We start from the raw sequence: 143,303 nt of genomic DNA, 5'->3' as shown, positions 1-143,303 counted from the left end.
GCATTTCAGGCAATAACACTGTGGCAGCCCCCCCAGTAATCCAGGAATTTCAGAAGGTTTGCCTACAGTGCACCACCCAGGTACACAGAGCCCTGCCTGATTCCCTGCCAGCCGTATCCTGGCTGGGCAGACATGAATTAGTCTTTGATTTGACCTCAGCGTGGCCCCCAAAAGGCAATCAGGCTACGTCTTCTGTCTTCTGGCTGCAGCCACAGCGTTAATGCTCATCAAAGCTCGTCCATTGTAGTGCTGTGGCTGGTGCTGCCCTGGCCGTGTTCCTGCTCATGGTAGCACGCAGGGCGTTGGAAATGTCAAGTGTAAACACAGGCAAAGGGAGCTGATAGCACCAATGCACACGGCTGCGATGGGCTGAGAGGCTGGTGACCCAGCAGAGCTCTCCAGAGACCTAGAAGTGCTGACTTACGGCCGCTAACTATGAAATGCATCAGATCAGAGCATTCCTGGACAAGCAGAGATCTCACGGAGCTACACATGGTTTGAGGGCTGGATACACCTTCATATGTCTTTTCTCTTCCCCAGTTCTGAATTAAACTGATTTTCAGTCAGGACCTGCAGTCTTGCTTTGCTCTTTTGCCTTCCTAGTAAAAGCAGAAGGTGCCCAAGCTGGGCTGCTCATTTCAGGCTGCAAATATGCACCAAGGGTGGGATTAAATTGTCTAAATGGTGTCATTGCAGGTGACATCCTATCCACCCTACATGCACTGCCCCAAAAAGGCACAGGTCTTCCACTACCCATGCGTATGATCTGCCAGATCCCTTTGAATGCTGTAGGGGTTTAAAAGACCACTAGACATGCATGCAGCTGAGCCACAACCTGACTCTTGGAGCAAAACGTCAGCCTGAGTTGGTGCAAATATCCAAGAGGTGCAAGGATTCGACCACTTCCACCCTCTGCAAGGAAGCGTGAGGCTAAGTGTGAGATGATGAAGCAGGAAATGTGATGGGGCAGGAGGAGGCAGGGTGGCATGTCAAGGACTCTCGTCATCTTTGGAGAGGGGACCAGCTTGCAGGGGGCTGTTTCAGCTCACACCAGCTCAGAACTCTGCACTAGCTGGCTGCTTGGGCTCTGAGAGCAGCAAGGGATTGTGAAGACAGGCTTTGTAGCCGTATCAGGTACTTCTTCCTCCCACAGGGGCAGCAAACAGAGCTTTTGGTGTGGATGTGGTGTTTGTACCACAAAATTCCTCTCCCCATTCTTTGAAAAATAGGTCGCACAATCCTCCTCCGCCCCAGTAAAAACTGTCTTGATTAGAAAAATTTCCTCATTTGTAGGCAGCCAGGGGTGATGTTTCAGTGTATCCTACTTTAAAAAAAAAAAATCTGTGATCCCGTCTATTTGAATTCTGATTCTGCTCCCTCCCAGCAGCATAACATCCCTGTTTCTAATCGGCAGGGTGGGAAATCCTCTGCTCTTCAATATTCCCTAACATTAAATACCATGGGCCTCCTAGATTTTCATACTGCACAAACACAAACTAATTAAAGTCGTACAAATACATCCCAGGCAGAGAATGAGAATCTGTTCACTTGAGGGACGACCACCGGCTTCCATGTCCCAGGGAAAGCTCCCTCGCAGTTTACATTGTTCTTTTTGCAAGGGATAATTTATGGTAAAGCCGGTTTCCACTGAAACAGTAGACGTGTGCACGGAAAGGAAAAAAAAATGTAAACACAACGGCATCTTTGTGAATGCAGCAAGGTGCTGGTGCCTGCCTCTGTGTGCTCCATAATATATTAATACACACTGGCTGGCCAATCCCAGTGGAGCATTCAATCATGCCATATTATAATAGAATTTAATGGAGTTGACAGCTAAGACCTAGTTGCTGGAGACATGCAAAAGACCTTTGCAATGAGGATCTACAATTAATAAAGGAAAGGGCCATAGATTTTTGGAGAACCTCATAAAAAAGTAAAATATCCACATTGATCACAGCATGCGAGGATATTAGACACGTAAATCCAGCTATTGCCTTTATTTATTTATTTGCACATCTTTAATATTAGAGGCACAGGTTTCCCCAGGGCCAAAATGCAATTTCTCTCTCCATTTCTCAGCAGGAGCTTTTCATCTCCCTATTCACCAGGTTTTGAATTGCACATTTAATAAGCGATAAAGAATTCCTGTCTCTTTTCCTTGGGCTTTTAGCCCACAGTTTTTCCCTCCCTTCTGTTTTGTGATGGAAACAACGATCCTCTTTACCTGGCAGTGGGTTCCTCGGGGATGAAGGGATCTGGAGCCCACAGGGAGTGTCTGGACTTCAGTGTCTGCCGATGTGCTTTGTGTGCCAGGATGTGCTGGGGAAGGCAAAGAGTGCGGGGGACCAGCATAAAAAAAGGGAGAAAGGGTCTACAACACTGTAAACCAGCTTCCCCCAGTCCCGCTCCCCAGAAGTTTCTGGCAGGAAGAACAGCTTATGGCTTCACTGCTTTCATCCCGCTGTCTGGGGAGAGAAGTCTTCACCCTTTGTGGAATATTTGTAGACATTTTAAAGAAACAATCCTGTGGATAAACTGCATCCACCTCCATCCTCTGTCCTGACGGAGGTGGCAAAAAACTCATCACCCTGCAGCTGGGAGCATTGCTGGGCTCCAAAAGGCTCAAATGTCTCTGGATTTTCCTGGCTGTGCGCAGTTAGCACGCTCCTGAATCAGGGCTGCTCCTTGGCTCCGGGCCTCGGAGGAGATCAGAACCAGATTTCCAAAAGTATTTAGGTGTGAATTGGTACCCGTTGGATTATTCAGAAACACCTAGGCTCCTCACTGCCCATGGGTGCTGCAGCACTCAAGCACCTGGTGCTTACAGTCCCCGCATCTGTAAATGTCCACGTAGTACTGAAAAGGTGCCCTCGCAGACTGGTAGGCTTGAGCTCCTTCTGACTTCAGTTTTACACCACTGCAAGCCCACTCACCTCACTGGGCTTCCTCCTAACTTACACCAATGGACCAAGAGGTCAGGATCAGACCCCAGTGAGCCCAAGCCCCTGATAATGTAAAGGTCCAGCTTTAAGCTGTGAAGCCTCAGGAGCTGGAGCTTGTGGCTCATGTCGAAGCCATTTGGAGCAGACAGGAAAAAATTTGAGAGGCCAAATCCATCCCTGGTTTAGGACTGTAGAGACTGATGGGCGTGACTTTAGCATCATGTTTAGAAATGAAAAATAACTGAATGGTTATCTTGTAAGCAGGTGAGGTACAACAGTAAAAAAGGGACTGAATAATTAGGTATTTACGTTTTAAGACCAGCTTGGGAAGGTTACTTTCTTGTCAGGTAAATCAACCTTGTTTTTCTTTCACTTACCTATGTACAGACACGTTTCCCCAGGATAGATGATGTCTTGTTTGGAATGAAAGAGGCCATTTGTCCATATCACAGCAACAGCGACTGCATGGTGTCATCTCACGCTCTCCTCCAGTAAATTGAGTTTGTCAGTGCTCAGCCACACAGCTGAGTGGAGTGCTGCGTGATGCCTCACCTCTCCTGGGAGAGAGAAGTTGGCATAAGCCATATCGTAATGGGATCCAGAAACAAAGAAGCGTGAATGAAGTGCTAATTGCATTCATAAAGACATTAACAAAGGAATTAAAATGGCAGAAGCTTCCTTTCCCCCTCAAGATTCATATAAACAACCAAAAATATATTAATAATCACTGAGGTTTACACTGTTTTGAAGAGATTATACAGAGACATGACACCAGGGCTTGGAAAGACCATTTCAATGGTCTTTTTTCTTGGATTCTCTATCAGAGATGAGACACTTTACTGCTTCTGTTTATCCATACTTGCTCTTTTCTCTTTTCTTTCTGTCTTTTCTCCTATCCTTGTGCTTCCTTCAAAGAACAAGACGATTGCTTCTCATTTTCCCCTGAAACTTTTAACATGTGGTAAAAATAATAAAGCCATATTAAAAATTGCAAATGTTCCATAAAAAAACCCAAAACAAAACAACTCCAGAAGTTTGGCTAGTGACACAATGGAAATTTCCTGTATAAAATATCCTGAAACATCCTGCCTGATTTTTTTCATCTCATTCAGTTCTGCTTACCTTTCCATGGAAAAAGCAAAAAAAGACATGCTTTCTGTTTTTTTCTCAGTCGGTTTCTACATGATTTCACCCTTCCATTACCAAACTCTAGCACCGTGCTGTTATTTGCATTGCTAATACTGAGAGAAAACATTTCCCTGTTAAAAATCTCTCCAATCAATGGGGTCTTTTTTCCCCCATGGGAATATTGCTATTAGTCTTAAGCTTAGCAAGAGCTTGTTTCACAGACCCTAAATTTTGAGGCTACTTTAACTTGCTCGTATCAGCAAAATGGTAGATCTTTGCTTTTTAGACTACTTGGCTGTATTTATCGCGCCTCCCCGTCTCTTGCGCTCACCTTCTTTCTGCCTGCTGATGTGGGTGTCGTGCTAGCGACAGCTACAGCTAAAGCCAGCTAAACATTTTTGTTCCGTTTGCCAATTTTCAGTCACTCATAACTTTTTAAAATGTTCATTCTGCGGACTGTGACCTGCCAGTTCCTCGTGACCACTCAAAGGTGGATTTATCTGGGAAAGGTGAGCCCAAGCCATTCAGCAGTTCTGTAGAAGGAGATATTTCTATCACCTCGGAGACTAGGGGGACGAGGCTGAGAGGTGGCAGGAAGGCACCCCTCAGGGAGAAGAAGACCCTTAACTGACATGGGGAGGTTGCCAGCCTCCTGTCCCCCCCCGGCTTGCTCCATTCCCACACTGCGGCTCAGGACTCAGCGGGTGCCAGGATCAGTGTTTCTGGCTCCCCAGGCAGAAGACAGGGAGATGGGATGTGCCACAAGTACCGGAAGGATGAGGCTCAGATCTTCAAGCACGTGGAAGGTGGGTGGGAGCATGGGGATGGGGTCCAGGATGGGGTTGTGACAGGAGGGTGGGGAAAGCATGGACCAAGGGGGAAGGGTTGTGTAAGGTGGGACAGGGTAGGCTGAGAGGGGAGAGGTGCACAATCCCTCCAGCTCACTCCTGCCATCAGGAAGAGGGTCTTCTCCAAGTGATGTTGGGGCAGGAGAAAACAAGGGAAGCCTTACCTGGAAACATTTTGAAAGAAGAAAGAGAAGAAAGCAAAGCCCTTGGTACTGCATGGAGTATGGGGGAGAAACTACACACCCGCCTAATACCCCAGCCCCTCTAAAAGAGCTGAAACACCCAGGGAAGCATCCTTGGTTTTAGAGCACACCTCAGCTCTTTCCATGAAAGCCAGATTTGGGTTCATTAGGACGATGAGGAATATCAGAACTCATGCACTCACAACAGCGGGGCAGTCGGTATTAAACCCTATTCCCGAGGTGGATTCAAAGCCTGTAGACCCTCCCACACTGACGTGATATCTCCCAGTCCTCACTTCCCCACCTTTGCTTCCCTTCTTTACTCCCAGGCACATAAAAATCTTCCAGACATGCACCCACAGCCCGTCCTTTCCCCTTTGCCCCTGCTCTGTCCCCCACAATATCCTGCAAGCACCTCATTGTGACCCCCGTCCCTGGCGTTCCCCTGGCACCGCTGCACTGCCCCAAGAGCTCCTGAGGCTGGGAGCTAAAAGCATCGTGGAAGGAGTGATGAAAAGAGACAGTGCTGGGAGGAAGAATGAGCAATGCTCCTGCATTAAATGCAAAAACTAAAATTAAAGCAGTTTTCCATATTACAGACAGCTATGGGAAAACTGGTTACCAGTTAACAGCAGTAGGATTTTTCAGGGGATGTTGGGAGTGAGCACGGGGCTCAGCTATCCTTCTCATCTCAGTATCCCCAGCTCAGGAAGGAAACGTGCCCTGGCTGTCACTTAAGTGCAGTGAATGAAGAGCAAGGGCAGCCTCAGCCCAGGTCTTGTTTCTGAATAAATGAAATCTGTATCTTCCACGTGGTCAGCTGAGAGGGAGAAGCCTATCTCAGGAGTGATGGCAGGTGCTGCTGAGCTATTTCCATTTTCCAGCTCTGCAACCTCAGGAACCTCTTTAATCCAAACCACCCACCAAGCTCCATTCACTGGCACTGAAGATCAGCGAGTGTTTTTGGATTCATTTTTAAGGCTGTCTTTAATTTTTTGAAGTATCTTGCTGGCGGATTTTTGGTCCCACCTGTGACTCAAGATGAGATTTGCAAATCTCATTCTCAATTTTTCAGTCATTTAAAGGGACACATTACGCCAAGAATTTAGGCTCCGCTTTTAATAGAGAGAACATGGGGGTAAAGGGATATGAAAAGAAAACCAGGAGGTACAGAAATGCTTTGGTGGATTTGTTAGAAATGAAAACATTCTCTTTGATTTCTGCGTTCCCTAGGGCAGTGAGGGGAACACATATGCAATTGCATTGAAGTAATATATGAGAATCAGAGAGTGAATTTGACAAGAAGCTTCTCCAAACTCACCTAGAAGCTCAGCGAAGTGCAAAATGTAAACCTAGCAGAGTAAAGAGTGGCGTAGCTCAGGGGCAGGATTTCAGTTACCGTGTTTTAAGGCATTAGTAACAGGAATAGAGCTAGGAAAATCAGAGAAGATACACCCCAGCGTGATTTTACTTGGGGCTTATGTTCCACAGTGCTGAGAGCTATTGATAGATGTCAAAGGTGGATAGTTATTTTTTAATCAATCATGCTTTTAGTCAATTGTGCAATTTTTTAGTCAATGTGTGCTTCACAAGCACCTATGCGCGCACACACACACAGACGCGTATGTGCGGTTACTGGTCCAAGTACTTTCTGGTGTCTAGCTTGCTGAAATGCTTTCAATTAGGGTTTGGAAAAGGTTGACTCAGTCAGTCTATGTGACACTTGCCAAAGACAAAATTAGTTTTAGTCACTGCTGTTTTCCTTCCAAAAAACAAAGCCCCACTCTCCCTTTCTCTCTTTCCCTTATATTAAGTGGAGAGTATTTCTCAGATAGGTGTTTAGCTGATTTTTAATGTCATGGAAACTTCATCTGCAAATTCGTTAGAAAGTCTTTAGTAAAGCAGCCTAGTAAAACAGATGATTAATATTGGTAAGCTCCTCATTTGCATATTAATTAGTCTCTGTACTCAACTAATTAAAACGGGGCTGCCTGTTTGTAGACTCTCTGAATTCCAGATTGTTGCTATTGCTCCCATGTAAGTGCATTTAGCACAGCTAAGGCAGGCCATTGATATTACAAACCAGCCACCCCAAGCAGCGGTAGCAACATTTTAAGGCATCTGAGGCTATAAGGGAGGTACTTGCAGCATTTTCTTCGAAAAAACAAGACTGATGCTTGAAATGGCAGGATGTAATGACTAAGCAGTGTTCCTGCTTCCCTGTGATGCTCTCGGGGAGCAGGACAACTGCAGAAACCAGCCAAATCCAAGGCCAGAGGGAGAAGAACATTGCAGGGCACAAACAAGCCCAGGCTGAGCTGTGCTTAAGCCTTGTGGTACTTGCTTTTGTCCAGAGATGCAGCCTAAAATCAAAGCTCAGCCTGATGACTCAAGACATGAAAATTCAAGGTTAATTCTGACCTGTGTTGCTCTGGCAGAGCTCTGTTCAGCCTTCCCAGGCTGGGGGTGGAACTGGGAATTGGAGTCCCCTGCACGTCAGCCGGAGATGCCCTTGCAAGCCCACCTCATGGCCCCACATGCTCTGCAGAGATGTCACAGAGGCCAGGCAGTGGCTGAACTTTCATAGATAAAGAGCTGCACTTCCCCTAGCCCTCATTTCCCTGCCAGCACTGGCTGGGTAGATGGATTACAAAGAAACTCCTCTGTTGATTCCTTGCCTTCAAGCTTTAGTACTCAAAATGCAGCCCTCCCATCACCCACAAAGACCTCCTCAATCACAGAGCCAGCCAGCACTAGCCTCTCCGACAGCATCCTGCCTCCTCCTCCCTTCACCTGGCTGAGGACACACCATTGCCCCCTCTTCCATCCCGGCCACCAGGCAGCCCCCTCATGTGCTTCTCAGCCAACGCACCTGTTGGCGGCCATGACTCTCCTCTGTCCTCCTACCACCCCTTCTAGCTCCTCCTGCTATTCTTGCTTCTGGACCTGCTCCTTGGCTCTTTTTCCTTCTCCTTCCCCTCCCCATGCACCTGTTTTTTGTTCCTCCCAGCTGTTAGCATTCCCCACTTTGCCATCCCCGCAGTAGTGCAGGATTCATGTAGAAATTCAGGAACAGGATAAAACACCTAGGCTGAGAGGCACTTTATGAATGGATATTTACTGCTGGAAAATATTTTGCATGGCAGTGACAAGTAGGTTTTCTCAAACTGTCTGCACAGAGAGTTTCTCCTCACCCTAGCTGCCAATAGCAGTTTGACAGGTTTTATTATACTCCATTATTCACAACAAGCCAGGTCGCTGTGCCATATGCTGTCCAGTCCTGCTAAAGCTAACCATGTGCCCATGTTGGCTGCAAACCAAGGCTGGTTAAAACCTGCTCCTTTTTTGCATGCTATTTATTTTGAAAGAATTGGAGACAGGGACTTCGGATCAGGCGTTCCAGTGTGTCTTATTGCACGGCTTTGCTCACCCTCAGCAGCCCAAAAGCCAATCTAAGTGGAAAATCAGGGGTCCTGCTATGGTTTGGACCTCAGGTTCTTCTAGAAACCTGCCCTGTCATGGGGCTGATGCAGTTTGAGGCAGGAGGAGAGCCTTAAATCTCTCTGGGGCCACTGGCAGTGAATTCAACCTGGAGTACAGCTTTTGAGATGATTTCATGCACTGCTTAGTAGGACACACAGCAAGGAACAGTGCAATGTTTCTACGACTAAACCTCTGCTTCACTGGCAATAGCTGTTTTAGAGGCATTGCAACTACAGCAGGCGTTGTACCTGCATGTGGCTAGACAGACTTCCCAGGGCATCCTCCAAACTCTAGCCTCCTCCAAAACTGTCCTCACTGCTCCATGGCCCATGCAGCTTGCTATTACCTCCCTTTTAACTGCTTTTGTTGCTCTGTTTTGTTTGAATGTTTGCTGACTTGCCATACCCTGTGGTTACCAGTGCACAGCCCCATCTAGAAAGAACACTTATTACTGCCTTTCAAGTTTGCCAGACTTAGAATCCCTCTCTTACCCATTGTTTGCACTGTTCCTGTTCTCAGCAGCACAATTTCCTTCGTCTTACTCCATCCACTTTGCTGATCCTTCTTGCTGCTCCCACAGCTTTTTCTTCCCAATTCTCCTATGCCAAGCAAGCTGACGGCAGAGGCGACTCATAAGTGCTCCCATTTCTGGACATGGTTCTTGTTTCCTTGGGTGTGCTGTCTGCTGCTTCTCTTCCATTGCCTTTGGTTGGTGTTTACCCCTCTGTCCTGAGACTACAGCTACCTCAGCACTTACATCTCACTATAGCTCAAATTGTTGCCTGCCGCACACCCTTTGTGTGACTACTTGATAGCTGAAGCAGACCTACTCCTGAGCACAGTCTCAGATTCTTTTGCTGTAATGCTGGCCTGCCTGTCTTGATAGCCCTTTCAACAGTTCTGCATCCCACATGTCATTCCTGCCATGGGTTGCAGGAGACTACTTTTCAGGTGAAGAAGTGTTGCTCTTCTGGCCACTAAGTCTTTACACTGGGCAATTCTGTTATGCAGGGAGGTTGTCCTGTGATGGTCTGGCTTGGCATGCACCCTTTTCTACTCCCTTTGCTTTCGTCATCTGTTGCTTAGCTGCCTTCACTACTGACTCTACCTTCCCAAAGATTGCTATGTTCAAAAGGGACAACATCTGGAGCAGAGGCTCCCAATTAGTGCTAATTAGTCATGTCTTGCAGTGCCTTCTGATCCATCGTGTGAGTAAGGTGGGTCTGGTATGCCAGCCCTTGCAAAACTCACTGTCAACTTCCTGATCACAGTCCTTGCTTGAGTAACTTTTCATGATCCTGTCACTGAACAGTGAACAGCCCCTCTGACCCTTTCTAGAGATGGGTTGGGTTTTTTAAGTCTATGTAGAGTCTCTTTCTGTTACTAGTTGTTACACTCTTCACTCAGTTCACACATCTCACAAGCATGGCCATCTTGGATCAGAGGAAATGTACGCCAAACCCAGTGTTCTGCCTCCAGCAGTGGCCAGCAGCAGCTGGCTAGGGAAGAATGTAAAAACCAAGACAAACAGAGAGGGACCAGCATCACTAGTTTAGGGATCTCCTAAACAGAAGTCCCAGAAATCATAGCATTTCAAGTTTGATTCCTTCCACGTGATTTCCTTTCAAAAGTCTTTTTGCAACTCCCTGGCTATTCTCACACTGCTTCACTGGTTATGTCTACGTACTTTCGGGAAATGAGCAAAAACTGTGATGTGTTCCCCTCACCATGCTCCATGCATGTACATCACCAGCCTGTGACTCCTCTGATCATGCTGCTATATGGATGTTCCAACCTTCGGCCACCTACAAATCCCAGGGGCCCTTGTGGTGTGTGGCACTGTAAGGACCAAACAGAGGTCTTATCTGCCCGACACTGTCCATGTGGTATCACTGTGATGGTACACATGAATCATGGTGGCAGCTTCAGGCTGGAAACAGTGTGTCTCCCATTGCCCACACTGAAGGCAGATGCTGCTTAGGTGTGTGCTGATGACATGAGGTAAGTTTGATTTTAAGTGTATATCCAGATTTGCACTTGAAATACAGTAGATGTACCCACAGTGTGCGGCCCAATTCAGGGGTTTGTACACTTCTCAGTGGTGTAGGCAGAATCTATTAGTCTCTTCTCATAAGTTCCTGGATTCCCATCACATCCTTAATGTATCTCAGTTTCTAAGGGTCCAGTCATTCATGGAAATTATCATTTTAATGCTGTGTATGGTCATGAACTCTAGGCATGACTGTGGCAGACCGCATACTCCATTTTCACTATACGACCAGGGCTTGTCTTGCCACTGGCTTTTCCTCTTCATGTTGGCATAAAAAGTCTATAGATGGCTATAGATGTGGCTCTGATCTTCGTTTTTGCTGGCTTGACAGTCAAGGCTAGCGGAACGCTATACTTCAGTAGTCTCACAGGTGGCACAAAGGGGTCAATATCTAAATTTATCTTAGCCTCACAGGGCTTTCACCTTCTTGAAATATTTTGCTACAGTGCTGGATAAGATTCACAGTAACCTTTTCATCCTTACACGTGGTGAGGATGTTCTGGCATTCCACCATAGTCCTATATCATAAGCTAAGCAATAGCATCTCTTGTTTCCTGAGGTTTTCAAACTGAAAGTTTGAAATACTCACTACTTGAAAAGGGTGTTTCTGTGTGCTATTAGGACCCTGAGGGCACCAATTAACTTTAATTGCCCTGCCCAGCCCTTATTAGGCTCTCCACCAACACACCCTCTGCTCATAGGCCCAAGGACTCTATGTAAGCTTGGGGCACAGGTGCCCAGATCTATCCTGAGCTGTGTCCTAGGTGTACCTCTGTCTTGTCTTCCCTTACTGGCTGGTTTTCAAGGCTGGAGGCAAGACCTGTGTAGTAAGCAGTTTTGTTCCAAGTCCTGGTTCTGACCCTGCCTCCTGCTGCTCCTGACTGGGCTCCCTGACCTGACCCATTGCTTCGCCTTGTCTGGGACTGTTACCGCTCTGCCTTGCTCAGGTACTGTGGGACTGTGCTGTGTTGGTGAAGGCGCTGCCCTGCCTGTGCTGAGGTCACCCTCAGCTCGCTGCCTGCCCTCCCTTGCAGAGTAGCCCTTATCATGCTGCTCCTGGACAGGTGTCATATTGGTGCTGTCAGACATGTCCTGCCTGGTCAACTCCATGGCAATAAAAGGCAGTCAACTTTCTGGTTCTTGTCAGGAGAAACAGCTGAACATTGCTGTGATAGATCCAGAGAGGCAAGGAAGTCATCATGCCTATAACCTTCAGGGAAATGTTGGCACACAGATAAGATTGCATTAGTACACTGTACACATCAATACTGAAATTCTTCCCACTGTTGTGGTTTTGCTCCTGACTTTTCTGAGGCATGGTTGTGGCTTCCTTTGAACCCTTCCTGAGAGCAGGATGTGTTTAATTGTTTCAAGCACGTAATAGGTTGCCGTTTCTTGTACAGAATAATGCATTTCCTACTATGAATTGCATTTGCCCTGCACTGGCCAATGCATATCATCAGTGCACAGATGTATTTCTCCCAGCTCATTTTCCTTAGTTATTATTACACAGCAGCTGGGTCTGCAGTCCAGCAGAAATCAAATTGGTCATTGATCTTAGAGCAGAGTTACTACAATGGTAGCTGAATGGCTAGCAGTCTTCAGAGATGTGTCTAGCATGTGTAAATCTCCCTGGCTCTGTTATGCTACAGATATCATCTTCACTGGAAGTCTGTGTCATGTACCTTACCATCTATTACACAGCTGTGCTTTCCTTCTGCAGAAGATAACCAACTGGGAGGTGAAATGGTGCTGTTTCTCCAACATCTTCCACACCTGTTCATGACCTGCCTGTTATCTTCCTTGTCTCTTGAATTGTTTCTGTGGGGTGTGCACTGGACTATGATTTATTAGTCGGCTTTCCTGCTTCATGGAAAGTTAGCTCTGGCAAATCTACTTGTTCTACTATAGGAGCCATTGTTTTGATGCTGTCTTTGGTTCGGTTCAGCAGCCCTTGCTAGTCTTTCCCTAGGCCTGGGTCTGTGTCTCTGGACAAACTGGAGTTCTCTCAGTTCAGAGGTGGGATCACTTGCAGGGATCTTCAGTGAGTCTCAATGCCAGTTTTGTTGTCGTTGTTTTTTGCTCTAAGTATATGTTTCTTCTTCTGTGTATGTTTCTTCTGCATTATATGTTTATATAAGCACCAACATATTGTAACTTCCCCAAAAGCAGCTCTCTGAACTCTCATGTCCCTGGGGTCACTGTACTCACCAAATACATTGCAGGCTTCCCTTTATCATGTGAGTTGGTGGGGCGTTTACCCACAACAAGTATCTCGCTCACTACTTAACCTTTTAAGTGAGATGTGAAAGGGGTAGCTTTAACTTCTGTGTCCATGTGCCCCTTGACCAATGGTGTTAGCACCAAAGCAGGAACACTGCCTTGCAGGCTTGGGCGCATGGTTTTGAGCCTGGAAATAGAATATCCCTGCACCATTTGTGCAAGTTACTTTCTTTCCATGTAGTCTCATTCTTGCTGTGGATCTCGCAGGACTACAGGCAGTCATCCCCTTCCATATTGCCACATGCTCACTGGGTAAGAACCAGAAAGGGCTCCATCTATAAAAGAGAAGTAATCTCCTTAGGGATGAAGATGTCTTTTTGCAATGATACGGCAGTCAGCATTAAAATACACGTGTAGACTGACTTACCAGTTCCCCCAATATTTCCCTCCCACTCTGACACAGACTGCTACATCAGAAAATATGCCTTTTGCTGGATCCTCAAAATCACTGCAAATGAGGTCTGAGGAACTGTGAGCCCCGAGCCCCAAACAATAGATGGATAGATTTCAAAGGCTGCGGTCTCCACTTTGTTTACTAGTCACTTTGTTAGTGCCAAGCAGATGTGTGTGCAAATCCCTCCTGTTGGAGGCAATGTCTTTGATCCCTGACAGCTAAACTGTTCATCTGTGGAAGGAGTCAACAGCCCAGGTCTAATAACAAATTATTGTTACCCATTCCTTCCTCGCTCCCTGGGTCCTCTCTGAGGTGAACCGATGGCTTTGGTATATTACTTGACAGACAGAAATAAGATGTTGGCAGCTTCTTGAAGATGTTCTAGGCTACAGAAACTGAAATCTTCAATATCTGCCCCTCAAAGACAGCCCCTGAGGATGAATGCTGGAGTACGCTTTTGTAACAGGATCTAAAGGTGAGCATGCTGATAGAAATGTGCCCTGAAACCTACTGATGCCTGACTTCTATGTGACCATAAACACTGTTCCTCTTGCCCAGCCCTGGGAAGCAGCTTGTGAGAAGTGGTGTGATTGACCTTCCCTGCCTACCCCTGTGACACGGTGCACTTGCACGAGTGGCACCGCTGAAAGCTAACAGGGGATTCTCTGCATGTGGCACCTTTTCTAGGTCAGAAAGAAAGAAGCGTCTGTCGTGGCTGGTGTGACTCCAGAGTGGCAATTTAGACTCGGGGACTATGCCTCTGTCCTGCTTTGACAAGCAACGTTACAGAGTGTACGATCCAAAGAGCTAGCTGAGTCTCACATATAAGTCAGTGCCTTTGTTTAGACATTCAACAACACTTCTTCCAACCGCCTGGCAAAAGGGATGTGTTTGGAGGTGTAAATGATTTTGACAATTCAAGTGCTGTGTGTTAATACACTGATCAAAATGCTGAGAGTTTTCAGGTCAGGGCGCATCTGTTCATCTCAGCGATCTTGTTAAGAGGTAAACCCTTATAGCCTGGGAGATGCTGAGGAAACATTGCAGGATTTCTCTGTCTGGCAGGACTCTTTTTCAGTTTTAACTAGTGCTGGATCTTCACCACAGAAAGACTCCTGTCAGGGTCTTGAACATTAAATGGAGACCTCAGCAGATCAGTGTTAAACCAAATGGGACCTAAAAGGCCAGAAGTGCCTCCACACTTTCCCAGCATCAGCACTGACGAATGGCCAAAGCTGACAACCATTCATCAACACAACTAAATGAATGCAAGGAGTTTAGACAATGCTAAAAGAAGCAGCAAAGTCATGGAGCTAATCTGCAGAGCTACGGTAGTTCATGTGAGGTTTGGGTCAGTTCCCTGCCTGTGCTACTGATTCATTAGATAAATCTGGGCTCTTCTGAGGCTAATGGGAGGTTTCCTGTTGTCTGCCAGGAGCTTGGCTTTAAAACTGTCATTGCCTCCTCTTCCCTACTTAGGAAATAAGGATAGTTCTGCTCACCAGGGAAGCTCTTTCCAGGCTTACACTGCCTAAGATGTAGCAAAAAGCTAGGTCTCCTGTGGCCATTAAACTTCCTAGGGTGTTAGCCTCACTGCCTGGGTGCAATGCATCTTGCCTATCAAGAAATGTCCCTGGGAATAAACACTTTTGATGAGTTGTCCTAACAAAGCAGAACAATTTGCATTACAAGTCAGTTGTTTTAGAAGACAATGGGTGAAATCTGGAGCTCAACACTCGGCTTTCACTCAGTCTGTCTTCTGTGGGAATACTGCCAGCCAAAGAACTGACTGAAGATGGCATAAGATGCGCTAGTACTAACACAGTGCATTTCTATGGTGCTATTTGTCCAAAGACTTCAGAGTATATTTATTAACTAAGGTAAAACCCAGGGAAATCAGTTGAAATCTTTGCATTGACCTTAAGCAGCTTTTGGATTAGTGTCAAAATAAGGAAATATGCAGGTTCTGGAAAATCCTGGCATGTAGGCAAGAAGAGTCTATTTCCTTTTGGGGGCTATGCGGGGGAATGGAGGCACAGAGGTGAAATGGCTTGTCTGATGCTGCTTGGATAATCTGAGATTGACACTAGGTAAATACATATCTTTTAGGAAGTACTGACCATGGGTTGAGGATGTTCAGTTGGTGTGAAATGGGCTAAACTTCAAAGTGCAAATTCAAATTGCTTCAAGAAACTTTTCAATTTAAAAATCCCAAAGCCTCATACGGATTTGGTATAGCATGAATTAAGGACAAACTTCTTTTAATTGAATCCAAAAAGCTCCCTTGACTATTCTCTCTTCCATTTCTGCCTTCCCCCTCCTTTGGTGTCTGTGTAGCTGTTATGTTTTATTTACGGATAATTGGAAATGGAATATAAACTCATTCAATGAGCCCAACTGGAACTCCAAAGAAATCAGCAGTCAATGAGTGTATACTTAAAACAGTCTCGCTTAGAGGCAATAATGATGTATGGATGGGGTGGCAGCAGGTACATTCTGGCACATGGGGTGAAAATACCTTAGACTACCCAAATCTGGCCCCAGCTTTTTCTGGCTTAGTGAAAAGCTTGATTCCCCCAACCTAAAACCTAGGAAATTACTTCCTCAGGTGCTGTGGTTTCTGCATAGGACTGACCTGGCTATGATCACAGCTCTCAGTTGACTCAATTGACAAGTCTCTATTGACTTTCAAGTAGCTGAAAAACTAGATCCCCATCTGAATTATGGAGTGTGGTTCCTCTTTTTGTATTAGGAATATAACTTACCTAGTTGTCAAGATAGGCCAGAATGTGCCAGAGGGGAACATAGGACTACTAAAGTCACAGAAGGTTTTGAAGAACGGGCTGTTCAGTTCTACGTCCAATGTTGCGTTCCCTTTCCCAGGAGCTGTATCATCCATGCTGGCTGATGGCTAGTTCTTCTCTCCTCCTCATGGTCAAATCTGGGGGTCCCACCTCTTGACTGTTTGCTTGCAAGTCTAGCAGCGCATCCCTGCCAAAAAACAGACTCTCCATTTCCATTTTGACTTTCCCTTTCAGTCTACATAGACATATATGCAATTTCTTTCACTTCTTTATTAGCAAATATTAAACTACAGAGAAGTTTGGGTTACAGTCCATATGGCACATATGATAAAGTTGTTCTAAGTGGCACTGTGGATTAATCACTTCCCAACTATTCTCCGCTCACAAGGAGCAAAGGCAGTTCTGCCTGTATTCTTAGCAAATCTTTCCTTGCTTTTATTGGCAATGCTTCTGTTTTGGCAGCAACCTGTCAAGTTTAGAGCTGGCAACCACAGTTTTTTTTTTTCGCATTCTCAGATGAAATGTAGGCAACAGTTTTCTATGAAAACACCCTTCCTACTTTTCATTAGTGCTTCCAACATTATTGTTCTTGGTACAGAAAGCAAACATTGGTAGCTTTCCCTCTCCCACCACTGCAACTTGAACTGAATGGAGGGCTCAACTGACATGGAGTTTTTGACTAGGAAAAAATGTCCAGTGAAGAAATAACAAGCAAAGTCCCTCTCAGCAAGCCCAGAATGGCTGAGTCTGTTATACAAGTGGATGTCAAGGTTAAGAGTTGTAAGCTGGTTTTGAATGAGCTGGTAGATCCACACTGTGCCATGCAGAAATACTCGATTCAGGGTACTGGAAATGCTACAGCATGTTAGCATCACTGCACCATGCTCTGTTCATGTCCCATGCATCTCTCTGAGCTCCACAAACTGATCCTTAGAAACACATTACACAGGAAGCAAAGCAAGTCAAGTCAAAGAAGTCGGGTTTCTTTTACCACTCAGTATAAGAAACATGGCATGCATCTGAGGCATCGACTGGATCAGGATTCTCTTTGCTTGAGCAACAAGCCTGTCCCTACAATCCCTGTTTAAAACCCTTCTGGCTTCCTGTGCAACTCACAAATTATTTAAAATCCAAATCCCTGTAGAGACCTTATTTTATCCTCCTAGATCTCTGTTGTCCTACTGTGTCTACCCTTATTGGGAGTTTTCTACTGTGGGCCCCCCTCCTGCAGGAAGGTTGCCAGCCCAGAGCATGCTATGCTTTGGTCCTTCCTCATCAAATATCCTATCTGTTTCTCTGTTTACTACACTCTCTCACTTTGCACCAAGACCAGGGTTAGTGGCAGCCCACTTCACAGCTACATCTGGAAAAAAGACCTCTTAACATCTTCCAGCACTGTTGCTGACTCCCTGTGCACCTCATAAAGCTCACAAAATCAGTTTGGCTCATGGCCTCCATTTCCCTAAGCCTCCTACACTGATTTCTGAATTCTTGCTCCACTGTACTCCTTGGGCGATTTGGTAATCTAAGGTGGGATTCAGTTCCCAATACCCACACATGAGGATCTTAAAAATAAACTGTGAGGCAGTGAGGAAGTTAATATCTACTGAGAAGCTTGAAGCCCTTTCTCTTGCTCACCCTGGGGTTAGGATGGATATCCTAGCCTCAGTGAAGAGTAACGCAGCTGTTCACACTTGTGCTTCCTTTATCCCTCCTAATGGAGCCTCTGCCCCCTTGACACAACTCACTTCAGTGACTGCAATCATTAAAGGCGTTGGAAACGGGGTCTGAGACTTATGCAAACTCCTGCCTCTGGTGTCATGACCAATGAACCGATCAAAAATGCCAGCTCCTCTTAGAGTGCCATCCCTGAATTCATACCCGATGGCAGATCTGTCACATGGTAGCCAAACATGTTAATACAGCTGAAGCCTTTAGGTGCACTTGTACCCTCAAAACTCAGTGGAGTTGCTGTCATCCTCCAACTGTTCAGTGGCCTAGATTAAATTAGTTAGAAGTCTAAATGTAGCTGCTAATAAAGATATTGTCTTTCCACCTCAGAAAAAGCACCAGCTCCCTTTGCTACCAGATGTCCTCTTTGGCAGTTTCAGTCAACGAGGAGCTAAGTGATGAAGAATGAACCCAGCCTCCAAGAGGAGGCCTCAGGCCCTGAGTGGCAGTGGTGGAAACAGCAGAAGGGAAGTTCTCTATTGCTGCTGCCTACTGGGGCTTGGAGTTGATGTCAGCTCCTACTAATGTTGCTTGTCACCAGAATCCAGTTGAGCCGCTTGTGTGAACCGTCTCCTGCTCAGGAAACTTCCTCCCTTAGCTCCACACAGGTCTCCTGGAGACAGGTCTGGGGGTGGATGGGCAGAGCGATCCCAGGAAGAACTGCAGGGACTGGGGCCAGTTGATGAGTACAGCTTGTGGATATCCAGATTTCTGGGGGGAGGGATGTGTATCCTACCTTCTCTGCCTGCTTGCTACTGTCAGATAGAATTAGTCTGGGAAGCCAAACTCAGTTGGATGGACTATTCTCACAATCCAGAGCTCCCAGGAGGAGGAAATGGAGCAGGAGCACTGCCTCCAACCTTCACTGAGAAGTCTGTAGGTATGAAGGCTATGTGTAGCTTGAGTTCAGCACCACCACCACCCTTGGCAGCAAAAGTGCTCTTCAGCTTTCATTTCATTTATAGCAACAGTCCTAAATCAGATTGCTCAGTCCAGAGTTGGACATTTGAAGCAAAGTGGTTTGGGAGCTGGTCACAGAAAATCACACATCTGAGAACCTTTTACACACTTTCTCCCCGTGTTTCCAGCTAAGGAGCTTTCCCTAGGAAGTTCTTGCTCTGTGCACTGTCCCAGAAGAATAGTGGGAGATCTAACAGTGCCCATCAAAGTTTATAAAACTACAGTTGGCATGGAGGATGTGAACTCTCCTCTATTTCATCAAATGAAGAACATGGCATTGGCAGCTCCCAGGATAACAAAAGGAGGTCCTCTTTCACAGAACACGCAGTTACACAGTGGAAATCCTTGCCACAGGACACAGCGAACAAAAGAGTTGGCAGGACTTCCAAGGGGGATTGGGCAATGGAAGAAAACCTCTCCAGACCTACTAAGCATAAAGGCATCAGCTGTGGCTGAACCAGCCACACATTGCAAGAAGAGTGGGAAAGGGGACTGGGAAGTCTTGGGCTATGCTTTCCCGCTTCCCTTGATATTTGCAAGTGGTCAGTGGTAGAGACAGTCCTGATCTTTGGTCAGAGCCAGTACAGTTACTTTTATATGAAGCACGTACCAATGATACTGGTAAGGGTGAACGGGACTAGGTAGGTCCTAGGAGGAGCTCATTTCAAAGTCAGATAGCCCACCCTGGCTAACATGGGTAGACTATGCCTTCCCCGCGGCCATAAGGCATTCACAGGAACAGAAGTGCAGGCATTCATGGCTTTTGACTCTGGATTGAGGGGGATGTCCAAACTCACTCCCATAGAGCTGTGTAAGAACTTTTACTGAAATCCACCCAGAGCAGCAACACTAAGTTTTGGAGAGACCATTCACATTTTCAACAGACCTATAGAGAACAGAATCTGGCCTGGAATGCGTGCAGCAGAGTCACCAAGTTTGTTCAGGGAATCAGCCACAATTTTCCAGGATAAAAATACTAGTGGAATTAAGATCTCCCTTTCCTTTATCATACAAATCCAGAAAGACCAGAAATTTGGTTGCCTCTTGCTGAACGTATTTTAAATTCCTCTAGAATGCATTGTACCAGAAGAGCATGTATTTTTAATGTGGTGACATCCTCCTCCTTTTGGAGGACAAGGGTGACTCTCTCAGATTTCAGCATCATCCAGATTTTCTAAAAAGTCTTTGAATTTGCTGCACAAGACTTGGATTCCCCCATTTCAGTTTTCTGGAAGGATTTTTCCCATTCAGCCTAAGCTAACTCGAAGACAAATTTGCTTCTGTGCGATAGCCCAGAGGTTTAAATAGGTATAAAAACACGGCATGTATTTACCTCCAGGAATTCAACTATGTGATTTACACTTGGAATGGCCACGTTCTCTCTCTGCCCCTTTCCTAAGTTTTGCAATCCTAAACAAATTTTGCAGCTCTTCTGTAGCCGTTATGGTAATTTAATGCTTCCCAGCAGTCTGGAAAATGTGACCATCATGGCCAAGTGACAAATACGCTGGTAAGCTTGGTACTTAGCATTGCCATGTCGAGTAAGTCAATCCTCTATAGAGCAGCTGCTTCTCTCACCTCTGGTAGAAAAATGTTCTTTGGCTTTTGTTGTATATTATAGCCCTATGCCTGTATAGCGTGCTGCAGTGATGGGGCACAGTGATTGATGGTAATAGCAATTAAGAACTAGATCTTTACAAGTCTGAATGGCAAATTTGCGTATCTTTTGCCAGAAACGTCTGACGAGACCGCCTTCATATTCTGACAAAGAATTAATCCAGGCTGCAACATTCAAACCCAGATTTCAGACATGCCGGCGCGGTCATATTTAAATAGCGTATTTAAGCCGCAAGATGTGAAAGTTGTTGTAATGCCCCACGCGACTCCTGCTTCAGGAGACACGCCGAGAGGACCGATGCTTGAACGCTGCTGCGTGTAAGCAGTTTGCAACCGACGCTCCTGCGGCCGCAGAACTAATTTGCAGCGATTAAATAAATCGCGCGGCGAAGTGGAGCTCCTCCTTGCTCCCCCACCGCATTTTCCTAAGTTCAGGGCTGAACTCAAGCGCGTGCAGAAAACGTGCCGGGGGAGGGGGCAAACCCGCCCCGGCGCCATGGGGAGATGTAAACCCGCAACGCTCCTCCCGACTGCCGCGAGGCCGGGCCCAGCGGGGGGGCGCCGCCCCGCCGCCCCCGCGGAGAGGGACCGGCAGCGGGACCGGGACCGGCCTCGCGGGCGCGGCAGCGCTCGGCCGCCCCCTGCTGGCCCCGGCCGGCGCCGCAGGCACTCTTTGTTCCCGGCGCGGAGGGAACCGAACGCAGCGGTTTGGTTTGTTTTTTATTCTTTTCCCGTCCTGAAAAGTGATTCGGGATTCTTCCTCGGTTCCTCCGTGCGGGCCTTTTGCAGGTGGAAGGGCTCCACCTTCCCGCCTTTGTTCCACCTGCGTCGGGCAAGCGTTGGGGCTCGGAGGGAGGCTCACCCCCACCTCAGCGGGGCACGCTTTGCTTTCCGCCCACCCAGTTCTTTTTTCAGAAGTGCGAATTGCTGAGGATGCTGAGCAGGAAGATGAGAAACTGTGCCCTGTACAAACAATTACACTAATCCCACCCAGCTGAGTTGCAAAGCCCTGTTCTTGGGCCTATCTTAGGAATTACTTCAATGGTTACGCTCAACTTTGGTGTCTGGGTGATTTAAGCTTGTGTTAAAGCTGGTCGTAACTGCATAGGAAAAAGGAGGTGAGACGGAAGTGTTTTGAATCCAGAAGTTCCTTCCCAGACTCACCAAACAGCTACTAACGTTCAGACTATGAGCAGTGGGACAGCCAGCCTTGGTACAGATCTGACCACCTCCAAAATTCAGGCGTAGCCATATTGTTTTTTCATACAGCCAGCTGAACGTTTTGACCCCAGCTGGATGTCCATCCTGTTGCAGTAGTTTGCAGGTTGTCCTGAACCAAATGTACAGGAAGGTCCCAGCTGAGACCTCCGGGCTTCCTGAGGTCCTTACCATGTAGGCAGTCAAGCATCTTTCCTGCTGTCAGGGCACTGTAATATCAGCTATCGCACCGCCTGCACTTTCACATCCAGGATACGTTACAGCCCCTGCCATTGCCTCTGATGGAGAAACCCCATACAGTCCAAATCCACTCCATTTGAAAGCCTTCCTCAGGACCTCTTTCCACCTGAGTGCCTGTGGAAATCTGCCAGCACGTATTAGCTGTAACGGGCAGTTCAGTGCCAGTGTATTTATCTCATTTGTATTGTACCATTTACCTCAGTGCTAAAACCCATTGTCTCCATGTTTTCTGCATCCAGCTAACTTGTGTATTCATTTGGATTCAGACTGCTGCCTCCCTGTTTCACTCTCCTTCATTGCTCTCATTGACTCATGTCTTGCACCAGACTGTAAATTTCTGAGGCAACAATCAACTCAGGAAAATAAAAACTAGTATTGTGGATGGCTGAGAGATCCTTCTGACTGTAGGTGTCCAGGAGCTGCAGGGCAAAGCCAGCTGTTTCTCCAGGCTGCTGTGCTGGCTAAGGGGTTTGGTGTCTTTCTTTTCCCCACATATCAACTGGAATGTCTGAACACAAAGATGACTTGAAACCTCCTGCTTCATTGGGTAACGGGAAGCACCTGAAATTCTCCTTTTCCACTGCCTAGCTGCACCAGCTTCAAAAGTGTTCTTTGCTGCGAAACCCTGATTGTGTGCACTGTCCCTTCCTGGTATTACTGAGTGAGGGTCTTCCCTTGCAGACATCTTTTGTAGATGCTCCTACATGATCCCAAGATCACTTTGAGAACTACAGCTCTTTGGAGAAACAAAGTCCACAAGACCTTTGTGTCATGGGTACTCCCCCAAGGTGCAAACCTGTTTGCTGGAGAAATGCCCTACTCCTACCTATAGAAAACCTCTCTGTGGCATCCTGATTATTGACATAATAAGTATCCCCCACCTCCCATGTCTAGAGCTAAAAATGCAGAAACCCATCACCTGTGAATGCTTTCTCTTTTTGTGCAGAAGCCTAAGGTATGTCTACACAGCTTAGTAGATGATACTTGGGATAGCCCTGAGCTAGTGCCAGCCAGTGCCTGGCAGTCCACATAGCACAGTTGGTGCAAACCCATCAGGTCAGACAAGTAGGGCCTCGTGAGACTTTCCACGTCGCTGCCACAGTGCTCTTAGGTCTCCAAACTGCTGCTAATTTTGACTGTGAGCTTCTACCTGACACTCAGCAGCCCCTGTCTGATGTCTGGCTGTCTTTACACCGTCATTTCTGAGGGGTTTTCCTAAGTTACCTCACTTCTTTTGCAAGGGCAGGACAGGACCAAAAGCCTTATTTTGCAGTTTGGAGTTGCTGTTGAAGGACAAGATACTCCTGTGATAACCTGCAGCAGCGGTGATTAAGAAATTTAATGGGGGTCGAACATAATAAGCAGAGTACCAGTACTGCACTACATGGCACACCTGGGGTAGGAATAGCTGCTGAAATCCATGCAATTGTCCTTGTTAAGGGCTTTTTGCGTTTTGAGGGCATTGTGAGGAAGCTACCACCTGCCAAGTGCCCTCTCTGCCTCCAAATCCAGAGTGCTGTTGCTTCTGCCAGACAAACCACCTGTAAGTGCTTCTGTGTACTTCTGTGGGATCTTCAGCAGTCTCCAGAACTAGAGACACAGTCCAAACACGGCTTCTGTACGCTGGTGATAAGGCAGAGAACGAAGGGTATAAATGTCAAGATTATGAGCACTACTCCAGCCAAATGGTGACTGCTTGGAAAGAAAAGAGCCTACGAGGAACACATGGGTTCTCTCAAAGGCAGTGCGGCACAACTGTTCAAGAGAACCATTTTGAGATACAAGCACTCACCTTTGTGTTCAACATTGTTATGTCAGTCTCTCTGTGCTGGGAGACCACAATGGCCAATGCTGCCTCTTAGGACTTGCTGTGGTTTAACCCCAGCCGACGACTAAGCCCCACGCAGCCGCTCACTCACACCCTTCCCGGTGGGATGGGGGAGAGAATCGGAAGGGTAAAAGTGAGAAAACTCATGAGTTGAGATAAAGACAGTTTAATAGGTAAAGCAAAAGCCGCGCACACAAGCAAAGCAAGGAATTCACCATTCACCACTTCCCATCGGCAGGCAGGTGTTCAGCCATCTCCAGGAAAGCAGGGCTCCATCACGCATAACGGTGACTTGGGAAGACAAACGCCATCACTCTGAACATCCCCCCCTTCCTTCTTCTTCCCCCAGCTTTATATGCTGAGCATGACGTCATATGGTCTGGAATTTCTCTTTGGTCAGCTGGGGTCATCTGTCCCGGCTGTGTCCTCTCCCAACTTCTTGTGCACCCCCAGCCTACTCGCTGGTGGGGTGGGGTGAGAAGCAGAAAAGGCCTTGACTCTGTGTAAGCACTGCTCAGCAATAACGAAAACATCCCTGTGTTATCAACACTGTCTCCAGCACAAATCCAAACCATAGCCCCATACGAGCTACTGTGAAGAAAATTAACTCTACCCCAGCCAAAACCAGCACAGGACTATATGTAGGGTTTTTTAATGTCTAAGTTTTTAGTATGTTTAAGCACAAAAATGTGGTTCATAAACTCCTTTGCTCAGCCTGAAAACTTTAAAAGTGTTTGTGGTGAAACCAGAGCTCCCACCCCAGGGTGGACACTGCAGGTAATGCCTAAGTGATGGGAAACTGAGCAGGATTAGGACAGTGGTTACAGATGTCGTTGGCCAAGAAGGGTGTTGGATGCAGATGTGCACCTTGGGACGTGACCAGGGGAGACATCTTGAGAAGAACTATCCACTGTCAGAGATACGTGATGCGTGGGGAAGCTCAGACCTCTCTGGAACCTGAACTGGAGCTGGTTTGCAACAGACCAGACAACTGTCCATCTAGCAAGGGATAGGGAATCAGTTTGTAACATCATTCACAGTACAGCCAGAAATTCAGCATCCCCAAGCCTCATCTAAAATTGAAAAGTGCCTCCAAAGGAATTGTTTGCTGCTTTGTTTGCAAAAAGTGCAAACGGCACATCAGAGAAGCAAAAATGCCTTGGTGGATTGTTTGGCTGAATACTTAGTCAGGGTATATTGTAATGAGCCATATGCTAGCTTTGCATAGTATTATGGGGTAAGCCAGCTGCAACGTGCAGCTGATTAGTCTGGTTGGAAAAATCTTCATTTTCCATAACAGGAAGCCAGCAAAAGCAAGCATTCTGGCAGGTACCACCAACCCCTCTGACTGCTCCTGTCATCTTGCTGTGGATCAGATGAAGCTAGGAGAGCAAGAGAACCTCTGCTTTATTTTTGTCCTAAAGGAGGGACCCCCCTTTAGCCCTAGGCTTGTTTAATTGTAACTGGTTTTATGAACCATAACCCTTTTATTTTTTTATGGAAGAGGTTTCTACTACCTCTCCCCGCAGCTGCCATTCTCACTGCCTCAGTCAGAGCTCAGTTATTCAGCGTTCAGCTCAGCTGATGCGGTGGAAACCTCCTGTGAGGTAAGGGGATGGAGGTCAGGAGGGGATGGGAACCTGATGAAGTGTGAGATCACAGAAGTGGCTGTGCAGCATGGGAGCAAATGTCCTTTTCGCCCCAAATCCCATCTCCTGTTGTGGCCAAAAGCCAATGCCTAGGCAAGAGTATAAGAAGAGAGGGTAAGTATTTCCTCCAGGTGTCAGCTTTGAACAATTTGTGTCTCAGGGACGTTTTGGAGCCAGAGGTGTTTCCTCTTTGCATTTGATAAACTTCAGTGGACTTTCCTTCTGTGTACTTGTCCAGCCTCCACTTGAACCCCCTTGATCTTCTGGCATCCACAGCAGCCTGGGCTAAGGAGTTTCACAGCTTACTCACGACGTCCACTGATGGACGAGCTGAAACTTCCTCCATCAGGAACAGATCTTTCGATCTCATCTGTGCCAAGTGCTGAATCAATGATTTCTGTGGCCACCCTTTGAACGGGTGAGAAATCCCCACCTAGAAGGTGGGAACTTCAATAGTTCTTTAAAGATATTTTTTCAAACTATTATTGGCTGTGTTTCCAAGGCAAAATTAACAGCCCTGTCAGAATCTAATACAAATGAATACAGCAGATCTGGAAACACAGTGCCAATGAACTAGAATGAAGTTTTAGCTCTAAGATAGCCGATTTAACTTTTTTTTCAGCGAGAAACTTAGCTTAGGGTTATCCCCTTGCACTTACATATATCTAGTGCTTTGAATGCTCTGGGTCATCATTACATAGAGACAGAAAGGGGCTGAACATAAATGGAACTAGTATTTCAGAAAGGCTGAAAAAGAAGCCATGCAGCTGTCTCAGTTTTGGGGCGCTCATGTGAATTTTACATGTAAGCCTCTAAAGAGCAACAAAACCATGGAGCGGTAGTAACGGAGGAGGGGGTTGGGAGCGATGTGGGAAAACCTAGGGGATACCATATTTATGTCTGAGTAAGAAGCTTGAATCACTCTCATTAAAAGAAAAATTCCCCACAGACAGGATTGTTAAGACTATTCTTATTTGACATGGTTATTAATGAGGAGGAGGAGGGAGCAAATTGCACATTAATGAACTTCACAGACAATAATTCTCTGGGAAGGTCTGAGGGCTCCAGTGAAGAGAGATCATTGGCCAAGTGGATGCAGCGCTATCGTTATGTCGACAAAATGCTGAAACCTCTGAACACTGCATGCAATCCTTTCCAAAACCACCGGCCTCACGGGGCAGACACCTTTCATTGTCAGTGAAAATCAGGAAGATGAAAAAGCCTGTTTTCCTCTAAATTCACCATATGGTCATTGCAGAACGTGACATGAGGTGACCTGCATGTTTGCGGTTTAGGGTGATGGTTAATGGGTATTTTACTTCACCCAGCCAGTTCTTCCTTTCCTCCCCCTGCACTCCACCTGGGTTCCTTGCTTCATACCTCTGGTCAGTGTCCCACAGGTATACTCTTTGCACCCATTCCTGCCAAGTCCCATCCTTCGGGCTGACCCTGAAACAACATCTTTCTGCCAACGCTCAGGTTTTACTGCAAAAAATGAAAAGCCAAATCCCTACTAAAATCAGGCGGTTTTAGTGGTGTGACCAAAATCTGTAAGGTTTAGAATGAAGTGGAAATATGAGAGGCTCAGTCATAGCTGGGATACGCTAGCTACAGAATCACAAAATGGTTGAGGTTGGAAGTGACCTCTGGAGATCATCTAGTCCAACCCCCCTGCTCAAGTAGGGTCAGCTGGAGCAGGTTATCCAGGACCATGTCCAGCCAGGTGTTGAGTATCTCTGCAGACAGAGACTCCATACCCTGTCTGGGCAACCTGCTCCAGTGTTTGATCACCCTCACAGTAAAAAAAAAAACCCACCCAACCAACCAATTCAAAAATTATTGTATTCAGATTGAGTTTAATGTTTTTTTTTAATTTGTGCCCACTGCCTCTTGTAGGCAATGTCAGTAGGCACCACTAAGAAGAGCCTGTCCCCTCCTCTTCATTCCTTCCCATCAGGTATTTATACACATTGGGAAATTCCTCCCTGCGCCTTCTCTGCTCCAGGCTGAACAGTTCCAGCTCTCTCAGCCTCTCTTGACACGTCAGATGCTCCAGTCCCTCCATCATCTTCATGGACCTCTGCTGGACTCTGTTTGGGAACCACCCACACAAGAGAAGACAGCTCCCCGATAGCTGTGCTCCCCAGGCGTACGGCGTTGCTGCGTGGTACGGACATGCCTAAAGCCAACCCGGTAACTTTGGTACGGTCAGGACTGTAGGCTGCGGGAGTCAGAGGCGTTATCTCAGCAGCGCCGTGGCAGGAGCAGAGCAAGAGCATCGTCTGGAAGGCAGCACCGCACGGAGGTGAATACAGCAGAGAGCTGCCAGTTCCAACTGCTGCCCAAGCAGCAGGCAGAGCCTGTAGCTTGCGTGGCTGTAAGGAAGCAGGTAACATAGGAAGGAAAACTCCCAGGCAGGGGTGGCTGAGGTCCCAAGCGAGAGAGAGAAGAGGAGAAGTGCCGGGAGGCTGAAGGGAGCACAGTGATTTGGGAGGCAGTACCCTCCTGATGGGGAGCAAGTACCATCACCTTCCCCTAACTCTGCTCACCTTGACTCCAGAGTCGAGGAGGGGCGGAGAGTTGGTGGCAAAGGCAACAGCCCTCCCCGGTGCTGGGCAAGCTGGAATAAAGCTGCGGTTGCCATAGAGTGTGGCTGAACTGACTGGGAGGGTGGGAAGGGTGCAGGGGAGGCGAACGTAGAGCGTCCTGAGCACCAGGACACCTCCTCTGCACCTTAGCTGAGTAATAAAACGAGACAAGTGCGGTTGGATGAACACCAGAAAGGTCCTGACATTTCAGAAATCCTTTGCTGTTTTGCCTTTAATCAATCTGTACTAAGCCTCAAATATGAAAAGAAGTGCTTAGGGCAAAGGTGAATTTCATATTAAGAGTAAATTGCTTTGATGCTTGTCAATTTGCCGAGATTCTTACAGCAAGGAAATGGTATTATTTCCCAGGCTCCTAGCATGGTCCTAAAGGTCACATCTCACGACACGACTCTCTTCCTTTCTCTCCAGCTGTTGTTCATACAATAAAAGCCACAAGCATAAACATGTTGCTGCTGCTTTTTGGTACCACCAGGTAAAAAAGTCTCAACGATCCAAGTTGTTTCATGTTCTTGGAGCTTTACTTTAAAGGTGGAATGAAAGTGGACTGTGAAGAGCTCGTTGCCACTTTGCATGAATATTATTATTTCACATATGTATTTATCTCCCTTCCCCTCCTACTCAGTAGAGTTCACGTTCCTTCATAAACTAGCCCCATTACTTCTAAGTGAGAACTTCTACCACACGTTCACATTGAAGGCTCTCCAAATAAATGGCAAATACTTTACATAAAACACATTACAACTACAGTTTTATGAGGACTGCTGTAACGGAGAGAGGCATGTCCTCACTAGGCATTAAATCAAGAACAGCAAGATTTGTGTAGGTCCAGGACTGAACTCTAGGGGCACCTACATAATAGCCTCACGCCAAATTTGTTTTTTTCAACTACCAGCAGGTATGCTATATAGTATAATTTCAGAATATTCCACAGTTGAGGTATGTCAGCATTTAGGGGTCCTGCATGAATTTACAGAACTTAAGCAGCGCGCACGATGTGGGTACAGCTTCCCAGACGCAGGGCTAACACTCTTCAATGAAGGTGCAAACCCACTGATCGCAGACTGTACCTTAGCTGTGCTCTTACGATGAAACTGGATCAGAGCTAAGCTGGTGCATGGAGAACGCCATAAAACCCAGAACCACCTCGCTAGCATGGACCCAGAGCAGCCTTCTTGCCAAGCCCGCGGGGCCAGCGCACTGCCTTGGTCTGACCAGGGGTCCAGGGGTAATGCCCCTCTACCCCTCCCCTGCTAAACAACTATGACCAGAGTTGCTCCACCTCATGAGGACACCACCCCCTCCGCCTAGCACCCGTTCCCCCAGTGCTGCGCCCGCTCGCCGTAAGCAACCCAGCCGCCCAAGGCACCTCCGCGCTGCCTCCCCGACACCCCTCACACCCCCCCTCTCACGCCCCCTCAGACACCTCGCAGTCCTCGCACAAACCCCCTCACGCAGACCCCACGCCCCACCTCACGCCCCCCTCGCTGACCCCTCACAGTCCTCTCTCTCAGACCCCTAGCAGTGCTGTCACGCACACCCTCGCGCACCTCTCGCAATCCCCCCTCCCAGACCCTCACACACCCCTCGCCCCCCACCCGCCTCTCTCCTCGCTGGCGGCCAATGGCAGCCAGAGGAGCGCGCGAGCCCCCCTCTCCCCCCCCCTCCCCCCCCCCCCGCCCCCATTTAAATCAGGAACGTGCGCGTGCGCTAACGCTCGTAACGGCAATGCGGCGGCCGTTGCGTTTCCGCTTCCCTGGCGGGCGCCGGGGAAGGAGGCAGGCTGCGCGTGCGTCCCTGGGCGGGCCGCTTCCCGGCTGCTCTCCCCGGCGCCTGCGCATGAGCGCCGCCTCGCGCCTCCCGCCCTTTCCTCCTCCTCCTCCGCGAGGGCCAGGCCGTTGCTCCGCGCCCCGCCCCGGGCCGGGGATGCGCTGCTCGGCGGCCGCTCGTAGGAGCTGCGCGGCGGGCGGGGAGCGGGATGGAGGTGGAGGAGGCGTTCCCGCTGGTGGGGCAAATGGGGCCCTACCAGGTGTATCTGTGCGTCCTGCTGGCCGTGCTCCTCCAGGTGAGAGGTCGCCTCCCTTCCCGCCCTTTTCCCAAGGGTGGGGTGCGGCGCCCTGACTCGCCTCGGAGCACCCGTGGGGGAGGCAGTGCCGGGAGGGCGATGCCCCCACACGCACAGTGTGGGTGCTGTGAGCAGTTGCCCTCTCAAGTGGTTGGGTGGATGTGCCTGTGGTGAGTGCTGCCTGGTGTGAAGGTTCGTGTTGGAGGTCTTCTGCTGAGGGCTGCTGGTGGCAGTAACTGGTCTTCTGCTCTGGATTTAGCCTGCAGCAGTTTGCTGTGCTCCTGGGGCAAAGGTGACCTCTGTCCAAAGGCAGAGTGAACTTCTGCAGAGTGAATTTGGGGCAAGTGGCTTGTGCTATCTGTGCTGTGTTGCCTGAGGAGTTATGCCTTGTGTCACTCGGTGAGCAAATTCGGAGTATGCAGTTTGTCAGGTGAAGGGCTGGTTGAAGTGAAGTTAAACTGAGATTTTCATGAGATAGACTGGAAGACAGCGACTTCTGTCAGAGACTCTGCTGGGAATCCTACGCAACCTAGAGTTAATGGCCTAGGCTAGTGATTTCTAGGCTGTATGTGGCTTGTTTGTAGTGGAAATGTTTGAAAAGCTACAGGTAGTCACTGATAATCTCTGTGTGTAGAAGCTTTCATCTAATCAGCTGATAGGCTATGACTGCTTATGGTACTTTGATTTGCCTTGACTTAACTCTTAGAGTGTAGGGGCAGTGTCTCTGCATTAGGTATTTGCACGAGGCTCTACATTTTGGGTAGTCTGGTTTGTATTCTGTGAGATACAAAACTGGAACTCTCTTAAGTTTTGTGATAAAAATGGAGTCCAAAGGAACAGTGGAGTACTATAATATCATTCAGAGACTGCATGACCAAGTGATGTGCTCGGCAACAAGGTTTGTTGTCTTTACTTCCAGCTTTGCTTCATCTTTGCCTATTCCTGTGGGAGTGGGGAGGGGAGATGAGGATAATATGTGCACCATCACAGTCATGGCCTAGGCATAAAGTATAGTTTGAATCTGACAGAAGTTTGGTTTACTCCATGTTAACTCTTCAAAAACTTAATTGTAGTGAATTCAGCTAGGCTGACAAATGCTGGCTTACTGCCACTGTGGAAACTTACCAGCTGCAGGAGGGAAGAGGGGAACTTAAGTGTGTCTCCCGACTCTGCTGACCAGTATTTTGTAGTAATCAAGAACTTCCAGTCATGAGCTGTGAGACTGAAGATGTCTTCTCCTGGTGGCTAGGGGTCTGACAGAAGTATTAAGAAGCTTTGAGATGACCAAAGAAAATTCAGATGCCCAGTCCCCTCAGTTGGGAACTCTGTACTTGGTTGTGTAGCTATGATGATGAACAGCAAAAGCTTTGTAGGTTTCTGTTTCCTTGTACTGTTTCTTTTTTTTTTTTTACTGATTTAGCTGATTAGTCTTTTAAAATTAGACATTGCTTAGAGCTTGTTCTGCTGGCTGACTGGCTAGAAAATTTGTATGCTCACTGAAGATTAGGGATTAAGGAAGCAATAGTTACTTTTTCTTCCAGTGCTGGTTATGTTCTGGAACGAACTGCAACCATGACAAGTGCTCTGTATTTCCAGAGTTTTAAGTAGTATGGGTCAGTCGTTCTGTAATACTTTTGTTTGTTTTCTTTTTAATGGATTAACTTGCATTTCTCATGGGAGAAGTAAACAGAAATATCTTTACAAATCCTGGAACTAATTCAGAATAACTAAAGAAAAAAAGGGAGCAGGTTTGCAGGTCTGTTTTCTTTTTCTCACGTTATCTTTAATTCTTGAACTTTACCAATGGGGATCATCCCCTGACTGATATGTTTTCTTTGCTTCAGATCATGCAGGTGCAGGAGTTTGTAAGGGATTTAGATGTGAAGCTTGTTGTTTTTCAGTCCGTGAATAGATTTGGACTTAGACAACTGGTTCCTGCTTGGGTGGTTGATTGCTTTCTGTGTTCCTTTATTGGTGCCAAGTTACATAATGTGTCACTGGGATGTGCAAGAGCAAGATTGAAGGCAGGTGCCACAATTGGTGTTAGTCTTTTATCTGGTTTATTGTCAGTCTTTGGAGGATGGACCCAAAGGTAAGTAACGTATCTGGTGTGTGTGATGTAGATTTAGGTAATCATGGGCTCCTTTAGTGGGTTAGATGCAGCATCTGGCTGCAGAATGAGAACTCCTGTTAAGTCTGTGTCACTGGCTCCGCCATGGACTGACTATTCCATTTTATTGCTTGTTTCCCTGTCCCTTCCCATGTGCTCCCTCAGTTGGCTTGTATTTTCACATTGGCCTATTGATATAAAAAATATTTCTATGTTCTTAAAGATAAGAATACCACAGGGGTGAAAACTATTTTTCTCTGCTGTATCAAGTCCCTTCATCTCTTATGCTAATATACTGAGCTTAAACTCTGCTTTCCTTGCCCCGTAAGATTCCCAGCAGATGTTCTTGCTTTCCTTGTAGACTTTTGTGCTTTTTCATCTCTGCATGTTTCTGATCTCTTGAGTTTCATACTTTATAGGTATTTTCCCTCATCTTAGTGTTTTTCTTCTCATATAAATTTCTACAGTAAACTACTTCTACCATGTAGCCTTACTGATATGCCAATGTATCTGATCTCTGAATTCTGATTACAAACATAGTTTAGCTCACAGAACTTCTTTGAGGCAAGTTGTACCAAACACTTATGTCTGGATGGGTGAGACTTTCCAGATGATAGTCAATTTTCATGTGGCCTTGACTGAACTGGTACTCAGCCTGTGGAATGAGCATACTGACACTCTGGCAAAAAACCTCCAGGTTGCTTGTAGTTGGAAAAATGTTTTTGTATGTCATCAGTGTAAAACTAGATTAAGTGTAAGTCTTGTGGGCTGCTGCTTTCATCTTCTTCACTTCTTCACTGATTTGTATTCTGCTACCTGCTGCTGTTATGCATTAACTTGTTGAGCTGTTACTGTATTAAGGTATGCCTGCCTTATTCACTACCAACTTAATAGGACTTTGGAATATTTTTAGGGATGTTCCGTAGCAGTGGTTGCTAACTTTATAATGGAGTGACGACAGCTAATGTAGAGAAACATTTTTTCCAAAACCTGTGGAATTACCTAAAGACTGAACTTATCTGAGGAATGTCAGGATAGACTAATGATGTGAATTTGAGACTGGATTTGTCTTGCACTTCCAGTGTATCTTTAAGTGAGGGAGGGAGGAATAAAGGGAGCTGATAACTCTTAAAATACTTAGGACTTTACTTTGAACTAAAAGTAATTACTTGACACCTATTGATGACTAGAAGGGTGCTCACTACCTTTCGAAGAAATTATATTGAAGCATTATTAAAGAATGGTGTCTTTTGGTGTTTGTTTAGTGTGTGTAGCAACATTAGACAAAATCTCACATCTTGATCAGATGCTTGGGAGCATACAAGCATATTAAAAAAAAAAAAGTTTCTTGGTCTCTTCTGACTCAATCTACATGGTTGAAAGCGGTTTGCCTTTGCCAGTGAATCTGAGCTACAGGATTGCCTGAGTCCAAACTGAACCTGCAGAAATCTGAGAACAGAAGTGTGTTCCTACTATATCTCTCTTAAAAGGCTTTTTAAAACATGTTAGAGTTTAAAAGGGAGGTCTTGTTTGCACAGCTGGAAAAGGCTTTACCTAAAGTTGGGTAAAGTGCACTGCACAGCAGTATGGATAATTACCAAGAGTGGCGTTTCCCTCCATCTTAGGGACTTCTTACTAACTGAAGGGAAGATGGAAAAACAGTTAAGATAGTAACATCAAGTTCCTTGAATAATAGTTTGTTTTAAGGCAAAGGCATTCTTGATACAGTGCAGCCGTAATGAGTGGTGCTGCTAGCATCTCTTTGCTGTTGGCAGCAAGATCATCATGTATGACTTCTATTATTAGAATATCCCAGTGCAGAAAGCTGCTCTTTAATCCTCCCATCTGCACACATGTTTTGAGGGAAAGCAAATTCTGGGACATGTGGCTTAAGTAAGGCAGGCTCATCCCAAATCTTTAGAAACAATACAAAAGAAGTAGTGTCTGTCTTCAAATAGGATACAGATGTGATCCCATATGTAACCTTGTTTAACTCTCTTTCTTGACATTTCTTATCTACCCCTGTACACATTCTACCTCTTCAATGGCATGAGTCATCACTCTGTAGTTGTAATGACAGTAATGAAATACTTTGTCAGTGAATCTTCTTTTAATACTTACGTTTGCTTGAGTCTATTAAGCTGTTCTTTGAACCAGCCAGAATTGATCATAAATTGCACAGCTTACTCCCAGTCCTTGATGAGGTATACTATTAGGACTTTATCTGAGTAGAAAGTGCAAAACAAATCTGAAATGTAATGAACAATTTAAAATGAAGGAAAGAGATGGGTATTACACAAATTACATTACAACTGCTAGTATAGGGTGCTGAAGGTGTTCCAGGGTCTTCATGACAGGTATGCTGTTTACCCAAAGTTACTTGCACTGTAACTTAGACATAGTTCAGCTATAAGTATCTGTAAGGTATGTAAGCAAGGTGGCAGATATAAAAAAGATTTACAGAATTGCCATGTAACCTTCCTTCACTTTGATTACCTCACTGTTTGGCTTTTTTCTTTATGTCTATGGGAGAAGTAAGAGTTTAAGTCCCTCTGATTCTCAAGAAAGCAGTTGCAGAATGTGTGTCAAACATGTGCAACCACTTATGCAGAGGGGTGGTTTCAAATGTGGCATGAATACAAACACAAAAAGTAGGGGCCAAAATTTTTATTTCTTAGGGCAAGCTTCTTATTCCTACATCTTTTCGTGCATTGTATCTTACTCAGAACATGCTTATGCTAAAGGATGGTGTTGCTTTCCTTGTAGAAGTAATGGAGGCTTTTAGAGTAGTTCTATCACTGAATATAATTCCTTGTTCTGGTATAGCTTATTCCTGCTTAGGAAGAAAAATAAACTAGGTGGGTGTAAGTATGTAAACTAATCACACAGAAAGATATGCTGCTACTCATTTAGCTAAGAATATTTCTACCTGAAACGTTGTGGAACTTCTAAGTGAAGACCAATCCTACCACTTGCTCCAATTGGCTGGGGAAATCTTTTAAGGAAAAAAAAAAGGTAATTCTTTGGTCACATGTTACATTTAATTTCAATGATTTAGATGCTAACCAAGACTTCTTGGTCCTTTAGCGGCCTTCTGTAAATCAAACATAGCTGCCAGAAGAATCACAAGTATAGTCAAGACCCAGTGTGGTCTGTCTTTCTGTAATTGCTTCTTTCAGATCCTTAACTGTTCCTTAAAAGAAACAATCACTTATAACTATAATATCAGGAAAGATAACCTTAAAAACATGAATGCAGCTGATGCAGACATTGCACTATATTTTGCAAAAAAACTGAAATAACAATGCTGAGTTGTGACATCCTTCATTAGCAGTGGGGTCCTTAATTCTCAGCCATAACGCAGAAGTCTAAATTCTAATAACTGCTTCCTCGCCGATTAAAAAGCTAACCTGCTATCATTTTTTCCAAAAATAATCCTGAGTGGAGGGGAGTCATGAATACCTTATCAGCTGCCTACATCTCCATCTTCCCTCAAAATTATGTTGTGTCTTAATCCAAACCAGTGCACCATCCATACATCCATAAGCTTTAAATTTATGCTTGTAGGCAGGGGAAAAGTATGATCAGAGCAAGCTTGAGGTATAGAAGAAACATGAGCTGTAGCTTTGAGACCTTCCCTTCTTTAGCTGCATCTGAACTGCAAAGCACATGTAATTGAGCTCATATTTAGGTGGTTCTAAGCATCATTGCCAGGTCTTCTTGCTCTTCTAATGATCACTATATTCACTCTGACACTGAAACCACATGTTCCGTGTGTATGTATCCATATAAACACATCTAGTCAGCTTTTGCAATTTAACTTAAAAGGCTGACTTCAGTTCCTGTGCAGTTTAGTCCTAGAAGATGCCTGTTCAATGTGCTGTTGTAAAGACCTTAACAGAATTATTGCTGATGGGCATAGCAAGAAGCATGAGTTTTGGGAGAAGCACAGAGAAGTAGACACTCTGAAGGCCTAGCAACAGAGGGAAGGAAGCAGATTGTTCTGCCTAGTTTAAAAAAAAAAAACAAACAAATGAAACTTTCTTTAAAAAAGTGAAGGCTGCACGCTGTGTAAAGAGTGAAGTTGTCAGAAAGAACTTGTTCTGGGGCTCTTTACTCTAGCTGTGGCTGAATGCCTTGCTTTTGCAATGTCTTTTTAACAACTGGGAATGGAAGGTGCCTGGGAGGCACTGTGTCAATGGTGATTGGCATCTTTATATGGAGCGTGGGTAAAGCGTATGGGGAGATGTTTTCAGATTATTAACAGTGAAGTTATTGTTACATAGAATATTTTGTGCAATGGGATGGTATTTGGATTCAGTGGGAACTGAAGCAATCCTATCTTCTGCTATTAATCAAGATGGCTTTCAGCCTGGCAAACTCTGAAACAACCCATCTAGACAGTCTGTCCTCTGAGCACCCTCAGAAGATGAGCCTGGGAGTTAACTCGCATAATTCTACTGGATAGCAAAGACTATGGATTAAAAATATTTGTATTATGACAAACTATCTCCCTTTCCTTCTTCCCTGCCCATGTGTACACACAGTCTCTAACTTCTCATGTTTTGTAGGCAATAAATTACCTGTATTTTTCCACTAGCAGGCCACATCATTAGGGCTCTCATCACTGACACTTCCTTCATTTTAGAGACTCTAATTTTCTTTTCTCTCAGGTGATAGAACTGGTAGATGTGTAATTGAACTCAGAATAATTGTTTCCAACTTGCACATGATTGTTGCTCTTTATTTCTGACCCAAATAAAGTTTTGTGCTCTCAAATGCTTTTTTTTGTTAACTGGAGTAGTTAATATAACTACTTCTATTTATAGGTAATGTAGTGCTTCATGTGCATTGTTTGCATGAAGTAAAAACTGCTTGCTTTTTGCAAGTAGCAGCCCAGTGGGACTGGAGTCCCTCTGGAGCAATAGCATCTGTTTTCTAGGTCTTGTCTGTTTACAATATGATCTCTGACTAAGTTTGGGACTTAACCTGGTTAAACATTGTATTTGTGTTCACCTGGTCATTTTCCTAATCCTGATGGGCTTGGGGGGGAAAGGGTGTTAAGAATTTGCCTTGGAAGGCACAATGAAGCTTTTGAGATCCTCGGGTAAGGAAAGCTGAAGAGAGTTGTATGTATAGCTTATTCCAGCTTTCTGTTTGTGGTATGCTGTTCAGTTATTGGTGTCTTAAAAATATATTGAGAAAGACCAGAGCTCTTCAGTCTTTCAATTTGCAGACCGCCCTACAGACTTCCTGCTGAAGACGTTAAATTCTTGTACAGTAAATTTAAGACTGCTGACAGCTTTGTGTTTGTTTTTCCCAGAATTTTAAAAAGTAATTCAGGGACTTCTGAGGCCTGTAGGCTGGTTTAGCAAGTTCCACCACAAAATTAGTTAAAACTGATCTTTCAGTTCTGGAGCATCATGTTGCTCTGAAATAGCAGTAAACCAAGACTTTTTTAATTTAAAAACAAACAACAAAACAAAAGTAGATCCAATTGCTTATCCTCAGGCAAGTCCTTAAAATGAATAAATAAATGAAAGCAGCTTATACAAATGTCAGCAATGTGTTTTAGTCTGGATACTGAAATAACAAACTTCTGAAGTAATCAGTGTATGCTTTTACTGCATCTTTTTACCAAGTTAAATGCTTTAGTCATTTGGTAGTGAGGAAGTCCAGGCACAGCCGAGAATGTGCTCTTCTCATAGTCTTAGCAGAACTCCCTCTGTGAGACCAAGGTGCTCACCCAATATTCTTTGGTGGTGTCCCAAACCAGTGTGCTGAGGTGCGAACTTTGATCTCTTATAATACTGACTGTAACTGAGATATGTTGATAGCCAAAGCAGGCTGGACAATATGGAGAGAGAGAAAGATGAAATGCAGACAAAAGAATAATCACGCTTGTGGAAGCAGGACTAAACTCTGCCTGATACTTGTCAGCCCGCAATTCCTGTTTTTTTTTTTTACCAGCAGTGGCTGACTTTTTCTTCATGTTATCCTATAATGCTATTGAGACGGTTCAGTCCTGGGCTGGTTTGTAGTATATTCATAAATTGGAATAGGAACTTCTGGCACTTTTTTGCTTTGTTCTCCTGTAAGTCCTTCTTTACATAAGAAGAATGGAGTGGCCCTTCTGACGTGTTATTGATGAAACTGTATAGCTGGTGTTCAGCTGAGGAGTCTTGGCACTTGATTACACATCAATGTAATTTAACTTTCTTGAATATTCCTGTTCAAGCAGAGGTAGTATTTATAGTGCTTTTTGTAATTTTGGTTCTTGTTTATTGGCTTGGTTCTCTAACTTACCAGTGTGAGCATTTTTGGCAGAGAAAAACTGGAAGTTTACGTGTAGATATTTTAATAAGGCATTTAAGCTTTCTTTCTGCCTTTTGTTTTTAAAGGCAGAAAATAATACTTCCAACTTCCTTATTTGTGTTCAGAGGCCTGTCAACCTGTGATGTGAGGGTGACTTTATTTCCCTTGCTCAGGGTGATCCAGTCATAGCAGTGGCAAGTCCTGTCCCAGCCCTTTGAGATGCAGTATATGAGTCCATGCTAGATAAGTATGTTTGCCTTTCTTAAGTGTTGTTGCATGTAGTCCAGCATACTACAAAAATGCAAATGCTATACTGCCTGAAGCGGTTCTGGACTCGTGTTTTCAGTCTACCAGCATGCAGTTGGATGCTGTGCTAACTGTTTAAACATATAGTAAAACTTCTGTTAATTTCTGTCACTGAACTTGATGCTTTGTAGGGCAAGGCTGTGAGGTTTTCTTCAGGCTGGTGTACTTTTTAAGGTGCCAGAAGCATTGTAGCACCTGCTTCTCCATTCTAGGTCTCTAGCAAATTTCAGGTCTCCTTAGTATCGTGCATTGCCTGTACCTCCTATGTTATTTTGAAGAAAAAAATGTATTTATGGTCACTTTTAACGTTTCTGTGGTAGGTAGCACACTAGGTGTTAATTTAATCAGGAGACTGATATACTACAGTAGAGGAATCCTACTGAGCTCTTTTCAGTCCTGTAAGTTGTTTCATCTGTCCTGGAGCAAACCATATAGGTAAATGTCTTGCAAGATTTTGCTTCAGTGCAAGACTGACAGCTGACTTCTTAACAGCAAACTCATTATCTGTATTTATAGCACTGTGGAGAAATCCAGCTTGCAGGAAGTAATAGCAACCTGTCTCTTGATGGTAAGTTTTCTTATTTGTTTATTCTGGTGTTTGAGAGAATGGGGTGGTGGAAGAGGTAGAAGAATCTAATGCTATTGGCATGGTTTAATGAAGTATGCATATTCAGAGTTAAATTCAGTCATGTGGTCTTGCTGTGTGCAGCATATTGTTTTGTTCTTGGAGAACCCTTTGTGGAACTTTGTTTTGACTTTCCTTTGTCACCTTCTGCATTCCCCCCCGCCCCCATTTTGCTTTCCAGTTATAAGCAGACTCTGACATACCCTCTGTCTTGGGTTCATTGACAATAATTGAGAAATCTCAAATGATATCAATTTACCTAAAAATACTGGATCTCTAGGGTGGCACTAGTGAAAAAAGTGCAGAGCTGAAAGTACTTCACTAAATTTTGCTGGTAAAGATCACTTCTGCATGTTGGCAGAAAAAGGGTAGATTCATTTTCTTGTGATAGACTACACAATAATTATTAAACCAACTTGAGCTGAGGAGGTGAGAGCCTAGGTATGTGGCCTGCACTCCTATCTCCAATGCTCTAACTGGCTTTGCCATCATTAGGTAGGCAAGAGTACAGGTACAAGGTGTGTGCAGTGTTCCCATGGCCCTGTCAGGCAAAAGTACGTACGCAGGACTTGGCTACTATTTGGACTATCTTTGCAGAAAACTTGTACAATGAAGTTACTTGCTCTTGAGACTCAAATGTTTGTGCTGATGGGAAGTAAAGCAGGCCTTGTCTGTGCATGTGCTGTTTGGTGACAGCAGTCACCTGACTAATGGCATGTGTGCTGGCTGGCAGTCTGAGCAGAAGGAGCGCCAAACCCCTACCACTGCCATTGCCCACCAAAATGATGCTGAGCATGAAACAGAGCTGAGGGGTGTGTTTAGATTCTTGGAACAGAGAAGAAGGGGAAGCTAAGGGGACGTCTTCCACAAACCTGTAGGAAACAAGGCTCTGAGTTGTGGTTTGCTGTACAGCGTTAGATTTCAATGTAGATGTTGAAGAATTTCTAGAATAAAGTTATGTATGGGTTTGGACAGACTGATCTTTTTTCTGTGGATTCTGGAGGCCTGCATTGAGGTTGAAAAACTCTAACTTGGGTAGGTTTTCACAGTTTCTCTACAGAAACCCTAAGTTCTTTCAAAATATGTTGACTGCATCCTTGCACAGGTAATAATCAACAGCGGTTACATTCTTCATGGGGAGTATTTCCAATCACAGTGGGGTTGGGGTTGTTAAGTGTCTCAGATTACATCGTGTTCTTCTGCACATGGTGATTCTTTGCTTTATAACTACAGCGTAGCCTTTCCTTCTTTCTTACGGTGTTCTCTCTATTGTGCTACCAAGAGGGGAAAGATACTTTGGTAGGAGAGCATGTTGTCAGCAACAGGTAATAATTTTGCAGCAGAAAGATGTTTTAAGGCTTTTCTACACAGAAGAGTTATTGAGGGGAAAAAAAATCATGTGAATTTAAAGGCAAATCACCCTTTTGAAATAATTTAGAGCAGATGAGATCATCAGACTTTCAAAAAAATAAGGTGGCTCTCCAGCTTTTCAGCTGCTTGTCATGGGTTCAGGAGAAATGACTCTAATCCTAAAATGTAACCATCTCATCATAGGCTTCTACTGGAGAAAAGTCATTCGTTGTTCTCCCTTAATTTCTTTCTTCAAGTTGCAGTTTTAATGTTACTGAATTTGAAAGGTCTGAAGTTAGTGGCTTACTCATTATTTTGTTCAGCAGTGAATGCTTCAGCTGATACTTGTCTAGAATGACCAGGCTGGTTGTAAATTGCTAATGAGCTGATTAAAAAGGTTGAAAGCGCTTCTAGTAGAATTTGTCTTGCTTTTGTTTTTCATTTGTGCTTCATAATGGCTAAATTATGAGGTCTAAAAGTTTCTTAAATTATTTTTGTGTGCATATTTTCATTATACACAAATGAAACTATTTAAGTTCTTCCTCCCCCTCCCTTGCTAGCCTTATTAGAGATTTTTCTTTGAAGTAATTGATTATGAAAATGAACACCAAGAAAGCTGGTCAAGACATTCCAGGCATTTGTATTAATATTAATTTTAAAATGTTAATTTCAAAACCTGTTAATGAAATAGCTATAAATGGCTAACTAAAATTCGTTCTACTTAGCAGAGAAAGTGAAAGTTTACAGGTTAAGATGTTGCCTTTTAATAAATCTCCTTACACCATGGACTTCTAATCTAGACAACTGTAAAATTTTAACCTACAGAGAATATAAACAAACAGGAGAAACTTAAACCAAACTGACAAAACTCTCAACACTTCATCAGTGACTATGAGCTGCTGCCTCCTTCCCCTGTGTTTGGTATTCATCTTGATTAATACAGATCAGTGCAGGGAATTTGGTGGGGAACTGTTAACATCCATGTAAAGCCAATTAAAATGTTTTATGAATAGGAGGTATACATTAAACAACATAAATTTGACTTGACTTGTACTATATGGGTTATAGAACAAATGAAAAATGAAAGGCTTTGTTTGCCACAGTGTGTATAATGTAGCCATTTTATACCTTATAAAGTTGTTATATAAATTTCTATTCTGATTTGATAGAACTTTATATTGATCACCAGTCTACAGAACTATCTTATTGCAAAGTGCAAGCATTTAGAATTTTTAAGGGGGGAATCTCCAGATTCATTAACAGAAACACCTGCATTTTATTTGAATGTTAAAAACTGTATTCTGAATTTCTTTAAGTTTGGGGTTTACTTCATCATGTTTAAGACCACTTCTAGAAAATGTTTCTGGTCTTCAGAAGTGTAAATGAATTTTGGAGGGTGTTTTGTGGTGTTTTGTTTCTGCAATTAAATGAAGAAGGTTTACCATACCTGTGACCCAAAGTACAAGACAGATGATCACTAGGAAGAAGTCTTGTGACAGCAGTGACTCCAGTGAACTTGAGTATAGAACAATACTATTTGATAACATCAAAACATGTCTCCATCTTCATACATTTTTCTGATTCAACAGATCAATTGAAAGTGTTTCTGTCTTTGTTATGTCCTTGCTTGCTGCAGCCACTAGGATGCTTAAGGCTGAATTTTTTTTATTGAAAAAATATCTGTAGTGTTTCTTTGTGTGCCTGCAATCACTTATTTTTTGATTTAGTTTTCTGTAGCCGGGGTGGGTTTCACCTAGAGCAAAAATGAAAAGCATTATGCTTTTTTTTCTCTGAAACAAATGCCTTGAGGATTTCAAGTTCTGAACTGCTTCAAAAATATGTTTGTTATTTCACAAGACAAAAGCAAGGATGTTATCACTTAGTCCTGACACGGAATTGTCTGAGCGAGTCAGAGTACAGGGATGCACTACAGATCATGACTTGTCATTCTCATTTCTCAGTAATTTCAAACCATTCGAGAGTACCGTATCCATTCATCCCTAGCAATATGGCCACTCAGCTCTTTAACACCTCTTTCCCCATGTAATCTTAGTCATTGCCTTCTTTTGCAGATGAGGTCTTACTTTTCATTGTTGTCTATCTAGAAGTTGTTCTTTAGCTTAAATAATAACAGTCAACAGATTGTGTTTTTTCTTCCAAATTCCTTTTGATATTCAATAATTTTATATTAAAAAATGGAAAGAGAATGATTTTTTTTTTTAATACTTATTTACCTCCTGCCGCTGCAGTAGTAGTTTATTATGTAGAATGCAAAAAGGAGCTGATGGAAAGAAAATGCTTTCAGGTAGTAACTCAGGGGTCTCTGTGTTAATTTAGTAGTAATTCTCATTTAGATCTGGGTGTAAGTCTGACTGCTCAGCTGTTGTACAAAACAGAGTAAGATTACCTGGTGTTGCTTGCATCAGAATGCAGAGGTCCTCAGACTTCTTTTCTTGTGCCTATCTATGGTCTTCCCAGCTTTGAGAATTATTTGCGTAGCAGCCTTCTGAGAGAACACACTTCCTGTGGGTACATTCTTCCCAAGAACATATGGAGGAGATGCTGGGAGCAGAGCAAGGACTGTGTTCAGGAGGTGTCTGAAGCAGGCTTTGAGGAATGGAGTGGCATAGCTAAGGGTTTTTTTTATGGAGGAAGTAGGCAGGAGAAGCAACAGGATCCTTTATTTTTTTTTTTTTTTTTGGTCAGGAGCTGCCATGCTGAGTTACTATTCTTCAGTGAGGGCTTGAGACAAGAGGCAGTTTTATTTGGGGGGGGGGGTGGTGTCTTTATGTTGGTAGCAGCAACTGCTTTTGTCTCAGAAGACTATCATCTGTCTTCTGTTGCAGAACTCGTGGCACTTCTATGTTCAAACAGGTCTAAAAACACTGGGTTTTAAGATGGAGTTGCAATGTAGACTGTTAAAGCAGTGGCCTGTGAATGATGTTCTGAACAAGCAGCAGTGACCCAGCTCTAGATCAGGATTGAAACATCTGGGTTTCCAGCAGTTTTATTTATTCTTTCCTAACCAAAGCCAGCTGTTCATCACTGTATTTAGACTGTGTGTGTATAAATGCGTAGATATATAAAAAAAATGCATATGTACATTCGCATGTGTACCTCTGTCTCTTTTTCAAGAGTAAAACAGGTTTGCAGAAGACTAAAAAATAGGAAAGAATTAATTTTGGTAAAACTGGGAAAGATTAGATATGGAACAGTGAGGAGGAGATCTCCTGGAGTGTGTGGAAGACAACTTCCTGACACAGCTGGTAAGTGAGCCTGCCAGGGGAGGTGCCTCGCTCGACCTGCTGTTTACTAACAGAGAAGGACTGATGGGAGATGTGGTGGTCAGAGGCCGTCTTGGGCTTAGCGACCATGAAATGGTAGAATTCTTGCTTCTTGGTGAAGTAAGGAGGGGGGCCAGCAAAACCGCAACCATGGACTTCCGGAGGGCGGACTTTGGCCTGTTCAGGACGCTGGTTGAGAGAGTCCCTTGGGAGACAGTCCTGAAGGGCAAAGGGGTCCAGGAAGGCTGGACGATCTTCAAGAAGGAAGTCTTAAAGGCGCAGGAGCAGGCTGTCCCCATACACCGTAAAAAAAGAACGGGCGGGGAAGATGACCGGCCTGGCTGAACAGGAAGCTCTTGCTGGGAGAGTTTACCACTTGTGGAAGAAGGGGCAGGCGACTCAAGAAGAGTACAGGGATCTCGTTAGGTCGTGCAGAGAGGAAATGAGAAAGGCAAAAGCCCAGCTAGAACGCAATCTGGCCGCTGTCGTTAAAGACAACAAAAAAAGTTTTTACAAATATATTAATGACAAGAAGAGAGCCAAGGAGAATCTCCATCCTTTATTGGATGCGGGGGGGGGGGGAACATTGTCACTGAGGATGAGGAAAAGGCTGAGGTACTTAATGCCTTCTTTGCCTCAGTCTTTAACAGGCAGACCAATTATCTTCAGGGTACTCAGCCCCCTGAGCTGGAAGACAGGGATGGTGAGTAGGATAAACCCCCCATAATCCAAGAGGAAGCAGTCAACGACCTGCTACGCCGCCTGGATGCTCACAAGTCTATGGGGCTGGATGGGATCCACCTGAGAGAGCTGAGGGAGCTGGCAGAGGTGCTCACCAAGCCACTCTCCATCATTTATCAGCAGTCCTGGTTAATGGGGGAGGTCCCGGATGACTGGAGGCTTGCCAGTGTGACACCCATCTACAAGAAGGGCTGGAAGGAGGATCCGGAGAACTACAGGCCTGTCAGCCTGACCTCGGTGCTGGGGAAGATTATGGAGCGGTTCATCTTGAGGGCGCTCACAAGGCATGTGCGGGACAACCAGGGGATCAGGCCCAGCCAGCACGGGTTCATGAGAGGCAGGTCCTGCTTGACCAACCTGATCTCCTTCTATGACCAGGTGACCCGCCTAGTGGATGAGGGAAAGGCTGTGGATGTGGTCTACCTGGACTTCAGTAAGGCCTTTGACACCGTCTCCCACAGCATTCTCCTAGAGAAGCTGGCGGCTCACGGCTTAGACAGGCGTGTTCTTCACTGGGTAAAAAAACTGGCTGGACGGCCGGGCCCAGAGCGTTGTGGTGAATGGAGTTCAATCCAGTTGGCGGCCGGTCATGAGCGGTGTTCCCCAGGGCTCAGTTTTGGGGCCGGTCTTGTTCAATATCTTTGTCAATGATCTGGATGAGGGGATCGAGTGCACCCTCAGTAAGTTTGCAGACAACACCAAGTTGGGCGGGAGTGTTGATCTGCTTGAGGGTAGGAAGGCTTCACAGAGGGATCTGGACAGGCTGGATCGATGGGCCCATGCCAACTGTATGAGATTCAACAAGGCCAAGTGCCAGGTCCTGCACTTCGGCCACAACAACCCCATGCAGCGCTACAGGCTTGGGGAAGAGTGGCTGGAAAGCTGCCTGGCGGAAAAAGACCTGGGGGTGCTGGTCGACAGCTGGCTGAACATCAGCTGGCAGTGTGCCCAGGTGGCCAAGAAGACCAATGGCATCCTGGCCTGTATCAGAAATAGTGTGGCCAGCAGGACTAGGGAAGTAATTGTCCCCCTGTACTCGGCACTGGTGAGGCTGCACCTCGAATACTGTGTTCAGTTTTGGGCCCCTCACTACAAGAAGGACGTTGAGGTGCTGGAGCGTGTCCAGAGAAGGGCAACGAGGCTGGTGAGGGGTCTGGAGCACAAGTCTTATGAGGAGCGGCTGAGGGAACTGGGGTAGTTTAGCCTGGAGAAGAGGAGGCTGAGGGGAGACCTCATCACTCTCTACAACTACCTGAAAGGAGGTTGTAGCAAGGTGGGTGTTGGTCTCTTCTCCCAAGTGACAAGCGATAGGACAAGAGGAAATGGCCTCAAGTTGCGCCAGGGGAGGTTTAGATTGGATGTAAGGAAAAATGTCTTTACTGAAAGAGTGGTGAAACATTGGAACAGGCTGCCCAGGGAAGTGGTTGAGTCACCATCCCTGGAGGTATTTGAAAGACGTGTAGATGAGGCACTTAGGGACATGGTTTAGTGGGCATGGTGGTGTTGGGTCGACGGTTGGACTCGATGATCTTAGAGGTCTTTTCCAACCTTAGTGATTCTATGATTCTATTCCAAATACGAAATTAGAGGAATGAACAACACAGGTGGAGGGAGAGGATATAGTAGAGTAATATACTTGCATCAAAGTATAGTTCTATTTTGTCTCCTTAGTACCACTAACAACTTTTCATGCATCCAGGAGGTGTACTTGCTATGTGTGGGAGTTGGGGGGCCTCTGACTGAGGGAAGTGTGTCAGGAGGGCAACCTCTTTTCTCTCAAATAATCATTAGATAAGAAGTCCAAAAACCACCATGTTGAAGTTGTGGTTCTTTAGTGTGTGATATTTGGTAGATGGGGGCTATACATGGCATCTTGTAGTGGTAGAAGGTGAATACAAAATAGGATTTTTTTTTAATATGGATTTGATCTAACTGCAGAGGAAACATTGCTTGGATGTATGTTTAGCATTTTTGATGTTTTTTGTCTTTCATGCCAGCTCTATGTGGCCACCGAAGCCATCCTCATCGCATTGGTGGGCGCAACTCCTCCCTACCACTGGGATCTCCAAGAGCTCTCGGCTAATCAGAGCCATAGCAACCAGTCAGCGAGTGAGCAGAGAGCTTTTGGGGAATGGCTTCTGACCGCCAATGGCAGCGAGGTGCATGAACACGTGCACTTCAGCAGCAGCTTCACATCAATAGTCTCTGAGGTAAGTCTGAAATGTGTTTCACTGCCTTGTGTGTCAGTAGTAAATCTTATTGGGTCAGTTGCGGGGGGCTGGTTGTACTGCTTCTTTCTTCCATGCTAATGCATGTTTTGATTAGCAAACAAAACAGGTGTTACCTCCAGGTAGAGAACAGGTAATCTATTCATATCTTTACTGGCAATGAGAACTAGCTTTATTTAGCTATGCAGACCTTGACCAAAGTTCTGCTCCAAAACATCCTACCTCTTCCATGTGGAAGTTATGTATTGGATCCTGTAGCCTGGTTCCACAATTGAGCTAGAATTATGTCATTCATTGTACTAATGTGCTCAAAATCCTTTATGGACCGTGAGCTCTTTCTGGCCATCTCTTGTGATTCCCTTGCGAAGGTCAAATGCGTGTAGTGCATCCATCATGCAGGTAGCAAGCAGTGGAAGAACTGGAGAGGAAGTGGCTTCTGCAGCCTTTGCAACTCCAGATATGAGGGAAAGCAAGAGCAGTGGGGAGTCAGGTGGACAAAAAGCAACTCCCCCTGTTCTGTCCCAAAACAAGCTGTAGCTTTATTGGTGTGGCCTCTGTGTTTTCTAAGTGTCGTCTTTCATGGTCTAGCCACAGTCCCTACAGAAATTATTCCAGACTCTGTACTGATGTGTGCAACACCTGCCCTTCTGGGGGCTTTCAGTATCTGTTAATGTCAAATTGTTCTGTGCAAGAGCCCTATCCGAGTGTGTCTGTTACAAGACCTGAATTTAGAGCTATACAGTTGAGTCAAGTGTAGTGCCACTTGATAATTCATGGCTATTGTCCAGAGGCATTAATGCTATCTGAATTAGACCTGTAAAGCACTTTATTGGTTATAAGCATATTAATAAAAACTGCCAGCTTTGGAATGGTACCAAGCAGCTGTGTACAACAGGCATTGCTTCTTATCTGGTAATAAAGAGAATAGGAGTACTTATGACACTATTTAAATTGAAATCCTAATGGACGGTGGATGTTTTTAAGCATTACTTAAAGCTCAGTAAGGTTTTCAAACTTTCTCTGGGCTTTTTCTTTTTTGCTTTTTAATTTATCCAAGAATCTCTTATTCTCAAACTTTTGACAAGTCAGACATGTTTGTAGAGCCTAGCAGTGTTTTAGGACATAAATTTTATCAAGATTCTTACGCATTTTAGTTGCATGGTAAAGAACGAAGTTTACTTGAAAAATACAAAATTAAAAAAAAAAATCCCAAGGCACCTTGTGTAGATTCTGCATTCTGCTTTGAAGTTCTTTAACATACTTCTCAGTAAAGGCCCATGTGTATAAAATCTTGTTGCCTCTCCCATTTCCCACTGTTAAAATAGTTTTTTTCAAAATTTCTTAGCTGAATGTGTGGTATTTTGGAAGTTATGTGCTAAATCAAAGATTTTAGTGGTATCACACTTATTTGGGGAATATATATTGCTATCTGATTTCATTACTGATGTGTAAAGAAGCTTTTTTTACATTTGAGTATGTTTTTCATGCTTATCTTGTCATCACTTACTAATAACATGACCATTACGAATTTACACTGAAAAATATTCTGATATAAAAAACTTGATTTATGAATATCAGGCATATATATAATGTGCTTTAAGTAGAAGAGAAAAGCCTTTAAAGGGCTTCTTAGCTGTTGAGATTAGTTTGCAGAACAAATTTTGCTTCACAACCAAATTATCCCTTAATCCCTGAATGATTCAGAAAGCATCTAATGTCACTGAGTTTCAGTGTTGGCAGCTTTTTTTAATTTTTATACCAAAAGTTAGGGCATGATTCTTACAGCTCTTATAAAACAAACTGACCATGTTATTTCAAGATAAAATTAATCTCATATGCTATTATTGTATAAATGTATTTTTCTTGGAATTGTTTTTAAAGTCTAGAGAAGCTTCAAAAGCTGATTGGTGGTCACATGGATCACAAAATTGAATTTTGTTGGTCTTGACACTTTATGGGCACATTACCTACTATATCAGTAAACACCTCACCATTAAAGCGACGATTCAAAATGAAGCATATACTGAGAGTGAGCAAGTTATTTTCTTGGAGCTTCTGAACGATTTTGTTTTGTTAGCTCCCTAATCTTGGTGAGGTTTAATTGCATGGCTCTGTTCTCATGGTAAGATAGTTTATAACTGAGCTTTGAAATAATATGAGTTTTGCTAGAAAGGATCTCTAATGGGGTTTTGGTAGAGGAAGAGAAGATTATGAGGAGAAGATTAGAGTGTTATTGCAGGGATAATGACATAATCACCAGCTTACCAGCACAGGAAGAGAAGTTGGGTGTCGCTAAGAGGAAACATTATCTCAAGATGCAAGAGGAGTAGAAAAAGAACACAAGATGCGGGGTTTTTAGAATACAAAGGGAAATTAACTTTTGAACAGCGAGAGCATGGCATATTTTCATTCTATGGTTTTGTGGGAGAAAGAATTTCCTGTCAGGTTCAACCTGAGATATTAAGTCTGTAAGAATCATATGAAGATCAGGTTTGTGTTTGGAATTGAGAAGAATTGGAAATGACACAAAATAGACTGTAAAAAAGATGAGTACTTGCAATACCAGAAAACCTGTCTAATGCTACCAAAGTGTTTCCTGGTGACAAGACAGTTCACAAGGAGGAGCGTATGCAGGAATGTCTTTGGACATAAAAAAGAATTTCTGTTATTGCATAGTATGCCTACACACTGCAGTGACACATCTCAAGAGGTAGGACTGAGTCTATTTAAGCTAATAGATTTATGTGAGTAAAGGCAATAAAAGGGAGAATGGGAGAAGACTGCAAAAATTACAGTATTCTGAGTGATCTGTCCTTGATTTCAGAATCAGACTGCACATGATTTGGGGGAACTGTGCAATTGGTTAGTACCATCCAGTGAGTCTGGGAAACAGCAGTTGTGTTTTGGTGACTATCTGATGACTGACTGAATGTGATGCTTAGGAGATTTATGCAAAGTTTGATCTTCCTTAAAGTATGTGTCATCCCCCTCCAACTATTAGCTGTTGGTGAACTGCTTGGATTCTGGTTAATCCTCCTTTATTTTTTCTCCTTTTTTTTTTTCCCCCCTCCATCCAGTGGTTTTTAATTGGCAACACATCGTACAAAGTCAGTGCTGCCAGTTCTTTCTACTTCAGTGGTGTGTTTGTTGGAGCAATCTCCTTTGGCCAGCTCTCAGATCGCTTTGGGAGGAAGAAAGTCTATCTCACAGGTAACCACTGCCACCTAACAAAATGAATGAAGTGGAGGTGTTGTGTCCCTGAAGATCAGTGACGAGCCCAGTTTCTGCTGAGAGCTTGATATGCAGCAGTGAATGTGCTGTGATTTTTTTGTCCTTCCAGTATACTTCAGGAATATACGCAGGGGCAAGAAATTAATGTTTGACTGTTCAATCAAGGTGTTCTGGATATAGGAATCATACCATAAGGGCTTACACTTCTGCATGTCATGGTCATGGGATCTCCACAGGTTGCAATTAATATTTCTAGTAATTTGTTAGCAATGTTCTTATATGTATAACCTGCTAGGAATTTGTTGCACCTTTTGTCTCCTGTCTGCATGATTTAATTTTTACGTATTTGTGATCCTCATTGTGTTTTAAAGCTCATAAGCTTTTTTTACTGTCCCCAGATCAAACAACATTTGGAACTTCATGTTTTGTGTATGTATTTATAAAGTTGTGTGTCAATGGATGAGCATGTAGAATTAAAAAACAGATTTTTTTTTTAAGTAACAACCTCACTCAAAGCAGATAAAGGTGGGCCTGCTATGCGGTGCAAATTCCCCTTGTACTGTGCCCTGGTAACGTTTCTCTTCTCTAGTTCGTATGGACTGCTTTCCAAGAATAAGGCAGATACTTGGTCATGTATTTAATTTGTGGCTTCTGTATGGGGATAAATATCAAGGTGTCTACTGTCTGGCTCCAGTTAAGTTCTGAGTATGTGGAAAAAATTGTCTGCTGTGAACTGAATTTGAAGGTTTAGTACTGCAAATTATGTATCAGAAACCACTCCTTTTGTTTCCCCCCTTTTATGATATTGATTTTAGGTACTTAAGTAGCTGCTCAAACCTGTGGTATGTAGCAGTGTGTTGTAGTTGTTGACTGTGATTACTTAAGACATGCTGCTGAACATCAAGTAAAGATACTTATAAATGCTTCTGTTTTTCTTTAGGTACTCTTCTGAAATGAAACCTTTTGCCTTGTTTTCCAGGTTTTGCCCTGGACATCTTGTTTGCCATTGCAAATGGATTCTCACCCTCATACGAATTCTTTGCCATCTCTCGCTTCTTGGTAGGGATGATGAATGGTGGGATGTCACTGGTGGCCTTTGTTCTACTGAATGAGTGTGTGGGTACTGCCTACTGGGCATTAGCAGGTAAAGTTTGAGTGTCACGTGTCTTTATTGTCAGAATTTACAGATTTCAGTCTCACACACCACTTGAGACACACCGAAGCTAACACCATAGCAGTTGCAAATTTAACTCTGCTTGAGGATCCGTGTGACCACAGTCTTTGAGCCCTGCTTTGTTTAATATGAACCTTAAGACAAGCACAGTAGATGACTTGGGGCCATTCAGATTTCTGCATCACTCAAGTTAACAAAGATCCAGTTGAAACATCCCCTGTGAATGTTACACAGCTAAATACTCACCCAAGGTTCGTGATAGCTGAGCTCCATCCATCAGAATTTTGGACTCCGCTAAACAGAGCTTAGTGTTTGTATGCTAAATATCAGTTCTTTCATTCCTGGCAGTTCTCAAAGAGAAATCAGAAGTGTTTTTATATAATGAGAAGATGAGACAACTGTTGTTTATATCTAAAAAAAAAAGTTGTCCCATGTGGTAATCAAACTTAGAACTTAGAACAAAGGATAGACACCCTTAACTGTCTTCGTTGCTAGTGTTGAAGCTGTCCTTCAGATATGATGTGCATAAATTGTACTGTTACAACTCTGGGGCCTGATTTACACAGTCTGTGACAAGTGCCAAAGAAGTGCTATGCTGAGACTGTTTTAAAACAGGATTATCTTACAAATCATGAGCGCTACAAATGAATACTATATATTCCTAAAAATACCAATTTTCCAATGGTTTGTAGTATTTATTTTTACACATAGAAGGCTGAAACATACTTATATTTGGAATTACAAGACTTAATTGTTTATGGGGTTTGTTGGGTGAGGAGGACGTAGAATGGTGCTTTTTGGACTTGTACTGATCTTTGCAATTAGATGTAATACTGTTGCCCTGTGTGGGTGAAGGACAGAATGTTCTTTGGTCAAATAGCTGTGGTTTTGCCTGTATTGCTGAGTGAATTTTTCTTAATGAAGTGTTAGTTTCTGTCTGATCCCATGTGTTTAGAGTTAATGTTCCTTAAAGGAGTGATAATGTTTTGGTTTTATTGTATATTAGGATCTATTGGTGGCTTGTTCTTTGCTGTGGGAATTGCCCAGTATGCTTTATTAGGCTACTTCATTCGTTCCTGGAGGACTTTGGCTGTTGTGGTTAACCTGGAAGGAACAGTCGTCTTTCTTCTCTCTCTGTAAGTTATTTTTCAAACTGAGTTTCATCAAGAAAGATGTCAAAAATAAGAACACACACACACCACCACCACCCCCCCCCCCCCAGAAAAAACCCCAAACAAATAAAAAACAACCAACAAAACAAACAACTAAGTCAAGGTGCTTTTCTAGGATGGTGTGAAATGGTGTAACTAAGGTATTTCTCTCAACCTCTGCGACCCCATGTTTTGTGCTTTCTTTAAATAGCAGTGCTGCAGTATTTGAAAATATGTGTACATTGTATTGCGTATGCATTGTTACTGTAGATGGGAACAGTCTCTAGAGTGGTGTAGAAGCACATCCTATTCTTTAACTGGTATGTAGATGATCTAAAGTCTTGTCTGGTATGCTACAAGACACTGTATATGCATGTTAAAAGATACAGAAATGTTTTTGTGGTTATGTGATAACATGATGTTTCTCTTACTGTGCTTACACAGAAGAAACAGCATTAAAATTGCTTGCACATACAGTCTTAAAGGTGACATGCTAAAGAAAAAAATAGGCAGCTTCCTTTTATTTTTCAAATGTAATTAGGAAAGAATAGGAAGAAGGCTTCTTTATTAAGATAGTAGGAGTTTTGTGTTTGTGGACTTCAGCACTGAAAGCTGAATGATGCAGTGTGCTGCTCTTTTCTTTTATACTTCCTGACAGCAAAATCTCAGTAACTTGAAAGAAGCAAATAACTTCAGTTGCTGTTTAAACTTAAGGCTTTTTTCCTTCCAACATCTATTTAACTTCAGTAACTAACTTTTTGAATAAAGCTCTTTTGCTAAAGAGTCAACACACCCTTTCAAAGGAAGCATCAGAACTCAAGGAGAGGTCTTAGAGGCTGTTTATGAGGTGAGAAGCAGAGATGACACTTCTGATATTTCAAAACTTAGTGTTGTTTGGGGCCTTTGGAAAAAATTTTTAACTTTCAGATTGATATGTACAATTTTTTGAAGTGCTTTATGCTTGGGACTTCAGGGCTGTGCTGAGAGGCCTATCTTACTGTAATAAAGGATTTTTTTATTCCAAACTTCACACTGCCTTCCTCCCACATCGCTTAAAAATTACTCTGTGCAGAAAATGATATCGGATTTTTTTTTATCATGGGGAAGAAAACATGTTCCTTTCTAAGCTCTTTTCTTTTGTAAAACCACAGAATCATTTTCCTTCAAATTTAAAGGAAAAATGTCACTTCTGGTCAGAGGCAAAAATCTTTAAAAGTTTCTGGCAAAAAACTAAAGTTTAAATTAGTTTTGGGAATCTGAAAGTAATAGAAGATTTGTTTTGTAGGCTGTTGGGGTTATAGACCTATCAAGTGAACAGTGCACATGGGGAGCAAGAACATGATCTTTGCAGTGCCTCTGCCTTCCTGTCTACAGGAGAGAATTTAGGAAAAAGTTGGAAAATGAGGAACAGAAGACAACTAGTTAGTGTTACTACAAGTAATCACAGGATGTTTTTGTAATGTGGTGCCTCCTTAATTCTGAATTATCCTAAGAGAGTCCTAATGATACCGTAATTTGTAGTATTGTGTGTATATATGTATATACTTAACGTAATTTCTTGCTATCTAAATTACATATGACTTATGTTTCCTTTCCTTTCAACATGCTTTGTCTCTGTTTCAATAAGTGAATTCTATACCTGAAGGGTTGTTTGAAAAATTCTTCGTTATACTGAAACGTATTTCAGTCTTATTTCCATAGACAAGTCCAGCCTTGTAGAAGAGAAAAGCCCTAAAGCTGTCTGTGTATGTATGTGTGTTTCAGATTCATTCCAGAGTCCCCTCGCTGGCTCTATTCACAAGGCCGGCTGAATGAAGCAGAAGATGCCCTCTACCTCATTGCGAAGAGGAACCGCAAGCAGAAGTGCACTTTTTCATTAAAACTCCCAGCAGAGAGAAGCTCCAGAGAGGCTGGCAGCTTCTTGGATCTGTTCCGATATAAGATTCTCTTGGGACGCACCTTGATCATGATGTTTACTTGGTACTTGAAATACTTCATAGGCCTAGCTGTGCTACTGTTGCCTCTTTAAGTCTTTCAGAGAACGTGTTGCTGAGAATTGGCTTATCCTGCAGATTGTACTTGGTCTCAGCCTGTATTATTAGGGACATTGTACCTAAAAAGGATCCTTGTATTATAGTATTTCCTTAGTGCATTTCTAACATGAAGATATTTTTACAATCTATTTCTGAGGTGTTTTATCTTTGCATTTCTGTCATGTTTTTTGAGTCTCAAAATAGTCGAGAACTCTCTCTTCCTTTCTGACCCTCAAAGACTGCTGAGATTAGTCATGCTGTCCTCCTTCTTTGGCCCAGTGCTATGTGTGAGTACTTTCAGTCACACGGATTACTGTTTTGTGTGTAAGGAGCCCATTAGCAGGTGGGTGGCCTACCTTGTCTAATGAGTATTTATTTTCTTAAGAGAAAGTGCTGCCAGTGCTAGCAGCTGCTGTAGTAAGGAGCAGGAACCCATGATGGGAACAGGAACTATCTCTAGTCACTAGCAGAAACTTAACTCTCCAAAAGTGCCTATTTTGTTTCAGATAGCTCGGCTAGCCCTGAGGTCTTTTGCTGCCACTTTGAAATAAATGTTGTATATGACATGGTATGTGAGTCCTCTGGCATTACTGTTCATACAGTTGCTTTTATTTTTGGGGAAGATGTATTGATTAAGGGAAAAAAATAAATGGCATTATTTTGTCAGCAGACAACACAGAGCTGTGTTCCTGTTGCTTTTCCAAATGCTTACTGCAGAATAGTTGATTTTTCTGTTCCTTAAATGAGAATTGCTGATTTCTGGCAGAATGAATTAGTGACCTGTTCCTTTCTTCTCTGTAAAGACGACAGCCAGTCAGGGTTACAAAAGAAAAGTAAAAAATCAGAACTGGAGAATGAATAAAAATGGACTAGGGTGTAGAAATTAAAAGAAGGCAGAAGTGTCATCTGAACTGTTTGAGAAAGGGTTTACACACAATTGGAAAAGTATGGACTAAAGTGAAACCTGATAAAAACAAAAAGGACAAAGACATCACTTCTCAAATCAAATAATATAATCATGATCATATTTTAACTTTATTCTGGTTTACGCACATTCTTCCTAAGTGTAGTCTTAAGTTTAACTGAGTAATAAGTCAGGAATTGGGTCTGTGCAGAGACAAAATGGTTTCTTTACCTAGAAAGCATCGTACACTTGCAGAGAAACATTTTAGACCTATCTTCTGAAACATTAAATATAGTTTATAGTGTATTGTGCCAGACCAGTGCTTTGATTTGGCAGGCAGCTCTGATTTTACTCTTCCGTCTTTTGCAGGTTTGTGTGCAGCTTGGTTTACTATGGTCTTACCCTTAATGTGGGTGACTTAGGTGGAAGTATTTATGCCAATTTAGCCCTTTCAGGGTTGATAGAAATCCCAGCATACCCAATCTGTATTTACTTGATTAACCAAAAATGGTAAGTATGAAATTTATTAACCCATTCAGTGTTTCGTTTTGTTATAATTTTTCTGTGATAGATTTCCTGTATATTGCATCTCCTAGCTTGTATCTGTTGTGTGGGACTTCTGCTTCAGTGTTACTACTTCATTATATTCTCCTGGGAAATGCATTTTTATTTGAAAGTGTCATTGATATATCTTTATTTCAAATAACAACAGTTTAACTTGTTCTGAGTAGCTCGCTTATTAATGAGCAGTCTAAATTTGGCTCAGAGGTGAGGCTGATCTGTATCAGTCGAACCTAGCTGTGCTGACTCCATGCTAACACAAGATGGCATTCTTCCCACCTCTGTCTTGTAGTCCGCATTCTCACTGTTATGTCAAAGCTATTGCAAGTAAACTCAACCGAAGCTGTCGTGTGGTTTTGTGTAATAGCTGCTGTGTGCACTAGTATGCGAGCAGAGCTGTTGATTCAGATATTTAGCCTTTTCCTGAGCCATGATACTCTGGACAATGTCTTTCACTTTTTGTAGAATTCACCTCCCAATCTCTTCTCTACATGTCTCCTGAGGAGTTTTACAAACGTGCACACACAGTGGGAAGCAAATCAAAATCCTAGAAATTGTCAGCCACTGCATAAAGACTTCTTGATGTTCATTTTGTTAAGAGTGCAGTAGAAGCTTGCTTAAAAACAATGTGAGAGGAAGTGTTTGAGAGATGGCATTCAGAATTTCCAACTGCAAGTAAAGAGGCAACGTGAATTTAGAGGACTCATTGCTCTGCAAACTACAGATCTAATGCAGAATAAAGCTTTGTTATCCTTGCACATCAGGTTTGGTCGGAAGCGAACACTGAGTGCATTTCTGTTCCTGGGAGGATTGGCTTGTCTTATTGTCATGTTTCTTCCTAAAAAGAAAGGTAAATATTTCCTTTTGTTTCTGGAGTATGTGATAAGAAGTTGTAAACACAGCATCCTACAGCCTCAGAATTTGGTGGTTGCCAGTAGATTAGGCTCATACCACATGTGAGTCTCAATTTTTGAAGCCAGAGAAGCTAACTCGCAAAAAGGGTAAGCAGCAACCTTCCGAAGACCTTAAGGAAGGCTTGTTAGAAAGGCTTGGATTTGAACGTTTGTCTTTGGATTCTGCCCTTTACTTCTGATCACATCAGTCACTCCTTTCCAGTGTTTCTGACTTAATCCCAAAGAATGATGTTTCTTGGGGTATCTCCATTAGCCAAATGATAGGTCAGTGTAATTAGTACCCATGCAACTTGCATGTATCACTCCAAGTGAAAGACCAATGTCAAAAGATCCTAAGAATTGAATCTTGGCAAGTTTCTATCTTTTCCACACTATTCTGTAATGTTCAAGACTGGTGTGATTGTGGTATTAGTAATGTGGCCACATAACTTACAGTTCAGAAAGCATTCTGAAAATTGTCTGAAGCAAGGGGTCTTTAAGAAATGTGAAATGAAATGTATTTTTTGTAAAGACACACTAATGTTAGTTTCTTCATTTTCAGATGTTTTTCAAAATTATAGAAACAAAATTGCACAGTGAGCAATTTTTCCTTTGAAAACTAGGTACATAAATTCATCTCAAGCTTGTAAGATTTGTGCATGTATAACACCAGTCATAAGGAGAAAAAACACTTCAAACATTTGAAGCATGATTCAAAAAGATTAAACACTTATGATGAGAGTATGCATAAGTTGCTCTAGATGGCAATGAATCTAATAGGTAGAACTTTTTTAAAGGGGTGCAACTGAAGCTTCCAGAAGTATTCCAGATGCTAGAGCCCAGACACTGGGATACTCTGATTAGGCTGGTATCAGTCATCAAGTAGTGTTTGCATATCAGTCCAAGTATAACATGTGAAAAGAAAGAGATTTTCAGAGGACAGAACTGTGAGACCCCAGGAAATCAGCTGTGTGCTGAACTGCCGAAGTCAGCCAAGAGCAAAGTACCTTTAGGAAGTGAAATGTCTAACTGGCCAGAAGCAAGCACCTGTCTCTACTGAGTGTGACTTGTTCAAAGCAGTAACGGCTTATGCTGTAGCCTTCCTTGGTAGGCATTTAATGTGTGTTCTGATGTGCCTGGTATAAGTGAATAAGCACTGGCCGTAACAAAACTGAGCTGGATGGGATATTTGGTATAGTTCTTTACAGCACCTTCCTGTCTTTTGTTTTTCTTCCAAAGTAATAATGTTAGAAGCATGTTATCATACTATGGAATTGACACTGAATAGGGCTCTTGTTACTAAAAAAAAAACTTGCTCACCTTTGAAAAATGTATTCATTACTATTTTCTTCAACTTATTGACAGAACTAGTTTAGTATTTTATTAGTGGTAGACTCAGAATGTTGAGTTTTAGTTTCAGCTTTTACTATGTTTATAGGATTTTTACCTTACATTTCTAAAACGATGCTCTAGTAGAGCCTTAATGCAGGATTTTAACACTTTAAAGATGTCACTTATTGTAACACTGAGGACAAGGAAAGGAAACTCAAGTTTCTCTTTTTTTTAATTAAGCAATAGTTCCATTTTGTAGTCTCTGGGACTGTTCAGTCATTTAACCCAGTCTTTTTCTATTGGACTATATTTAATAGAATGGAAACAATTTTGGGCTAGTAGCAAATCTGCCATCAATTTAAAATCCATTTTCAGTTATTTTTTCAGCGTGTTATATGGAGAGTTTTCCTCTGTAAAAAATTTGATTGCACAGATAAAGGTAATAAATCTGTAGACACAGAATATAAATTACGTTGGATGATTTTAGCCATTGCTGTTGAAAAGAAGGCTCCTTGGATTCTCTTGAGTTTTGAGTTCTCCTAAAGGTACAGATCACCTCTGACAAATACTGTCCTTTAATAGAAAAACGCTTGGCTGTCATGGGAGATTCTTTAGTAGATTCCTCTTCACTCCATACTGTTGTGTGATTGAAATGATTATGGAGATGTATTTGAGTGCTCAAAAGCCTTACAAGGGTCATATTTTCTCTATCAGATACTGGAGTGTTTGCAGTGGTGAATAGTCGCTCTCTGTCTTTGCTGGGGAAACTGACAATCAGTGCTGCATTTAACATTGTCTACATCTATACATCGGAACTTTATCCCACAGTGATCAGGTAACACAAGTTAATTTTAAGGTCTTCATTTTTCTGGTTCTCTTATCTGATCATCTCTTACTTCTCTGTTACCTTTTTCTGTTAACTATATGTTTTCATTTGAGATTTTCAGTTACATATAATGATTATCTGTAGTTTTACATGCTAAATTTCTTCCCTTATCCTCTTCTCACTTCCTATTCCCTCAAATTTGCAGTGTTCTCTTCAGACTAACCATATTCTTTATATAAACAGTAAAATAGTCCTTTGGCTGCTTGGTATGCTCACAGCCGTCTCTACTAATGAGGATAACAGTAGTATTGCTGATATTTCTTTAATGAGTGATATCTAACTTTTTCAGTGCTTTATAAACCAGACAACTCTATTAAACATTCATACTTGCTTAACCAGCAACACTGAAGATGACTGGTCAATAAGCTTTGTAAAAGTAACTTGGTGCTTCATAGGCCATACGTAAGCAACAGTAAGGGTTCACTCACTAGAGGTGGAAGTACCCCGTGCTTGTGCTGATAGAGCAGACAAAAGTGTCTATCATATGGGTGCAATTTTTACTAGATATTTTAACCAGCTATTACTGTTGATGATAAGTCACCAGTGAAACTATACTGTGGTGTTTTTCATGGGTAGGCAAATCTGCTGATAAATAGGATTTGGATAAAGGAATTTAGCCAAAGTTTCAGGCAGAGACAAGATTGCATTAACTGAAATGGCATTTTTGCCTCTATGTATATGTATGTTAGAATTTTGAACGTGCAGGGGATTTTTGCTTCTCTTTAAGCATTCTGTTTTAATTCCTGTCTTGGGATGCTTTCAGTTACATTTGAATTTTCTTTGCCAGTTAATGTTTTCAGGGTCATGACTGAGATTTTTTCCTTATTCAGTGGCACTTTTCAAAAGTCATAATTTCTTCTATGTAAATGTCGCTGATTAATGATTTTTGTTTTCTTAGGAATGTTGGAATGGGTGCCTGCTCCATGTTTTCCCGTGTTGGTGGAATCATTGCTCCTTTCGTCCCTTCACTGGTTTGTCTGAACTTCTCACTGTTATGTATATTTTTGTTTTGTGGCTCTGATGTATCAGAGGCTTACAGAGGTGGGAATACTTTGGATACATTATGTATATAAACTAAGATATGTAAATTGCATGTCTTAACAGTATTGTGGTAGGCCAAAGGCATTGCGATATAATCTTTGTAATTAGACAAAAACTCAGCGTTATTTAGTTCAGAAGGTGCTTTAGCCCTGTAAGAATTTTGGGACTTAGCTAGTGGACTTTAGCAATATAGTAATTTCAAAATACCAAGATGGTGATACCCAATTTTAAAGCCTAAGGGAGCAATAGCAAAAAACCCACATCGTTAAAAGATCTGCTGCACCAAGATAAAGCATATGGGCTCAATAACTCATATTTCTGAGAATGAATTAGTTTTACTGTCAGTACACTTCATTGAATATCCATGGATTGTAATTATCAGCAGTGGTTTATCTTTCAATGAATGAAGATGATGTGGAGACCTGATATACTGGCAAGGCTTTTGAGCACAAACTTCACAGCAGTCTGTCAAGGCAAAGAAAAATTCTGAAGAACAAAACATGGGGATGATACCGTTATTCTCCTCTATGTTCATAGTCTTATGTGTATGCAGGTAAAAGTGTGCCAGTTTTTCACACAAACTGCTTGCTGAGGTCAAGTGACAATTCCTTTAATGTGATGGATTTCATCTGGAATAACTTTCCTTTCTGCCATTTGCCATCTTGTTATGTCAGGCAGAGGGCTAGCAAAAGGGCAGATGAGCACAATGAGCCTTTTAATCTGCAGAATGAAACATTGGGTAGGTGACAGTGCGAGTGCCTCCAGGGTACAATAGGTGCAGGGTACAAGACTGGTGCAGGTGTCCCAGGTAGATTTAATAGGCAGCTTTTATGTAGCAGTTGGGGCATCATTATGTTGTATCTAAGCAGAGATTTGGCAATGCAGGAGACACAAATCTTGGATCATCATGTTTGAAGGGGTCCCATGAAAGTGAAAATAGCTCAGTTTAAATAACAAATGAACATGGATTTGAGGAAAGAATTAAGTATTTTTGTTTTGGAATTTCTTCAACTATTGTAATGCATTTTCAGTATCTTTTGTCTGGGGATCTTATAAAAAGGGTGGGAATGGGAAAAGTGAATTGCTGAGATAAGAGATGAAATGTTGCTCTTGTATTTGATCACAGCCTGTTACTTTCTCAATTTAGAACTCTTCACAAAGTGAGTTTTTGAAACAAACAGCTAAACTCTTGCCTTTTTTTAAATGAGCTTGCTTTACTGGTCATCTGAAAGTGAATGTACGTGTTTTGGAGCTATATTGTAGATGACTCATATTTTTGCATACACCTTTCCCCAGTGTAGTTTTGCTTGTAACAAGCCATGTGAAAACAGGGACAGGCATCAAAGGAGGAGTATAAACATTGCTTAGGCTGTCAGGGGTGATGACAGGAAGGCTAAAGCTCAGTTGAAGCTAAAACTAGCAAGGAGCATAAATAGGGATTCCATCAGCTAAAGGAAACTCAGAGAAAATGTTTAGTCCATTATTGAATGGGATGGACATCCTATAGGTGTATGAGATGGAATAAGCTGAAATACTTAACACTTTTGCTTTAGTCTTCATAGGCAAAAAGCCTGACCCTAAGACTGCGCATATCAGCATAGTTGAGGAAGCAGAGGGCCAGCAAACAGTGGAGGAGCAATAGGTTTAAGAACACTTAAAGCTGAAAGCTTTCCGTTCCATGGGGTAGGATTCCCAAGAGGTAGTGAAAGAGCTGGCTGTGGTAGTGTGGCAAGTGTCCATCATCTGTGATAAACCATTGTTGTAGAGAAAGGTCACTGATAACAGTGGAAAAGAAAAAAAAAAAGCTAATGCTATGTGTGTTTTTAAGATCAGAAAGTGGACCCAGGGAGTCACAGGCTGAGCAGCTCAAACTCAGTCTCTGGGAAGATCATGGCATGTGACCTCTCAGTGTCTGTTTCTGAGCATGTGAAGGCCAAGAAGGTAATCAGGATCAGTGAACATGGGTTTACTAAGGAGAATTCATTCTCAGCCAGTTTGATTTAATAGTCAACCATTTCATCGCAGAAGGTAATATGGATGAGGAAATGGAGGAGAGCAGGAAAGGCTTTTGTAAGGCTTTTGACACTGTCCTACAGCATTCTTGTTTGGCAGCTGAGGAAGTGTGTTCTGGATGAAAGGAATATTAGATTTGAATGTTGCATGGACCACCAGGCTCAAAGGGATAGTGACAGGCTCTGTATTTGGTGGCTGGTGACAAGTGGAAGGTAAGACAGAATACATCCTCATATTTTTAGAGGATGCAAAATAAGGACGAGTGATTGACACACCAAATGGTAGATCTCGAGTCCAGTAGGACCTTTTGGGCCAACGGAAATCCCATGAAGGCCAACAGGAAGAATAAAATTCTGTTTCTGGTGCGGGCTAATTACATGGTCAGTACAGGCTGGGAACCAACTGGCTGAGTAGCAGCTTTGCTCAAAGAGACCCGGGTACGACAATGGATGACAAGTTAAATGGGAGCTAGCAGTATCCTCTCATCACAAACAGGCAAACTTCACACTGAGCTATATCAAGCCCAATTCAGTATGTGGCCCACAGATTAAGTTCCCTTCCAGTTCTAGAGGGATGTTGAAAAATGTGGGGAGGGTAACTAAGATGGTCAGGGGCCTAGAGTACATGGCTTCACATGAAAGCTTGAGTGAATATTGCACCTTTGATCTTCCCAGCAGCGTGGAACAGTTCAGCAGGGGTCAATGGCCGCAAGTTTTGGCTTGGGGGTTAGATAGGGAATTTGGAAAATACTCTTTGAGAGGCTTAATGTAGCCCTGGCACAGTCTTCTCAGGGGGGGAATCTCAATCCTTTGGGTTTTTTCAATACTTGGTTACACAAAGCTATGATTGACCTTGTCTAATGTTGGCTGTAGTTGTGCTTAGAGGAGGTGGTTGGCCTAGATGACCTCAAGAGATCTCTTCCAACCAGCATGTCTGTGATTCTGTGATATCTCTTCCCTACTACAAAGTGATGTTGCGTTTGTTAAAAAGTACATGTGTTGTGGACAAGAATTGACTATAAATTCAGCAGGCATTTCTTTTAAAGTCCGTCCCAAAATCTGTGTGGATCTAATAGTATTGATAAGATACAATTGACAATATTGGTTAAAAAAACCCAGTAGGATTGGTAACTTGTGCTAAACATGAACACTTACCAGATGGAACGGTTGTAAAGGTTAAGCGCTTTAATATGTGGTATGAACTAGAGGGAACCAATCTCAACCTAACTCTCTCCGTTCTTTTTTCCAGAAATCTGTACAGTGGTCTCTGCCTTACATTGTGTTTGGAGCAACTGGCCTTTTGTCTGGGCTCTTAAGTTTGTTGTTGCCAGAGACCTTAAACAGCCCTTTGCTAGAAACTATTTCAGACCTGCAGGTATGCTCGTACTGGAGGCTGGGTGATGAAGCCATGTCATTGCAAGCCCTAGATGGCTCACAGGTATATTCATTTTTTCCTAGTACTTTTCTGTTGTGTTTATTTCAGCTGTCAGCTTGAATATGCCACTCTAAATAGATTAGGATAGTGATTCTTGGCCTGTGAAGGATAGGCCCCAAGGAGATACAGAAGATAGTTTACTAACCTTACCATCACATCTGAAATGTTGTCTGGAAATGCAAGCTGAAACATAGCTGGGTTAATTCATCCCTTCAAGGCCAAAAGCTTAGTCTTTTCCTTTGGGATAAAGGACTTGGTGGTGTCTGTGCCTCTCTAATCTCTAAGACTGATTTGCTGCAGCATGCTTCATGCAAAGCTGGCCACTGAAGTTTGAGAAGGCTTAGATGATAAAGAAAACAGAAGCCTGTTTGTGAAGGGCTGTTCTCAAAGGCAGCACACTGTACTTCTGCCCTGACCTGCACTGGCTGTTCTGCAAGGTCAATTATTAGGTCTATCCTAGAGAGTCTTTAAATGGGTAAAGCTAGACTAACCTCTGAGATCTGTTCCACTGTTGATTCTGGGAAATGAGATTTGTTGCAAACGTTGGAACTACAAAACTCCCAGGTATAAGCATAAATAGATGTGGTAGCAGGATGTTTTTCAGTGAGGTTTCCTCAAATGTTGTTTTTTCATATCACTTTATATTTCATTTTGTCAAACTCCTGGACACCTCTTGAGGTGTGTACATCTTCCAGTCGTGTGGAGGATTTTTTACATGGCTGCTACTCTGTGAATGGAGTGGGATTGGAGAGAAGTAGCTAGAGAGCTGGAAGTGGGTGTTTGAATTTGGGTAAGGTTTTAATGTTTAAAACCTAGTCCCAAAATTTTAAGTATCGATGGACTAATAAAATTTGATTAAGTGGTCAGAAGACTTGAAGGGCAACTCGTAACAAAAAATGTTAGTTGTCCCATTAGGCTGAGGCGAGGCAGGATCCTTATAACACCTTTTACTTTCAATTGATTAATTTTTGGTCAAGCAGTCTGAGATTCACAGGTAGTCATAAACTTATTTTCACAGAAACCAGGAGGAAGAGTAACATTTATTTCTAGAATGAGAACAGTTGCTTCCTTTTAAAAGCTTCAAGATGTTGCCTTGTTTACCAATTTTAGCTGTAATAATCCTTGACAGGACAGCACAGTTTAGTGACGAAAGCACCCTTGAAGAAAGCTTGAAAGAGGCAGCCCTGCAACAATTAATTTTATACTTTAGCTACTTTACGTGCACATTTTATAAAGACTTTTAACCATACTGGATAATTGTGTTATGACACCGCATTCTTGCTGGCTACACAAATCCATCATGGTATTTTGGTAATTACATCATTATTACATCCTAACTGTGCAGATGGCTTACTAACAAAAAACAATTCTAGCAAACAGTGCAGGTGTTACAACTTAAAGGGGGGGAAAGTCACATTTTTATTTTCCTTTCTAACCAAGTAAGGGGTCAGTATTGCCCTTTGGGGTGACAGGTATTGTCTGTCTATTGCTATTTGCACAACTTGGTTCACTTATGTCAAGCAGTCTTCTCAGGCTTAAATCTTCCCTGCTTGCACTTCTGCAGGCTTCTCAAAAATCCCAACCTGAACAGGAGCCATAAGATCCACAAAAGAAAAAAAAAAAAAGAAAAAAAATTGAGAACGTTCTTCAGGAACACTTTTCCCCAGATGGATTAAAATTACTGAATCCAAATGAAAAAAAAGTTGTTGGTTCAGGCCTGAAGTAATCCTGTAACTTCAGTGAAGTTATATCTGGAATGTCTGTGACACATTAGGGGTTTATTTTAAAGCTCACAAAGAAAGCCCTGATAAAATGAAAAGCTGTTAAACATTAACCCTATTTGACAAGGCCATGGAGAGGTCTTATGAAGCTGCTGTAAAAAAAAAAGATGTAGAATTTGTTTGGCATACCCTGAATTCCCCCTGTGGAATCCATTGTCCTTTTGTACCACTTTCAGGGTAACATGCATTCTGGTTGCCCAGAATGGAGGTTTTGTCCCTGTTAACATACATGAATGATACTCAAGTTGGACAGCATCCAGTGATGGCCTGACTTTCCTCAAATAACTTTAAAAATCCAGAAAAAAGCATAACATGATTCCCTTTATATCTTCTGACAGGTCTTAGTGCTCAAACTGTTTGAAATTCCTTTGCAGTTAACGCACATTGCTGTAGTAAAACTCCTCTGAAGACAGATCTAAAGCTACATATTTTGCTTGCATGGTACTGTCAGTCAGGAACATGATTTCCATTTCTCTGTTTTTCACCCTCTCTCTCGCCCTTCTTCACATATGACTAGGCAGGCAGAAGTCTTAGGGTGGATGCAAGCATACTGGAAAAAAATTCCTAAATACCCAAACTAGATGGAGTTTATACTAGCAAGGGAATCTTTTTAACTGGAATAATTTGTATCGGTTCCATGGAAAAATGCTACACTGGCCAAATAAAAATCAATTAGCTGTAATAGCTGACTTTAGTTCAGGTATATGGTAAATTGTTAAAAGGACTCTGGCTGTAGTAGGTATGCCTGTAATAGGGAGTTGACTTTCTGAACATACAAAGTGGTAGTGTTTTTTGCCTTTTCCATAACACCTTTAGTTAGTATTGCAGGGGGATCTTTTTAATTAAAAACTTGCATAGGAGAATGCCTATGCTACACATGGAGAAGTAATAATTTGGGATGGAGAAGCTTTTACCTAATCAAGTAATCTCTGTGTTCTGAGCCTCTGTTTCCAGTAGCTCACCACAGAGTAGGGACTTTAGACTTAATATAAGCTGAGTAAATTATCACTTCAGAACCATTCTAGCCAATCTCTCTCCTGCACGTGTTCTCTGGTGTACTGACAGAGCAGAGAAAGTCCACCCACTAGAAGCCCATTTCTTTTAAAGAGATTTTTGAAGAACCAAGGACACAAAGAAATCTTAATTCACATAATGTGTCTTACAAAGTTTTAATACAGTCATTTGACCTGTCTTCTCTTCCTTTTTCTCTACCGGCATTCAAACTGAGGTGTAATGGTTCATGCTTAAGTATTTTGAGATTGATTTAGTAGCTTCTGCGCTAACCAATTACTTCATTTTTGTTTCTAGTCTGGAGACAAAGACAGTTCTGCAGGGAGTGGAAGTGAAGATGAGGAGTTTTATGATGCTGATGAAGAGACTCATATGATCAAGTAATGAAAAGAAGAAACACTGGCCTATTTTATGCCTTTCCTTACTTGTCCAGTCAGTCCAGCTGTAAGACGAGTACAGGGGACCTCGCCTGTCAGGGAGTATAACTGGGCAAGTGCCTGTGTTTTTCCTGATGAGAAGAGGGGTTTGAGTACTCTTCAGACTAATTACACCACTGATGCTCTCCATACGAGACAGCCGTTCAAATTCTTGTGGTTCAGAATGACAGCACACGGACAGCGTCTGAAGGTCGGTGAGACAGCAAGGGTATTTCTGAATCGTGTATTTCTGAAGCCTAGGAAATTAGCTAGGCTTAGACAGATTTGGACAGATCATCAATGCACATGTTTGTATTTTATTTTCAAGGTGGTTGATTTTTGATTCAGTATAAATTGATAAACTTGAAAACATCCACTGGTTTTTTTTCTGTAGAGTGAAAGTGGTCACAAATATGCTCTGTGCTACTCCAATGGGAACAAATTCCTGAAACTGTATGTTAAAATGACTACTGCATATTGAATAGGGGAGAGGCAATGATGAACATAAGGTTTCTCTCTCTGCACACAGACCACCTGTATAGAGTTACAGGGTGCAGCTGGTTAGTCATGAGCTGTGCACTAACTTAGTCGTAATGGAAGGCCAGGAGGAAGGACTACAGAAAAGACCAACCATAAAGCCTGCAGACATACAGAACACTATTGATTTTTTTTTCCTTCTTTTCATCCACCAAGCATTTCTTGGGCTATCTTATGCATACATTTGCCACGTGTTCCCCACATCTCAGCACTGCTGTTTATAGCTTCGCTTTTACCTTGTCCTCACTTTGCCATAAATATTGAAGCTCAGCAACTTCTCTGTGCAGTGAAATAATTCTGTGAAGAATATAATTTCATGGGTGGGACGTAGGTGAGGTATTTATCACATACTGTGTGTGAGGTCTGTGTTAGAATATATAGCTCATTTTTGTGGACCTATCTGTGTCTTTATTTCTGGAAGAAACTTAACTCTGAAGTGGTAAGAGTAACAATGGGTTGCTGTTACATTTTGGGGATTATTGCCAGGAGGCTGCTAGTATTTATTTAAAATTCTTGTATGTAGATAAAGCTCACATTTTTAAAAAAAAAAAAGGGCAAACCTCTGAGACAGCATTTGGTTACTTGACGTTGTTTCTTAACTAGGTGCTTGCTCAAGCACTTGGTTACTTGACCTTGTTGAGGAAGACAACTTCACTCTCCTGTTTACACTGAACTTTCTGCAAGTGCTTCATTAGAGGGATATGGAATCTTGAAATATGAAACATGAACATATGAAATGTTCCAACTACAAAGATGAGGCCTTATAAGGATTCAGTTTTCTTGATTATATTGTCATCTTCATCCTCTAACCTGTGACTTTCTATTTATTAAGATTGATTTCCATAAAATGCTTGTTAGTCTTTATACTTGGAGCTCCTAGCAAAGTGCCGCACAATGGCAGCAAGTATATTGTCAGGCTCGCTAGCTATTTTTGTGGATGTTAAACTAAAAAAACTGGATTAAAAAAAAATCGAAAAGCTGACTGCTGAATATTTTCTGATTAAACTGGGAAGCTCCTTTACTCTGAAAGGAGGTGAAAGTAAACAGCATCTGAAGTTTGCAGCTAGGTGCTTGAACTTTGTTCACTGGGAACTCTAATGCTGAGCAAAGTGCAACTACCCTGGCTGGTGCAGAGGACAGCCCAGAGACTGCAGATTCATGCATGCCATACTCCCACTTGGCCTGAACTTGATCCAGGCATTGACTGTGAGCAAAGTTGGGAACTTCAGTCCCTATGGACAATGTGTCGGTATTATTGTGATTTCTGCCTGTGTTATGAGCTTCGCTAGAAGAATTCCAGCCTGCAGTCTTCACTTTGTTTTTTTCCAAGCTATTGAATAGTTGTTGTAGATGTGGCAGGGCACTTGTAAACCCAGCTGGATAGGCTTTCTGCCATATTTGGCCCTTTTGTATGCAAGACGATTGCTCCAAATAAGGGACTCAGAAATACTTGGAAAGGTTGAATCTATTGTTCAAAGAATTTTTTAGTTTTGCATTCACAGTTTGAATTATGGACAGCTGGAAAAATGTCTTTTTGTCTTGTTGCTGATGGCTTCTAAATAAATAAAACCTGCTTACTTAGAAGCCAACAGTGGTAAGCCTGGTGGTATTAACATGCTGCCAAGACCCAACAGTTTTTTAGGTGTTTGCTGCTTCTGTCCCTCTTTGGGTGGCAGGTGGAGTTAGTCACCTGAGAGGCAGACTGGAACTGTTAGCCTTCCTCCCTCCATAGTTTTACTGTCATTATCTGCTACTGGCAACGCTGGTCATGTCACGGGACACCTCAAGATAATTTTCATTAGAACAGTAGGATGCTGTAATTGTTCAGGTGGAGGAGATCACGCTTTGTAGGACCTGAGCTGGATTTTGTGACAGTCCTCAACTTATAATTGAACTTACCTCTCCACTCATGCACTTTTATATCGTAAATATACATATGTAAAATTGCAAAAACAAGAGTGAAGAAAACATCAGCAATTTTTTTCCATAAAAGCTGCTGCTATTTTTTTAACCTTAAATCTGTCCCACGTTTGCACCTTTGGAATTTTAAAGGGCAGCATCTTTCTTGTGTCAACCATAGGAAGTCTCTATTGTTACTTTCCCTGGCCTGTTAATTCAGAAGTTTTATAGGAGGGAATCCTTCCAGGAGGAGCTCAGCAATGTAGTATCAGGCTTCTTACAATTACTTGCTCTCCCCCTTTGTATTCTGAAGTCCAAATCTGTTAGGTACATTAAGTTTCTTTTCAGAGAGGTTTGTTTTATAAGAACTGGCCTTCTGGTACAGAAACTTGTAGGATCACTTTTTTTCTTACCCACAGAGTGCAATGTTTTATAATATTGAGATACTTGTGCTATATGAAGCATTCACTGGGGAGAGATGCTGCATAGTGTTCTGTAGCCTATGTGGTCACATTTTCTGTATCTAGATGGAGCATTATTGCTAGGCAGAAGTTCTTCAGTTGAACAGTGCCTGCTGTTATGGGTCTCAACCACGTTATTTGAAAGCCCAAGTCAGAGAGAACTTGTGACTTCGAAGTTATATGTAAGCAGTCTGTGTAGGCCCAGTTAATAAATCTCAGTGTTTCGGCAGTATGTTTGCCCTGAGGAGCTACTGGAGAGCAGAGGCTGATACAGCACTAGATATATCACAGTTTATGATGTAATGCTAAGAGTCTGACACCCAATATCCTTGCTAGAGTTGAGTGAAGTATGACAACCTTATCCCACTTTTTTTGCTAGATTAGCTTTGTATACTAAGCAGCCTGCACTGTTAACTGGTTTTTGTGTTGCGCAGGCACTAGGATACCTACCCCTGAGATGGGAATTCCTTCCCTGGATTCCTTTGGTTTTGTAGCTGTCTTTTTTTTTTTTTTTTTTCCAGCCAGCTCACTTGGTGGGATTATGCTAGAGATGAGAGGGGCTTTCCCATGGTGCTGATTAGTCAGATCTTAATGCTGTCTCAGGTGAGGTATGTTGGGGTTTTTCTGCTATCTGGGGACCTCACAAGTGATACTTTAATACAACTAGGAGTGAAGGAGAATGATAGGTCATGTGAGACAGTGTGGAGAATTAGCTGGAGGGAGTTGAAAGAATAGAGGATTCAACAGTAACACTTTAGGGCAAAGGTAAGTGAGAACACAAGACAGTAGCCATGGGGTGGAAATACCCTTCTTGCTGCTTGTGTTGACTTGAAGCTTCTCCTTTCAGAGCTAGCATTGGTTGCAGGATGTCCTACTGGGGACACTAGCTTCATCATTTCCTTTTTAATGTCAATTTTGTTCAGCACTACTACTCTAGTGACGAAACATTTCTTTTGATCAATATAAAATGTGGCACACTTCAGTTTTCTTTTGGACTCAGCTTTTACTATGAAATGGCATGTTGCTAAAATCATTAAAATTTGTAAAGCCCTCTTTTGGAGAATGCTGTATAACTGGTCATTACTTAATGTGCCAGCTTCCCTTTAGAAAGATAGGAAGATTAGAATTATTTGATGCATTTTTGTCACAACTTCTTGTGAAGTGATACTTCAGTCTTCTCAAAGGATTTTACTACCTGGCTATTTTTGATAGGCTGAAGAGAATAGAATAGGGAAGTGATTTGACAAGTTTATTTTTTTTAAACTACTTCCCCTGAAAACAAAGCTAGTGCTCTCCATTTAGGGATTGGGAAAGTGCTGTTCAGAGACTCCCTGACACACCAGAAACTTAGAAGCTCTGTGTTAAAGGAGGGCCACAGGTGACTCGGTGTTCAGGTCAGGGTGCTGAGTGAAGAACATATCCATACCTCTCCAGAGACACCTAATTAACATGGAGCAGGTTGTAGCTAGTTGCCACCTTTGTTACTGTCAAGGCTTTAAGGATTGCAGCCACATGCTCCTCTGCTCACAGTGCACAATCCATGCCAGGGTTTCCAGACTGTATGGATGTACTGAGGTTAGCAGAATATCCTTTGCAGAACCATGGGGAATGCACTTGAGCCATACGTTTTCCAGCCTATTTCACTTAAGTGTATAAAAGCAGTTCACAAGAGAATGTTTTTGTTGTACTGAGTAAAAGGAGAAAGTGAGGAACAAACTTACTTTTCCTAGAGTGTGTTAATGGAAACATTTGAGCTAAAACTCTTGTTCTCGAGTCTTCTGCACAATGACCGAATGCAGATTTGTTTAGTATTATTTTGTTTTAGGTGAAGGATGATGTGCTACATATACCTTTTCCCACCCTGTTAGAGCTTCTTTGATCGTGCTTTTTGACACAGCTGAATCTAGGCATCTGTGCATGCAAGTTGTGAGCCTTGCAGTAAATATGTCAGAAAAGCCCAAGAGTGGTGCTGTCATTTGATGGTGGAAGTTAGTCTGGCCTGACACACTTAAAGCCTGTGTCAGAAATGTCTATATTCAGCTGTTTACCGAACAAGAGATTTAGGGTATGGCTGTATTTTGAGTCTCATTGCTTGTATCTTACTACAAGATGTATTAAGTGGAAGAAAGATATCTACATAAGAAAACCTATGTGACAGATCTAAATGTAGAATTGGAGGGTGAACAAATTTATACAGAATTCTTCCATGCTATGTATTTTTAATGCCTTGTCCAGTCTATTGTAGCCTTCAGATTTTTCAGGTACTACTGTTACTTAAGTCTAATAGAGCTGGGCAAAACTTTCACCCTGACAGTCTGAATTTACTGAACTCTCTCATTTTATTTTTGGTACTACTCACTGTTTCTGTCATTCTGAAAAAAAGCTCCTGTATTGCCTAATGGGGAGCAGATTTTTCTGTTCTAATTTGAAGTGCCTGTTTTATAAGTCGTCTTTAATTTCCTCAGTCAACTTAATATGGGACTGTCTGTAAAGTGACATCATGAATTGGATTATATAAGTGCCAAAGACAGTTTTGCTGGAAAGCAATGGTCCAAAACTAGTTCTAGCTGCATTCATTTGGAATTCTTCCATGCAACCTGCTAAAACTGGTATTTACAAGCATCTCCAGAGCTTTAGGGGACAGAAAGAGTGTTACCTTTGCTTGCTTGTCTTTCATTGCTCAGTTCACTTAAGTAGCTTTTGTTTCTGAGAAACCAAAGAAATTAAATGAAGGATTTAAAATAAAGTGTAGGTTTTGTAGAACATGCAGAATTTATACCATGTAGCCATTATAGAGAAATCTGCAGAGCCTATTTGCTTCTGAGTTGCAAATGTCAAAGCTTACTCTAAGACTGATAAAACTGGTGAAAAACTGCACATTGGAATTTGTTAGTTCATGAGCCTTACAAATTAGCATTGCTAATAACAGCTTGCCTGGAGCTTCATAGGATCTGGCAGATTTCTAAAAAATGCACGGTCTGTTTGAGGCATTGCTAAATAATAATGTCTAATGTTTAAATCCCTATTACAACTAAAATTCACTGCAAATCAGCCCTATCATGGCTGCTTGTTTGCCAGTAAATAGGTAGGTGGCTAAAGGTTTTTGCAGCAAGAGCTGGCTGCCCCCAGAAGAATGGTTTAAAAGAAATAATCTGCTTTCTCCAGTGTGTATGCAGAATGAAGCAGGACCATGAGGTGTCAGGGTCCTCTCATATACAGCAAGCTTATAGAATGGAGTATGTTTAAATACGTACTTGCCCACCCTCATTTACAAAAGGTTTGTAGAGCAAACAGGTCTTCAGCATGCATGTTACTGCTTCCCACCAACACATCTGAGGTGCTCATATTATACCTACTTTATCAGGAGACAGGCAAAAAGTATGGCAGTAAGAAAACCTTTGCCAATATTAAAAGTTATATTTACTTAAAAATGTCCCATGAGAGGTATCTGGCACATCTGTGTTCAAACAAATTGTTTTTAAATGATGGGAATTTGATTGGGAGACAGGCATTTCTGATGTTAGTTTGTAGGAAAAAAAAAATCTATGCTGCAGTCACTGAAAATTGTTACAGACCAGACAACTGCTGGGTGATCTGTGATAAAATAACTTATTGTGGTTGCTGTGATTTCAAGTATGCCTCTAAACGACTGGTTTTGAGTATTTGATCCTTGTCACTCCCCAAAGTCTAACCCAAATTTTATTTTGTTCTTGTTAAAATTTAAGTCATGTAGAAATTGGAAGGATATTTTTCATATGGATACTTTTATTGCACTACCTTTCCTTCCCGAATCTAACAATACTTTGATTTTTTTAAGCTACCTCTTTATGTTGAGCTTTTTTGTCAATTTTGTATTTAATTGATTTTTTTTTTTTAGGAAACTACAAAATATTTCCTTTTTTATTTATGTGGGAATCCATGACTTAAAGACCACAAGTCCTCCTTCTGTTTAAAGTTTTTCTTAAAGGCCTTTTAAGTTTAGTTAAAAGACTTAAGCTTTTGAAGGAGCAGAATAATTACACACTTAGAACATGGGTTCTCCTGCGTGTACTGTTTGTTTTTAGAAGGGCCAGAAAGCCCTTAATTTTATACTAACCTCAGTTGAGGACATGACTTTTTGGGGGCAATAAAAAGTTTTGAGTTGGGGAGTTTTAATCAATTTAATTTATTGCCAATTAAAGAGCTTTTAGTTACTGCTTTTGGTATTGAAAGAAAAAAATAAATAAAACGCTTAAGGAAAACACTGCTGCTTTCTTCCAGATACCACTCTTCCCTCTCTCCCCCCATGCCATCCCCCACCCCACAGCGGTCTACAATTCCTTGGCTGCATGTTATGCTCAGTCCCTTCAGCAAGGCAACAAGCAGCACAGGATCAGGCTGTTCTGCTTTGCGGTTCTTTCACTGCTGCTTGTTTCTTACTCAACTGCTCTCGTGTGGGTTTCTTCAACAGCCGCAGTCCCTGTAGAGTTGTAGCTCCTTCTGAGTCTACTCTCAGCCTCTGCTCAGGCTATGATTTTCCTTTGGCATTTCTCCTGCTCAGCTGTCTCCTTTCCACTCCTCTTGTGCTGGCATGGTCTTACCCTTTTTTCCTCCTACTGCTATAGCACTGTAATCTCTTTCTTGGCATTTACTACCCTTTCTTAAACATGCTTTAGCAGAAGTGCCAAAAACTCCTCTGACAGTGTTGGAGTGCAGTGGGACAGTGCCCACTGTGCCCAAGAGGCAGTGGACACTAACTGAAACACAGGAGGCTCCATCTGAACATAGGGAAGCATTTTTTTACTGTGAGGGTGACCGAGCACTGGCACAGGTTGCCTGGAGAGGTTGTGGAGTCCCCATGCGTAGAGATATTCAAAAGCTATCTGGACATAGTCCTAGGCAGCCTGCTTTAGTAGGTGGTCCTGCTTGTGCAGGAGGGGGTTGGACCAGATGACCTCCAGATGTCCCTTCCAACCTCAGCCATTCTGTGATTTCTGTGCTGCCTGTTGCTGAGCTGGCTGGGACCAACACGGGGCAGCCCCTGGCCTCCTCCCACACAAGACACCCTGCAGCCCCCTCACTACCAAAACCCTGACAGTTATGGTCAATACATGACTGTACAGGGTTTTCTTGCAAATCAAGTCCTTACAGTCTGGGCTGACAGTTTTTGTGAGTGGTAGTTGGTACTGTATTCCCTTTCTGTGTTACTGTTGTCTTAGGTCAAGTAAATGAAACTCCTAAGGACATAATCAGTCATTTGTAACCAGACACAGAACTTGGCTATATTTGCATCCCTGCTGATTTCAGAAGACAGAACTTAGATCTCCACTTGACTAGAGGAGCAGCCAAAGGGGTAAACTACTTTCTTTCTGCTCAACCCATCATCGTCATGAAAACAAATCTTTGTATAGTCTCTATATCCTGTAGACTTTGTATTGTTTCCTCATGCCAGTTTAATTTGAACCAACAATCGAAAGTCCTTGCCAGTTGAGAGCTGAGTAACAGGAAAGTGGGAATAGGGGGGAATAGATTTACTGCTTCAAACAAAAATCAAGTTGTATATAGTTGGTGTGTGTATTTTTAAATATTCAATTTGGATTACTTGAATACTGAGTGTTATGAGCCTTCCCACGTTGAAATGAGGACTGATACATTTCAGAAGTAGTTTCTCTTCTTTAACTGTATTAGTGTGCTGTTGTTAACTCAGAGTTGTACTGCTGAAAAGTCTGGTTTTAGAATACTTGATCTGAGAAGTCACAACTAAAGACAGCATAAGCTTTTCCACAATAGACCTTTTTATGGTGGTATATTCATATGTTCTGTGAACAGCTGTTGGATCCATCTTTTTAAGATGTTCTTTGCCATAGGTGAGGGGCCATAACAAATGTTGAAATATTCAAAATAATTGCACTTATCTATTCTGTTTTCTTAATGTATTTCCTATGCATACTGCCTTACCTGTATGTACTGTACTTCACTGGAGGTACAAAAGGTAAATATCAGGTTCTTAACTTATAAAATGTAAATGAGTTTTAAAAATAATTCTGTAATACTACATATTTTCCAGTGATATCTATCTTCTAAGAGGGCGATGGTGGTAAGCCCAGGTGAATTTAGTCAAAAGTTAATATTGGTGGTCTTTACTTTCTCACTTAATTTCTGAATGATTTTGATCATTTGAAATATTTTTAAGACTTTTGTAGAGGCTAACCTATGTTAGTAAGGCAACTTTTAGGTCATTTGTAACAGCTCTGATACTGCCTCTGACTCATACAGTTCATATAATGTCTTTGTAACTTATTTTGTGCCTTTTCTTCCCCTGACACACAAATCTCTCAATAAAAACAAGCTCTTTTGCAATACTGCGAACCTATTTTTATTGTACTGATTTTTTTTTCTTGCCTCACCCTTTTGTTTTGTTTTCTGGAGGGGGCTGAAGCTCTCATAATAGAATAGATATTTATAACAGACTCTGCAGAAGAAAATTGACAAGGTGGAAGGCAGGTCATTTTGGAATGGCAGTGCTACGAAGTGCCTGGGAAACTGGGACTGTCAGTACTAATCAATATATTCCACCATATCTATCACAAATCATTTCTAACAAAAACCAGCACCAGTGGAATGTGAGAATCAATTTACTACTGGCTTCAGTTGTGCTGATTGATGTTGAAAGACTGGAAACACTTCGGGGGGTTTAGCATAGCAAAATGTCTGTGGTGGTGTTACTAACATTTGTACTGGGGGAGTTCCCAGGAACACTAGTTGGCACTTAACACCCCTTCTTTAAAGTGCTATGCAAATGCACAAAAACGTAGTCCCTGCCCTCAGGGCTTTTGCCTAAACATCTTGGCAGGGAATGGCAGAATTTGAACATTTGTCTTCATTACCTGGAAATGAGGTGATAAATAGCTTGACTGCATTTCCTGTCCCCTGTCCAGTGACAAAGAAAATACTGTCTGAATCTGAAAAACAGCGACTGTGGGAAATAGGGATCAGTGCTCTATTTTAAACTGCTGGGTACCAGAGCTTTCATACCTCTGTATATGCTTAAAAAAAAAGTAAAGATTCTCCTTGAATAGCTAGTCCCTTGAGCAGATGCTAAAGCACTTGATCTATCAGTATTTTAAAGTGTATGTGCTAAAGAAGACAGGTGGTCTACATGACAGATAATATTGCTAGACCTTGTGTTATGTTGCATTTTACTCTTCCTCAACATGGAGATAAGAACAATAATCCAGCCAGACTCCCTATTCATGCTTCCTGGGCACAGACCACTGCAAAAGTCATCCTTTGCTCTTGCATTGCTTACTGCAAAATAAAAATGCAAACATCTTAATTATCTTTCCAGATTAATCTGGCATATGCTTTCTAGAATCTCCTGAAACTTTTCACAAGGTATTTTGAAGTCTTTTGAACTCCAGGTGTTTTCATCAGCAGCCTTTCTAGAATGAGTAATTAGAATATATGAAGCATGCACCAGCATCCAAAATAACTTGTATTGTTCATCCCTTGATCAAAGTTACCAAAGGCCATCTTTTGTTCTTGTTATTTCTAATTCTTGTGAGCCTTACTCTTATTTCTGATACTTGAGATACTTAGGATTTTACTTTAGTTTTCACTTTTGCTGCTGTTTCACCATGGAGGTGACAATTGAAGGCCCAGTTTTTCAGATGTGTCTAGTTACATGCTGAGCACAATTCCACCCATAGCCATTCAGATTTGTTGTTCCCTCCTCCCTGATATGTTTCAGCTACATGTTGCAGGGAAATACTGGCCTGAAAGACTTTTTGTTGGTTGTCATCTACATGAGGATAAGGAGTGCTGCTGTGAGCAGGGCTGATTTCCATTGACGCACCTTTCTTTTGAAACTGCGTTAACTTGGGCTGCTCTTAACTGCAGCTTTGCTTGCCTATGCTTTGTCTGGGAACTGGCTGTATCTTGCTGTAACTGGAGCCTGTTTGACTACCAAGCCATTGCGTTGTACTCTTTGTTGGGCCAAGATAAGGGTGAGAGACCAAGAATGGGGGAAGGGGCCACAAATTACATATGGGAAGGACTGTAGTTCACATGGCTGTGAGATTTTTTTTTTTTTTTTTTTTAATCAGTGTAGGTCTAACCTTTGCTTTGTTGTGATGCTTCTGCTGTCAGCAATTTTTCACACTGACAAGAGGAAGATACTTCTGGAAGTCATCAAATGGGAGGTGTGGAACTAAAGTGCCATCCCTTGAAAGCAGGGACACTTTGAGAAATGTGCTTGTCCTTTGCCAATAACAGCCAGTGCTGGTGTTGAGATGGCAGTCGTAAGCGTTGCCTACCAGCTGCCAAGCAGCTATCGGGCAAAATTACTCAGTTCTTCTAAACTGTACCAGGCTCAAATTAAACTAAATTTACCTTACTTCTGCTGGACTCATAGACTATTTCCAAGAAGTGCGTTTCTGAGAGAGACTCAACTCTGCCTTCTCCAGCATTGTCATCTTGCATCTTGTTGGTTACGCAGAGACAAGACAAATACTTGTGGTCAAACGTGGTGAGTAAAGGTCTCTAATCCTGATCTATTACTTGTTTAAGAGCATCTTCAATGAACAATCCTTGCTGCAGGGAGGAGGGGGGAACCTCAACTTATTGATCAAACTTGGTAGCAGCAGGTAATGTAATGTCATACTTGGAAAAGTGGTTCTTGGGTGACTTACTCTCGCCATTTCTTTTTCTAGTAAAGATGACAAAGGCACAACTGATCAGATTTACCTCTGTCGTGGGGAGGGAGGGGTAACATGCACCAGAAAAATTATAACATTCCTTTTGGACTCATGTTCCTTTCCACACTTCTGCTACTGAAAGGTAGCTAAGATATGACAGTCCTGCAATCTGTTCTGTAGCTAAAAGTGGGCAATTTTGTTAATTTCTCTGCACTTTGTATGAATCCGTGCAGTAGCTTGGCAAAACTACACTGGGGAATGTCTTGAGGACTTATTGAAGGGAAGGCTGACTGATCCATGCAGATGGAATTACTTGGAAGTTTGCAAGTTCGGAAACAAAGATCTAGTTCAGCTTTATTTTGATTCAGCTGTGGTTTGAGCCATGGACCAGATCCCAAAGCTGGAGTGCTGGAATGTGGGGTTTTGTATGTATTATTTTTTTAGGATTGTTGTTAGCTCTCAGATGCTGCATCTTGCAGTATGAGACTCCTGATCCCGAAACCGTCTTCCAGCTGCTCTGCTTACCAGCCATGCCAGGACAAGGTGATGACTTTACTAACGTCACAATGGAGCTGTCTGCTGGGTGTGCTTAGCATAAGCAGAGAAACTAAACGTAAGCAGCATGCAGGCACTTTGTGCAAGTAAAAACTACTGATAAAGGAAGTTGTTCAGTGTAGGGTAATTCCTCTCTTGATCAACTGCTGCTTCTTCCAAGAGCTCCTGCAAAGTTTTGTCACCTCCCAAAGCTATTAGTAGCACTTGGATTTGGTAGAAATCCTCTACCTCGTTTTGGATGGTGAGTGCACGAAATAGTAGAGACTGCCTCTGCCCGAGTCCTAGCAATTGACTGACAGTTTCTCCCTCTTCCCCAAATATGAGGTGCTATCTTCCAAACTCTGGGCTCAAGTGAAAGTAGAAGCTGTTAGAGGAAGTATCCTGTCTACAGCTACATCAAGGAGCCAAATGCGGGCAGTGCAGAGCTCCCTTGTGTGACAGGAGGGCAGCGGGGCCCCATCCTTCAGCATGCCCTTTATGAAGATCTGCCCTGCCAGCTTGAGCCTGCAATGCTGCTTTTTTTTTTTTTACAGTGCTGGTTTCCTGCTCTGCAGTCACCCTTGTTTTTCTGTAATAGTGGAAGTGGCTACTTGTACTTCACATACATTTTTCCTCTGATTTTAAACCTGCATCAAGGCACCTCACCAGCTGTGTTGCGTGTTCTGACACACGGATACATTTGCAGTGGGTACTAAATACCCACCCTGCTGTATATTGGTTCTTAAATAGCAGTGGGAGTCTTGCTCTTGCACAGGCTGTATTCTGTTTGGGTCAAGCTCTCTTTCTGGTTTGTTTGATATTCACTTTGAAATGTTTGATTAACACCTTGTTAAAGGAAGTGGAGAAAAATCCTCTCAAGCCTGTGCAAGCCCTGTCAACGCATACACTACCAATGCGGGACAGAACCTTTGAATACTACAGCTGAAATTGGCACTGGCTCTAGGTAAGTCACTTTTTCTCACCAAAGTTTCCTGCTTTCTTGAACCCTCCACCCCCACTCCCATCTATAAAATGGAGTGAGTTCACCAGATCGCAAGTTACGTTCAATTAGTGTTTATAATGATGCTGGTCAGGGTGCATCTCTGTTAAAGTTGGCACGAAGATGTCATAGAGAAACTGAAAATTCCTAGGAAATTAATTTTTAATGCTTTGATCCTTGCATGGTACATGGGGAGGGTGAGCTTTTGGGGTGGCGTGGCTTTCAGAAACAGTATACACCAGGGCAGGAGAAAGCAGTGCTTGCACAGTGGCCTTTCCTCAGGGATATTGGGTTGTTTGAATTGAGGGTCCATTATCTTCTCTAAAATTTTGAATTGCAGCTGTGGCCATCTGGTCTTTTTCTCTGCTAGCCTTTGGTTTGTTAGAGCAGTGAATGGAGTAGCAGTTCACTCAGATGAGATTTCTGTTGTCCCTGATAGCAGGAACTGAACTGAATGACCCTGTGCTGCTATGAATGCTGTTCTGCTTCCTCTTCCCTTCTGACCCAAAGTCAGAAGGGTCAGGTGGAGAAGCAGTCCTGCCCTCTCCTACCAGACGACCAGTAGCTTCATTCACCTTGTTTCCCCTCCTAAATATACACACGCACACACATGCATCTGCCTGCCCTCCCCTCCCACCATGAAAGCCCAAGGAGCAAAGAGATGGCTTGCTCCTTCAGCACTAGCCTGGCCAAGCAACTTGTTGTGCATATTCCCAGTGCTTTTATTCCAGGATTGTTTCTCCTCCCCCACTCCTGCTTTCAGTGCCCTGAATCCGCATTTAACTAGTTCTAGCCCTAAATATCTACCCTGTGTCCTATCACTGCCTGGAGCAGATGCAGCGCAAATGATTGACCCTCTCCCTTTGGCAATTTGGCTTTGACTGCACAAAACAGCCAATAAAGTGGAAAGGGCTGGGCAGCTGATTACAGCTTCAAGCTAATCCCTGTATAGTTTTATGGTCTAAGATAGAGGAGGAAGTGTTTGCTTGAAGGATGCAATTGCATTCCTCCTCCTTTCTCCTGCTGCCTGCTCTTGATGATGACAAGTTTTTAGAAGTTGCCGACCAGAAGAACAGCATACCTGTTTGCCAGACACAGCTTGGACTGGAGGCTGTTAGCTCATTTTCCAGTGACTGAAGCTGGAGTGAGTAGCAATGCAGGTCATGATCTGATCTGTCTAGAAATTCTCTGAAAAGACTTGACTGAAGTCACTGTTAAGATTCTCAGACAAGGCTGGTTCTCACTAGTTTGTCTGCTGAATCTCATCATCTGCTTTGTGGTACATATATCATACTTCTAATAAAGAGTGTCTCTCTTCTCACTTCTGCTGGTGCTCTCATTCTTATCTGTACAGTAATTGTTCCCTCAGGGCAATTGTTTCCCTCAGGGCCCTCACACTATAAGGTCTTAGTGATTCTCTCCTCCCCTCCTTTCTTCCCACCCAAAGCATGCAGTTGTCTGGCCCTTTCCCTGTGCTTTTCTTGAGACACTTCTACGGGTATACTGACAAAATCTTCCTTTATCCCGATTGCTTCTTCAGCTTCTCCTTTCCATCCTCTCCTCAATGCCATGTTAGCCTCAGAACACACACAACAGTGTCCAGGTTGACACATCCTAGGGGTCACCTATTAGTTGTAAGTTTGATATCTATTACCTGTGTGTGTGAGATGACACAAGCTGAGAAGTTTGATGAGACAGCTTTTACGGTAGAATGGCCATACCGCTAACCAAGATCGTACAAAACCACAGCTGCTTTAATGTGGTTCAAGCTCTTGCAGAATGTGGTTGTCCAGCCCTCTTCACTCTGTTTTGATTTTTTTTTTTTTTTTTTTTTTTTTTTTTTTAAAATCTCACTCCCCTCCCATACAAGTATATCTCCTAGCACTCAGAAGTTGCTCCCAAGGACCAGGCTCTTTGGGTCTGGAGACCCTTCTCAACTGCTTGCTGAAGCTGACCTGTTTGTTCTGCAATAATTATATTTTCATCAAGAGAAAGCAATAGATCTTACAGGTATGTAGCTGTCATTGGCCTGTGAGGTATGAGACCTAGTTTCTAGTTCTGGCTCCAATGAACACTTGTACATTTTTTACTAGTCAGTCACTGGATGAAGCACGTAAACAGGGATGCCCCTCTGAGTCTTCTCTCTCCCAAGTGAGTTTGTGTTGGAGTGACTATTCTCACTTAGCACTGGTGATTTATTCAATTTGCTTCAAACTGCCATAGACTCAAGCAATAAGTTCTGAATTGGGTCAACGTGGACACAACAGCAAAATGTAAAAATAATACAAGCTAACATTGTTTGTGCTCTGGAGGGCAGCCACGGAAAAAATACCGGCTCCTGGAAATGCTGTGGTCCAGTCTGATTCAGTCCCTCATATAGATGGAGCATCATTGCAAGCATGCTCCTTGTTTTGGCTCTTGTAAATCTCAGCTGTGGTCTGTCTGTCCCAGAGTTATCATTCCTCTACATTTAAAGTCCTTTCCTTGACAGCTGAAAATAATCAGCCTACCAAGAGCTGAGCAAACCTATGCTGAGATCAAAAATGAGGCAGCTTTTTCTCACCTGCCAAGACTTCCAGTGCTAAATATTTTTCCAGTTGCACTGTGCTCTGCCAAACATCATGTTTTCTCCAGATGCTGTTCTTCTAACCATGTGTTTAAATCAGTAAGAGCTTCTTGGTATTGAGTATTTCCTTTTTGGGATTCAGGCCATTTACATAGGCATATAAATAAAAGTGCTGGAAGGCTCCTGTTTTTACAAAAGTTGGCCACAGGTAGTTTTTCAAGACGGTGGGACATCCTGATTGAAACAGTAGATCAGTGGTTGTAGTTTAGTGATGGATAAAACATAGTGATAGAGGAAAAATATCCTTTGCAGATGCTTGGAAATGGTCTAATGAAATATTTTGTTTAAATCATGATGCACTGAACTTGTACTATTTCAGTGAACTTCCAGAGGACAATACATGGATTTAGAACTCAAAATGCCAGTGTTCCTGCCCCTCTGCCACCCTCTGAGCTGACCATTATGAACTTGGAAATTTCCAGACTCTCTGAACAGCTCACCACACTGGGTGCCGGTGATCTTGGCAATACTAGAAGCCCTGCTGTATGATTAATGTCTGCTACCCAGTGCCTTGCTTCTTAACACCAGCTGCAAAACTGACTGGATTCTTGTGAATTTGCTAGTTGAAGCTGGTCAGTGGTGGGTAGCAGCATCATAATCTCAGCATTTTTCAGAATTTCCTGCACCCTCAGCTAGTGTTAATGGAGTGATCACTTTCTTTGGGAATGCTACGCTGCAGCCTGAAAAGATTCGGGTGGTAAATAATTTTGGATTTCAAAACTCTTCCCAGGTTGAGAGAACTCATTTCTAGCCAAAGCTATCTGCCTTTTTCTGACATGTCCGGTCTGGCCACAAATGGAAAAAAGATATCAGGCTTGATAAACCACTGGACGTGATCCAATGCTATGCTTAGTTTGGAAAGGATATAAACCTTTAACTTACTTGATATGAAGTGCAGGCCCAAGGCTAATGTGAGAACGTGTGGCAGTGAGAACAAGCAGCATAGGCATTTGGAGCATTTTTGAGCCTGCCAAGTATTGATCGGTGAGGGGTGGGAATGAGTGGAGAAGCATTTCAATTTGGCATCCATATGTGATTCTGATGCTGTCACAGTGAATTAGCAGCGCTTTCTTTTCCATGTAGTCCATCCCAGGCTTTTGTCATTGAAGCATCCCCTTTGCCCGTATCTACTTGTTGAAAGACAAAGTGAAAAAAACCGAATAAATTCACAGTACTTGTGCCCTAAAAAAAGCCTGATTATGTTATGCTAGTATCCTCTGAATGGAGACTCTGAACAGTACTGAACCATCACTGCTAAAGACTGTTACAGCATAAATGTTATAGGGGATTCAAGCTACAATTACTCATTTTGTACAGTCACTTAATCCACTAATGGGGAGAAATGGGGCAACAGTTTAAGAAGGCAAGAGAACTGTCAGAGATCATTAAATCTACTGGGATGATTTGTTTTGGTAGTCTCTCTTGACCCAAGTACATGCTTCAGCTAATGCAACAGACTTAATGCCTCTGGTAATTAGAGCAAGACATGATGGGTCATCATTAGCAACTGCAAATTAAGGGTTGTATTTCATCTGCAAGGCAGCATCTTCAACTGGGCTTATTTGTTGCCACTGAAGATAATCTGTGAGTCACAAGTGGTTCATTGGATTGACTAATTTGTGTGATTTAGTAGAGGCTTTTTAATACATGCTTACTGTTCCGTACAAGTAGTTTTTCTAAATATTGCCAAACAGAAAATGCCACAATATTGGACTTCCCCATACAGTTAATACTACTGCTCTTATTTACATGATGCTGGTGATTTTTTTATTGTTGTATAGTTCACAGCTCATATGATTTTCGATTGTAGGTTTGAAATATATTTGTCATATCTATGAAACTGAAGAGTGAATAAAGGAAAGCCAGGCAAGCATGGAAAGCATCAGTAATTGGCAGCTTCAGAAGATACAAGAGCCAATCTAATACCATTCAAGAGATATATTCACAGAATACTTTTATGCAGGTTTCACAGATCCACAATCATATTCAGTTCTGGATATTGCCAAAGGCATGAATGAAGATGATATATCATAGATTCAGTATCTTTGCAGATACTAGGAAATACCTAAATCCTCTTAGAAGAATACAGGTAAGCAAATGAAGACATAGGTACAAAGGAAATTAGCCACAAACTGAACTCCATTACAAGGTGCTATGAGGTGGGCACTGAAATAAAACAAATAGGGGGATGTAATACAGCTGAATCATTTCAGATGAACTTATGCAGATCAGCAGGCAGGGAACTATGACTTGAGAAGACCAAGATATTGAAGCATAGCTTGAAAATGCTTGAGAACAGCTGGATAAATCAGTGGATGCTCATCAAGCAGAATTTGGGGGACTGTCTGTGGTCAGCTAGCTATGTAAGTAATGCTGATAACCTCCTGAGGGACACGAAAGAGGGAAGGAAGGTTGCAGTGCCCTCAGCAAGAACTGTCTGAGGGTGAGCCTCCCTCTCAGAAATATGCCCAGACCCCAATGGGGCCTTAAGCCTCTTTCAAAAAACAAGAGAAAAGAAAGGGATTCAGAGGTGTCAGAAAGGTAGCCATTCTCCATGCAGATGGGAATCTCCTTAGAAACAAGGGTACTTGGGGAATTTACTTTGTTAAATTATCAAAGCTCAAAAGCTCTTTACAGGGCTCAGATCCATGATATCTGATGGATTGTGAGCCAACTAGAACTGAAGGAGACATTTTCTGTTTGCGTCTTCATGTCGCTGCCTGGCTTCAGCAGGGTGCTTTGTATCTCTATGAAGCAGTTGTGAGCTTTTCCTGTCCGTTCAGTCCATGGCTGGCTCGGTCATCAGGCTGACACTTGGGAGAGCTGGATGGGAACACATGGCCCTGGCTGATACTCTGTGAAGACACATTTCTGTGGCAGGCCATGGCCTCCCCTGCTGACGGAGTGTTGCTCAAAAAGCAACAGTTAGCAAACATTCTCCTTCAAGGAACAAAATATGCCTGGTCCTGGAGAAAGGAGGAGGGTCTAAGTGACAAGAGGGGCGTTCTTTCCTTCTGTGCTTCTCGAAGAGCGAGGAACAAGAAATAGCCTTTCTTCACTCCCTCTTGCTGGTGTGCCTGGGGCATTAAGTTGTTGCAGGTTCAGAGGAAATGTTTTCCCAGGAGATTGTGTTTATTAGTCTTTGGAGCTTGGGTCCGTCTCGGGTTTTCTCCATTTGTAATCTTACTTTCCTATACAAGCACTGTCAGGATAGATGCTCCCTGAGAAGGACCAACCTGGAGCATGGGTTTGCTTCTGTAGTTCTGGTGGTTAATTGGAGGGGGGGAGAAATAAAAAAAGCAAGCTAGAAATCCTGAGCATTGAGTGGGGTGAGCTGCAAAAGCCATGACTAACTGGCTGAAGATAGATGAAGGTTTCACTGCAACAACACTGCATCAGTTCAGCAGATCTCACTGGAGGAGCCTGGATTCTTCCCACTTTGGGTCTATGTCCTCTTTTATCTCTGCAGGTGCTTCTCTCTCTGCACCTCCCTTTCTCTTTCTCCCTTCTGATGCAGGTTTTTCCCACATAATATTCCCTCCTCACACATGGCCATCTGCCCCTACTTTTCTCCTGTGTTCTGCGCTATCTGGTCCTCATGTAACAAATCAGAGTCTGTTTTCCTCAGTGAGGTCAAGACTGGCTGCTGTCTCCCATACCACCATGCTGCTTCTCCCTTTATAGAAGGGCCTATTGCTACTCTAACCTGTACTGTATTTTGCTGTTGGTGTAAGGGCCTTTATCAGTTGCAGTATCTTCTGTCAGTCAAATACTGCTCTTATTATCCTATAAGTAGCATTATAAAATCCACAGGCACTCAGTGCAAGTTGTCCATCTGCTATGATCTCCTGCATCCAATTTTTGTAACTGCTCTTCTTTCTTTCTTTGGATTCATTGAAGTCCAAGGAAATTACGAAGCAGCAAATTCTTACAGCTGGAGCAATGAGTTTTTGGAGTTGAGAAAAACCTGTGTTTGTTACATTTGATACTGGAACTCTTGTTGCTTTTTCCTTGGCCATCTCCCCTTGTACCTCCTTAACAGTGATGGTAAGGGAGAGTTAGTTATTCTCGGCAGATGGCAGGAGCAGGCAGGAGCTGTTGCTCAGATCCTTGGACTTTGGCATAAACTTGGACTTGAACTTAAATATGCTTGAACATAAAACAAAAAGACAGTCCTCGTCCAAGACTTTGTGCCACCTTCCCTCACTATGGGGCGGGGGGGGGGACATCCAGACCCTCTTGGAGAAGTGCTTCCCAATAAAAAAAGGGTTATAAACATAGGGTGTGTTATTGTATACAAGAAAAATGACCAAAACTACATTCTTCATCTGTCTGCCAGCATCTGTGACTCTGTACAGCTGTCATGAGGAGAGACCTTACAGGTGCAAGAAAGTGAGACCCTTAATCTCCCCTTGCTTCCTAACACACATCTGAGGCTCTGGGTATTAAAGTAAGGTATGGTAGTGTTAAGGAAGTTGTCTTCTGGATGCACAGCTAGCTGCCTGAGGGGCACAAGGGAGTTAATGTTTTAGGGACACGCTTTTAACCCAATCTGACCATTTAAAAGGCTCATTCTCCTCCCTTGCACACTCTGCTCAGACTTAATCCCATCCAACATGCCCCTACAAGTCCTTCCTAACTTATTGTTCCACTCACCTTCTTTCAGATCCTTCCTTTTGTCTGGCTTCCCCAGCAGAGCTCACATACACTGGAAGATAGCCAGTAAGTCTTGAAGTGAGCTAGGATGAAGTATGGTTCCCTAAAAATTGGAGGGCTCATCTTTTTCAGTGCCCAACTCCCATGGAAGCTGGTTTGGGAAGTAAATGCCTATGTGTCTTTGTGAAGGAGTCCCCAAGTCCCTCAGCAAAAGACAAAGGCAGATGCCTGGGAGGCACAGAGAAAGGTTTGATTTGTAGATTCTGGGGAATCGGATGTCCTGCAGGTATTGGTACTCCATTAATGTACTTAGTACTTGACTGTTAATAAGGACATCATGAAGGATAACTAGCAACAACAGTGTCTGCCCTGAGGTAGCACCCAGTGCCTACCCAAGTGCTGCCTTTTGCCAGCTGCTGTAGAGGTAATAAATCAGTCAAGGGATGTCAAAGTTCAGTTTCCAGGGGGAAATAATGATTTTACTCAAAAGTGGAATGTGCCTGCCTTAATAAGGGACACTTAGGAGCATGGGATCTCTTCTCTATACTCTGTCACTTCCTTCCATGTGCTGATGTACCCTTTTTTCTAAAAGCTACCAACCCTCACTGGATCAATGAGGCCTGATCAATTGTTTTTCCCTCTGAATTATCCATATGGGGTCGTTAGCTGAGCTGCTGGCAGAAAGTGAGAGACAGCTTTCTGTCTGTTTACTGTAAAGAAAGCAAAGCAAGCTACAGGAGGGGACAGGCTGCAGGATATTTACTGTCAATACAGCCGGAGAGAGAGAGGAGATATAAGGAGAGGGGAGCAGAGGCTGCAGACTTGCAACCCAAATGAATGATCTGAGTGTAAAAATACCCATGCAGTTTCAGACGGAAAGTGGGTGGATTGAAGTCAACAAGGGATAGCTGAGAGTCTTTAACAAATGGTTTAGTGTAGGGCTAGTGAAGCAGGGAAGTACTTGTGGCACACAGAATAATAATGCTGTGCACGAGCACATTGAATCTGCAGTGCAATCTGAAAGGCACTTCCAGATCTGCCCTGAGACAGAGCAGTAGCTGGGATACTTTTGTGTGTGCCTGCATGCAAGACCCACCATTTAAAAGTAATAAGATGAATCATAATGATTGAACTTAGAAAATAATTGGAGCTAGTTTTCCAAAGCAGCTGGATGTCACCATTGTAACTCAGACCAGAAAATTTTTTTTAAAAAACAAGCATACTTCCTTGCTTCTCTCTCCTCTTCTTCATCCACAGAGGAATTAGGTGACCTGAGCTTCACAGGGCAAGAAGGCTCTGAGTAGCTCGCTCTGAGTGTCCCTCTACTTCCAGAGGCAGGTGAAGAGTGAATTCACACTTTAGAGAGCAGCGAAGACCATCTTGCCATGAAACCGTTTGCAGATGAAGATGTAGAAATCTACATCCAGAGCAAGGTAAGGCTTTATCTGTCCAGATTTTCTGTCTCTCACACTAGGTGTTGATTCTGAAGTGTGCCAAACTTGACAGTTCGTTGCTTGCCTGCTGTCTTCATTTCTGAGACAAGACTGGGTGAAGTTTCATGAGAACTGTATTTCTAATGAGATTTCTAGGTTTCTGTTGCAGAATGTTATCAGGGATCTCAGCTGGTAGCCTAATTTTTTCAAGGTGCTTGTCCTCTTCTGCAGATGTCCTGAATTTTTCCTCCCGATCTGGAATTCCAAATGTGAGACTAGCTGTAATTGTCAGCATTTAATCTAAGGAAAGGTCCTTGCCTCTCTCCTTATCCAGTGGTCTTGGCTTGGCAGAAACAAGACTGAAACCACACCAGGCATTGCCTCTAAGAAAGTTGCATGTAGGAACTAGAGAGAGAGACAGATATTGTTAGAATTCACCCATCGGTTTGTCACCTCAGCTAAGGATACTTATCTATATACCGTGATTAAAATAACATGCCTCACTAGCACATGCAGGCTGGAACCACGTTTTCTACTTTATGAGATATTCCAGCACTCAATTTTTTTTTTCCCATTATGAAATGAAGTAAAACAGAATAAAATCACAATGAAACAATACTGTTTAATAAAAGTAACTAAGTGAGCCATAACATTTTTTAAAGCTGACACGTTTCATCACAGTACTTAGCTAGTTCCTATTTTATAGGCTGCTTTCCCCAACAAAATGCAAGACGCTAAAGTGAAAAATCATTTCAAAATGGAAAACTGAAGGCTTTCTTTTCTGTAAAGGATGAAATATTCTAGTACCGTGAAGGGGCTGGTAAGAAAAGTTTGTTTTCTCTATGGAAATGTTTTGGTGACAAGTAGGTGTATTTCTGTGAGAACTTTCATTTTAAGCCATGCAGTGTTGTGCACTGGAAAATCATTTCATGAGAATCTGTTCAGTGAGCTATAATAGTGGACACTTCTCTGAAGATATATAAAGCGGAGCTACAAAGGAGGGAACAGAGGGAAGCCATGCACAGGAAGATGCTCATATGACTGCCATAGGTACAAAGAACAGATGCAGAGTGTATTTAAGTGAGGCTCATAGTTGCCAATATTTTAGGTTCTACTGAAAGTCTGTTTTCTAGAGCCTTCCATGGCTGGATTCCTAGTTTCTGCCTGCTCCTGAGTATCCTGTCCAAGTGAGGCTGCCTAACCTTCAGGCAGCCCCAGTTCTGCTTGTCAAATGCTGCCTGTTTTTGAAAATAGGTCAACCACCTGGTGCAATGAATCTCTATAATACCAAAGATTTCTTCCTTAAGCCACTCAGCAAAGGAAAAACTCAAGTGCATATGGAGTGGATGTGACTGGGTAAATAAGAACAAACCCAAATGTTCTTAACAATCCCCAGTAAATCCTAGTCCTGCTTCCTTCCTCCATAATAAAACCTTAATTGACCTTATTGTTCTGGTTTTGTGCATTTGTTTTGTCATGATTTCCAAAGTTAAGATGTGGTAAGGGGAATGCCAGTAGGTGGTAGAAGTGGCTGTCCAACAAAGAGCTTATTCTGTCTCTTCGCCCAACATGTCTGTGCTGGCACTAAAGACACCTTAGATAAATGCCTTGGCTCTTCAGACGCTGCATTCACTCACTCATGTTCTGTCTTCTGATTTTTATGCCTTCCCTTCTGTAGGAAGGTTATATCTTCCAATAGCGTGATTAGGGAGCTAATTGTGGTTAGCAACAGTTAGCATCATCTGTCACATGCCCTTTGTTCTTTTACCCCTGCCCCAGTGATGAGGAATACATGCAGAAAGAGGTGTTTAGTGATACCTCCCTTAATAGTTTTTTTTGGAGTCTATACTCTCTTAAAGATTTCATGACAACTGCTGTAGCCTAGCCAGTAGGTGATGAAGGCACAATTAAATGAGGCCAGGCTGGGTTGGATGGATTCTCCCAGGATGCTGGAGATGGCAGAAAGTGTTTCTAGCAGGTGCCCCTTAGAGAGAACGTAGCATAAGCAGTGCGTACAGGGGCGCTCTTAGACCTCTGCTTGAGCTGACCCACAGTGATTGTATACTTTCAACAGAAAAAGTCTGGGGTTTGTGTCTAAAAGCTCTTACAGGTGGGCAACTTTCTCTACCACTCATACCATTTGCTTGTTGGAGAAACCATTAGGTGTCTTGTTGAGCAAGTCAAACTTATTGGACTGCTCTAAGGAGTTCTTCTGGATGAGCAAAAACATGGCGGAGAAAATAGCTATAGCTACAGATGCGGAAGTGCCATAAATGAAAGCTGAGATGAGGAGGCGAAAATGAACATGGGCTAAAATTTTTCAGTATAAATTTTCTTTAAAAAAAAAAAAAGTACATGTAAGCTAGCTAAAAACTGTCTCAGAGAACAAGGATGAATTGGAATGAGGAGGAGAGTGAATTACTAGGGAAATTAAAGGGTATTATATAAACATAAGGAACTATGTGTTGTTAACATAGCAAAGAATCAGGATGTCAAGGGTAGATGAGAGCCAGCGAAGGGAATATGATGCTGCTGTCTGATGTATTTTCCACTTGCAAAAACTATTCAGGCTTAGTAAAAATACCGTTAACTTTGTTGGCTGGGGGGGAGGTATTCAAACTCTGCTCATCTTCAAGTTCAGTAGTCAATTGCTCTTCATTGGTTAATTGATCTTAGGCAAGCACTAGTCCTTTTTAGTCCATTGTATGGTCCGTTGTTGTGAAGATGTGTAGCTATTTGTCACCTCCCAGGGCTTGGGGATACATTTCAACACACTCGAGTGTTTTGACTGACAGTTCAGCATTTGACATAACAGTGTCCAAACGGACTTTTAATGAAGTGATTGTCAGTGGTATTTTCTAAAAGGGAGAAGAGTGTTGCTTAGATGCTGAAGCAGATGCTGAGCAAGCAGGACACAGGAGTTTTAGAATAGAATCACAGAATGGTTTGGGTTGGAAGGGACCTTTAAAGATCGCCCTAGTCCAACCCCCCTGCCATGGGCAGGAACATCTTTCACTAGACCAGGTTGCTCAAACCCCCATCCAATCTGACTTTGAACACTTCCAGGGACGGGGCATCCACAATTTCTCTGGGCAACTTGTTCCAGTGCCTCACCACCCTCATTGTAAAAAATTTCTTCCTTATGCTTTTGCTTCCTTTTGCTTTGGTCTTTGATAATAACAGAAGACTGTAGCAATTATGTTTGACTGTGGCAATTATGCTTGATCGTTCACTTTAGCCAAGCTGTTAATGATCTAAACACTCTTGTTTCATGCCTGCAAATAGCCCAACTGGGGTTTTAATTCTAGCTTCAGGTGGGTTTTCATGTTCTGATCTAGTCCTTTCAAACCTCTCATCTGTTTCTGAATTTTGTTCTTGCCTCCAATGAGATTTAGTAGAATGTGATGAGGAAAAAGAAAAAACAAGAAGAAATTGAAGCAAGAATTTCAACCAAATAAGATAAAGCATTAGTATGCAAAAAAAGTGCAGTAAACGGTCATCATATCTCACCCTGCGTAGGTAATTCTGGATGAATAAGTAATGAGGAATATTTTCATGAACGTCATTAACAGTAGCTGAATCTCCTCCTCACTTTGGTAAATACGTAAGGATTTTTGGGAAATATTTAAATGTCCTTTACTAACATGGTTCCTCCATGTTCCTCCTGTTGAATCTTCTTGTTCAGATTTTCACCATCCCCTTATGCTCTAATCATTTTTAGTAGTATGTGAAGGTTCAGGTTCATCTGTATTTTTCTGAGTTGTCCATACTTCGTCTCAGTCCTTCCAAGACTCAGGCCTTCCATTGAAATAATTGTTAATAAATAATTATGCTACTACTGCTTGAATTGAAGGACTATCCATCAAGTCACACAAACACTTAGTCCCCAGTGGGACTACCTGTGGAAAGAGACCTTCTCACCATCTAGGAATGGACTCTCATCTGTACTTCAGATATGAAGAGAGTATGGATACTTTCAACATATTATGTAGGCATCTAAATGCTAATGCACAGAGTATCTGTGATTCTTGAAGTCTTGTCAGCTCTTCGAATGAAACATATCCTGGCTCTGAGAATGGCAAGTATATTCATGGGAATAGCTGGGTATTCTGCATCAAAATGGGTAAAGAATGAGACTGTAGCCGGTCGATAGCAAATTTATCCATGAAATGAACTCCTTCCCTTCCATCCAATGGTATTGGCATGGAAATATCAATTAATTCTCGGCAGTCTGGAGTATTAGCCCTTCGGTGTTCACAAGCAAGAGCTCTGCTTCACGGTAAGTTGGTTGTAACATACAGGGAATGGTAAGTTTTATTCCCAGAGCAGCACAGGCACAAATGTTTCAGGATGCTTTAAGTCGATTGTCTGTTTTCCGCTGGAGGCAACGACTGCAGTTACCTGTAATATGAAGTGTCTTTCTTGGAACTGACAGGTGGAACAGCGACATTATCTGGTTTCCAAAGCAGTGGAGGAGGTGCAGAAAATCATACAGCAACTGACCGTGGAAATCAGCGATAAGGCCACGCGATTCCAGGCTATCTCCAACTCTGGCATTCACAATGAGAATATTAAGGTATGAACAAGAGCTCTAGCATACTCTCTGGCAGCTTGTAGGCAGTCAGTAAGTGATTTTTCCATTGTATAAGTGTCTGTTTGGACACATACCTCACCCAAAACGCCACAGATGATGCATTGACACTTCACTGTGGAAGTTCTAGTGACTGTCTGGGTCACAGGGACTCACTCATGGACATCTTACAACTAGAGGAGCATCAGAGAGGGCTGGGTAAATCAGACAGAGCCTCTTTTTACAGCTGCTGCTTTTACACAGAGTCTATTGCCAGAGCTGTCAATCTGCAAGCAGAAGCCAAAGCTCTTTGGGAGACAGAAAGAAAAACTTGTACAGCAGTAACATAAGAGGAAAAAAATGCTTACGCCTTCATGAGCTATGACTCATATTTTTCACAGGTGGAAAACCTGTCAACTCACTAAAAAAAGGAAAAAAAAAATCAAAAATCCTTCTTCCGCTATGAACATTAGAAAGCTCCTTTTCAGAAAAATATGGTTTTTCTCTTGGTCACAGATTGGAACTTCTTTTTTACTGGGAAGAAATATGCTTATTGGTGGGAGAAGTTGAATGCCTCCCCATTTTAGACCATCAAACACCAAAATAATAATGTTCTATCCCAGCTGTGACAGGAGAAGACCGGTTATTTTCTGTGACTACTTAACACAAGAATAACTAGTGTAAGGATATAAGAAACAATCATAGCAATGGCAACTTCAGATGGAAATGATCTTTTTCATCTGAAGTAGTTTACATACTCTAGCTATGTCAACCCTTACACTAAAATGCAGCCAGTTATGGATCAAAACCCGGCTGCCTGCCGGGTTAAACCACAACACCACCAAACATATAAAAGCATGAGGCAACTTTTGCAGCTGTCTAGGATTGAAAGGGGAGAACACTGTGTGTATCAAGCTGCTGAAAGGATATGGAGGTGGAGGCAGAATATAATCATCCAGTCTGAAACGTGGCTATGGCTCTGGGAACAAAAACATTCAGATTTATATCTTTTCTGGAATTTTGCGTATCCCAGGGCATCTGGCTTTGCCAGTAGGAGTGACCACACTGATGTAAGAGGGTGCCACATCCTGGTCCACGTGTTCCTTAGTGCCATAGTCTGCCATCCACCTCTCATGCTGGAACAAACCTGCTTGGCTAATGAAGTCTGACAAGATCAGGGTCAAGGTAAAATTGCTGTTCTGGAGAACAAAGCAGAACAAAACCAAGGCAGTCTATTCTGAGCAGTAATTTGGTATTACGGTAGGCTGATCTGAACAACCTCTGCTTAAGGAATCCCCAAAATTTATTTTCTTAAAAAGTAACAGATTTGTTATTCATACTTAACTGAACCCAGTGCTATAAATCTGTGATAGTCACACTAGGAGGGCCTGGGTAACTGTCCTGTAGGTATGGGGCAGCAAAGAGTGGGTTAATAATAATTTTTTTTTGGCTTGGGCTGTTCTGCTTCCAAAAAATAGAATATTTAATATTGCTGCTGACATAACTCAACATAGAGGAGACTTGTGTCAAGGGAAAGCCAATGTATTAACTATTCTGTGTTTAATTTGCAACATCTTTTTTCCTGTCAATTAAATTTACAGGAACTTTTCAGAACTTTCAGCTTCTGATTGAAAGGACTTAATTTAACATGGTGTGGAGTCTAGATTTGTTGAGAAGCTACAAGCCTCCTTCTAAATATGCAGGGCTGGGTGGGGAATATGGAAGAAGAGTCTTTAGATAGTCAATGTTTTTCTGTAACCCAGGGGACAAAAAGTCAAAATCTTTAATAAAAAACTTGAAATAAAATTCAGATGGACAAAATGGAATATTTTATTTTTAAAACTTTCAAACATTTGTTTTTAGTTGCGGCCCACCATTTTTGCAGCTGTCAACTGTGCAGGGCTGATGCAAAGGCTGTGGAGGCTTCAGTAAGGCATAATGAGCAGGTTAGCGTCCAGAGTAATTCCTAGTACAGCACTGCCCAACAGCATTGCCAAGTGTTTAACTCTGTCATCATGGCGTGGGGGTGGAGGGGGATTTTTCCTTTAACAAATAGGCTCGAAGGAAGCTTGCAGCTTTGCCCTGTGAAGGAATGACCTGGCACATGCTTTCTCTCTGTTCTGTGTACTTCTTGTTTTCCTTTCTGCTTCTCTCAGGATCAGCCAGCTTTACTGGCCAAGTGGTCAGCTATGCTTCGGGGGAAGCGCCCATTCCACTCATCCATCCAGGTACAAAGCCTTCCTGCCACCTGGTGCCCGCCGGTCCATGTGCCTGCTTCCTCCTCGCCCACCCTCTTCTCCAGACAGCTTCACCCGCCTAACCGATCCTCCCGTGACTATTTCATCCTCTCCGCAAAAGACTTGCTTTTTTTCTCAAAATGTTTTATTTCTAACCTAATGCTTCTGCCTCCCTGGGGTATCCTGGCCAGGATCACAAGAATGAGGCTGTATTTAATTCGCCCAGCATACTGCAGGCAGGTTTTTAATATGGCAGAGTTGGCCATAAGTTACACACCCCAGAATTTGAGGCTCTTGTTCAAGCCTGTGACTTGCTGGGGCCCGTGGTCAGCATATGGCACGTAAGACCATCATGTGACAGAGCATAGGTGTGGGACTGGGATTTGTTTAGGCCAAGAGGACACCAGCTGCCCAGCTTTACAGTGCCGTCCCCAGCCTTGTGATTTCTGGTGTTTCCTGGTAAGCCCCAGGTGGAGGAGCCTTGTGACTTCTATTTGAAGGCACTCGCGTAACACCTGCAGCTCCTCCCTTTAAAATCTGTTGGGTGCCAGTGCGTACAAGTCAGAATCTTGGTATGGGAAGGAATGGTTGTTTATCTGCAAATGCGGCCGAGGCAGTGAGATGAGCAGTAACTGCATGACAGCTATTGTATTTTTTCCTTATGGAGCCTAGCAGTTCATTTCTGAGCTGCTCACAGGATTTCTCAGCCGTACCAAACCTGACTTGTGCAGATCAGCTTGGTCTGCAATGTCATCCTTGCGGTATCCTCCTGCCTTTAGGTGATTTATATTTGACAAAAGAAGGGCTTTCTGGTGTTTCCTTTGCCATTTCTGTGCTTCTTGCTGGCCATCTTTTGTATTTCAAACCTCTTGCCAGAGAGCAGAGAAGACCAGCTGCTCCCTGTGGGAGAGGGAGCCAGGAGGTGAGCATGACAACATGGCAGCACCTGCCCCATGGTCCCCAAGCAAGGCAGACCTAGGGAGGACAGCTGGGCTCAGCTGAGAGTCTGGATCGTCAGGCAAGTCTGTGCTGATAAGGCAGGTCTGAGGTCAAGCCAGGTGCACTCATCGGGGTCAGGATCAGGCCCAATGACAGTAACCACGGTCAGATGCAGTCTATTGATTGCCAGGCAAGTCCATAGTGGCCAGGTAGGTCTGAGGTCAGGCTGGGAAGGCAGTCTGCAGGTAGGACAACAAGGTCTATGGCCAGGAGCAGGCATAGCGGTCACACAGCTGGAGACCAGCACTCCTACGACATAGCCCAGCGCTGAGCTGAAATGGGGGTCCCAGGCCCACGGGCAGAAGGTGTGGGTAGAAGCCCCGGAAAGGCTGTTCAGGGCCATCAAAGCCTGTTATTGCCCTCAGGACCCTGGCACCTCTGCGGTAATATTTTAAATCAGCTGAGCTACCAGGAATGCCGCCAGAATGTTTTGGATTATTACAGGAGAGTGACAAGGGCATTTCATTCACCTCGAGGTAACCACCTTGCAGCAACAGCTGTCACTTCACATCCTGCTTGTGCAGCAGCTTCACCTTATTAATCCCAATGTAAGCTAGGCTTGGTAGCAAGTGGGGTTGAAAAGCTTCTGAGTCAACACGGTAAAAGTCTGAAGGAGTTTGAACACCCTCTCTGAATACCTGGAGCCACAACCGCCAGATGCTTCCAAACTAGTGTTTGGAGATGTCTGGCTATGCCCTGGGCCAGTGTGAGGTTTCATGGTATTTGTGTCACCTTATTTACGCTTTGCAAATACTGATTCAGCACTGGTTTTATTGGAAAACGGCCATTCCCCCAGTGAGGCCAATTAATTGGCTTGCAAACAATCCTATTTGAGGGTTTGTTGTCCATTGGTTACTGTTTCCATCCTTACAGGGTTTCTGGCTTCCGCTCAGCAGGAGATGCAGGTTCATACAGTACAGCTGGCCAAGACCTGGGTTTATTTCTGAGAGTGCCACTGCCTATGTAGGCTCAGGCATGTCACTTGCCTCATGTCTCTGTCTCTTAAAGGACAGTCATGCAGAGTGAAACACTTGTAAAATGAATGGGCCGTAGCCTTATTTTACTAATGTCTGTAGTGGACTTTGAAAGAGATCAGAAAACTGCACTTTTTGCCATAGTTATTACTACTATTGAACTCTAGGCTTATCTCTAGTAACAATTCTGAGGTAATGACTTGCACTGTTTTGTTTCCCTTTGCTGGATCTCAAAACATGCTCTCTGATATTTTCCTGCTCCTTGGAAGCTGCTAGTTATTACATCTCCTGCAACTGCACGCTAGAAATAAAAGGAATGGGGGAAACCATGGCAGGTGTGGCGGCAAATCAGTCAGTGCACTCTTGTCTTCTATGGTCCATGGCTGTCACATCAGACTCCTTCTAAGGCAATTTCCTTTTAGTCTGCATACCTCCAAAGTAACCCTCAGACAGGCATGGAACAGGTCCTGGCTGTAATCAATTGCTCCCATCATACCATGGCTTTTCCTTCTCTCCAAAGCCCCCAGTTTTACCTATTACTTCCTTAACCCTCTTTTCCTTACTCCAGGCTCATGGATCTGCCCTTGTCTCCTCTCTCAATCTCTCTGCACTCTCCTAGGTCTTAGCACCCAGCCAATTCCTCATCACAGTCCCTCTGCGTGGCCTGACCGGGTACAGGGAATGCCAGGTACGGCACTGGCGTTATTACACCGTGCATGGAGCCAAGCTCCTCTCCTCCGTGCGGGACCCTGAGGAACTGCATCAATGGCTAGAGGTGGAGCAGTTCTCAAAAAGCCATCAGCAGTGGCATGAGACGGATGTGAACATCGAAGGTGATCTGGTTCCAGCCAAAGTCCTTATCGTCTTCCGGGAGCTGGTGGAGAAGTCGATTACCTCCTGTAACCTCTCCAGTGAGTTTAGTGGGGACAGGTATAAGGGGAACTGGCTGACTTCTGCAGCTGATAGAGGGGAAACCATCACACACACAAAGTGTTTGTTTGGTTGACATGATCAGAAGTTAAAAAGCAACAAGCCCCTCCAAAATCAGGGACCCTTTAGCCCATTTCAGTGATGCATGTAGACCTGCATTGAGGATAGAATTAGGTAGTTCTTGGCCTCTTCATACCCAAGATGTGTCTCCTTTCTTAGGAATTTGAGTAGGGTCTCCAGCAACATCACCCTCACACTTCAGCCAAGATGTAACACAGATTTTCAGGACATTTAGGAATTTGTTTAGGAAAAATCTTTTTTATACTACAGCAGCCGCAATGTATCTAGACTAGCGAGGAAGATATTATAGGAAAATTGGATACAGGGAAGGTGCCTAAGTCAGAGGAGAAAGTGCTTGAAGATGTTTATAGGGTAGATAATGCTCCGGGGAAACCTTAGCTGCCCATAGCTTTCCAGCATGGGGTGGTGGGAACTAAGTAGAAGGACTTCTACTTAAGCAAGGTCTGTTGGACAAGTACTCTTTTCCCCAGCACCCAGGCTACTCCAGTCCTGTTCAGCAGAACTGGACTCAGGAAGTTTGCTTTCAGTAGTGTTGCTGATCCCTCTGTGAGCAATCCAAAGTGCCTGTTTATTTCCTGTGGCTATTTATACTGGAAGTGCTGATCATTGACATAATGCAATCAGTGGTGCATGCAACATGACTTCATAGCTGCAACATCTGTAGCAAGATGCTGCCTAAACAGTGACCCTCATGCTTAATTCTTAGCATCCTAGAGGTGTGTTATAGACTTCAGCTAATGAACACTTGGCTTGGTCCAAGCTAAATAGTCTATGTCCATCTTTTCACATTAAGATACTGTGACATGATCAGATCGAGACTGTGGCGCCTCTTCTCATAGCATGTTTCCAGGATGACGTTACTCATCAGCAGCCTGATATGGGTCTGCTGTATTCCAGAGAAATAGGAGCCATTTTCACTCATCCAATTGCAATCTTAATTTTAGTCACAGGAGAAAAATTGTTAAAAGTCAAGCTCAGCTAGATCATTGCATTCTTCCAGGAAATATTTGTTATCATAGAAATGGAAAGGTTGATGGGAATGAAATTTCACCATTGAGGCTCACAGAAAAGACCAGATGGAATGGGCTTGCATCTGAGGCTTTATTTATGTGAAAGTCATTGTGTTGAAGTGAAAACCTGCCATTGTGTCTAGTGGCAGTACATCAAGTTGTTGAGACAGGAAAGGTACTTCCAAGGGACTCAGGGAGCGACATTTGGGCTTATGATTCTGATGCCTTTTTTGTAAGGTCAGCTGGGAGGAGATTGACACAGAGGAGATGAGCTAAGATGAAGTCAGGAGGAGTAATTACCATCTTTCTTTGTTTCTGTGAAGAATGAACTTCCTTCATCTCACACTACAACTAAAGTTACAAAAAAATTTCCCTAATTTCATTGTTTCCCTGGTTTTTAATTCTTTGAGCACCAGCAAAAGCAGTTTTCGAGCTGTCTCACTTTTCATTGGTGGAAAAATAGGTAGCATAATTGCAACGTTTTTGGAAATACTGTGAATGTATTTACATGCTGACACAGCAATTGCTCTAATGCTTTTCAGCTGCTAGGGATCCCTGCTGAGGGCTTGGGAGCAGTACAGTTCCTGTTTTGGTGCCAGGCTTGGCTCAGTAGGGAAATAACATGCAGATTTTACTGAGGGTTATAAAGTTCTGGTTGGTATGGACTCCGCTATTTGCAAGTTAATTCACCCCTGTGCTTCCTGGAGCAGGTGCTAAATTACCATTGGAAATAGGCAGGTATTTCCTCTGTAAGGGTAGATGATGTTCATCACTGTTCCTTCAAGTCTGTTGTGTGGGCTCCTTGTGGAATTGCTCCTTAGCCCATGCCAGTCAAAATGAGGTGGGTTAAGACACTACTATTTAACTTGCTTATGGTAATCTGTTCCGTCTTTTACTTCAGTAGGTTAGAGCATGATCACGCAATTGGCTCAAATGGCAAACTTGAAGGGACAGTGATCCTGCCAGAGTGACAGGGAAAGCTGGGGACAGAAACTTCTTCCATGAACACAGCTGGACCAACAGGAAACATCTCACTAAGTCCATTAGTTGCAGCTTTCATTCCTTTCTGCTCTCTTAGAGCACGTTGTTCCTGAAGATGAGCCACTCTTCTTTCACTGAGGAAACTTCTTTCCTCCAAATCACCACGGAACTAACTCTCTTTGACAGTCAGCAGTCCCAGTAAGGCAAGCAGTTAGCCCTTTTTGTATGACTGCTCTGCACAACAGGACATAAATTCTGTCACTGTCTTCTGTGCAAATGCATCTCCAGAAACAAAATTTATGGATACCCCACAAAACATTCTGAATGACCGGCAAGGGTAAGTCATTTGGTCTGATCATGGGTTCTCTGAAGGAATAAGGAGATCTTTAGATATGGAGTGTTCATCTGGTCCCCTCTAATCTGCAGTGATCTCCTTGTTGTACTGTACCATTAGAAATGTTAGGTTGCACCAGTTGTCTATCTGTATTTTTAAGAAGCTGGTCCTAGGATTTAAGAGGACCCATAGAGGAAAACAAAAGCAAGGTAACTGAGTGTAAAATTGAGAACTTAGTTGTTCCTTCATCTTCTTCCTGTCCTCATTCCCCAGGGTAGATTAAGATGATAACTTTTTTCTTGTATTCTGCTTATGGCACTGAAGAGAAAGTGTTAAGATAGAACAGTAGAACTGCAGGGCCCCAGACAGCCCTTTGCTTGGCTTGTGGAAAAGGACCTTTTCCTCTTTATTTTCTTCTCTTGCTGTTCTTTCACAGGTAAAGTGACGGTGCTGGAGAGCTTCAGCTCAGTGGTCCGGGTGGCTGTGGAGACGTCAGAATCCCAGGTTGAGGTGGAGCTGGTCCCTGCTGTGGAGATTCCAACTTGCTGGCCCGAGAAAGCCCGGTGGCCTCGTTGCCTTAAGCGTTGGCCTTCCCAGGAAAAAGTGCAGTGCATCAAGGTGAACCATGTAAAAAGCACTATTAACTGTGCCAGAATTTACTTCACAGGTGTCTGACAGTGCTGAAGGTGGTTTCCCAACTGAAGGACTGCATGGCAGACAACAGCATGGTTGGAAGGTGTATTCTCTAGAGAAGCGATATTTCCAAGTATTCTGTCAGATTTTATTTGGATTTTTTTTTCCCCCTAACGGTGATGAATTCTATGGAAGAAAAACTGAGTTAACTGTTTATTGCGTAAGTCTCTCGCACACAGCTCTGCCTGTGTAGCTCAGGGCTGACATGCATCATTCTTGCTGTTCTGCTCTGCCTCATGTAAGCCTTCTGCAAATGGGCTGTTATCGTGCAGTTTTCCCTCCTGCCTAATCCCATCTTTCCCTACAAAGCTCATGTCTGGATTCTGGCAGTCCAGCTCGGCCCCAGATGCCATGTTCCTGCAGGTCCAGGTATTCCTTCCAGTCCTGCTCCCCTCTCATGCACGACCTGCTGCTCCATGGCAAAGTGCCTGCAGAGCTGTGCCTCTGCTTTAGTAGCACTGCTGGTACTGCACCTGGTGGCTCTAGAGCTGGATCTCCTGGGAGTAACTGATGTTAGCACATGAGGAACCAAAACAAATTGCACAGTCATTTGACTAGGAATTAGGATGGGAGCACGACCCATGTTTGCTGCCTCTGCTAGCCCTGTTCAGAATACACTTTGAGAGATGTCACACATCCTTTTTGTAACATCTCTCTGCATTGCTCAGAGAAGTTTGCCTCTGATCTGGTGTCACACTCCCCTTTTCTCCATAGTCGCTTGGTTTCGACCTTTTGGCCCGCTCCAATTATCACTGGCAGCTGTGCTTCTCCCGTGCTGAGCATATACTCATGGAGGGACTTGATGAAGATGGTGGTTGTCGCATGAAGTGCTTCAGGGTCTTGAGGCAGATGAAGGAGGATGTCTGGTGTGCTGGAAATAAGCCTGTCATCACAGCTTATCACCTTCAGGTAGGCATCACCGTGATACCAAGACATGGTCTCAGTATCTGTTGCAGGGGCTTCCATCCAGTAATGTCAAAATATCATGGCGTGAATCACTGTAGCGTCTATGTAACTTCTAAGGTAACTGTCAAAACTGCAGTACTGTTTCATGCTTTACAGTGGCAAGAAGTTCAGTAAATACATGTTCCAAACTTCAACAAGAAAGTAAAGCCTGTAGGAACATTATGATTGCAGCAACATAAATAATGTTAGAGTTGAGGCCCCTGCTCTGTTTTGACTTCACACAGGCATTGTAATACTGTCTTTAATTGCACAGTTACCTCCTGCTTTTTGACTATCCCAGCCACCCATATCCATCTATCTATCTGGAGGAAAATTGTGCATTTGTCTTTGTGGATGTGCACCAAACAAAATTCTCTTAGGTGAGCATTATTTCATGAATGAGGTGCAAACTGACAGTTCTGGTGTTGATTCACCTGGGGCGGGAAGGGAAGAAAGAGGTAAAGGGGTGGTAGCATCCTCCCTGCACGTACTTCAGGATTCAAGATGGCTTCAAACAACATTTGTGAAGAAGAGACAGAAGGCTCTGCTATGACTGTGTCCCCACATCTGACAGCTGCGGACACTGATGGACCACAGGCAGCACCATTTATCAGACAGTAGAGCAATCCTGTTTTCTGGGCCTCCATCCTCCTGGAGCTGCCAGGGAGAGGCTGTTCTTCTCCTACCTTGAAGCCTCAAGCCACCAGGCTTCCACAGTAGTTACTGATCTTTTGGTGTCCAAAGCCAGATGCAATGCCAAGATTTCTCCTAAAGAAAAGGTTGCGACCATCAAATGCTGTTATAGTCATGGGGCTAATCTAAGTCAAGATAGAGTAAAAAATTGTTGACGAGGCTGGTTATAGCTTAGCAGAATGCAAGACCTCTCGGTGCCTGTAAGAACAACTTGGTGGAAAAACTGTCATAGGTAGGAGAAAGTGGAAAACCATTTAATCGTTAGTAACTATCTCTTTCTCTGGCTGAAGGAGAAGAGGTCCAGGAAGTGCTGTTGCATGGACTCTTGATCAAAATAAAAAGCTCTTTAGAAGCTCTTCAGTTCTTTACTGTGACTGTACTTCAGGCTTTTACTGCAAGAGAGGATTGGTTTACCAGACAGGAGGAATGCTTCAACATTACTTACATTTAAAAAAGAAAAAAAAAGAAAAGAAAAGAAAAACAAGAGAGAGAAACAGCGGATAAACCAGCAGTTGAGCGGAGGCTTAGTGTTAGGTTTCTTCACATTATCAGGTTTCCCCTGTCAGAGGTATCCAACAATTATTATTAAACAAGACTCCACATGAAAAAGGCCCTCTATGACAGAGAAAATCCTTCCCCCAGAAGCTGTGAAAGCCTTAGAGGACTGAGTAAGCGCGCTCATTATGCTTGCCTCCATAGGAATGAAGTTCAAGATCAGGAAGTCCGAAAGACCTAGGTACATTTTGAAAGCCAATTCTATGCCTCCGGTAGACAGCTGGCAGTTAGGGATGGTTCAGTAAATGCTGGGGATATATCACCTGTTTGTCACCTGAGTGGAAGAGCAGCGTTATTTTCCTTGTCTCCAGAAACTTCATTGCCACTGCTGCCTGTGGATCTTGCTGAAGTAGTTTTAGTGTGATGAAAGGTAACTGCTCTGCAAGTCTCCAAGGAGTAGCTCTTGCAGAGTTACAGCTTGAATTCCTCACTACATCTTTTGTTCCCTGGCAACATTAAAAAAAAGTCTTTGTGGTTATTGCAGCTGTGAAAAAAAATTGTTCACATTTGAAAAGCTGTCTGGGAAGAAATTTGTCAGCAATACAACTATTGCAAGGCCTACCGGAGGAAAAAACTAAACCAGGCAATCCGGAAGAGTGTGGCTTATTTTAATGAAATTCTACGTCTGAAGAAACAGAGGAGTTGAAGGCTGTAGTTCAACCACGTCTCATGGCGTCTGTGGATCTCTTTTTGGGTCACTGAATCTGCAAAATAAAATTGGGATTCAGAGGACAGTAAGGAACTTAGTAGAATTATTGAACCCAAGATGGGTGACTGTACTTTAAAAACTGATTTCAGGTTGACCAAGGCAGTCGGTATGGCTTTTTTGGTACAGTAAGTGTAAGTACCTCAAGAAAATTCTCAGTCATAGGAAAGTCTGAAAAATGCAACACGAGCAGTGTAAAAATAATACTATAAGAGCAATAATCATATGCATTTTGTTATTTTAACTATGGATTTCTTGAATGTAAAATCACATAAAATAAACTCGGGGGAATAGAACATAGCACATGCTGTAAGTATCAAGTGTCAGAAAAAAAAAGGCTGCACTTGACCAGAAAGCATGCCCTGCACCTGCAATAGTTGCTTGGAATCTCAATCTGTTTGGGATGCAGATCTGTGCACATCTTCAGCACAAATACAGCTGAAGCTAACAAATAATTATGTTAATCTGATTATTCTTCTCTCCCTCCTTGCACCTACTGGCTTCTACGCTTTTATAATAGGCCGTTTTCTACAGCCTAAAATGCCTGGCATTTCTACAGAGGCTCCTGTTGGAGGATGGTAAAGAGGCTAAGATTATTTTATCAAGACCATTTTCCTTGGGCTCCTGGCCCAGTCAATGGAGAAGGGCTCCTCTGGGAAGAGATCCTAACAGGGCACATCAGAGTTGCTCCGCCTGATCCCCAGAGGAGGCTTTAGTTGTGATCCCTCTGTCGCAGAAATGTTAACACAGGGAGATAGCAGTGCGAGTGTCTCTGATTTCCAAGGCTGTCAGACATTTACCCGTACTAAAACTGCCTTAGGAAGCTGTGTGAGCCCTTGACAGAACCTCTAACACCTCTTCTCTCCCATCTGCTTCTTGCAGACAGTGCTATTCTGGACGTGTGAAAAATACCCACGCACCAAGGATTGGCGCTGCTTCCCCGAAGCCTTTCTAAGGCTGGTGCAGAAGCTGCACAAGTGTGTAAGCCAGCACTTCCTCAAGCATTACTTTGTCAAGAACACCAATCTGCTCAAATACACCAATACCAGTGACCTGGACCTGGTGGCCAGGAAGCTCGCAGTCTTCTTGGAGAACCCTGTCTTCTGCCTGGACTAAGGCAGGAAAAGGCCTCCTCACCCCAACCCTGAGCTGATCCCCCACCTCCTCTCCCCGCCTGTGGTTGTTCTTCGTGTCCTTCCAGTAGATGTTGCAGCTGGCTTTGTAAAACAGTTGGCACATGCAGTGTGAAAGAGAAGTGTCAAGCTGGCAGCAGTGGGCGGTGAAAACTGATGGGAGGTATCGCTTGATGCCCAGCTGATCTAATTTGCTTTCAGCAGTGACAGCCTGCCTGGAAGCTACAGCCAGTGAAACCCAACTTTCTCTGTCAGTCAGACCAGGCAACTGCCTTGTTCTCTGTCTCTAGTCTTGTGGCACCTAAGCAGAAAGATGGTGCAAAGACATCTCACTCTGCTGCCTACCAGCTGTGTAACCTAGCACATATATTGTTGCTGCGTCCCCCTTTCTCACAAGGTCAGTGGGTTTAATTTCCTGCTTACCTCACAGGCCAGCTCTGCAGAAGAGCAGAGGAACATTTCTGAAGTGTACTGAAGCTGGAAGCTTTCTCAGAGGCACTTCGATGCCTCCATCTCCAATTAAATGGGATCCTGCTCCAGTATGAAGATAACCATGCTGCTAGTGTTGAATAGCTCAAGGGAAGCAAGTGGAGGAACGGTGGTTTTTGCCTCCTCCTCATTTTTCTCTCCTCCACTTCCATTTTTCTTCCAGTTGCTTCAAATATGTTTTCTTCATGTTTGCCTTTGCCAGTTGTGTTAGTGCCATACAACCAGGGGGCTTTGCCAGAGCAGATTTCGCTCCCACCCCTGGCTCCATCCAGCAGGCTGGAGGAAGTGCAGGTCTTTCCCTAGTTGTTAGCACCCACATATTTCTGAGTGGTGTACAGAAGGAGAATATTTTTCAAAGGCTGTTAGCTTCAAAACCCCCAGTGCTTTTAACATTATGGAAGTTTAAAAAGAAAATCAGTTTTAGTGTTTCAAAAGAACAGAGTTCTAGAATGAGTATAAAGAATGTTGGTCTTAATGTTATTAAATCACTGAAACTAAACCAAAGTGGGCTTTTTTTTTTTTTTCCTTACATCTGCGCAGGAAAGTATCTCCTTTGCCAAGGGAGGTGACACAGATAGGATTTGCAGCCCATACTCCAGGGAGCTGCTGTAGTAGATGGCCTGCAAATGACCATCCATGGCAGAGCATCTCCCCCTTGTGTCAAATTGTGGCCTAACCATGCATCTTTAGCACAGACTCTGCTTTCTGGCTTGATTTTGTATGCAGGAGTATGTTCACAAGTCCATGGGGCTTGATGGGATTCACCCCAGGGTACTGAAGGAGCTAGCTGATGTTACAGCAGGACCCCTCTCGATCATCTACCAAAGGTCTTGGGAGTCTGGGGAGGTCCCTGCTGACTGGAAGCTAGCCAATGTTATTCCAGTCTACCAAAAGGGCGTGAGGAAAGAACCCAGGGAACTACAGACCTGTTAGTCTAACCGCAGTTCCTGGAAAAATTATGGAGAAGGTCAGACTGGGTACTACTGAAAGGCATTTAAAGAATAATGCAATCATCAGGCACAGTCAACATGGGTTCACAAAGGGAAAGTCCTGTTTAACCAATTTGATATCCTTCTAAGATAAGGTCACCTGCCTCGTGGATGAAGGGAAGGTGGTGGATGTAGTTTTTCTGGATTTTACTAAGGTTTTGATAGTGTCCCTCACAGCATCCTTCTGGACAAGTTGTCCAGCTGTGGGATGAACGGGTTCATGGTGTGCTGGGTGAAGAACTGGCTGAAGGGCAGAGCTCAAAGAGTTGTAGTGAATGGGGCTACATCTGGCTGGTGACCGGTCACCAGCAGCGTTCCTCAGGGTTCAGTTCTGGGGCCAGTTCTGTTCCATATATTTATCAACGATCTGGATGCAGGAGTTGAATGCACCATTAGCAGGTTTGCTGATGATACCAAACTGGGAGGTGCTGTTGACTCTCTTGAGGGACAAGAGGCCTTGCAGAGGGACCTAGATAGATTGGAGCATTGGGCAATGATTAATGGGATGAAATTTAACAAGTCCAAATGCCGGATTCTGCACCTGGGACGGAGTAATGCCGGGCACAAGTATAAATTGGAGAGGAGGGCTGGAGAGCAGCCCCGCAGAAAGGGATCTGGGGGTGCTGGTTGGCAGCAGGCTCAACGTGAGTCAGCAGTGTGCCCTGGCAGCCAAGAGGGCAAACCGCGGTCTGGGGTACATCAAACACAGCGTAACCAGCCGGTCTAAAGAGGTGATTATCCTGCTGTATTCAGCATTGGTGCGGCCCCACCTTGAGTGCTGTGTGCAGTTCTGGGCCCCACAATTTAAGAAGGATGTGAATGCCCTCCAGAAGAGGGCAACAGAGCAGGTGAGAGGGCTGGAAGGCATGTCCTGTGAGGAACGGCTAAGGACTTTGGGCTTGTCTGGTTTGGAGCAAAGGAGGCTGAGGGACAACCTCATTGCTCTCTACAGCTTCCCGAGGAGGGGAAGTGGAGAGGGAGGTGCTGATCTCTTCTCCCTGGTATCCAGTGATAGGACACGTGGGAATGGTTCAAAGCTGCGCCAGGGGAGGTTCAGACTGGACATTAGGAAGCATTTCTTTACCCAGAGGGAGGTCAAACACTGGAACAGACTTCCTAGAGAGGTGGTTGATGCCCCAAGCCCGTCTGTGTTTAAAAGGCATTTAGACAACGCCCTTAATAACATGCTTTAACTTGGTCAGCCCTGAAGTGGTCAGGCAGTTGGACTAGATGATCATTGTAGGTCCCTTCCAACTGAAATAGTCTATTCTATTCTATTCTATTCTATTCTATTCTATTCTATTCTATTCTATTCTATTCTATTCTATTCGCTTCCTTATCCTTCACCCAAGTATAGGACGAGGCTTTTTTCTACAGTTAATTCTTAGCAAAGAAGATATGGGTGAGGCAGGATCCCAACTTCATGGTCGTTCTTGCACTGGTCTCCTGCATCAGATCCCACTGTGTGCAGACCTGACCCTACCATGAAACCGGCACCCTCTTTGCTCAGGACCTGGGAATACACTCCAAATCGCCTTTCCACATGGGTAACCACGTTGTGTGGAACTGTTTTGAACAGGTAACTTCTCTTGCTAAACCTTTGTTCTCTGGGCTCGTTTCTACATGGGGCACAAGTGGCAGTTTCGTGTTAAAGTGTGGCTTTCCTGTTTCCGGAGAGCGGAGCTGTTTCGGTAAAGAGCAGAGATGCCAATCTGCTGAGCAGAGTCAGGCAGCTATGACTATGAAGTAATGTCTCCTATTTCATCTTGTTTTTGTCTTGTGGTTGAAGGGCTAGCTTCTGAAGTTGGAAGAGGGCAAAAGCAGTTTGAAAGGACAGTGAAAAATGTTCAGGGCTCTTAATCCCAAGTTTGATATTTTAGGGCCCTGATGCATGATCTGTTTGGGATTTAGTTGTGGCTGTTGAAGAATTTATCTCCCTTTGTAGCCAGGGGGAAAGTCTTTGAGTGCTGATAACTTAGCTGCAGCTGTGTATCAGAGTCCTCAGTTGCTGTGGTTCACAGCCTGCTATGAAGTGAAATTGTGGGCATGCACCGTGTGCTGCAGAGCCACGAGGTGGAAGGTACTGCCTCTCTGCCAGGGCGGCAGCCTCTCACAGCCAGGAATGAATCAGCAAAGCCAGTAAGTAAGAACGGAATGCTGGACTCCTGCTTTGAGCCAAGTCTGATCAATTTTTTCTCTCTTTTCTTGTTGATACACAGGTAAATGCATCAGCTAGCATGTGCTGCCACAGGAAATATCATCGTGACCATATAAAACTAAAGATCTGCCCTGGAAGGTACATTGCTACTGACCACAAAGGCACAGGAACCATCCCCAGCTTTTTCTCCAGGACAGCAAGACAAGACAAGACACAGCTGGCCACTAGCAAAGGGTGAGGGAAAAGGCTTTGAAGGAAGAATTTACATGTTCATTGAAGTGGTTGAATTCAAGAAATTATTCCATCCCAGAGATAGGTGGGGGTATACTACATACTATCTTACATCATCTAGTGCGGGTCTGGTTGGGGGGGGGGGTGTTGTGAGGCAGTTTTTTGTGGTGGTGGGAGAGTTGTGCAGGACGTCTCTGATAAAAAACCTTGCCAAATGTACTTGTTGCATCTCTTATCACAGTAAACTTTCTGCAAATAGCTTTCCACTTACACATCCAGCCTGATTGCAAAAGCATGCCCTTATCCCAAGGTTTTCCTCCAGAAAAGGATATCACATCGTGTTTTGGCTACAGAATAAGTTTTACATTTCATATTTTTAATTTTTCTTTTAAAAAAGTAAGCATCTTGACAAATACAAACTTTCTTGAAGTATGTTAAATTTAATAAAAAGCTCTATCTTTGTTCAGAGGATCTGGAAGGAACGACCATTCATTCTCCCTCTCTTTTTAATTGCTTTCATGAGTATTTGCTCTATCAGGGAAGGAAGGAGAATTCTTGACTTTCATAATTCCTTTATGGTTGGCTGTGACTTTGCTTACCTCTCAGTTTTGCTTTCTCTCCTTAACTGAATTATTGTCTTTAAAACAAGAAGGAGTAAACAGTGGCCAAAAGGGAACTGTCTTGCATGCATGTGAAGCACAGCACTCAAGAACAACAGACATTCCCAAAGCATTCACATAAGCAAAAGAGGGAGAAATTAAAATGCATCTTTGTGACGAGACATGGGGTGCAATGAGTGTGTACAGAAATCCTCTGTTCAGGAGGCATTAAACAGCAGCTATGAGATAATTTCAGCTGACTCACAGCTGAGCTCTTGGCCACCGTTGCCTTTGCACAAGGTGATGGCACTCAGGCTGAGTGCTGGCTGAGGGCGTTTTACAAGGTACTCTCAGCTTGTTGCTAGCTGCTGGCTGGGCAGGAGAAGTGTGTGTGATCCTCGCTGTCCTGTCATGTGCTGGAGCCTCAACTGGGACTAGGGATGCTTTCTGAGATGGCTCATGATGCGTGCTAAGGGCCTCCTGACAGCTACGGGGCATTCTCAGCCCTTGCCACAGACACCACTGCTCCATCTATCAGAAGCTTCAATTTGAAATGTGTTCCTCTGTTACCATATAAAACCCTACAAAACTCCTGATGTTCTAGTACTTTTAGACTGTCTGCATTTAAGTCACTAGAGGGCAATGTCTCAAACACGCACACAGATCCAGGATCTCACTTGCTCTTAAAATCAGCATCTTGTTAGATATCATTGAAATGAGACAAATGAACTCGATTAATTTAATGCTAAATTCTATTGCCAAAAAGGAGAGAAGGAAAGAGACCATGGGAGAGCTTTCTAATAAATAGCAAGACTTGGGTAAAAAGTCTCTAAACTCTGGGAACCACGCCAAGAGCCAGATTATGGATTTATTGCTTTCTGCAGCAAAAGATGGGCTTGCAGTAATTCCCAACAGCCGCCTTCTGGAGAGAGCACTGACAAGCAAAGTGCAGGCAGGGTTCTGGGAAGGAAGGAACTTGCGGGAATCGCCACCACCCAGCTTCACCAGAGCACATGTCCTGCCCTGCCTCCATGGGGTTGGGCCACAGGCCCGGTGAGAAGGAAATGTGACCAATGATTCCCACGTGTGCCTACCTCCCAAGCACCTCTGTCTCCCTCTTTTTCTCCTTCTCCACCCCCCCCCCCGAGAGATTTTTTCTCTGAACAGATTTTCTGATGCCACCCCTTTGGCTCTGGTGGGAATGGACATTTCTGAGTGCACATCGTCTCTTCTTTATGTCATGGGACCCAGGTGTACACAGAGGCCATTACAGACCATCTACCCCCTTCTTATGAGTTTAGTTTGGAGTCATGCCCAGCAATGACGTTAGAGCACCTTGCAAACTACGTTCCCAGTGGGAGCAGCCTGGTCCCTCTGAGCAAAACTGGGGTATGGACAGTGACAGATGAGATAACAGGCTAATTCTGCCTTCACACTAAATGTTTCTCTCCCTACCAATGCTAGGATTGGTGTTTTTAAAGGTAAACATCGTAGTAGTAGTAGTGGTTTTCCCCCTAGGACTCTCATCTGAGGCCCTTGCAATGTCACATTGAGACAGTGACACACCACCTATGTTCAAAACATGGTGAGATCCCACTTGCCCTATCAGGCCAACCTCTGCCATGTGTGCGTGCAGCTCCCTGGCATCGCCACAGGACGTGTGTAGTGCCCTAGATCTCTTTGGGGTCTGACTTGTCTGGCTGGAGGAGGATGCACAGTTTCAAAGAAAACTAAACTGCTCCAGGTAGTAAATGTATTTTAGCCTTTGTGTTGCAGTACAAAGAAATGGAGAATGCTTTTGTCATGACACAGGTATTTGTCAGTTCTGCTCCACGCAACACCTTTGGTCTGAAAGAAAGGACAGGATCAGAGCCTGGTTTTGAAAGCATCTCCTGGATGGGTGATGAGGAATGCACAAATACACAGAGACCAGGCCTGTGAAGAGTGCAGCATGTATTTTCCACAGGAAAGATTCTCTAATTTTCCCTTAGCATCCTCACAAATAGAAATTACAAGGAAATGCATCAAGGAAAGAATTAATCAGATTGAAAGGCTTTGTAGTAATCAGAAAAAAACAATGGCATCTTCTCAGGCTCCCCTGGGTGGTGGTAATTACCAGCTGCATAACTGTGGTTTGTGCAACTTAAAGTTTTCTGGATTAAAAAGCTAAATATCTTCTTGTTTCCTTTCTTAGAGAAGCCACTCTTGGAATCAGGCAGCTACATAGGCCAACAGCTCAGAGAAACGTGCATTGAGCCTCCTTCAGCCTGGCAGGGCACCGCTTTACATGCGGGGTGGTCCAGAGCCTGATCCCGAGCCATGGCCCAGTTGCATCTGGCCTATCAGTTTTTGCTGTTGCCTTGGAGGAGATGGGTACCATTTGTTATCCAGCAACCCAAACAGCCAAACCCCTTCTGCCGCAACTGCAGGCAGCCTTAGACCCATCTGCTTCTGCACCGCATCCCAGCAGCTAAGGCCAGGTCATAGCCTCTTCCGATGACAATACTGTCACTGACGCGGCTGGGGGTCCTGAGGCGCAAGGTTGCATGTGCTGTAACTCAAGGGGGCTAGGTAACGCTTTCCAGGGAAGGAGTTTTATTAATTCAAGAGAGTTTATGAAAGTCCGGTTCTAAGCTAGTAACGAATCAAAAAGAAAATGCAGCTCAGGGGAAAAAAAAAAAAATCCCTCGCAAAAAGAATTTTTAAGGAAATGAACATCAAGTGGTGAATTCCTGTGATCCCCTTTTAAAAGGGTAAGGACACAGGGCTGGGAGGGACTTCATCAGCCACCGAATCCATCTACTGCTCTTTCTGGTCCTTTCCCCAAAATGAGCCAAGAGCTGTTTCAAAGATAGTTAGATACTTTGCCACCCTGCTCCTCAGGCAGGCAGACTGTTTCGGACCTGCACAGATCACTAGGAGCTTTCTTTGAACTTTCAGACTAAGTCTGTCCACAGCAAGTGTTGTCTGGTTTGTACCAATACAAACTCAAGCTGCTGTTCTCCCTCCGTAGGGTTTGCTGTCCGTGCAACCATCATAAGGGTAATCATAAGCTCCCTTGGCTTTAGCTGAGCATGACTAGATATGTCCAACTTATGTTCTCTTTTTCTCTGATAAAACCTCTGTTCCAGTCCTGCTTTGCAGCTTTGCTGGACATTCTTCAAGAAGAAAATCTTAAAGGGGCAGGAGCAGGCTGTCCCCATGTGCCGAAAGACAAGCCAGTGGGGAAGACCACCAGCCTGGCTGAACAGAGCGCTTTGGCTGGAACTCAGGAAAAAAAAAAAGAGAGCTTATGACCTTTGGAAGAAGGGGCAGGCCACTCAGGAGGACTACAAGGATGTCATGAGGTTATGCAGGGAGAAAATTAGAAGGGCCAAAGCCCAACTAGAACTTAATCTGGCTACTGCCGTAAAAGACAATAAAAAATGTTTCTGTAAACACATTAGCAACAAAAGGAGGGCTAAGGAGAATCTCCATCCTTTACTGGATGCTGGGGGGGAACATGGTGACAAAGGATGAGGAAAAGGCTGAGGTACTTAATGCCTTCTTTGCCTCAGTCTTTTATAGTAAGATCAGTTGTTCTTGGGGTACCCAGCCCCCTGAGCTGGAAGACAGGGATGGGGAGCAGAATGAAGCCCCCATAATCCAAGGGGAAATGGTTAGCGACCTGCTACACCACTTAGACACAAGTCTATGGAGCTGGATGGGATCCACCCAAGGGTACTGAGGGAGCTGGTGGAAGGGCTCACCAAACCACTTTCCATCATTTATCAGCAGTCCTGGCTAACCGGGGAGGTCCCAGTTGACTGGAAGTTAGCAAATGTGATGCCCATCTACAAGAAGGGCTGGAAGGAGGATCCAGAGAACTACAGGCCTGTCAGTCTGACCTCAGTGCCAGGGAAGGCTATGGAGCAGGTCATCTTGAGTGCCATCATGTGGCACATACAGGACAACCAGGTGATCAGGCCCAGCCAGCACGGGTTCATGAGAGGCAGGTCCTGCTTGACCAACCTGATCTCCTTCTATGACCAGGTGACCCGCCTAGTGGATGAGGGAAAGGCTGTGGATGTGGTCTACCTGGGCTTCAGTAAAGCTTTTGACACCATTTCCCACAGCATTCTCCTGGAGAAACTGGCTGCTCATGGCTTGGACGTGCGTACCCTTTGCTGGGTAAAAAAAACCGGCTGGATGGCCAGGCCCAAAGAATTGTGGTGAATGGAGTTAAATCCAGTTGGCAGCCGGTCACGAGCGGTGTTCCCCAGGGCTCAGTTTTGGGGCCAGTTCTGTTCAATATCTTTATCAATGATCTGGATGAGGGGAACAACTGCACTCTCAGTAAGTTTGCAGATGACACCAAGTTGGGCGGGAGTGTTGATCTGCTCGAGGGTAGGAAGGCTCCGCAGAGGGATCTGGACAGGCTGGATCGATGGGCCCAGGCCAACTGTATGAGGTTCAACAAGGCTAAATGTCGGGTGCTGCACTTGGGTCACACCAACCCCATGCAGCGCTACAGGCTTGGGGAAGAGTGGCTGGAAAGCTGCCCGGCGGAAAGGGACCTGGGGGTGCTGGTCGACAGCTGGCTGAACATGAGCCGGCAGTGTGCCCAGGCGGCCAAGAAGGCCAATGGCATCCTGGCCTGTATCAGAAATAGTGTGGCCAGCAGGAGTAGGGAAGTGATTGTGCCCCTGTACTCGGCACTGGTGAGGCCGCACCTCGAATACTGTGTTCAGTTTTGGGCCCCTCACTACAAGAAAGACGTTGAGGTGCTGGAGCGTGTCCAGAGAAGGGCAATGAAGCTGGTGAAGGGTCTAGAGCACAGGTCTTATGAGGAGCGGCTGAGGGAACTGGGGTAGTTTAGCCTGGAGAAGAGGAGGCTCAGGGGAGACCTTATCACGCTCTACAACTACTTGAAAGGAGGTTGTAGTGAGGTGGGTGTTGGTCTCTTCTCCCAAGTGACAAGCGATAGGACTAGAGGAAACGACCTCAAGTTGTGCCAGGGGAGGTTTAGATTGGACATGAGGAAAAATTTCTTCACCAAAAGGGTTGTCAAGCATTGGAACAGGCTGCCCAGGGAGGTGATTGAGTCCCCATCCCTGGAGGTATTTAAAAGATGTGTAGATGTGGTGCTTAGGGACATGGTTTAGTGCTGGACTTGGCAGTGCTAGGTTAACGGTTGGACTTGATGATCTTAAAGGTCTTTTCCAACCTGAACAATTCTACGATTCTGTGATTTTCCAAGTGTAATTCATCTCAGCATGGATAACCAGGGTGGTTTGCAGCGTTCCAGATGGGGTCTCATCAGTATCTCCTGTAATGGCATGTCACATAGATAGTACTAATCCATGCAGCACATCCCCTGTACTGAAGAGGAAAGAACACCCAAGGGTCAAGTTCCCTTAAAAAATAACTGTAACTTCAAAGGAGGAGCGACTGTTGTCAATGATTTCCATTGGCAAACCAGGTTAGGCTGGTTGAAAGGCTTGCCATGGTCCAGTTGTCTCGGAATTGAACTGAATTCCCAAGGCTGTGAGCCAACAGATTCATCATGTCCATGAGACCCCAAGCTCAGGCCAGAATAAGAGTTTGTTTCAGCGTGTTCCTCTCTGCCCTCCCCAGTCAACAGCTTTCTTTGGGCTGTCTTTCTCCCCCACTTCTTCCCCTTGAGTCAGTGGTAGACACTGTCCCTCCTTGTAACACATATCCAGCTTTTTACCACTAAGCTGAAGAGTTTGGCTGTTTTTTAGCTGTGTCATTAAAATACTGTAGACTGGAGAGGCAACAGATCACTGACCAGAGCTAACAGCAGCAAAAAGGATTAAATGAACAATAGGTCTTGAGCATAATTTATGAATGCCATTAGCCACTTAGAGGGAATTACGTTATGGCTGCGGTTCTGAGGGGGAAGGGTGGGTCTTATCTAGGCAGGAAGAAAAAAAAAAGTGTCTGATTGCATTTGGATGAACAATGATATCGATTCACCATGTGATATGTCTCAGGCTCTTATGTTTAGATCAGATGTAATAACATCTGAACAAAGACAAACTGCATTTTCTATATTTTGCATTCAGACCCCCATGGCCAGCAAATGTTGTGTTCGTATCTCAGGGCTGCCGGTCACGCAGCATCCACCAACCTTGCCTGGTAAAGCGCAGTTCTCCATCAAAACTCTTGCAGAAAGGCAGGTTTTCTTCCTTTCCCAGGAGCGGTGGTCTCTAAGAGGCACAACATTAGTTGCATGAGTGTTTCTTTGCAACCTGCGCACCACGTCCCAGGGTTGGGACTGAGCAAGCAATACCTTTGTTTGCAGTATCTCCTCCGCCTTTCGTTTGATAGCCAACATGGTATCTCATTAAACTGCTTAGCTTGGCAGCTGGGGCCATTTGTTATAGTGTGATATGAAGGATCATAATCAGATTAAACCTCAGCATCATATTGTGGAGGGAGAAATTAGACTGGAGAATAAAGAGAAGGTTTAATTTTGTGTGACAGTGCAGAGTTGCCTCTACCGGGGGCAGTGTGGGGGGGTGGAGGTGGGGAGGATTTGTTTCGCTGGCTCCCTGCTCAGTTTTGAGCAGAATGGTTTTAGCACCCCCTTTGAAATATGGGGTAGCTCTGCAGCCACCAGCCCCTCACAGGGTTGGTTCACTCTGCTTTGCTTCCCAAATGAGGGCTTGAATAGAGAGCTTGCATGGGGAAGGAAAACCCAGGCGGTGTAAATGATGCCAGAAGCCTAAGCTGCATGTATGCTGAAGCACAGTACTTCTAGGAGGGGGATGCCCTTGGCACTAGCCACTTAATTCTTATTATCTCTGTGCTGGAGGCCCGGGTCCTTGAGCTGAACTGCTGTTCCCCAGCTCCTTCCCACTCCAGTGCATTTAGCACAGCGTCCTATGAATCCTCCAGCAGTCTGGGGACAGGAGACACCCTCCAAAAGTCAGCAGGAGCCCCACAGTGTGAATATACAGCTAGGAGGTCTTCTGTGAGCTCCTCTGAGCCAATCTGGCTAGTATGAAAAGTAGCAATAAGAGAAAAGTTGGCAGGTTGGGAAATGCAGCATGCAGATAAATTTCTGGCATCTGTGCCTCCAGAGAGAAATGTGATCATGGGTCAGAGCAGCTCCAGTCTCTGTCCTGAGCCCATTTAACAGGCAGGTCTCAGAGAGAGACCCCAGCTACCACTAACTTCAGAAACAAACTCAGACCTCTGCAGCTGTCTCCATGGTCATTGCAATGGGCAGCAGGTATCCCAAACCCTGCCAAAAGGATTTTTTTTTAAATGTTGGCTGCCATAGTGCAGCTCAGGAATCTCTAGCCTGTTTTTTCCCCTTAGTCAATGGACAGTTAAAGCCAAAGAGGGGGCAAAATCTGTAGAGAGAACTCCTTTGGCTCAGGGGAGCTCCAGGTTCAGAGGAGCTGCATGCACTCACATAATCACATGCAGGTCCTGTTGTCACCAGTGAAACCTTTGGGAACATATAAATATACCCACTTTCAAAAATGGTGGCTAGGCTGAGTCCTATCCCAAATGAAGTAAACAGCTGTCAAAAAGTGGAGATAAAAATGGGTATATAAATTTTTTAAAACAGTACCTAAGACCATTGTAAGCTCTGTTCCCACACTCCCTCTGTTACTTGTCCTGGAGATAACACTTAATGAATAATATATTCTCTTATCAGCTTGATCTTTTGCTCAGATATTGTAACTTCTTCCTTATCCTTTGTCTGCTCTCCATTCCCTAGACACTAAGTACTTTAGGGCAGGAGCCTGGCATAGAAAGATCTTCAGTTTCATTGTGCTTCCTGAAACTTAACACAATGCAAACCCCTAGCACAACCTCAGAGTAATGGAGGAGATCCTGATCTAAACAGCTGGAAAGCTGCTAGAGCCTTTCCAGCCACCCAAGATGACTTCTGGGGTGATGAGGAGGCACTTGGGGGGGGACCAGATGGACAAGAAACTTGCACCCCATGCCGCGTGAGTGCTACAGATCGCTGACGACATCCCCCAGTTTGGGATGATGAAGTGCCAGCACACAGGGGATGGCGGTGCCAGATGCTCAGTATATGGCTTCAGGGAACTCACATCCAACATTAACGACCAAAAAAAAGATGGCAACAGACTCTCTTCCCCTCCTGGTGCCTGACAGAAACTGAGAAAGGGCACTCACACAATGGGAAAACATAAATCTAGCCGTGACGCTCTTTAACCCTGCAGCAGGATGGGAGGATGCTCACTGCTCCCCCTGGGCCAGCCAGAGTCCTGGGCTGCCCCCAGGACCTCCGTGCAGCATGTTGACTTTGGTAAGCTGGCCCCATGAGGAGCCGGGGAAGCTTGCTCTGGAGGCAGAGCCCTTTGGCAGCGCTTGGAGGCTTTTCTGCTCAGCTCACAGCAATGGTGGGAGTGGAGCAGGGGCAGAAATCCTGCTCCAGCTGGCCGAGCCCGCCTTGGGTGCAGTGGTGGTCTGAGCCAGTGCTGCACAGGGGTGAAAGCAGATATGTGCCCTCAGGAGCTCCTCCCTCTGTGGCACCGCACACTCCCAAAAGCATCCCTGCTAATGAAAGAGGTTGCTCTCAGCAAAGGCATCTCGGGTCTTGCTGAAGGTTTTAATAAGTGATGATGATCATATGCAATATGGATACGATATACATTATACAGTGTATGTACCAATCCAGCCAGACCTACGCTGTATTTTCCACCAGCACTCTCTATAGGTACACGGGCAACATATATTAGGGGCAGAGCCCAAGCTCTCTCTGCCTGTGCATCCAGCTGGAACCGAAGGCGGCTGCCCCTGCAAGCACGGTGCAAAGCACACCGCTGAGAGGAGGAGACTGACCCCATCAAATGTTGTCTTCCTGTTGCCCTGGTGACTTTGTCAGATAAGGTAGCCTGCGCCCAGGCGCTGTCTGTTCTTGTATTAAAGGCTCTTAAAGGCAGTGATCCTGCTAAAGCCCCCACGCAGAGAGGCCCCGGTCTTTATTATGCTTCTTGGAGCTACTGCAACACAAGAACTTATTTGAAAATGGCTTCAGTTAGGTTCCACCAGGCACTGTCCCCTGAGAAAGGGGAATCTGAGGCACAGCGGTGAGACATCAGAGGTGGTAAAGTCAAACCCCATGATATACACAGACGTGGGACCTATGAAGAGGGGACAGCAACCTAAAAATATGGGTACCAACCTTCCGGCAAATAAAGTACTTCAAGAGTTGTTAAAAAGACTCCAAAACAAGAGTAAAGACCTGAGATGATCCCTGCTCTTCCTACTGTGTGTGCAACAGCCACGTGGTGAGCTGGGCTGATGGAGGTTGGGATGTAAAGGGGATCAGGAGGTGAGGGCAGTTGGGATGAGAAGGGGGTCGGGATGTGAAGGAGGTTGGGATGTGGAGGTGGCAGCAACCTCACCAGGCAGCCTGGGCAAAGCCATAAATGTGATTACAGCATGGAAAAACTGTAGCAACTGGTTGCTTTCATTTGCTAGGATTTAACGAGAGCAGAGTTTTTCCACGCAAAGTGGAGGACCGCATCCCTGTTTGTGTTACAGTATTTAACTTTCCTCTTTTACTTAGGAAACCACAGCAAAGGCCGCTCTTGGTGTTCTCAAACTGAATCTCTTTGATTGTAGGCTGAAGGTTCAAAACAAGAAAACAGAAAACAATGCTTCAGCAAATAGTCACTGTTTACATCCAAAATATATGTAATTTATGAAAAACATGCTAGCATCCAAGCCCAGTGTCTGCTCACTGAGCTCTGCATAACACGTGAACAGGAGGGCACTGGGGTCCGGGTGTGTATTTCTGAATAGGAAATATCTCAAAAAACAAACAAAAATTTTGGCAATACTCAGTAGTTAAAATACAGCCTAAAGCAGTCTGGGAGAGCCCTAATACATTTCTGTTTTACCCTGTGTTACGGGCACGGCAGGCATAGCTCTTTGAGAGGCTGGTTAGGTACCCACAAACTTGCTGTGCTAAGCCTACACTGAAATTTCACACAAAACTCGGAGGCATGAACAGGCACATCCATTTCTCAGTTCACAGAGAGACTGAGCTGGTCTGTGACCAATAATAAAGGAAAATTATAATATGTGCTAAATTCTGTGGCTTAATAGACAGAAGCACTAATGTCTGCCCAGCAAGAATTCTTGTAACACTGATAGCAGAGCTATAGGAAAACAATAATGGTTCTTACACACAATTCAAACTTAGCTTGTATTGACTTTTTTCAGTGGTCTGCTCTTACGAGCTGGAAAAGCCCTATAAGAAAACCCTGTTCAAATGAAATGCAGGTGCTGGAGTCTCATTTGAAACACTTGTGATGTAAGGCACATGGTAGTGCTTTGAAAGAAGATGACCATTAAAATCACCTGGTCTCCCTCTTTTTCTTCCTTCCATTTCCCTTCAATTTGTCACCAGAACATCCCCAAAAGCACCCTCAGACCTTCTCCTCCCCGGCAAGACATGAACGCACTGTAAGCATCAGCCCACCTCAAAGAGCCTGCAAAGACTGTGTAAGACTTGAACTGGATTTAGCAGGATTTTTAAGGTGAGGGAGCGGTAGTTTCTCCTTCCAAGCATGGCCATTTGGCACAGGTAGTACTGTGCATCATTTTGGGAGGGGGGAGGGAGGTGTCACTGCGGTGTTGCATATTCTAGGCTTCTCCTTACTTGTATCAGTGTGTGGGGTGAAAGGATGGCCGGTGGCTTGTCCAAGGTGATGCAGCAAAAGGTGGGAGGCAGACCTGGACCCAGCTCTCCCAGACCTCTGGCCTGACTCCTTAGCATGTGCTGAGCTGTGAAAGTCATCCGTGACTGTAGGGCTGCTCCTGTATGCAGAAAAGCTGCTGCTGCTGTTAGTGATGCTGTCTTGTTTTTCCCTCTGTTGTTATTTGATATTCTGAATGGTATGGCTTCCTTTCTGTTTGTTTGTTTGTTTAAATCCTTCTTGGTGATTATAGAGCCATCTCTTGTCAAATTGCAGTGCTCTGTCTGCAACATTTCTTGTGCCTTGGATGTAAATAGCTTTCATTAGTTTCAATAGCTTCTGGCTGTAAATGCAAGATTGTCATGAGGAGAGCGTTATATATACTGCTGCCCTGGCCTCTGTTTAAAAGGCGGTCCTGCAACAGGGCAGGAGTGACTGCAAAGATGGTATTTCTCAGACTGACCAGAAATAGCAGCATTTGCAGTAATTCTGTTTCTCTAGCCTGGGCAGGAAGCTATACAAGTATCTGGACCACTGTCGCTATCTGCCCAGAAACACAGTGGCAGCACGTGAATGGGTGCTATCGCGCTTACCTGCTGCGGGAAGGCAATACTTCTCTGCCCCCTTCTGCTACCTGATCCAGCCGGCTCGGGTGAGAGCCCTGCCGTGGGCTGTCTGTGTCTCAGCTCCACGAAAACACCAGGGGCCTAATGTTATATTTGGGGGTAGTTTCTGCACTGCAGCTGCATCTTCAGGTGGAGGGGGACCTCCCCGTATTTATTTCTCCCCCATCAGGGGCAGGGCATCACTCTGGCCCTGCTGCTGGCAGCTGGGTGCTCTGGTGTCCATCAGGGTGACAGCGGGTGTACAGCTCCCGCAGTCTGAGCTCTGCCCATGGCCTTCCAGAAAGAGCCCTCCCTCCTCGCCTCCTCCGCTCCCTGAGCTTGGGGTCTGCTGTGTACAAGCTGGGGAGGGGGCAGGTAGGTCACCTCTGATGCCCTACAGCCTGCATGTACCCACTTGTGCCCTCCAGAGTGCCACAGTGTAATCCCCCCACCTCTTCCCCTTGGAGAGCCATGAACATTGGGGAGAAGGGGCTGGTGGGGCTCCAGGTTACCTTGGTTTTGTTCTCCCTTGTCCCTCATGTCTCTTCGGGGGTGGGGATGAAGCTGCTGTCAAGGGTCCTGCTCCATTTACTCTTATGTGCACACACACGTGCCCTTATCCGCTGCGAGCAGCCCCTGGCTCCCCAAACCTTGCGCCCATGGTCCTTGTACGAGCTCTTCCTTAGGCTACAGATCTGCACCATGTTGCTGGAGGGAGGCTGGGATGGAGGGAAACAGGATCACGGGAGAAGCTTTCTGGCACTAAAGTGGCCTTAATACTGAGAAGGTCTTTCTGAAAGAGAGGTGTAGGTGGCGCACAGAAAGGCACGGGGAGGGCTGAAGGCAGGCGCTGGGAGCTGTCGCAGCGGGGGAGGCCTGTGAGGATGCTCCAAGGGATGCAGAGGGAGTCCTGTTCCCCCCTTGGGGCTGCCTGTACAGGGCACCCCGGGGCCTCAGTTTGCGGGGAGAGCGGCAGCCACTGGGGTGCACTGCAGCCCCGCCATCTGCCCCTCTGGGCAGGGGCTGGCTCCGGGCACCTGCCGCGGGGCTGCAACTGCAGGCGGTGAGGTCCTGCGGCATCTTCCCTCCCCGGCTCCCGCATCTGGGAGCCATCAGGATGGCCGAGGGCTGCTTGAAAATAGCAGTCCATGCCCACGTAAACCTCCTTCTTTCCCCCCATAACCTCCTTCTATTCCCCCAAAACCTCATGTGGGGAACGTGGTCCTCTGGGAAGTGTACCGTTAGGAATAAGCGCCACTTGTGGGGAGTGGCAGAAGGCCCCGGGGAAGGTAGAGCTGATCCCCCATCCCACTACCTGTACTTTAAGCAGAGGGCTCCTGGATTCAGGGTAATCCGGCACTGGAGTCATCCCCGCCAGGGCAGTAGGGTAATTGCCCAAAGTAAAACCTGCCCTCCCTGGGCAGAAGCCACAGCTGAGTGTCTGCACCCCTGGCCTGAATTTGCCGTTGCAGTCAGGTAATGCAAAGAGTGTTTCTTCAGACTTGGGCAGCTCCACAAAAAAACTCCTGAAAAGGTTCTCACGCGTTTTAATTTCATCCAAAGGTGCATGGGTTTTTTCCCTACCTGCTCTGTTCCAAGCCTAAATTTTTCTCTGCATTAGCTCTGCCAGCATGAGCGAGCAGGCTATCCCTGGGCAGCAAACGCGCCTGTTGCCCTGTACCAGCTCTGTTGCCCCATGCCCCTCCTCAGCCCCAGCTTGGGCCAAGAACATCATGTACCTGCTGGTGGGTGGTGCGCGTCAGTGCCTCCACTGCATTGTTATGTTCCTCAAGCCAACAGCAAAAGTTGTCCTTTTTTTTTTTCTTTTTTTTTTTTCTCCTTCCTTTTAAATGAGCGTGTTAGATTTATTGGGCAATGGAAACTTTCCATTCCAAATGACTCAACTTACGCTGGAAACTTAAATATTTAAATATTTCTCAGCAGCCTTTTACACAGCTCCCTCCTGTTCCTTCTCTCCGGTAGAGCTTTTAAAACCGCAGATGAGCTGGGGGGGGGCACTCTTTGCCTCCCCCCCCCCCCCCCTTCCCCAGACCGTGGTGCGGGCTCCAGGTGTCTGAGCAGTGCAGCCCCCCCTCGCGGGGAGCGAGGCGTCCCCCGCCAGCGCGGGGTCCGGATGCAGCCAGGCATTTTGGATGCAGTCGCTAGTCCCAACGCCAGACTTTCGGCTCGCTAAGCGCTGCGATGGCGGCCTGCGCCTCCTTAACAGCAGCGCTGTGCGCTGGTAATCGGATCCACTGGGTCCAAATTCCTTCCCGCCCGCCCAGATACCAGCTCAGGGAGGCAGCTGGTGCTGTGCCAGCCCAAAGGAATTTCCACGCATGAGGGTAACTAGTGTGTGTGTGTGTGGGGGGGGGGGCTGTGTTACTTAGCACGGTGCTTCTGCCCTCCCGCTCTGATTTGGGGTGCCCCTGGGCTCCCCTGATCCCACGTAGCAGTCCCACAAAGTCGGGGTGATGCCGTGTGGAAACTGTAGGCAGTACCTTGGTATCTGCTTTGAGCCTCATACATCTCAAAGAGCTTGTCTATAAATGGAGTTATTTCAGAGTAGGGGAAAAGCACTCACTCTTTACTCCACACGTGGTGTTACTTAGTATAATTAACATGCAAATGCTACTTGCATCCAAACTAATTGCTGAGCAAGGGCATGCCCTGTGTCAGCAAGTCAGCCCAACCCTGGGTGACGTGACTTTTGAAGGCAGCACTCCCCGGGATGGCGCAAAAAGCAGTGGGCTGTCGGTGTGACTCCCTCTTGGCACTCAGTGCAGCTTGGCTCAGCCCTGGGGATGGTGCCTGGGCTGCTGCTCCCCTGTAGTGTGCCCCGTCAGCAATCACCCTCCCTGCCATCAGCCCCAAATCCTGCAGCAGCCCCTGGGTGCAGCTGGGAATGGGTGACCCCAGCAGGGATACCTCTCCTCCCGCATGCCCTTGCAGCACAGCAGCCAGCCCTGCCTGGTGTGCAAGGTGACGGGGTGTGGGAAATATGTCAGGGGGACCTGGCCCCTACAGGTACCCCCCACTCAAAGGAGTCGTAGTAAAAAGCATGCTCCCCTGCTGCAGCTGTCTGCTGGCAGGGAGATGGGTACCTCTTGTGAGCATGCTGGCAGGCCCTTGGTACACACGTCTCCTGTCCCATGAGGCAGATGTGTCCCTATGGCACAGCCAGGTGCTTCCAGCTGCAGGCACAGGGACCGCAGAGGATGAAGCGTGGCCCCATTGCGGCCAGCGGGATGAGGACGGTCTGCGCAGCACCGGCAGCTGAGCCAGCTGCAGGGAGCCCAAAGTGTTTGGCCTCACGCTGGTGTGACGAAATGTCTCATGTCACCCTCATTTTCCGAAGAGTAACAGGCGTTGTGGGCAAGCCAGGGTGAGGCTGAGTCATTCTGGCTGGAGCGGGTGTATGCAAAGTGCAAGGGGCCATCTCAGATCTGTCCGTAGCGGGAGCACTGCCGCAGTCAAATCTGTATGGCCGTGGGCTGGGTGGGACCAGGAGCAGGGGCTGGAGCCACGGCGCAGCAGTAACAGCATCAGATCAGCATGCTGCTTGTTGCAGCACGGCTGGAGACTTGGCTCTGAACGAGAGGTTAAAATAATCCCTCCCTCTCCTTCGGGGGGGTTGGATTTCCACTGTGAGAAGCATCAGCTTGGATGGGAGATTTCTGACTGAAGTGCTGCTTTGCTGCAGTTCTGTGGGGTGATGGAGAGAGCAAGTCGTGCCTGCCTTCCTCCCCCCCCCCAGCTCTAGCACTGTGTATACCATTTGCTGTCTGCACCCCGACCTCCTTCTGCATCCCGCTGGTGTTTTATTTGTGTTACCTACAGGGAAACTTTTAAATCTGGGTAGTTTCCCTCTTGATAGTGGTAAATTATTTATTTTAAAAAAAACAAAACAAAACCTTTTCAATTTGTACTGTTTTGTACATCAAACCTGTATCAACAATCACAATTATTTGTAAATCACTTCTATGGTTTTCATATTAAATATTACTTCTCAAAGCCCTAAAGAGAAGATGAGAGACCTTGTTCTTCATCTTAAATGTGATTGAAACCTCAGGATTCCTGCGCAGGTGGCTGCACTGGGCAGCACTGACAAGCACTCACAATTAGTAGCTGCCCCAGTAAAGCTCCAGAGCTTGGAGCCATGTAATTATGAGAAACATCACATTTTCATTTTAAAATAATGAAGTATCTTTCCAGGCCTGGGAAGTGTGTGTGGGGAAGTGTGAAAAATGAGCCTACAAGCCTCACATTTCTCAAACTAAGCAGCAAATAAAAACCCTACAGGTTCCTTTAAAAAAAAAAGAAATCTTGGCTTTTTTTAGCCATCTTCATGACACTTGAAAGCCTCATATACATTTTTTTTTTTTTTAACACCATCCCCCCACCCCCCCCCCGCCAAAAGCTGAGGAGCTGGCAATAAAAAGGCAGCCATTAATCCACCCATCGAGTGGTTCTGAAAATACAACCTGTGGCAACGTAGCTGAGACGGATGGTGGTGCCAGGCTGGCTGTGTACATAGCCAGGGAGGAGTCTTCTGTATTTAAAAGGCTAATATAGTGCTTAGAGCAGAAAATAAGACAAGTGAGTCTGTTAATTAGGAATAGAAAGCCTCAGTCCCTGCAGCTCTGGAACACATCACACTTTCCTCCAGCCCTTGTCTTCCTCTCCACCCTGGTTATTTCATCTTTCTTGTTCGTCTTATATTTGATTATGAGGTCTCGGAGCAAAGGCTTTCTTGTCCCAGCGCAGCAGGGCAGTCAGCTGTAACGTCCTTTCCTCCTCTTCAGGTCCCTAAAAGCGTTACTCGGTGATCCCCATAATAAGTGGCAATAGCTCTCGCAAGTGCTCAATGTTAGGCAAGACGCCTTTGACTTCAGGGTGCCATTTAATAGCAAAGGATCATCTGGTGCCTGTCTTAGTAACCAGAAGATGACATTTCTTTGAGGTATCGACTTCCAAAATTTTCCTGTACCCAGTGTCATAGCAATGTTCTGCTTGAGCAGCCTTGAAAAAGCCAAAATATTTGACCTTCAAGATTTCAAAATCAACAAGTTTTGTAACTTGTGGCTCTGTGTGGGACTAAAGGAGTCATACCAAAATTTGGGAGAGCAAGCACTGCTGTGTTGTTTTTGGCCTGGTATTCGAAGCAGGAAGTGCCCGAGGTCTCAGGAAGCCAGTTTCCACAAATCCAGCCTAATTTTGGCAAATTCAGGAGGCTTGGAAACAACAGCCAGCTCTTGCATGACCTTCATCACGTGGAAGCGGGAGGGTGGGAAGAAGTCTGGTTCCAGGGTATTTGAGGGTTTCCTCACTGCTGACAAACAGCCCAAGTTTTACAGAACAAACGATGCACATATCTGTCCCAGCCGGTCAGAGATGCTGAGCCTCGGACTCTGCATGCGGTACCCACTTGGACCTCTGCTGCGTGTGAGTCTCACAAGCACCATGCAAGGTGATGGTGTTTCCCCATGCCTCCATGTTAGGTATCGCTGGTTGGCCTTACCTAGTGCTCAGAAAGGCTTTTTCTTTGTAAGCTAGCAAGGCCTGTTTCCCCGCTCTGGTGAGACAGGAAAAGTCTGTTTTGGGCTCATCCAGCAAAAGCAAAGGCTGGATTGTGGATATTCTCGGAGAACAGGGTGGGAGGGGGTATCTCCCCATCACATGCTCACTGTAATGCTCCCAAGGGCTGCAATGGACTACCAAAACCAGTAATTCTGTAGGGTGGATGATCTGTACCACACTCACTCCAGCTGCTTTGTGTTGCTCCACAGCTGAGAAACCATCATGCAGCAATGAGGTGGTTTTCCATCAGAGGTCCATTACACTTAATACCAGCCATCTGTAAAGCTCTTTGCTCCACCTGCAGCCTTAAGATAGCTCTTCTCCTTAATAATTCAGTGCCTTTAGATATGCACAGTAATGATTTGGCTCCTTTCAGCGGGAACTTTGCCTCTGAAGCAGCAAGCAGGGGTCTCTTGGTGTGGTAATGCTGCCCTTTCCCTCTGGGATGGGCTTGCCTCGGCAGATACTGGAGGCAGAAATGCAGCTTTCCCCTCGGTGCTGGAGAGCTGCCATCCCCACCTGAACCTCCCTGAAGAAGCCAGTTTTAGCAAAGCTGTAGCCCTCCAGATTTGCTCTCCTGCTGCGATTGCTGGTGGAATCCAATGTGGGGCATCCCGGGGCTTTCCAACAACAGCCGATGTGGGGCTGCCCCATCAGCATGGGGGCAGGGAAACCCCTGGCAGTTTCCTATGGCTGGTGGTGCTGAGCTGATTTATCATCTGTGGTTCCCTCTGTCCCGTGACTGCTCCCAGCTGTGCTAGCGTCCAGAGTGAAAGAGCCTGTTGTTCCCTGCAAGGGCTGTAGTCTTGCCAGGTATATCATGTCCTCGTTAAGGGAGGGCTGCTTATCTCCCAGCCTGCGGTGGAGATTGCAACGTGCCCTTGGTTATGTCTCTGTCCAACTGTACAAAGCAGCCAGGGCTAGAGTCTGGACGTGGGGAGCATGGGGGTGCACACACACACGCACTCCTTCCCTGCGGCTGGCCGAGGACTGGGTGACCTGCACACCCCCCACACCAGCCTTCTGCCCTAAAACACGGTCATCTGAAGAAATTTAATTAGATGGCAAGAAACAAGCGGAAGGCACGGGAAGTTAAATGGCTGGTTAAGGGAGAGAAAAGCAGTGAGATTTTTTTTTTTAGCCTTCCCCCATGGGCAGTGAAGATACCCCCTTTTGTTGCCGTACCTGAGAGCACTCGCAGCTGCAGGCATCTCTCTCTTGACCTTTACCCTTGGCTGCACTGATTTTTTAAATTTCTCTTAAATTAACTGCTACTCATATGTGAGGAAAGGCCAGAAATAAGCTGAAAATCCAAGCTGCCCACCAGCTGATGTGTCCAGTGTGAGCAGGAGCCTGGAACAGGGCTCCTCTCCGCTGGCGGGAGGGGAGCCAGGCACCGCTGCAAGGCCCTCCATGTAGCTTCACTGCTTTCACTGAATCCCCATGAGCACCAGGAGTGCTGCAGGAGGGGGAGGAAAAAAACAACCACCCTTAAATTAGCATGCCAGCCAAAGGAAAAAGGCCAAATGCTGCTGCCAGCCAAAGGAAAAAGGCCAAATGCTGCTGCCCTCCGTGCTGGTGGGCCTCACAGGCTGGTCTGCAGGTGGGCACCCCTGCGGGGAGGGTGGGATGTAGCAGCCAAGGACACAGATGTGCTTCTCAAGGTACCCGAGCAGAGGAGCTGGCTGCTTCGGGGTGAGCTGGCCCCAGCTGCGGGGGGCAAGGGACACCTGGAAAGCCACGCAGGGAGGGGGGTGGCCGGCGTGCACCAGGTCTGGGTCTGGCACCACCAGGTCTGAGCAGCGCCTGGCAGCACGGCCCCTCTGCTGGGCATCACAGCCGGTCTTGCTAGCTCTCCCGCCTGCCTGGTGTGCAGCCACGTTTGTGACTTCTGCTGCAGTAGTTTTCCATCAGGAAACGTGTATGAGGCTGGGAAAGTGAGACAGAAACATTGGCATCTTCCAGGACGCCCCCTAGTCATCAGCTGGTACAGCTGACTCATTTTTATCCTGTTTTGAGGGCTGTGCCTGCCTCTGTGCCTATTCCTCTCTCCCCACCCCTGCGTCTCACCCTGGCACAGCTGCTGCCTTGCCTCCCTGCACACGTGAATGCCACCGGCATTGCCAGCGCCCCAGGGTGGCTCTGATCACTTGTGTGGCGTGTGCCACGCAAGAGGCGAGAGCCAGCCTGCTCCATCCCTCCTCCCAGCTACATCTCCAGAAACCTTGCCAGTCCCTCCTCCCCTGGGGTTTCTCACCTGGCCTCTGCATCTTCTAATTTGGCCCATCGGGGTCCTCTGCACTGTCCAAGCTGCCCACAGCTGCCACAGCTCCCCTGCCCTTTGCTAGCGCTTTCGGATGCTTAGTCCCGCCATGCCTTCGTTGCACCATTCTCCCTCCTCATCCTCCACCCTACCCCACCACGCCTGTGTGCAGGGCAAGGAAACCCCCCACTGTGGGTGGCAATTCAGCTGGTGTGTGATGTGATGGCCAGCATCATCGTGTGGGGGACTAAGTTTTAACCAAGGCTCTGCAGAGGTATTTACAAGCTAGGTAATGCAGTCCTGGCCGCCCCTTCTCTGTGAGGGAAGCATGTAATATTACTCCTATTTTAAATGGCCTTAATTGCTCACCCCACATTTTTCCGAGACTGGAGTATTTTTGCCTTGCATCTGCCTTTTCCAACCCCCTGCAGCCCTCCCCTTTCGGCTGAGCTCTGGTGCGCATTTGTGCCCCTCACCCTCGACCCCCATTAGCCCCAGAGAGGCGGCAGCCTTGGGACACCCTCGCCCTTTCTTGCCTTGGAGGGTGGACGAGAGATTCAGCGCTTCTCCAGCTTCGTGGCTTGCAGCTCCATGGGCACCCAGTCGTTATCTTAACAAGCAGGCTTATCGCAGGATCTTTTCCATGAAAGCAGTGCATAGGCAGCAAGAAGGTGGCCTGTCCCCTAGGCCTTTTCCAACAGCCCTTTCGCTCCCCTTCGTGTTCCCCCTCCTCCTCCCCATCCCTCCATCTCAGCTCTCGGCCGGTGCGATTCCAGCTGACTTAACGCGCACACAGCTTGGATGCATGTGTCTGTCCCGTTTACCACGATAAAAAGAGCCAGCGGAGGGAGATGTACAAACGCAAGCAGAGATGCAGGCAGGCGCTGGAAGGCAGACACGGGGAGAGGCACACAAGCGTAACCGAGCAGAAAAATACAGATGCATGTAGATGTGTATGTATCCGCTAGGCAACCTGAGCAATTAAGAGCAAGACATGCGCCAGGTCTAAAGGAGACAAGCAAACGTAGGTGCACATGCAGGCAGGCACATGGCGACAGGACACCTACAAATGCCTAGGAAGAGACAGACAGACATAGCCAGGCAGAGAAATAGCAGGCAGGTAAAGAGGGACAAGGACGGGGGAAGAGTTGCAGAGACACGTGGTGAGGGAGAGCGGGCAGGAGCTGCTGTGCAGGCTGTGCGCACGGGCGTGTGCCACGGCCCCTTTTCCCAAGGGAAGGGGCGAGTGGCTAGGCGAGTCCGGCCTCCTCCCTCCTCGCTGGCCTGATCCAGTCCGTAGACAGCAGCTGCTTTCAGTGCTGGGACCCACCCGGAGCAGCCACGCTCATTTATAGACAGTTTCCTGCCCTTGGCTGCCTTACAAAACCTTGCAGCAAAAATTGTGGTGAAAGAAGGTTTTTGAATGTTGCATGCTGACCTGCACAAGCCCAAACCCAACAGCCCAGAAATGTGGGCTCGTTAATGCCTCTTTGCATAATGAGGAGAGAAAGTAAAATCCTTATTCGGTTGGGAAATTTTGAGGTTGTCTCCCGGCTGGAGTACTTGCTTGGCAGCTCCAGCCTCTTGCTATAGACTTGACCCGACTAATCCTTTTCCGCTTGGCTCCTTGATCTCCCCAACCTGTCTCCCCTACCTCCCCCCAGAGGGAGAAGGATCAAGACCCAGTCTCCAACAGGAAGGTTTATGGAGCCCCCTTGTAACAGGAACTCCAGACCGCATGAGAGCCGTGAACGGGGCTGCCCAGAGGTGTCCTGCTCAGAGCTCGCCTCACACACCTCCTCCTCTTGCTGCTCTGGCTCTGTGGATGGGAAACCAAATCCCCGTCGCTCGCTCTGAGCCACCAGGGTCTGCTCGTGGTCACTTCCTGGAGACACTGGCTTTATTCCTTGGACCAGTGGATGCCTTTTGGCACGGGAGCCAAATCAGTGAATGGAAACATCCTCCCTGCAAGCTGCAGTGACATCCTGCTATTGTTGGCACCCCTTGGCAGGTTTGTTCAGCTGCTTTGTACCAGTTGACATCTCCGGGCTTTCATCAGTGTGTCGGTATCACCATAAAGGCACATGGGCTTCCTGACCTAGTACCCAAGGAAAGCCCTCTTCTCCTGTTTACGGTCAGGATGCGAAAGTAAAGGAAGTTGAAACGCTACTCAGGAATCCACTCCAGACTTTAATCACTACTGTCACTGCTAGAAGACATGGGGAATGTTGAAAAATAATCACCGTGCTGTGTAATAGGATGCAGATGTTCAGGTTGCGATCTATCCAGACACTGTGACCTCCTGGCTACTGGAAGACAAGCCCTAATCAAAACTCTGGAGCTGAAAAAAATTGCTCCCACAAGCCTCCAAGAAATCGGGAAGAGCTTTGTGTGTGATTAGTAGGTGCACAGTGGCTCTGGCCAGGACTTTGGTTGGGGCAGGACAGATCTCCCTGTCGACAGCACGGGAGAGCCGTGGTGGCCTCTCCTTGTTGTGGCATCGCTGCCTGAGGGAACAGGAGTGAATCACTGCCCGGTGCTGGGGTTCACATCTGATCTCAGCCATAAACATGCACTGATGCTATTTAGGGGATACAGGGGAATCTGTTCGCATGCTGCTGGGGTATCCCTGCTCACAGATGAAGGGGTGGAGGTGACTTTCCCACAGTGGCAGCTGCTTTCTCCCCCACCCAGCCCATCTCCGGGCACAGCATAGGGCAGCCCGGGTTAACCACGGCTGGAGCTGTCTTGGAAAGGCCCCTGGCAAAACAAGAAAATTAAAATTATGAGTGTCTTGTAAGCTGTAGGGTATTAAGGTACATACAAGCACACGCATACATACACATAGGCGTACACCCACATCTCCCTGTGGAGGGGACTGGGTTCCTTTCCGTGCGTGGCGGCTGCGTTTGTCCTGTCCTGCTCTTTCCCACGCTGGAGCCAGCTGTCTGGGAATCGCCAGGGCAGCTTTGGGAAGAGCAGAGGAGGAAACTGCCTTCTCCTACGGACCGTTGCGGTCCTGCCATGCCCCTGGGGGGCAAAATTGTGCAGACCTCCTTCAGCTGCCGCAGTGACCCTCCCTGCAGCCACGAGAGAGCTGGGGTGGGGAGCAGAGGTCGTGCCGGCACTTCCATGGCCAGTCATGCCATCTCACCCAGCCTCCTTCTCCCCTCTCCTCCAGCCCTCGGCACTCCCAATGGCATCTGCACCGGCTGTCTTGGCTGGGGACTGCTGAGCCATGGCAAGCAGGTGGGCAGGGCAGCACTGCTCTCTGAGGAGGAAGAGAAGGCAGAGGCAGGGGATCAGGACTCCCTTCTGCATCTTCCCGCAGTACCCAAGCCTCACTGAAGCTCCCAGTAACGACTGATGCACCAGCCAAAAATACCAGCTAAGCAGCACAGACGCTCTCCTCTCCATACACACATCATCAGCGCAGACAGCTATGGCAAATACAAAAATAGCGAAGTTAGATAAATGCAGAGTGAAGAGTTTACAAATTTCTGAGACAGTGACAAACAGTAGTGTTCACTAAGGAAAGGAGCTTTTTTTAACCAGAAGGCTTTTTCTTACTGCAGATTCTTTCCCCGCGCAGAATCAAAGATAATTTACTTTTAAAGCAAAAGACCTGAAACGTGAAGACTGTTTGACTGACAGAAAGTGATGCTGGGGGCTGCACTGCAGCAGAGAGAAAATTTGTGGCAAATACATGCCTGCAAGACAGAGAACAGCCTGAGCCTCAAGTTTTCTTTTTCATAGCTCCATCACTTTCTGCCTGCTGAAAGCCTGAGTGAGTAGCTATTTAGGAAGCATATAGGAAAAGAAATATGTAATCTAACTGGAGCAGGGAACTGAGATGCCTGCTTTTTCTCCCAGCTCTGCCGAAAGCTTCCTGCATAAGCTGGATAAATCGCCTTGCTTCAGTGTACCTGCATGAATACAGATCACGGTACCAACTTCACTGGAGTCAGTGAGGCACATTCATCTGCTCTTAAAAGTCAGCAGCACCTGGAAAACCTTCACACACTGCAAACAGATTATTTTTAAATCAGTATTTTTGGTTATATCTGATCCTCATGCCGTACTTGATGAGGATGAGGGAAACGCACAGCCATATGTTGCCTGCTGGGGATGCACCATCCTCTGCCGGTGCTCCCAGAAGGCACAGGGGTGCAGCTGAGGTTGGGGCGAGGGGGGAGAGGGGCTGCACCCCATCCTCATTTTACTGACAAATAGGCACTGGGTGCTTGCAAACACCCCGGTGGAGAAGCCAAAACTCCTTCACAAGCTCCTGTGCTTTCAGTGGCGGGGGCACTGGGACGGCCAGCTGCTGCACTGTGTACAGGGCAGCCCTGGGGACGCTCTCCCGGTTGAGCCGCGGCTCGGCTTTCAAACCAGACCGGGTGCACTGGGTGTACCGGAGACCCTGCCGGTGCCCCTTTCTGAAAGGAGCATTGTTATTCCACGGAAATGACCTCTGGAGTCCAAATGTCTTTATTTAAAATGAAACAAAACCAACTCTAACCGCTCTTTAAGCAAAAACAAATTAGCTGTTATTGCTGCACAGCTGTAAATATGCCACGGTAATCTTCCACGCTTCTCTCTCTGACAGGTCAGTCAATACATGGTGCTGCCTTCACTCATCGCTACCACCTCTCCCACGCAGGTGAGAACGGCAGGGAAACCAGCAGGTCTCCTCCCTCACCTTGTATTTATTTTCCCCTGAGAAAAAAGGTCTTAAAATGACCAGAAGAGGAGGAAAACAGCTGTGTTGGTTTCACACTGTAGAGCAGGAAGCAAAAACCACTGCAAGTCTGAAGTATATTATTTTATATTTAAAAAAACCCACTGTTGTCTCACTAGGGCTCTCCTCTTTCTTCTTTTCCTGCCATGAGTTTCTGGCTCTTTTCAAGCATCCCTCTTTGCTGTCACTCCTGTGGATGAGCTCTGCTTCATCCGCCTCTTGGCTGGGCGGTGAAAATGAACTGTAAAATTTGGAAATCAGTCGGTCTGGCTGCGCTGCTTGTTTGCTTTCTTTTTAGAGCATCTAACTCTGTGCTTGGACCTTTATGTCCACAGAGAGCGAAGCACAAAGAGTTTCGCAGCCAAGCTTTGTGGTAGCAAAAAAGGTGTGTGCTCCTGTTCCTTCTCTACCTCCCTCCTGTTGTACAGCCCTGGCCAAACATGGTTTGTGTTAAAAGTTTGTGACCCTTGCACAGTATTTTTTGAGCCTTTCCAGGCCAAACCCAGAGACTTTGTTTCCAAACAAACTTGAATTTTCCACTGGGGGCTGGATAATCACAGTGCAGGGGAGGACACTAAAACCAGAGCTTGTGCTTCGGAGTTGCATATGTCTGTAGCACCCCTTATCTGGGAAAATCCCCAAAGCCTGCCGAAGGGCACATTGCCGTCCGCGAGAGGTAGGTGGTGGAGCAACCCACTTGCCTTGAGGACGTTGGTATTTGAGCAGCTATTTTGGGAGGCAGGAGGGGGCTGCCCAGGGCAGCCAGGAGAGGAGGGCTGACCTGGGGAGGGGGCTCTGGCATGGCCATGCAGCCGCAACAGTGGGCACGAAGCACCACTGGACACCTCATGCTAGCGCTGGAGAGCAAAGCCCCCTGCACCTCGGAGGAAATCTCCACAGGTACCGCCAGCACCTGCCCTTGGTGCTTTTGGCCCCCTCAGGGTGCAAGTCGAAGGGGGGCTATGCAGAGGGGCATGGAGCGGGCGGCATGTTTCTGCACCAGCCCCTGAGTGAGCCTGTGTCCGTGGCAGAAAAAGACTTCCCAGCCTGGGCAGACACGCTGTCTCCTCTCTCTAATTGCAGCCTTGCGCAGAGCTCGCGTGTCCCAGAGCAGGAGCTGGCTCCTTCCCCTCCATCGCATTGTCTCTTCCCACAGCCCGGCTCCCACGGGGCTCACAGCTTTTCCTCTCTGACTCCCAGCCTGGCTCTGCCTCACTGGCTCTGTCTCGCCCCTCGCATCTCAGCATTCTCTCCTCTCCTTTCCCCCTCCGCTTCATTCAGATTTTCTTTTTTTTTAGCCCCCACCCTGGTGTTCTCGCTTACACTGCCTTTTGCACAAAAGTCCAAGAAGCAGTGGGGCTGCACAGGGGAGACGCAAAGATGGGCTGCCCACTCCAGAGGCTTGCCTCCGTCCCCTTCACCTTGTCATCTGTGCTGCTGGGCCGTGGAGGTCCCAACCGTGCCTGCCTGGTGGGGATGAGAGGCGCCTTGTGCGGCCCCAGAGCCCGGCCAGACAATAGTGGCACTGTGCTGGAGAAAGCGGCTCTGTCCAGCTGCCACTGCGCTCTGCATCCGCTGAGCACGTGGGAGGGGAAGTGTGTCCCTGTGCTCCTCTGCGCGCTGCTTGCTGGGCAAAATCAGGGAGAAGATGGAGGGTTCAAACGTGACCAGCGTCACCCCGCTCCCCCATGCACTGTGAAGGCTGGTGCTGCTTTGTGGGGACTAGGGTGTCTCTGTGTTCGCCAGGCGCTGGCTGGGTCAGAGCTTGGACCTTTGCTCTGCTACAGACTCCCCAGGAAACCTCGGGCAGGTCCCTTGGGCCACGTTGGTGCTTCGTGATCCCTACAAGGCATTGATGCTGCCTGGGCAAGCTGCAGAGCTGGGCCCCTGCAGCTCTGCACCCGAGGTACGGGCAAGGGAGCCTGGGCACAGAGCCACACTGGCATGCCCCAGCCCTGGACCGGCACCGCGCACAGGGCCATGAGACACACCAGCTCGGGGGTCTCTGAGGCAGCCCCATGCTATGTGAGGCGGGGGTACCCACAGACTCTCCCTGTGTTCTTTGCCTGGGTGGCAGTGGAGGGGACAGCAGCATGGCTCCACTTCATAGGGGCCATCAGACAGACCTTCTCCAGATCCCGGCTGCGCTTCTGACATCACTGCTGGGCTGGTATAAAAGGTGGCTTTCTCAGCCCTCTCCTCATATTAGCACCTCACAAAGCAATGAGTTACCGTAAAGGAGTGACTGCAGCATCAAAATAATATTGCTGCCACTTGCAAAGGTGTGGTTGCACGCAACGCCCCTGAAGAGGGCAGGGGGAGGGAGCCTCCTGCTGCAAGCCCAGGAGGAGAGCTGCTAGTCGCAACATGATGGCAGAGCTGGGTGGGCGGTAGGGGCTGGCTGCTTTGCTCTGTGGCCTTGCAGCAGCCCTGGGAGAGACAGGAATCAGGAGTGATGTGGGGGCTTGCCCACATGTAGGTGTTCCCAGCTGTGTGCCTCACCTAGAGAAAGAAAAGGCAGCTCTTTCCAGACTCGCTGGTGTGTTGCCTGCCATCATCATGCAGAAGAAATCACAACTTGCTTCCTTCTGAGCCGTCCCTAAAGTGTAGTTTGTGCTGAGGCAGAGGCAACCTTGAAAAGAGACTTTCCCATCAGAGCTATAAACTCCCTTCAAACCTTGACTCAGAAAACACTCAGTTTTCCTTTCCTTCCCCTAAGGTTCCCACCATAAAAAACGTTTGCAGAGCTTGCTGCTTCACAGCTTGGGGCTGTAACACAGTATGGGTGTTTTAGACTCACGAGGGTTGGTGCTGCACTTTGTTAAGCTCGGGCCCTTCCTAAGCGCTGGCCCTCTCACTCTGGCTTGGCCAGGGAAGCAGTGGGTTGGTTTGATGGCGTCCGGGAGAAGATACGCTGCTTGGTTATTGTAGGGCAGCTCGAGATCCTGCAGACGGCTGACCTGTAGGTGCAGGTTAATTATTGCAGGCTTGCTCTCGAGCGTCACTGTGTGCCCACTTGTTTCGTGCATGATGGTGATGGTCTGATGATGGCTGAATCACTGGTACTGATCTCCCACATCTTCCTCTTTCCTTCCCACTTCCTGAAGGCCACCACCAGTGTCTTCTGGAGAAGGAGGAAACACAAAGGGTTCCACAAGCCCACAGCAAGGAACGAAGGGTCTGTCTGGGTTTCCCTGCATGCCCTGACTCCTTCCATGCACGTGTGCACACACATGCCATGGGCACCGTCCCTATTAAAAAGCCTCCTCTGCAAGCTTTTTTTTAGCTCTTAGAGAAAGAGAACATCTCCTTTGCTTCAATTCATGCATTGAATTGAAACTGGGTCTTCCTGCTTCTCCCCTGCGGGGACTAGAAGACCAGGCTGGGAGTTAGGGACCAGGAGGAAGGGGGAGTCCCAGGTGGCCCGTCCCATCCCTGGGGCTGTGGTGGAGCCACCCCTTGCAGCCGCAGGTGTGCAGGAAAGCTCGCTGACACGGGGCCAGCACAGCTCATACTGGGACATCCCGGGGCCAGTCCTTCCTACGTCCTCGTCAAACACGTCCAAATCCAGTTGGCTTCCTGGCAGCAGAGTTAGGAAGGGCCTGAGGAACCATCAGGCTGTGAGCCAGTCACTTTGTGACTGTGCGATGCCTGCAAAGCTGGGTTCCTCAGCTCCAGCAAGCCCTCTGTCTGGGACAAAAGCCCCAAAACAATGGCCTGGCTTCCCAGCAGCCGGTGACCCAAAGGATGCCGCGTGCTCAGGCAGTCAAGCACACAAGGATTAATGACAGCTAGAGGAAGCCGCTCTCCGGCCGCACCACCGTGGGACTCAGCAATACAATAGCCAGAAGGAGCACGTGGGCTCCTCGGCTTTTTCTCAGGGCCTAGGTAAATAATCCCCTTCCATGGGAGCCGTATGGATTCCCATAAAGCTGAATAGCAAAAGCAGTTCCCAGGCTTATGGGTAATAATCATTGTTTCCCAGGCCACGTAATTATTATTTTGACTGCCAGGAACCTGGGAGAGAGAGTGCAGACACAATATTTTCCCAATCAGCTCATGGAGAGCAATTTAATTCTGCTTAAAAGGAGCCAGCTGTGAAACAGTAAGCACACCTCGACCCTCCGGAGAGGAGCACAGCCGGTGCCTGTGCCTGGTGCAGCCCCTGCAGACCCGCGGCCCCCTGTGCTAGCGAGGACTCGGGGCTAACGGCACGTGACGGAAACCACATCTCCACATCTCATGAATTTGTCTCCGGGTCTCAGATGCCACAAAAATGCTTTGGAAATTGCTGCAGGGCAGAGCGAAGCGGGGAGGGAGGAAGGAATGTGCTCAACCCGGCAGGGGAAAGCACGGCAGCTTCTGTGCAAGGGCTAGGAAGAAGCAGGGTGCAGGGCTTTCTGCAGCCAAAGCCCAAATATTTTGCATGGCTCACGCAGGAGAAAGCAGCTGATGGGCGTTCGTTCACATGCGAGCTGGCAGCGTGGGAAGCCGAGTCTCTCCTGGCAGCTACATGGAGCTGGCAGCTCAGGGCTTTGAGCAGGAAGAAAAGGAGGACAGGAATCCCAGCAGCTCTGACATGGGTAGATGGTGCGGAGCACCACTTAGATCACCCTTCTTGGTCACCAGCAAATTAATTTGCATGGCTGGAGAAAAACGATGCTGTGGGCAAAATCCTACTTTACGGGTCGGAGCAATTCCCCTGGCAGCAGGGGTGGGACCAGCCTTACGGAGACAGGGCAGCTCGAGCCCGTACAGTCCCACCGCACAGCGGTGCACATTCTGGCGAGCCCGTGCAAAGAAACGGGATGCATGCCCTGCCGCTCACACGTGCCAGAGCCGGCCTGCCGCAGCCAAACCCTGCCCTTGGGAGCAGCGGGGCTCCGGCTGGCAGAGGAGCCGGCTCCGCAGCATAGCACGGCACACTTGCTGGGGTGGTGCATGGTGAGGTTTGCAAGCTGCATATAGCCCAGCACCTTCCCCGCTCTGCCTGGGGGGGCCTCCTGCGTTTGCACACTCCTCCAGCTGGGGTGGCATCGGGAGAGGGAAGACACAGTACAATTCGGCAAACACGTGGCTGACTTGACAACTTTGGACACCAAACAGCAATGCTTGAAACACATGTAGGGTGAACAGCATCTGTGCGGGTCTCCTGTCTGGTGGCTTTTCGGACTCGGACAGGTCTGGCTTGCCCCATTTACCGGCAGTGCCATCACCTTGTTGTCCAGATCTGTCCACGCTTCATGACAGAGATGGTTTGAGAGAGCAACAGCCGGGAGGGAGACAGTCGCTCGAGTGGATTAGTCCATCTCCTCTCTCCCGGGCTCCTCGGGGGATGTGTGGGTGTTCGCCCCAGCGATCGGAGCCTCCCACCTCTATCTCCTTTCCAAAAGGCTTTCACCTCCTGGATATTGTGTAACTGCTTTCCAGTGCCAGCACCAATTTTGGCTGCTCAGGTTACAGGAGGGTTGCAAGAGCCATTTGAAATAAAGGAGCAGCATTTAAGGGGGCACGGCCGCAGCCCCAGAGGGTCTGCTTGTAGCAGCACAGCTGCAAAATCTGCCGGCTAAATGCAAAGACTGGTATGTGCTGGGCTTGCACAGGAATCCACATTCTTGGAGAGTTAAAGCAAGATCAGGAAAGGCTACTTTTAGCAGTTTTGAGGTGTAGGCAACCGAGGCAGTGACTTGCCTGAGGTTACACGCAGCAGCAGGGTGTGAACACAGCCTCCTTCCCAGCATTAGGACCTGCGTGCTTTTGGTGCAGTCCGGTTTCAAGGCAGTTGGTGGTGACTTGTTCTCAGGGCCACGCTATGGTGGGAAGAAACGTTGGCTTTTCTGCTTCCAGGTCTGAACCTGGAACCCTTTAGGTTCTCCAGCTTCAAGACTTTTCTTGCAAGCAAGCACACGATTGCTCTGAAGCTTGTGGGAGCTGCGACTCCCTCAGCCCCTGCAGCTCTGCCAGTGAAGGGGGAGCCAAGCTCAGGGGTCTGCCTTGTGCCCATTGCCACGATGGTAACATTGCCAGTCAAATGCAGAAAAATAAATGTCTTTTCCCTGGATCCAGTTCTAGGACATATCAGTTGTCATGGGTCCTGTGGGTGAGATTCTGGCTCAGAAGAGAATCTTCTCCAAATAGACCTTCTCTGGGACTTCCCTGGCTTCGTGTCCTCTGCAAACCTTTCTCTGCAGACCGTGGTACTGTCATGGAAATGGGCGGTTGAAGTTGCAGGACTGTTGGAGTGGAGCATGGATAACCCATGTGCTGTAGCTCTCCTGCTGCACGGGGATGGAGGGAGCAAGGTGGTGTGGGAGAGCTGCCGGCAGGGAAGGGCGAAGAAAGTTGCCTGATGGGATACATCACGTCCCTGAGTCCCACACTGCATGCGTAGCCCTCGGGAAGGTAGGGCATGGCCCAGGCGGTGGCAAAGCAACCTTTCCCCACGCGTGCTCCTTTGCAGGACAGGACGTGTCTGGACCACTCACTCCTTAGCCATTCAGCTGAGCCGGCCAGAAGAGGGGCCATGTTGGACCAGTTGGCAAGGGCCGCGTTTCTTTAGGGGAGGTAGATGCCAATGACATTCAGCTTCTGCCAAAGACAGTTTGGAGGTGGCACCTTCTATGTGGTTTGAGCTTTGAGCAATGGGCTTGTTGATGCTTCACAAAGACACCCGGCCCCTCTGAGCAGCCAGAAGCTGCTCCCAGCAACACAGACGACAATAACATTCCTGTTGCCTTCAATTGCTGTCATATTTGAGCCATTGTATCTGTTGACAATACGCTGTGGGGAGAGTTGAGGCGCTTCCAAAAATTTCTCTTCGGAGCCAGCCTGTGAGTGATATAATTCTTTGGTACCCTGTTGAGGCACCAGTGCAAACATCAGCTCAGCACCCTGAGTGGCAGTGGCAGAGGGATGCTGGAAAGAAAGCGAGTCAGGGGAGGATGAAAGACAGAAGAGAGGGGTAGTGGAAGGATGGAGACTATAACCCAGACCTTCTTGCTTTCCTCTGTCTGACAGTGCTCCCCTCCTGTAGTACTTATGGTGAGAGAATCTGTTTATATTTTGTTTCTGTTCTGTTTCTCTCTTTGGGCTTGATAGAAAAAAAAGCAGTGGATGCAATGGAAAAATGAAGTGAGAACAGCAATGCTCCTAGGTCACCCTCTTTTTCCTTTCCACTGTGCTTGCCAAGCACAACCCATTTTGGTCTCTGCTAACAATGCTCTGTGCTGCACTGCAGCATGCTCCAGCCCTGCAGGGCATGAGCTGAAACAGAAACTCCTGGCAGCCCCCGGGGAAATGCAGCAGTGAGGAACTCACCACGAGGCTTTTACCCTGTCCAAAGCTGCGGGGTGTCACCACCGTGAGATATGCTTGTCAGGGTACTTTGCGAGGGTTACAAATGGCCTAGGAAGACACCATGTCCAGCATCTGAGCGAACGGCCAGCTACATCTCCGAGTACGTGAGAAATGGCGTGGCAGTTATGATGAGGCTGTTGATGAGCCCTGGGGGGGTTTATAGACCAGTCTGTCGTTGTTAATGAAAAAGATATTTTTTGTTTCCCTCTGCCTGTCCACAGTCCTCTTGACTCTGAACTGCTTGCTTTTTGGTCTGTCCTGAAGAGCTTCAAAATACAAATTGCTTCCTGGGAGCATAATCCAAGGTAGAGCTCCAGGCAATATCACGTTCAGATGCCTGATCCCTTGCACTCAGTTTTAAAGAGCTTAAATCTGAACTCTCTTCAACAAAGTGACCTTTGGCCTGTGGTCTGCAGACCCCTTATTTATGAAAGTTCTGTGAAAGGTAATTAAGGTGAGCAAGCCTTTTGCTGGCCAGTTTAAATTCACTGTATGGGGCCTGCGTCTTCAAAGGGAGAAAATCTATAGAAGATCTATAATCAGAAAGGTTGAAAGCCACCGGTCCAAGAAACTGGAGGCACTTACGGGTGAGATGGCTGTGCTGGCGGTCATGTATCCTTTTGTTCCTGGAGGAGAAGTTTTGCCTGCTTTTAGAAAGCACTGCGGGACCTGGTTCCTCTCACAGTCCTCCCTTAAGCATTGGCTACAGCATAAATGGAGGATGTTTTCCTTCCCTGAATATCTATTTCCTTCCTAAATAAACCATGGGTGAGTCTGTTGGGGTTTTTTTAATGGAAGAAACACAAAGCAGTAGGGATCTTACAAAGCTTTTAATAGCTGCATTTGGTACTATGAGGATTGGTGAAATCACTGAACGCAGAATAGGAAAGGACCTTGGGATTGGCTAACCCATCCTCCTCTCCAAGGCAGGATTAACTAAACCTAGCCCATGCCTGACATGTTTTTTTGACATGCCTTTAACAGCCCTCCAATCCTCCAGCCTACTCAGGAAGTGATTCACTCACCCTATTATTTAGACATGGTTCATGGTATTGACATGAATCTTCTCACTGTGTTTTAGGCACGTGAGTTTGACTTTTCCCCAGTGGAAAAGAGAATGGGTTATTCCCTTCCCTCCTGCAGTGACCTTTCACATGTTTGAAGCCTATTACTGCGGCTCCGCTCAGTCTCCTGTAGATTGGATGAAAACACAAGCCACGCTTTGTAGACCTCCCATCGCAGTTGGGGGGGGCTGTGACGGGAAAGCAGCTGGGCAACAGCTTTGTGCAATTCTTCCACTGTCCATGATGGTGATGATACAGAGGGAGTGGATAAAACTATCCTAGAGCTCGGCTGAGAGCAATTCACGTGCATCAGCACCAAGATGCCTTTCTGCAAACCGTCCAAAGGCCTGAAGCTATGATTCTGCAAAACTCCCCTTGTCCTTGTGAGTCACAGGATAAAGGAGCTGCTGGATTTGGACTCTGTTACCTGGTCTGTACCCTCTACTGATATGAACCCTGTGATCTCTCCTGCTCTGACTCTTACCTCTCACACCACTGAGCTTCCAGGAAGGCTTGGACTGAGACTCAAACACCCACTCTGCGTGGGCAAGTTCAGACACCGGTTTTTGCAAGCAGGTCTTTGCTTCACCCATGGACAATTTTCATCAGGATGGTTTGCCTCCAGCCCCATCTGTTGTTGTGGCCTCACACATACAGCTCATGGCTTGTTCTTGCCTCCTACTCCTTGGCCTGCCAAAGTCCCATCCCTGTTGCAAATACCATAGCCCTGAAGCAGCCAGGTACAGTGCTCCTTATTATGTTACAGGAAAATCAATCCTTTTCATCCACAGAGAACTAAAACTGCATTTAACTATTTTCTGAGTCAGTGCCACTCTCAAAGCTAATGAAATGTCAGGATTTGGTCCCTGGTTTCTGCAAGGCTGTGATATGGTAAACCTAGGCTGATCCCTTCTACATAGGTGAGGCCAAACTTTGTTTATGACAGGACATTGCTCCATATCTTACCTATTGCATGGACACACTTTCTATCTCTAGTGTTATTGTCTAACCTTCCCAC

At 45.1% G+C, this 143,303-nt stretch overlaps 2 protein-coding genes across 3 annotated transcripts; both read left to right on the top strand.

Moving 5' to 3' along the window:
* The first annotated feature begins 29,903 nt into the window (after positions 1-29,903).
* Positions 29,904-76,097, top strand: SLC22A15 (solute carrier family 22 member 15). Of its 2 annotated transcripts, none has more exons than XM_076348684.1 (12): positions 29,904-30,028; positions 46,757-46,969; positions 50,065-50,197; positions 51,198-51,362; positions 52,399-52,528; positions 54,308-54,523; positions 55,850-55,990; positions 56,806-56,891; positions 58,981-59,101; positions 60,051-60,123; positions 63,455-63,643; positions 66,730-76,097. In XM_076348684.1, the coding sequence occupies exons 1-12, from the start codon at positions 29,942-29,944 to the stop codon at positions 66,814-66,816; spliced, it is 1,641 nt and encodes a 546-aa protein (XP_076204799.1). In that variant the 5' UTR covers positions 29,904-29,941; the 3' UTR covers positions 66,817-76,097. The 2 variants fall into 2 exon arrangements, with proteins under 2 accessions (XP_076204799.1, XP_076204806.1); XM_076348691.1 differs by lacking the exon at positions 29,904-30,028 and adding an exon at positions 39,283-39,327.
* Positions 76,098-88,621: 12,524 nt separating this feature from the next.
* Positions 88,622-105,516, top strand: MAB21L3 (mab-21 like 3). The gene is made up of 6 exons (XM_076328816.1): positions 88,622-88,669; positions 93,105-93,245; positions 98,069-98,360; positions 101,222-101,403; positions 102,193-102,387; positions 105,260-105,516. The coding sequence occupies exons 1-6, from the start codon at positions 88,622-88,624 to the stop codon at positions 105,491-105,493; spliced, it is 1,092 nt and encodes a 363-aa protein (XP_076184931.1). The 3' UTR covers positions 105,494-105,516.
* Positions 105,517-143,303: the final 37,787 nt, after the last annotated feature.

Source organism: Aptenodytes patagonicus, chromosome 1 (genome assembly GCF_965638725.1).
Source record: "Aptenodytes patagonicus chromosome 1, bAptPat1.pri.cur, whole genome shotgun sequence".
Taxonomy (NCBI): domain Eukaryota; kingdom Metazoa; phylum Chordata; class Aves; order Sphenisciformes; family Spheniscidae; genus Aptenodytes; species Aptenodytes patagonicus.
The sequence above is the reverse complement of the archived record's forward strand: the minus strand, read 5'-3'. Positions and strand labels throughout refer to the sequence as shown.

Coding starts and splice junctions, on each gene's coding strand:
- MAB21L3 (XM_076328816.1), top strand. CDS start 88,622: ATGAAACCGTTTGCAGATGAAGATGTAGAAATCTACATCCAGAGCAAG. Junction 88,670..93,104: donor AAATCTACATCCAGAGCAAG/GTAAGGCTTTAT, acceptor TGGAACTGACAG/GTGGAACAGCGACATTATCT. Junction 93,246..98,068: donor TTCACAATGAGAATATTAAG/GTATGAACAAGA, acceptor GCACTCTCCTAG/GTCTTAGCACCCAGCCAATT.
- SLC22A15 (XM_076348684.1), top strand. CDS start 29,942: ATGGAGGTGGAGGAGGCGTTCCCGCTGGTGGGGCAAATGGGGCCCTAC. Junction 52,529..54,307: donor GTCGTCTTTCTTCTCTCTCT/GTAAGTTATTTT, acceptor TGTGTGTTTCAG/ATTCATTCCAGAGTCCCCTC. Junction 55,991..56,805: donor TACTTGATTAACCAAAAATG/GTAAGTATGAAA, acceptor CTTGCACATCAG/GTTTGGTCGGAAGCGAACAC.